Source organism: Punica granatum, chromosome 7, assembly GCF_007655135.1.
Source record: "Punica granatum isolate Tunisia-2019 chromosome 7, ASM765513v2, whole genome shotgun sequence".
In the NCBI taxonomy this organism is placed as follows: domain Eukaryota; kingdom Viridiplantae; phylum Streptophyta; class Magnoliopsida; order Myrtales; family Lythraceae; genus Punica; species Punica granatum.
In genome coordinates, this window is record NC_045133.1 from 909163 (window position 1) to 1025234 (window position 116072).

The following is a 116072-nucleotide window of genomic DNA, read 5'->3' on the forward strand; positions in this document are numbered from 1 at the left end:
TCAAATTCCCCAGAGGGTGTCCTATATATATATGATGCTCAGAAACAACCGCCTTAGGCAATCCGGATGATCTTTGGTGAAGCACGACACGAGTGAAAAATATATAGGAGCCTTGAAGGTCCCTCCCTCCCTCAGAGCAGCTCACTCGGAATCCGTTGAGAAACTCGTGGACAACGGAAGTAATACCTGCCTTCCTATATTGTATATCAGTGGCACTTTCATCGTCATTAGTAACTGCAGGCAAACCTAGCTTAACTTGCCACCCCCTATTTCATACAGCAGCTGTTCTGTTCAGCAGCAACTCTTCCAGTTCTGGATAATTTTGCTTGGTCATTTTGCACGTTTCCCTGCAGGAGGCCGACGGGCCGACGTGGAACACCAGTGTCAATAATGCATGTCATTTTACCAATTGATCATCTCCTTTCGCAAGAGCTAGCTGCCTCTCTTGCCTTCTCTGTAGCTTCCTTTATTTGGTACCATTCTGCGCTAGAATTTTGAACCACTGTACCCTGCATGTTACTGGCCATGATTGTCAACAATGAGGCAAAAACGCATAGGGGAAAGAAAGAAGAAAGAATATACTCACTTTCAGACAGCCTATTTGACCCTGAAGAACCCTTTTTTTTTTTTTTTTGGTTGATACTTTGTGATTAACATTTCAAGTTGTTTTATTTTCCTAATACGAACCAACCAGATAAGCTTTATATTGCCAGATCCTGGCTGTCAACGCTGCTTGACGATAACCGCTGCTATTGGAGACAGTGAAGGTCGGTTTCTTAGAGAGATCGGTGTCTTACAAATTCAACCGCCATGTCCGGATCTTTGGAGGGGAAGTGACCTGCACAGTGCAAATGACATCAAATGAGGATGGGTGGACCGTGAACGAAGGCATGGCACTCCATTACGTCCCCTCCTGGGACCAGTTTTGGGTATTTTCTAGGATAGTCTTTATGCACTAGCACAGCCATGTTTTATATACTTTTCTCTTTCAATTTGTTTTATAATATAATATAAACATATAAACATTACTTAATGACTTTAAGGTTTTCGACAGTTTCGGGTGAGGTATGATTACAAACACAATAGGGAATGTTACTCGGTATACTTTTCATTTGGACACAGAAAGCAACGGTATGCTCCTTTCATTAGAAAAATAATAGAGGATTATTAATTTACATGTACCACGCGCATCATTAGAAATTTTTTTCATAAGAAACACATACTTCATTAGGTTTTTCAAAAAAGAAAAAAAAATTGTATAGAGATTACACGTTCATTCATTTCATTTTCTCCCTAATTCAAATAAACCTATTATTTCCTTTAATTAAAAGCCCTATAACCAACAGAGGTTAGTTCAAGCGGTTCAGCGCTTGTTCCGCTAAAGTAAAGTATCGGATTCAAATATTTATGAATATAAAAGATTCATGCGGAGAAAGCTTTACCCTTAGTGGGCGTTCCGATTCCACTAGATTAGTTGGGAAAAGAAAGAAGTGATAGACAATAATAGGTAGTTATATGTTATAAAATTTACGATCATACCGTACGACTATAATTATATTATTATAAGAGTAAAGTCGGAAATAGAAAGTGAGACATTAACATTTAACAGCTATTTTTGTTATATATAATTAGTATAAAGGTATGGTGATCATATATGTATAATCTTATTTGCCATCAATAATGAGAAAATTTGATCCACATCGATTGCAATCCGATTACCATAACTATCCATATTATGATGAGGGAATTGGATCCCAATAAGATTCTATGTGATATTTGTTCTCGTCATTTGTATGTATATCTTATTACGAAATTTTGCCAAGTTCAGAACCACATGTGAGCAAATCTTATGTCAATTTATGAATTCAAAAAATTAACTAGGAGGTGTTTTATCATGATAAAACTAATAATAAATTAAATCATTATTTAACTAACGATAAAATATAAAATGAAATAAAAAAGCGCCTCTATTGGACCTCAAAAACACAAAAGAAAAAAAAAACAAAAATGAATAAAAAAATCTGCTGAAATGTGAAAATCAACAATATTTCTTACCCAGACGACGACAGCAGCAGAGGTAAGGTAACCGAAAGCCGCAAACTTTTAACTCAAACCCCCGGCCCCACTTCTTCTCTTTCCCTCGTCGTGTACTCTTCCTCTCGTGCCACGTTTCAGTTTAAATTCTTCTCTCACTGGCACAGGCCACGGCACAGACCCCATTTCTTCCTCCTTCCCTTCCCGCCGAAGTCCACCCGCTCCGTATCCTTTCCTGCCAGTGCCACCATGAGGCTCTACGTCTACGTTTTACAAGCGAGGGACCTGCCGGCGAAGGACTCCTACGTCAAGGTCCAGGTCGGGAGGCACAAGTCCAAGACTTGGACTGTGAAGGGCACCCAGAACCCCGCCTGGAACGAGGAGCTCGTCTTCAGGGTCCATGATCTCGACGAGGAAGTTGTGCTCTCTGTTTTCCATCCCGAAGGTGACGCCGCCAACGGGATGTTCGGCGGCTCCGGAGAGTTGATGGGTCGTGCCCGCGTGCCACTTCAGTCCGTGGCTGGCGAGGATAAGCAGACGCTGCCACCGACTTGGTTCCCCCTCGAGAGGCATAAAGCAGGGAAATTTATAAACAAAGATTGCGGTAATCAATCTTCTGCTTTTTCTTAATTCAATCATGTTCTTATCGGAATAATTAGCTTGGATAATATATATAGTATTTAAGGATGTGAGATGAGTTTTGGGATACTACCGGGCTCTTTCCGGGGCGAATTTCAATCATGATAAGAGTACGGGACAGTTTTTGTTATGTTTGGGGCTGTGGGGATCAGATTGTTGCTGTTTAGTTGCTCTATGAAGCTCCCAATAGGCGGCTTCAGTCTGTTATTCCGGCATTTCTATATGCATCCAGTGTTAGCTGCAGATATTATCGACTCGCATAGGTTGGGCAGGATTAGTATCTCCTCTTGGTGAGCTGATTGTCGACAGTAATCCTGCTTATATGTCTAATTTTCGAGGAAGTTGTAACTGTCACGAGGTGTACATCACACGATTGATGATAATATCCTAATATATAAACCCGTCACCTTCGTGTGTGTTTGCAGGCAAAATTCTGGTCACGATTTCATTGCGTGGGAAATGCCACGATAATTTGACTGACAACCATATGGCTTCTTCTGGGGTCCACAAAAATGAAGGTGAAGAAATGGATCCATCCTCCAAAGGGACAGGTGCGACCCACAAGACCCACGACGGGAAACATCTAGTAAAGGCTGTTGCAAATCGTCTCGAGAAGATTTTCAGCAAGAACAATGAAGGTCCCTGGACTGAGGATTCCTCAGAAGTTTCTGCTGCAACATCAGATTACGAGGATTGTGCCGAGGAAAGCAGTTCCGATCATAGCTTTGAAGAAGCGATGGAGAGGATGAAATCGCACAGCAGTGGACAAGATTTGCCCGAGAATTTGCAGGGAGGCATTCTTCTTGATCGGATATTTGCAGTTCCACCTTACGATCTGAATGCGGTTCTCTTTGGGCCCGATTCGCAGTTTAGACGAGACCTGGTGAATTTGCAGGGAACAACCGATGTCAAGGAGGGCCCTTGGACTTGGAAAGCAGGAGAAATATCACGTTTAACACGGGTTGTTTCATACACGAGGGCAGCAACAAAGTTGGTTAAGGCAGTCAAAGCAACAGAGGAGCAAACCTACCTGAAAGCAGATGGAAATTTTTTTGCTGTATTGGTATCTGTGAGCACTCCAGAGGTTCCATATGGGAACATGTTCGATGTTGAGCTGCTCTACAAGATAATGCCGGGGCCTGTGCAAGCTAATTCAGGAGAAGAATCTTCACATCTTCTTGTTTCGTGGGAAGTCCAATTTCTCCAGTCGACTATGATGAGAGGAATGATTGAAGGAGGAGTTCGTCAGGGCCTAAAAGAGAGCTTTGAACAATTTATGGACCTACTGGCTCAGAATTTCAAGATGATGAATACCTCCGACTCTTTGCACAAAGATCAAGTTCTCGCATCACTGGAAGGTGGACACAAGTCCGATTGGAAATCAGCATTTCAATACTTTTGCAACTTGACTGTTATTTTCACCATTGCAATGTTTTTCTATGTCATTTCTCACATTGTAATGTCAAAGCCCAGCGAATATCAAGGGTTGGAATGCTACGGTGTCGATTTGCCCGACAGTTTTGGAGAGCTTGTTACTTGTGGAATTTTAGTTCTTCAATTACAGCGTGTTTATTACATGGTCTTGCACTTCGTAAAGGCTAGGCTGCAGAAAGGTAATAGAGTATGAAAACGGATCGATAATTTTTCTGTAATTTGTTCAGAACTTCATTACTAATTTTGTAATCAACTTTTGAAGGCGGAGATCATGGATTGAAAGCCCAAGGTGCTGGGTGGATCCTCACTGTAGCTTTGATCGAAGGGATGAACTTAGCATCTCTAGACTCGACTGGTCTTCCTGACCCATATGTGGTCTTAACTTGCAATGGAAGAATGAGAACAAGTTCTGTCAAGCTCCAAACATGTGATCCACAGTGGAATGGTGTGGCATCTTTATTCAATAGGAGTTCTTCAAGTTTTTCTAAATATTGCCCCAGCTAAAATAATTTTCTGCAGAGGTACTAGAATTTGATGCTATGGAAGAACCGCCGTCGGTGTTAGATGTGGAGGTTTTTGATTTTGATGGCCCGTTTGATCAGGCAACCTCTCTTGGACACGCAGAGATAAATTTCTTGAAGCATACTGCTACCGAACTGGCTGATATGTGGGTCTTTCTCGAGGGGAAGCTCGCTCAGTCTTCTCAGTCTAAGTTGCGTCTGCGGATCTTTCTGGACAACAATAACGGGGTCGAGACAATCAGGGACTATCTCACAAAGATGGAAAAGGAAGTCGGAAAGAAGGTAATACTGTCGCATTGCTCTCTTTTATTAACTCTTTTACTGGATATTAACTATCATGTTATTTTGTTTGGATTACTTGCAGTTGAATCTACGGTCTCCTCACAGGAACTCAACATTCCAAAAGATATTTGGGTTGCCAGCAGAGGAGTTTCTTATTAGTGACTTCACGTGTTCACTCAAGAGGAAATTGCCATTACAGGTTCTTGTTATTCTTCAGTTGCTCAATAATTTTGTCCGGAAAGCAGCTATAAATCTTGCTTAGAGTTTGTATGTAACAATCCATGTAGGGGCGGCTCTTCCTGTCTGCAAGGATTGTTGGGTTCTATGCCAATTTTTTTGGTCATAAAACCCGGTTTTTCTTCCTGTGGGAGGATATTGAGGAAATCCAAATTCTTCCAGCGTCCTTGGCTTCAGTTGGAAGTCCCACACTAGTAATAGTTTTACACAAGGGTCGAGGTCTGGATGCAAGACACGGTGCAAAGTCTCAGGATGAGGAAGGCAGGCTTTGCTTCTACTTCCAGTCGTTTGTATCATTCAACGTGGCAAGCAGGTATCACTTTTTTGAATAAGTTTAACGTCTCCTTAGCGAATATTTGTAAAAGGAAGTCGAGATTTACTCGATGTTGGGCAGAACAATTATGGCCTTGTGGAGGACTCGGACTCTGACTCCAGAACAGAAAGCACAAATTGCAGAAGAGCAGCAAGATCAAGAAAACGGCATAATTTCAGATGATCTTGGGTCCATTTTGGGCGGTGAAGATGCACAAATGTCCAAAATTTATGGTTCCGAACTTCCTGTTAGCGTAAGTGACCTTTATTTTATTCGTGACTCTGAAAATGAAAATTGCATGAAAACAAAGTATATAAAACAGCAGATTTAACATCCATGTTGGATCGATGATGGTGCAGATAAGTTCTCTGATGGAAGTGTTCAGTGGGGGGGAACTGGAGCACAAAGTAATGGAGAGATCGGGCTGCCTTAATTATGCAACCACTGCTTGGGAGACAGTGAAGCTCGGTGTCTTTGAGAGGTCAGTGTCTTACAAATTCAATCGCCATGTCTCGATCTTTGGAGGGGAAGTGACCTGCACCCAGCAAAAGACATCCAATGAGGATGGGTGGACCGTGAACGAAGTCATGGCACTCCACAACGTCCCCTTTGGGGACCACTTTCGGGCATGTTCTCGGATCGTCTTTATGCACTAGTGCAGAGAAGTTGCACTCCTTTCTTTTTCGTAATCCATCTGCATTGTTTTTCAGGTACACTTCAGGTATCAGATTGTGAAATCAGTTCTAACTCATAGTTCCTGCAAGTGCGATGCGTATATGGGTATTCTATGGCTCAAGAGCATCAAGTTCCAGCAGAGGATATCTCGGAACGTAACAGAGAAATTCACCCACAGGCTGAGGGAAATATTCGGGCTGGTCGAGAAAGAGATTCTTTGACAAATACTTCAGCTTTTATTATCGTTCATGTCAGTTTTTCTTCCCCCCCGCCCCCCCTACTTCCTTGAGATGCCAAATTCAAATTGTACATTAGCTAGTAAGGAAGCCATGGCACATCGAAAGGAAGCCATGGCACATCGAAGTTCGCCACGAGAGGTATGACTAATGAGGAGTCTCCAAGCATTGTCAACCATTCGGGGAGTCCTATCATGAGCCTGTTATCAAATCCCATCCTTCTAGGATGCAATCGGGCTACGAAGAAGAAGAAGAAGAAGAAGAAGAGGAGCATGAAAGGATAAGAGCCCAGTCTCGGATTTTATTATCCCGTATATGTCCTCGGCTCACAGCATTTCTTGTACTGCAAACTGGCCAGAAGATTGCAGCAATGAAAACCTTCTGTGAAATGAAATGCTATATTCCTCTTCTTACTTTTGGATTCTCGTTCGGCTTCATGAGAGGTTTGCTTCTAAACTTACCGTGTATCTCTTGAACAACGTATTGTATGGTTCAACACGGGTTCATCCCTGTAGCAAAAGATCATTGTAGGAAACATTCGAGAGAAGATAACGTTCCATTGCCAGGCTAAAGTATTATGGGAATGAAGTGCATTTATTAGGCAGCCAATTGATTTAAATTTACAAGAGAGGACATCTAGAGAGAGAGACGAGGTTGAGGGTGGAAATGAATAAATGCAAATAGTTTGAGGACTACATTTGTGTTGGGAAATATCGGCAGGCAGAGGCAGGGCAGAGATTTGGTGAAGCCCCCCATCCAATGGGCATGCCGGATTTGACTCCGTTCCAATCCGTCCCCCACCATTTTCGTTGTTATCTATTCTTCCCCAACCAGCCAGAACGCTCTCGACTGCCCTTTTACTGCGATCTTTCATTTCTCCCTCCATAACCATAACAAATAACCCATCAATCCATTTCTTCTCCCTCCAGAAAGTTTCCATCCTTGCCTCTGTAAGGAACCCCATAGTCCCTTCTCTCGAGTTGAGCTTCAGCTTCTGATTGAATCAATGGATCCCAATCCCAAGAGCCACCCCATCCTCTCCTACGTCATGTCCCGCATCCCCTCTATGGGGCCGCGGTATGCTCTTCCCACCACCAGGGCCAGCGCCGGCGCCGGGTCCTCCGCTGGAGGTGGCCTCCCATCCGACTCGGTCGAGATCAGCATCGACCAGCCCTCTGATCCATCCACGTCGTCCTCTCCGCCGCCGCCGCCGCAGATAGTCGACCGGATGCCCCACCTCGCCCACCCCAAGCTCTTCGCCTCCATGGCCAACGCCGTCACTAACGTTGCCCAGACCCGAGCCATCCTCAAGACCCTGGGCGACCGGCCCGACCACGAGGCCGTCGACGAGGCCCGTGCCAAGCTCGCCGAGATCGATTGCAACCTCGCGAAGAAGCTCGAGGAAATTGTTCTCTCGCCCCGGCCCTCCAACATTGACCTATTTGAGTGGCGAACTCACCTCGCTGAGAAGGAGAGGCAGTGCAGGGAGGAGGCCGAGAAGGAGAAGAGCTATTACAAGGGCATTATTGCCCTCGACGAGATGCATGAGGCCTATGCGAAGATGCTGAAGGAGGCTGAGGAGAATCTCGTGAAGATCTACGAGAATGCCACCGACGATAAGGAGGGGGGCGCGGAGGGCAGCGTGACCGAGGAAGTGAACGAGGAGGTTGTTGGGGTTCTGAGGGAAGGGCTGGGCTCCGATGATCTGCAGCGGGTGGATTTGTCGGGCCGGAGGCTGAGGATCCTGCCAGAGGCCTTCGGGAAGATTCAGAGCTTGGTTGTGCTTAATCTCTCCAAGAACCAGCTTGAGGTTAGTTAGTGGGACCCTCCTATCGTTTTGGTTACTGAATGGAAGCGATGTTGATTATTAGAATTTGATTTGGATGCATTGGATTAGAATTGAAACTGATGCTGAATCGTAAGGAAGATTTTGAAATATTGGAATGTCCTAGAAGTAGCATATGTGATCAGGGAAGATATGATCGGCACTAAAATTCGGGAGTGCAGGACGCTCATGGATGCAGAATGTGAGCTGGTAGCCATTGAGTATCCGACGGGATTGGAGTATATGCATATGCAGCCTTTACTTGGGCAATGTTTGTTACGAGGGAATATGAACGAAATTGGTCTGCTGGGCTGTCTTCATTTATGTTGCCGTTTCTCAGTATGTTTCCATCCTTTTGAGCCGAAATGCTATATAGTATAACGTGTGTCCATCCCCTTTTTCATGTCAAATTCTGTGAAGCTCATTGTGAACATTGGGGAAGCAAGCCATATCGACTTAGGGTCATAACCTGTATTCTTTTGACTATGACGATCGTTGGTCAATCAATCTGGAAGACTCCACGTATCTATGATACACAACTAACGATGAGAAGTAACAACTCCTAGTTTATTGGAATTTTGATCTGATTCATCTGTGTTTATGGGGACAGGCTCTTCCTGACTCGATTGCTGGGTTAGAAAATCTGGAGGAGCTTGACGTGTCCTCGAATCTCTTGGCGTCACTGCCCGACTCCATTGGTTTGTTGCATAAACTGAAATATCTCAACGCATCAGGCAACAAGCTCACTTCTTTGCCTGATAGCATCTGCCACTGCAGGTAAGATCACCATTTCCTTATTTCATTCACTTCTCTTTGTATTTGTATGTTTCCTCGTACCTAGTCATGTTTGTTAAATACGTGTCAGATCACTGGTGGAGTTGGACGTGAGCTTCAACAGCCTCACATACTTGCCAACCAATATCGGTCATGATATGCCATATCTACAGAAGCTCTGCATTCAACTGAACAAGATCCGTTCACTTCCGACCTCAGTCTGCGAGATGAGGTCTCTGCGGCACCTGGATGCCCACTTCAATGAACTCCGGGGCCTTCCACTTGCAATTGGATATCTGACGAACCTCGAGACACTCAATCTGAGCAGCAACTTCAGCGACTTGACAGAACTTCCCGAGACGCTCGGGGACTTGACAAACCTCAGGGAGCTCGATCTCAGCAATAACCAGATCCACGCCCTTCCGGACACGTTTGGTCGGCTCGACAACTTGGTCAAACTCAACCTGGACGAGAACCCTCTGGTAATCCCACCCCCAGAGGTCGTTAAGGAAGGAGTGGAAGCCGTGAAGGTCTTCATGGCCAAGAGATGGGTCGACCTATTGGTGGAGGAAGAGAGGAGGAGCATGCAAGAGTCACAGGAACAGGGACAGACAGGGTGGTTGACACGGAGCACTTCTTGGCTAAAGGGAGTTTCCGAGACTGTCACTGGGTACCTATCTCCGAGAAGTCCTAGAGACCCTTACCTCGATCAGCAGCTATGATTGTTCGCCCATCTATAGCTCTTCCTCTTGGCATTTCCTGTTGCCTGTGTTCTTTCGGGATAAGTGGTGGGAATAGGCCAGTGTAAGTACAGGAATTGCAAGAAGTTAATAGGCAGAGCAAAAGTGCTGCGCATTTAGTTCTAGAAGACGATAGGTTTTGCTTCGGTTAGTACTTTTTACCATTTTGTTTGAGCTGTTGATGTTTTCTGCCTCGGTGGTTGTTTGCATAAAAGGCCTGGGACAGCCTTTGTTCAATCCATGGAGTGGCCATTGAAGTGGAATTAACTGCACTTTTTGGCGCATCACTTAGGCCTTGAAATCCGAAAACCTTATGAAAGAAAGATTGGGGCGATTTTGTTGTACTCCTGCTCACTTAGAACCGACTTTTCAATCGAATTAAACAACCGATTAGCCGACACACCTTCGAAGATGCATGCATTATGAACAAAGTACTAAAATACTATGGAATTGCCAACCTCTGACCATGTGCAAGCACATGGTTTCCAATTCCTTTCCCCTCAATAATGTTCCTCAACCCCCCCCTGATCAATCATAATGAGTGATAAACACATAATCAATCAAAGTAATCGGAATCACAATCTTCTTCAAACCTCCCTTCTCCTCCTCCCTCCTGGAGCATACTCGAGATGGAAATCGAGGAAACGAAGCTGACGAGAATGACGCTCTTATTCTCCGTCTTCTTCACCCTCCATGCTGTCCTGTACTACGTAGACCCCAGCACCTGCTGGTTAGCCTTCTATGCCTCGATCCTGCCAGTTGCTGGCATCTTGTTGGCCGCAGCCTTCCTCGTGATTGCAGCACGAGCCACGCTGATGACATGGATCGCCGTGCTCGTCCTGCTTGCCTTCTCAGGGAAACGCCGACGAGTTCTTGCCCTACAAGGTAGGAAGATAACGGCTGATGTTGCCATGTACTTGGTCAAGTTTGTGTTTCAAGGAAAGGGCGGAGCAGCCGCTGTTGTCTGTGCAGCTTTCGTTAGCTTCCTTCTTGTAGCTTTCTGATAAGATCGATGTTGTCTATTCTACAACCTTTTGTTGGATCTTGCCTCCAGGCAACAGATTAATTGACAGACGAAAGAAGAAGACAAACAGAACATACAGAGTCATGTTTCTTAGTTTCTTCTTCTTGTTCTTCGTTTTTGTTCATATCCTTCTCGGATCTCGGTCTTTTGGTTGGTTCTCCAGTTCTGCACAGACAATGCTATGATGATGATTGCTCCATGCTTGTATGTATGACGGACAGCAACATTTTGTCCAGGGTTCAGAACTTTTACATCCTGGAAAGTTAATTTAACTCTTGAGCCGAGAAAACTGCGAAATACTCCGAGTACAGTTCCACTTCAACGAACTCGACATGGAAATTCAGGGAAAGAAAAGAAAAATTCACCGAGGGCAATCATATGGAGCAAAGAAAGTAAGGGAAACCATGTGCCGATACTAACATTCCTGACTTCGAGATTTCTAGTTGGCAGAAAACTGTAAAATAATGCGAGTACTATTCCGGTTTTAATAGATGAGATGAATGGTTCTCGAGCTGCATTACTTTTCAAGTTGAGCTGTTAGTAACCCCTTTGCAGAAATGTGCTGGAAGTCCTCCTTTCCTTCCCTTCCCTTCCACTCCACTATTAAAAAAAAAAGAATGGTGATTACTGGTCAGTTGTCGAAAGGGCTCTGAACCGACCATATTCTCGAACCCAAACTTCCACGGTGCAAAAAAATGAATCATGAAGCTGAGTGCAGCTCATTGCTTCAAATCTCGTCTTCCTTTTGCATTCTCCAGAGATGCATTGCAATGCTGATTGCTGAATATGATTAGAGATGTTTCTCAATGTTGTTGCATGCGAAATAAGGTGGACCCGAGTTGAATGTATTGACTGCACATTCCTCTGCTCCAATCTTTGCTAGCAACCTCGTCTTGAGTCCACTCCGGCAAACCGATCCGGCCAGGGATAGACCACTTGTTCCGTCTCTGATGGTGGATGGATGATAAGCTGTTGAAGACACACACAAACATGGGCTGGCAAAAAATATGGGCCCTGGAAGAGAGAGACAGATCCTACAAGAAGCACTTGCTTGTCTGTTGTTGATCATTTCATCATCTATATTTCCATGGAAAACAGTACAGGATTGGACACGGCCGATTTTCTTGAAAGAATTGAATGGAATTTCATCCATTTTATCCGTCCGTGTATAAGGCTCTACTCCGTCGGTTCAATATTACACGAATGGAAACCCGACGACCTTTCGATGCTCGCTCGACTAAGCGAAGCCACGGGGACCAGATAAGCATTTCTCGTATTCTGAAAGATGAGGTTTCCTGTCATGTGCAGCAATATATGCTTAATTAAACCCTTGTCCTTATCTACAGCATTGATAAACTTGATTTCCTTCTTTCGAAAACATTATAATGATTCTTTCAATAGTACATAGAATATACAAAGATTATTAATTAATAATCAACAGCATTAAGTTCCATTGAATTGAGAGAATAGTACAAGCCACTCCCTTCCAATATTTACGGCCCTCCTCTGAAAAAAATAATTATAGTATATTATATTTCGTATGTTAATATTCGGTGCCCGTATTGTTCGATGTACTTTCATGGTACTCTGGGCGAAGCAGCATTTAGGAATATCTGACATTCGAGAAATGGTGTATTTGTACGTAGTTTTCCCTCAAATCTTACACGCTGCAAGGTCCGAGCCGAAATGATCTTGCATCAGTTACATCTAGGAAAACATATAGGATGTCGGATCTCGCAGAAGAGAGGTGTCAACTCTGCTGTAAATTTTAGTGCGGTGATAAAATATGCTCGCGGGATGGTTCGGGCTGTTAAAGGAAAGAAAATTTTTTTATGAGGGTTTGCTCAGGACAAGAACAAGACAGTAGGCAAGAAAGACGGTGGAAAAGCCGCGACCTCATCAACGAGTGTCTACCGATATTATAGGCCATCCGCATTTGTTTGCCGAACTTGGCCCAGCAACAGGAACTGGGTGAAGGACACAACATTGGAAACCATCTCTAGAACCTGCGCCATAATTATCCTGTCGGGGAAGATGTTACCATAGGCTTCGACGATGACCGGTCGGGTGTCTCCGAGGAAAAGGAAATGGAAAAAAAATCTTAGCTTGATGAGGAGAGAGGAAAAAGGTTACAATCTAATGTGGGAAGGCTATTCGGGGCAGAGCTTATATGGGAGTGGGAGAGTGGACTTGTCGCCATGGCTGAGAGCTTCCCATGTTTGATGATCAGATTCCATGTGCTCCTTGATTAATTTATGGCTTTCAATCGACGTTACTATATTCACAAAGTATTTTGTCCCTCCCTCCCCTTAATACTCTCTCTCTCTCTCTCTCTCTCTCTCTCTCTTCTTTCTCTTTCTTCTACTACTTCTTCTTCTTCTTCTTCTTTCTTTCTCTATTGTGCCGGACTCTATTAATCTTCTTAATGATTCTGTCTGCAGATCAAGAGAGCAGTTCTGTCCCCATCAGAGATTAAAATACACCCAGAAAGCCAAAACCCCTCTGCCCCCCTCTCTCTCCCCCTTCTCTATCTCTCACTCCTATTTGATTATGATGACTAATCCGCATTATGAGTCTCCGGGATTACACCAAAAGCTCTGATCTTTACTTGGAATTTCACTGATTGAGCTCTCAAGTGCATGTGGGAGGTGGAGACTGATGTGGGTTTTGATGCTTGGCGGGTGGTATTCCTAATTCTCGCTGGTAATCGAGCAGTGCACTTGAAGGGCATGTGAGTCTTGCTCTGACCTCCACCAGAGAATGTTGCAGCTTATCCTGTCCTCCTCTTGCACTGTCCCACTGTACCTTGTTTGCTTGGTTGTCCTGTGGTTTTAGTGGTGAAGCTCCTCGAGTTTGTGCTGTCGGGCATAGGTGCTGTAATTGAACTGTGACTGCTGTAGCTGCTGGAGAAATGGAATCCGGCTGTAGGATCTACTCGGATGATGAGTTTCGTTTGGACTCGAAATGGTTGATCGATCCGCAGCATCTCTTCGTTGGACCGAAACTCGGGGAAGGAGCTCATGCCAAGGTCTATGAAGGAAAGTGAGTCCTCACCTGTTCCAGTTCCTGTGCTCTAAATCCCAATAGTTTGCTTATGGGAAAAATATTTTGCTAATGTTGGTTATTGTTTCTTTCTTCCATTGTGTTTGTCGGACTTGTTGGTTTATGTGGTGGAAGGTTTTGACCGGATGCGATTTCGTGTCCGGGCATATACAGCTATTGGTAATAGCTTATGTTTCGGTGTTACTTTGTTCCACTTCAGATATAAGAACCAGACTGTTGCAATTAAAATCGTTCATAAAGGGGAGACCCCTGAGGACATTGCCAAGATAGAAGCTCGATTCGCGAGGGAGGTTGCGATGCTTTCGAGAGTTCAACACAAAAACTTAGTCAAGGTTTGAGTTTTGTTTCGGAGATCTTTTGATTCTTGTGTTTCTTAAAACTGAGTTTATCTGAGCTTGTATCTCGACAGTTTATCGGTGCTTGCAAGGAGCCGGTGATGGTGATAGTTACAGAGCTTTTATCAGGAGGTACTCTGCGTAAATATCTGGTAAATATGCGGCCTAGATGCTTAGAAACTCATGTTGCGATTGGTTTTGCACTGGATATTGCTCGGGCTATGGAGTGCCTTCACTCTCATGGGATCATTCACCGCGATCTAAAACCTGGTAATTTATCTTTTGATTTCTTAGTTCTCTGGAACTATTTTCTGCCGGCACTAAAATATCAGCTCCTATGGCATTGTTCTTTTACTGCAGAAAACTTGCTCTTGACGGCAGACCAGAAGACAGTAAAACTAGCAGATTTCGGCCTGGCAAGAGAGGAGTCGTTGACGGAGATGATGACTGCTGAAACTGGAACTTATCGTTGGATGGCCCCAGAGGTAACTAAAAGTCTAAATCAAGATATGGTGAAAATCTCCTCCTCTCTTTCTGTCACGACTTATCGGCATCACTATATTTTGACAGTTGTACAGTACCGTTACATTAAGGCAGGGAGAGAAAAAGCATTACAACCACAAAGTCGATGCCTACAGCTTTGCCATAGTCTTGTGGGAGCTCTTACACAATAAATTGCCCTTTGAAGGAATGTCAAATCTTCAGGCAGCTTACGCTGCTGCTTTCAAGGTAGTTCCATTTTTCACCTTTGATCTTTGGGATGTTTGTTATCTTGCTGATCACTCGTTTCGCTGAGATTACGGATTTCACTTCTTTCTTTCAGAATGTGAGGCCTAGCGCTGACAACCTTCCAGAAGAATTAGCCATTATCCTGACTTCCTGTTGGAAGGAGGACCCAAATGACCGGCCTAATTTCAGTCAGATAATCCAAATGCTTCTTAATTACCTTTACACCATTGCCCCACCTGAATCGGCCATTCCTTCCCGGATCTTCACTTCTGAGAACCGGGTCCTGGCACCGGAATCCCCCGGCACAAGCTCTCTGATGGCAAGGTGCGATGCCACGGAAGAAACCCAAGGCAAATCGAAGGGCTTCTTCTCCTGCTTCGACCAATGTTATTGAACCCAAAATCATATGTAGGAGTAGGGTATATATAGCTTCTCTCCTTTCTACTGGGTCAAAGATCTCTACAAGAAAGGTATGTCGAGTTGATTGTCTAAAACTGTTCCAAGTTCCTACTGTTCCATCGCAACCTCAATCAGAGTTCTTGAGGGTGATAATGATCCCCTGTTTCTGGCATTTGCAGGTAATAAATGGATTAGAAGTTAAATTCTGTAGTCTTCTTGTATACTGTCAATTATCAAAGGGATGGGATGAATCTTCTCAAGAGAAGAGATGGAATCTGCGCGATTGAACTTTCACCCGCAAAAGCAAAGCTGAAATGCCTTGCAATATGTTATTTATCACCTTGGATCTCTAATATGTCTAGTCTTCCGTTGTTCATCAAATACTGGAATAAAATGCTATTCCTTGAAGTTTCATCTGTGTCTTCAAATGGTCCCCGTTGAGTTTAAAAAACTTCAAGCGATCTGCTCTAAGTACATTTTTTCCTTTTTAGAAGATCGAGTGTATGCGAACATGCGATTTCCTTGTAGTCGATTTTGAGAAATAATCGAAGGAGACCATTTTAGACAGAGCAGAAACTTGTTGGATGCAGAAGATCAAGCTCCGTGTACATTAATAAGATCAAATCTGTATTTGATGAACTGAGAATACAGTCTCCTAGTTTTTTTTTTTTGGTTCACCAGAAATCATTACAGGAGCAGGATCCATCCTTGAAGTGATGGAATCGGTTCCGATCCCTGACAATGATCTCTCGATCAAACACCTTGGAGATTACTTTTGCTGCGTTGTGACAGTCTGAGCAGACTCTGAGGTTCTTCGAAATCCTGATGGTAGTCCTGGGGCGTGTCTTGATAAGAGCAAATGCAATGGCCAACTTCTCGCTGTGATGAGATAACGAGACTTCCTTATCATCTTCCTCCACATCTAACCTAACTTCTTCCACGTTAGGGACATAACCTGCAGATCTGATCCGGTTTATCATGTCCTCAGTCGCTCTGTATATCTCGCTCGAGCAAGAACGCGAATCATCTTCTGATAGAAACTCATGAACAACTCCATCGAGCTCGACCAAGCTACATCCCGGTGCCTTCTTGATACCCTTTTCTTTTATCAGACTCCTCACCCTCATTGCATCCTCCAACCTGCCAACAGAGGCATATAGATTCGACAGGAGAATGTAGTCGCCACTATGCAAAGGTTCTATTTCCGCTATGCGCTTAATTGACTCATCCCCAAACACGACATTCTTATGAGCCCTGCAAGAAGCTAATAGTGTTCTCCAGATGACAGTGTTTGGCATAATTGGCATGTTGTTTATAAACTGGTAAGCCTCCTCAATCCTCCCAGCTCGTCCGAGAATATCGACCATGGAGCCATAATGTTCCATCCTTGGCTCGATGTCGAAGTCTCTGTTCATACTGACAAAGAAATCCCGACCCTCTTCGACTAGACCAGAGTGACTGCACGCTGAAAGTACCCCGAGAAAGGTCACGTCATTCGGAGGAACGTTCTCCTCTTGCATCTGGCGGAAGAAATCAAGAGCCCTCTTTCCCTGCCCATTACTAGCAAGACCCTGAATCAGCGCTGTCCAGGAAAACACATTCTTGCAGCGCATCTCCATGAACACCTCGATGGCCTTATCTATCATTCCGCATTTTGCGTAAAAATCCACCAGTGCAGTCCCAAGGGGAACAGTGAGCTTCACCCATCTCTTCTTGACAAACAAGTGAAGCCACCTTCCCGTCTCCAGGGCTCCGAGGACTGCACAAGAAGAGAGCACACTCACCACGGTAACCTCGTTCGGGTCCACTTCTGCAGCTTGCATCTGATGGAAAAGATCAAGCGCCTCTTTGCATTTCCTTGCTTGGGAGTAGCCTGATATCATGGCACTCCAAGCGACGACATCCTTCTGTTCCATCTGATCGAACAATATCCGCGCGAGGTCCAAACTGCCACATTTCGCATACATGTCAACTAGACAAGTGGTCAAAGTGGGGTTCCTCTTCAGTCCATTCGCCTTGATATAGTCCCCAACCCATTTTCCCAGTTCGATATCAGCTAACCTCGCACAAGCGGTCAGAACAGTGATCATCGTCACCTCATCGAACTGGACTCCTGATTCTAACATCTTTCTAAATAACTCCGTGACCTCGATCCAATTACCACTCCTGCTGTAACCAGCAAACATGGAATTCCAAGTCATGACCCCTCTGTCAGGCATTCGATCAAACAATTTATGGGCAATGTGGATTCCGCCACAGCTTGCATACATATGAATCAGGGTGTTGCCGACGAATCCCTCTAACCCGAACCCGAGCTTCAAAACCTGGGCATGGATTTGTTTCCCTTCACTCAGAGCTCCCAACCTGGAGCAAGCCTTCAGGACACAAGGGAAAGTAAACTCATCAGGCTGGACCGAGTTTTGGCACATCTCCTCAAACAGGGCCACAGCCCTCTCGGGTGACTGTTTATATGTGAATCCCCTGATCATGACATTGTAAGCCGATGAATTGGGTCCTGCGATCTTGTCGAATATGGAGACCGCGTACTCCATGGAATTGGCCAGGACTAATGCCGCCGATTCGAGGATGTTCTCGGCGATGGACGGGTTGAAGATAAGGCGGGTTTTGATGAGGTGGGCATGGACCTGATTGAGGTCTCTTGGTGTCTTGCATTGATGCAAGATCAGGGATTTGGGGTTCTCTGGGAATTGAGAAATCGCCATTGCAGCACTCACGGTTTTGGCCGGAGGTGGTGTGATCGCAAAGTCCATCTCTCTCTGCAAATCAATGTCATGCAATGCTTGGCAAGTATATAACAGGCGTTCCCTACTGAACAGTGTCTCGGCATCGAATACCAAAGGCGGAGTCGCAATAACGGATAGTTTTTAACGTGTTCAACATTTCGCCTTCGGAGTTGATACTGTTTCGGGTTCTCGAGACTAGGCAGTTCCCTTAATGTATGTGTACTCAGCTCAATATAGGACATGACCAGGCTTCAAAATCTTACAGATTCTCTTTGAAGGTGGAGATACATGAAAAGATAATCTCTCTTTATGTTAATTGTTAAGCTTCGCTCTTTTGCCCTTTCGGGAATCTATTCCGCCTTTTTCTCATACTTTCGAGGCACTCTGCACGATCATATGCCTTCCCGATGTACGAGTGCAGTTGGGAATATCACTCGATATGTGAAATCCAATGCAAGGGAACTAGATGCCTTTGTTATCTCTTCGAATCCAGGGAAAGAGGAATACAAGTGCTTGTATGTCAGCTTTCATGTTCAATCCGTTATAATGAAGCGGTTATATTCGTCTTTGATGTACTAATCGTATTTCATTCTGCAGGACCTATAAATTCAAGCTCCGGTTTCATCTCCTAGTAGAAGGAAATCAAGGGGAAGCTGAGAGATGAGTAGGAGCTGGGATTATCCATCGAGCCAACAACAACAGCAAGGGTGGGAGATGGCCTCCTCCGGTGAATATCATCACCACCTCTCGAAGATGGTGAGGACTCCGAGCGTTCTCCCAAATGTCCCTCACTACCCGAATGTTCACAGGGCCTTCAACAAGCCAAAAGTGGCCCATCATGGAGAGGGCGATGTCAGTAGTGATAGCAACGAAGTCAAGCAACCCGAGAGCCACGGCCACAACAAGGGCGGCAAACATTCTCTTCAGTTTGAGGACGAAGTCGAAGTGATCGAATACAAGGAAGAGGAGCACACAGCTTCCCCAGCCAGCAGGAAGAAAGAGGCGGCTGATGTTCACGGAGAAAGCGTCGACTCAAAGGCCGATGGGTACATACAGCGGAAGCACCAGAAGTTTGAACTTTGCAAGTGGGCTACCTTCAAGGTGCACTAGACAACTCTTTCTGATCGGATACTGCTCTTTGATGTCTCAGTGGCGACCAATATATTCCTATGTTAAGTAACAACCCTATATGAATAAATGCCTGTCATGATGGTCGCCTATCTATCCCTTTTCTTTTGGCGACTGATTGATTTCTATGATGTTTGTCGGACGATATTGAAGAAATATACATTTGCTACTTTGTGTTCACTCTTTTGTGATTCTTTCTATTGATTTATGATTGTGCTTCTTCTTTACTCAAATACATGACTAATACCGTTCGAGTCTCATCGGAAGCACGAATCAAGTAAATTCTGAACCTCTGATTTGTGATAAAAACGGAAAATTTGTCCCGTACAACTAAGATGCAGTAAAAGTTCATGTTTATGCGCGACTCCCTTAAACAAGAGGATACTGTAAACTGCAGCTTATGGAACCTATGTTAAGAGTTGTCATATATCAATGATGATGAGCATGAAACTCGGATAAGCAAAATACTCTGAAGTCCGAGTATTAGATCAAAATTTCGAATCCTGTTCTTGTGGGACATTCGACTCATTGAATCTCCGCGAGGACATGAGATTGAACAGGTTCCTGAGGCTATTCTTACTCTCCCTCCGCCGCCTGATGACCTGATCCTGGTGATCCGCCATGAACGGGTCATCCAACACCATCCCCGACTCGAGCTTCCTAGAAACTGCCAGTATCTCGTAGGAGTCCCACAGGGATTGCCTGAAGTCCCAATAGCCGCTGGCCATGCTCCTGCTGAATCTACGCTCCTTGGACAACGACGACATCGATGACAGCTCGTTCTTGTTCATTGCCTCGAGCCCGAACCTTGAGGGTTGGGCCCTGAAGCTGAGGCGGCGGGCATCGAACTCGCTGGTGGCTTGGGAGCTGCCCGAATGGCCGTACCAGGCCTGCGCAACTGCCTTGAGGATTTCGAGCTCTTGCTGCTCTTCATCTTCTTGGTCTCCTTCATGCTCATGCTCTGCCTTCTTCTTCTTCATGGGAATGGTTTTGTTCTGTCTATGGAGGGAATAGTCTTGAAGAGGGCCATTTCTCAGGAGAAATTAAGAGCCTCATATTCTCCCTTCTTTTTTTCTTTTCTTTTTTTTTAAGGGGTGCGAGGAGGGATAAGTTTTTTTGGGCTACATGATAATTTGACATAATTTTTTTTTCTATACGAAAGAAAGAATAACGCCATAATGGGGAATTTTAAGAAAATAAATGAACTTTGTCTGTTGGCTATTGTTCCATCTTTTTCAGAGGGATAAATTCTTGTCGGAGTGGACCATGTTGTCTTGTTATTATCACTTTGAGGAACCAATGCTCTCCCCACAAAATGTTGTTAACCAACCAAAAAAAAAAATAATCTTACCAGGAAGAAAAAATTAAAATAAAATTGTTTGTTCACACAAAAACTTTGTTTGTCCTTCGACCTAATGAGCAACACAAAAGAGTTTTATGGGGATGGGCTTGTAAGTTTAAGTGATTAGCTTGGTTCCGCCTCCGGTCTAAAGTCAGGGTTGGCCAGGTTGATAAGGGGGTGGTTGCTATTTATGGATCTTGATCTCTCAAGTCGTCACGAATCACTTTTTCAACCTTAATGGAGGCGATGAAGGATACTTAAGTTATCGTTTTCGTACTTGTTTCAACTGGGTTGGATCTATTTTTGCCTAGACGAGTTGTCATCTTAGCACATGATTAATGAAAATGTGTCGCCTGTATTGATATATATATGACGTATGGATGTGTGAATACATTACTGAGACAACTCGTCACTTTTTTTGCAATCATTAATAATGTCTTTAGTATTAGGGTTGAGTTAAGTTGAGTTTTTATTTTAATTGGTTTGTAATGATTGTGTTGTTGAATTATGAGAAAAAAAGTGTGAAAAAGTGATGAATAGTTGAAATAAAGTAATGACTATGTTGTTGGATTGTGAAAAAAGTAATGAAAAGTTGAAAGAACTTAGTATTAAAAATTAAATTGAATGGTTAAAAAAAATTTTAAAAGGAAAAGCAATAATTGTGTTGTTGAATTGAAAATAAGTTGAATTGATTTTAAAAAAATTTCTAAACACACCCTAAGGCTTTGTTTGGTTTTGGAGTTCAACTCCATTTACTTTACTCCACTTAAGTCCACTAATCTTCAATTTAATAATTTATTATTTTTATCTTTTTCTTCAATTTTTATTTTATTTTAACTACCATTCGATTTAATTTTTAATATTAAATTCTCAAAACTATTTATTACTTTTTTCACAATTCAACAACACAATTATCATTTTCTTTCAACTATTCATTACTTTTTTTTTCATAATTTAACAACACAAACATTACATTTTTATTTTTTCCCTCCACCTTATTATTACAACCCAATTAAATATATATATACATAGTTGGAATGAAACTCAACTCCATTTCCAAAGAATCCCTAAACCAACAAAATGGATTTCTAATTTGAAGCAAACACGAGGTGTTTACACAATTTATATGAATGACGGCACTCATAGCGTGTATATCACGTGGCTCACTATAATTTCGTACTGTTGTCATCTTCCTATTCGTGACTTGCTGTAGTCCTGTACACCCGACTACACCTTAAAGAAACTCTCACTTCATTTTCCCGCCGAGATATTTCGAAGACAGAGAAAAAGGAGGGAAAGTCTCTCTCTCTCTCTCTCTCTTTCACGCCCCCGCAATCGGTCCTTACTGTCCATTTCTCTCTCGATTCCCTCCCCGTTTCTCCGATCGCTTCCTCCGGCGGAGCTCAGACGATGAGTGCTCCCATGGAGATTTCGGTGCAAGGCACCGCAGACGCTGAGATCCCCGAGCAGAACGGCGTCGCAGCTCCACCAGCGCTGTCTCTCGCCCCACCAGAGCTGTCTCCGGATCCGATCCTCTCCGAGGAGAAAGTTCTCGTTTCAGGTGAAGCTCAGAAGTCGATTTCCTCCATCGTCGCTCTCCTATATGGCTGCTAGTTTCGAGATAGGGCGTGCGGTACTGATTTATGCTTATTTCGATGATGGAATACGTTTATTGCTTTTTCGCAGTCGAGGTCTGCCTCAAGCCCTCGAGCACAGTTCGTGCAGACGATGTTCGATCGGCTGTTGAGAGGTAGTGCCTTGAAACCCCTTCGATCTACATTTTAGTTGATACTCAGCTCCTTGTTGATGAATTTGTTCCTGAACGTCGCTGCTTGAAATGTGGAAGATAGTTTTTATTTATCTTTTGTGTTTGTCAGTTTATTTAGGGTTTGTGGAGATGAGATCCTACTACTCCTTTTCAGTAATTTCGTGCATACGCTTTGTGCTCCCATCTGTAACTTTGTGGTATAGATAGCTTCAAGTGAGTGCTCAGCTTAGAGATTCTGAATAATGTTCCCAATTTGCAACTGCAGGATGCTTGAAAAGAGGAGTTTAAGCTATGTTGATGGCCCCGTCGAGGTGCCTATTGATAATCCGTTCTTGATGGATAATGTCCAGAGAATTTCAATTTGTGACACTGGTATGTCCAGGGAAGGGAAAATTAAGCCTCTAGTGATATGTGCTGTTTCTCATGTCAAAGCAATGCAAGTGGCAGTAATAGTGATTTATACCATCATGCACTGGAATTTTTAGAATATTGATGGCTCATAAGAGTTTGGAAGGATTTTCTAGATATTAAATAAATGTTTCCAATCGAAAGGAAACATTATATAGAATTATTACAATTCTGGATATAAATTGTTTTTGCAGATGAATGGGCCAAAAACCATGGCGTGCTGTTGTTCTGGCAAGTCAAACCTGTCGTGCATGTCTTTCAGGTAATCTTCACTATCGACTGCCATTATCAGCATACTAGATCAGCCTCTTCTTGGAGTTACAGGCACAAAATGTTATTTAGAAAAAAAAAATAATATTTTTTTACAAGTGATAATTAGAAGATTGCTAATTCATTAGATATTTCTCTTCGTTAACCCTAAGCACTCTCCATAGGTGTTTATGTTCTGTATTAATGCTCTGACATACTGAATTTAGCAGGATGACTTATCGCATTTCATGTTATCACTAGAAAAGGGACGATCATTTTTACCAAAAAGTCCTAAGCACTCTAGGTGGTAGATTCAACTGTTTTACTTATTGCTTCAGCATTTCTTTGCCAGCTTAGTGAGGAAGGGCCATGTGAAGAACCAGATGCTGATGGGCAGCTATCTAGTTTCAATGAGTGGATTCTCCCAGCAAAGGAGTTTGATGGCATGTGGGAAAGGTTAGCTTGCAAAAATTATTTTTGTAGTTAAGATAAATTGATGTGATGACGTTTTCTTTTTTTCTTTTTTACAGCCTAATTTATGAACCTGGTCTGAAACAACGGTTGTTACGATATGCACAAAGTGCATTGCTCTTTACTGAGAAGGGTGTAAATCCTTTTCTTGTGTCATGGAACCGGTGAGTTGATTTGCTTCAAGTTTCCCGTTTCCATGTGCTACATATATTTGGCGCTAGTAATGAGTTAGGAAACACTTCAAAATTAGCATTTATATAGCTGTTGGACAACATTGTGGGAAAACGGCCTAGCGTCTATAGTGCATCGGGAATTAATGCAAATGTAAAAGGGTTGTTGCATATGGTTTTTCTTTCGTAGATAATACAGTTCTCCATTAACTGTAATATACACGTTTCAAACAGTGGAGGGTTGACCTACACTTCAGTTCTCTATTATCCTTCTGGTTCTTACATGGGCCTGACAAATATTTCAACGATGTTCTGCAGCATAATTCTTTTACACGGACCTCCAGGGACTGGAAAGACATCACTATGTAAAGCTCTGGCCCAGAAATTGTCCATACGGTTTAATTCCAGGTCTGTAGATGTGTGAGGCAGTACATCAAATTACAAACCTATTCGGTTGTGTGGAATTGCTCCTTTGGTTTTTCACATATTTTATTGCTACTTCTTTCCTCAGATATCCACAGTGCCAACTGGTTGAAGTTAATGCTCATTCCTTGTTCAGTAAATGGTTTTCTGAAAGTGGGAAGCTGGTGAGCACTCACTTTGTCGTGGTTACCCATATATATTACTGGATTTCACCGCTGTTTATGGAGCATTTTGAAGGGTCAAACATTCTGTTTTGCCACAGGAAATTGTGGATTAATCAAGCTAATGATGAACAAACTGTATATGATGAATCAGATTTAAGTTGATCATATAACAACTTGATCTTGAATCAGAATTTGTTGATGTAGTTGCACTGTCTTTTTATTCGAAGAGCTTCTACAGCTGGTAACTTACGTTTCCCTGGATTTTAGGTTGCAAAGCTTTTCCAAAAGATTCAAGAAATGGTGGAGGAAGAAAACAATCTGGTATTTGTTTTGATTGGTGAGATTATCAATACAGAGTTTACCAAGTTAATGTTCTTTCCATTTCCTTCATCCTGATACACACCCTACTGGTGATAATGCAGATGAAGTTGAGAGTCTTGCTGCTGCAAGAAAGGCTGCTTTGTCTGGTTCTGAACCTTCAGATTCGATTCGGGTACCACGCTCTACTGACCCTTCATCATTACCTCTTTCTTTCGTGGGTACTGTCGTGGCAGATTGTTCCACTGTTTTCCTCCTAGATGGACATTGCTCTGAGGAAAATTTTAGGATCTGGAGCTAATTTCTTCTGTTTCTAACATGATTGTCCCATAAATCTCATATTGCAGGTTGTGAATGCACTGCTTACTCAGATGGACAAATTAAAATCATCACCGAATGTGCTTATTTTGACTACATCAAACATTACCACTGCTATAGGTAAGCCACCAACAGGCATCAGGTCCTCTGATATTGAGTATTAGAAGCTATACGTTTGATGCTGTATGCAGAAGTTGCACACCTCATTCAGTAAATTTAACAATGTTTCCTTGCTTAGCCTGAGTTTGTTGCTCTCTTGTTGGTATGCAGATATTGCATTTGTGGATAGAGCTGATATTAAAGCATATGTTGGTCCTCCAACTCTTCGAGCACGTTATGAAATTCTGAGTTCCTGCTTGCAAGAACTTGTCAGGACAGGAATACTGTCAAAATTCCAGGTGCAGTTTCTCACCGAGAGTTACTACTGTGACACTGGCCCTGGCTAGCATCTCAGGGTCCACTTTTCTTTTTCCTCCTTGCAGGATTCAGATGAGCTTTTGCCCCCAAATTATGCTAGCGTCACGGGAAATATGAACTTGCTTCCTCGGGAGGCTGAGGCAGCTGAACTATGTAAGAAATTGCTTGAAACTGCCGAGGTGTGTGAGGTATGTACATATCACATTCAGCTGTAGTGAGCTCATCTTGTTTTCTTTTGCACGCTAACTCGATATGTTTTTTTGCTAATCACTTTCTTAAACATATTTACAGGGATTGAGTGGAAGGTCATTAAGAAAGCTTCCGTTTTTAGCACACTCATCTCTGGCTGACCCTACCCGATGCGATCCTTGCAAGTTCTTGGATACAATGATACAGACAGCAGTGAGAGAGCGATCTGAACTACCCGACTGAATGACAGCTGAACATGCTAGCAACCGGTTTTTAGTCTTATAATTTTGCTGCTGTTTAGCTGCTGTGTATCTTTCTCGTTGGAGAATTGTATCAGATCAGTCTAACAAAGAGAACAGCATATGCTTAATCTGTGTTCTGCGGGGCTCTTTGCATGACACCGGCCTAGTGGCTAGGGCCACTAGTGTATATTTAGTCTTAGCATTACTTGTGGCCCCGAGAGTCGGGCCATTTAAAACTGTCGTGAATGCATTTACTGAAAACTCGTTATTCAAGGAAAGCTGGTTCTCCTATAAATGCATTTTGAAAAACTCGATTTCCAGGGAAACCTTTTGGAACACCTGAATCGCTTATGGAAAACTGTTTTCCACGGAGAATGCAATTAGGAAAACAGCTTGACAAGGATAAAGGGTGATTGTGAAAAGTTTTGTAGTGATAATGTTATTCATAAAAAATGCATTTTGGAAACCATTTTCTAATGCATGGAAAACTGTTTTTCATGGAAAATGCAGTCTGGAAAACATTTTTCAGGGAAAACAGTTTTCCTAGGAAAAACAAGACAGGGAAACGGTTTTCCAGTGAATAGCTTTCGTATGTCATTTTTCATGGAAAAACGATTGAGAAAACAGTTTTCCGGGGAAAACGTGACAGGGAAACTGTTTTTCCAGTGAAAAGACGCCGGAAACCTTTTTCTTGGAGAAATGCGTTATCAAAAACCATTTTCTGCTAAAAAGCATTTCGCTAAACCGTCTTAAAAGCAAAAGAAATTCGAAAACCGTTCTCATTTGGAAAACGCTGCGGGGAAAACAGTTTTCCATTGAAAAGGATTGGAAACTGTTTTTCACGGAAAACGCGTTTCCGGAACTGTTTTCCACTGGAAAAACGCGTTTCGTAAAACTGTTTTCCAATGGCAAACGCGTTTCGCAAAATTGTTTTCCACTGGAAAACGAGTTTCGGAAGTCCATGCTTTTCGAAAAACTTTTCCAATGGAAAATGCGTCTCGAAAAATTGTTTTCCACTTGAATACTCGCTTTGGAAAACTGTTTTCCACTGGAATTCGTGTTTCAGAAACCCATTTTCTAATGAAAGCGTTTCAGAAAACGATTTTCTGGCAAAACCGTTTCAGGGGAAAACACCGGAGGGAAATTAGTTTCCCAAAGAAAGAGAAACACATCCAGGAAACCGTTTTCCAGTGCACGCTGGATAACAGTTATTCAGAGATTGCATGTTACGGAAAACATTTTCCAATAAAACTTTCATTGGAAAACGTGTTCCAGGGTCTCCTTTTCCATGGTAAACGCACATCTTGGGAAACTTGTTTTTCTTAGTAATCGTGTTCTTTCTTGCAGTTTATCTTGGTCCTAACCTTCTAGTTCATTTTAGAGGGCATGGCATTTTTTTGATATGCTTGGCCTGCTAGCTGCCGCAACAGTGAAAGTGGCATAGATTACAGCCCAAATACAAACGTTGCTCTTGAAAAGCAGGGAGACGACTATTGTCCTCTGTACGTATTGATTCATATAAAATTCTTGTGATTTCTTGGAAAGCTAACACCACACTATACATCAGTACACGCATACATTCTCATGGTACATACATACATTTATGTCGGTACACACATACATTCCCAGGGTATAAACATGCATCGATATATAATATAATCGAGGAAAATAAAAGAATAACTAAGATAAAGATCTTCAAAGCTGAAATTTGACCTAACATGCTCAGCACAACATAGCAGAGAAATGTAGGAAACATCCACACATACACACATACTACACACGTATATATCATATATAGCAAAAAGATTCTGACCAAAGAGAGGCAAGACAATCACATGACAGAGACCTTTCTGGGGAGCCCCAGCTTTCGAGCTTCATGCTCCACATTATATGATATAAAATATTGAACCCTTGCAATATCTTACTCTCTTGATTTAGATTTCCTGTGTCGGACGTGCCACACTCCCAACAAAGGGGAGGCTCCTCTGGTGCCCACAGAGCACCGTATTTCAGTCACCCCTGGGGGTGGGGGTGGTGTGGGGTGCATTTGCAGGGGGCAATCAAATGGCTGGGGTGCATATGGGATGCACAAGAGGCACGATGCTTTGAGAGCACCAGAAGCTCGCCACGATCTTATAGCAAAACTACCTATAGATGAGTCTCTGTGAATATCTATAAACAATAGGGTCATGTGATGCAAGGGCCCATGTAAGCGGATGCACTACTTAAAGCCTCTTAGAGAGTGGACCACACTCCATCGAAAAGCTCCCCAAAAAATTACTTTATCATTGGAATAATTCCTGACCCGTAAGCCCCATCTTAAAGGACCTCTTATTTTATTATCCTAATGAATAATATTGGGGGATAGAAAAAGCCTTCAGTGGTTCTGTTTCCTAAATATGCACATATATAGGGTCTATCACCATGCACCAATCTACTCCCCACCTAGTATCCAGAAGCCGAAACCCCATCCGCACTCCACCTGATAAATCTCAGTGTTATTGTCAGAGCTAACTAAATATGGAGTTGGAAGCTTCTCTGTCACCAAGTTTACTATGGCCTTTATTTCACTCCCAGAAGATCAACAACATTTCAGCTCCCATGCCGTCGAAGTGCCAAGCATTTGTATCACCAGAGATAAAGAAATAACAGTGGATACAGTGATGGAGAGGGGGAACCAAGAACTACCTGGTCCGAAGATTGTCACAAATCTCTGTGCTAACATCTTTATTTCTTTGGTTCTACATAGGCTTGCTGAGGATTACTTGTAAGCTGTACGGTGAAGGAAGCCTAGCAACCATCCCAGCAGCTGATATGGAATGTGTAACAAGACAAATTATATTATGATATGTATCAGCATGGGCTATAAAATAATGTGGGAGTGCAAGTAGGCTGTTTCATGCGTAAGTTGAAGGTATTTATTACTGTAAAAGTATTACCATAGCTCATTAGTCAATCTAGGCAATATGGATATAAAAGGAAGAAATTCTGGAAAGAATCTCCAGGTAAATTCCTTCTACTCTGAAACCTCTTTCAAAACCAATTGTCAAAGATAAGACCCATCCAGGTCATACCAGCATTTTTCTTTTTTAAAAGGGCAGCTCCGATTTTGGTAAAACCAGCTACCTGATAATTCTATTGACTGTTGCTTTAGAAGGCTAGAACACATGAAATCCCATAAAAGACTTTTTTTTTTCCTCCCTCATGGCTATATTCTCCTACGTCACTCATCTGCCTTCTTTCATGAATAGGAAGTTTATGTTCCTCTAGGTCTCCTAGCTGACTCGCTATATGCCCCGTTCCCTTTTAAATCATCATACCATTCCCTTTGGCTATACAGTTTTTCAAATCTATTCATGCCACCATATATTGAAGTAGTCAATCTTTGTAACTCAATTTAATTTTTAACATTGGTCGAGCATATTCCTGAACACTAGCATCTACCTAAAACACAGAATTTGTCCTCAAATTCCCTTTTTTTTTTTGGCAACTTTAATTGTTCCTCAAACATGCTGCCCCCGTTTAACCATTAACTTTACACCTAAACTCAGATTGGATAACGCCGACAAGTCTGGAATTTTCAGTGGTTTGTACATTATTATAATGAGTTCTCAAAAGATGCTTTCTAGCTTTTCTTCTTTCTTGTAATATTAACTAGTATGAATATGACTTTAATCAAAATTTTCCTGCTACATAATATTTAGATCCCCGTACCCAGTCAAAATTCAAGACAAAGAATTTGTTAGTTCGTACCCAGTCAACACTATTCTTTTTCAAAAGCTACCAAAGGGGCGGATACAACATTCAAGACAGAAAAGGTATATCTTTCCAAAAGGACCACCAACTTTTATGTTACCTCTGCAGGGATCTAAAATTCGATCACCATTTCAACCAATAAAAGAAAAAAGGCAAAAAAATAAAAAATAAAAAATATTATATCTCCCCGAAAGGAAACCACCTCAAATAGTTAGTATTACCAACGAACAATCAAAAAGAAAAGTCAATCCTCATATAGCTAGTATTTTTTCTTTGTTTAAGTGAACAAGTAAAAAGTGAAAAGACCAAACACATTAGTTTTATACGCTTTCACTTCTCAGCAAGTAGAATACTACTTCCATATTAAAATTATATAGCCCTTCAGCAAAACTTACATGGACTGAGCAGTTCTTGAGTCCAGATGCACCTTGCATAGCCTGTATACTACATCTCTCTCAGATGCAGCTTGCAGGTACTTTTGAGTACATATTCCTGTCCATGAGCTAAAATTAGGCAAGGAGACGAGATATCAATCAACAGTAACAGTATAATACTGCAAACTGTCAAAGCCTTCTAAGCACATACAGAACTTAACCAGAAAAATTGCCTATCAGGTAAACATTCAAGTATCTGTTCAGCAAATCTAACCTTCAAAGCAATAACACAACAGGCTTCGTGCTAATAATTGACTCCTCGGTGTATAAATCTTTAGCGGGGGAAACATAAGTCCAATATATTTATAGGTCAGCCCAAAAGAACAATCTACAAGGTCCTTCACTGAACATAAAAATATTTTAGTTCGACAAAGAGTTATAGAGGTTATGCAGACTACAATAATTATTATAGCAAGAACAGATCTGGGAACATTGCCCATGTAGATGGCATTTAGCTTTTGCGTTATAGTACTAACTCGGGCTGCTTTCCTTTTCCTTATGAAACATTTTTCAAACTCAGCTTCACTTTCTGGCCACCAGATAATAGAAAGAGGGGAAGCAGGGAATATGGCAAATAAAAGGATAGAGGCAGCTGAATGACTAAAGAAAAAGATAAAACACTTGAGGTAAAATATTAGAAATATAGTCCAACTACACTACTGATCATCACCAACCAGATGGAAAGGGAAAAATTGCGCGCTATTTGACATTAAATCTCAGCAGGATTGCCAAAGCTTGGGAAACTGACAGCATGAAGTTGAGGATACAATGGTCAAAACCACTGAATAACTGCAGCAGAGGCCAAATCCCTTCATCATATCACTCAATTATGGATTGAATAACACCAGCTCCCACAGTCTTCCCTCCTTCCCGGATAGCAAACCTCATTCCCTGCTCACAAGCCACGGGCATAATGAGCTCAACCACCATCTTAACACGATCACCGGGCATAACCATCTTGGACTCCTCATCCTTATCATTCATGATTGAAGCCACTCTCCCAGTGACATCAGTAGTTCTCATGTAAAACTGGGGACGATACCCAGCAAAGAACGGGGAATGCCTACCTCCCTCTTCCTTCTTCAGTACATACACAATAGCAACGAATTTAGTGTGTGGAGTAATTGTTCCAGGCTTTGCCAAAACCATCCCTCTTTGAATATCGGCCTTTTGAATACCTCTAAGCAAAAGCCCCACATTATCCCCGGCCATCGCATCATCAAGAATTTTTTGGAACATTTCCACTCCGGTGACAGTTGTGCTTCTAGTTTCTTTCAAACCCACAATGTCCACGGTATCTCCAACTTTAATTGTACCCCTCTCCACACGGCCCGTGGCCACAGTACCACGACCAGTAATAGAGAACACATCTTCAATGGCGAGCAAGAACGGAAGGTCAGTTTGTCTTTGTGGAATGGGAATGTAACTGTCAACAGCATCCATGAGTTCGTAAATCTTGTCTACCCACTGGTTCTCCCCGCGTTTGATGTTGGGATTACCCATCAAAGCCTCCAAAGCTAAAAGAGCAGAACCCGAAATAATGGGAACATCATCACCAGGAAATTCATACGAGGAAAGCAACTCCCTGACCTCCAATTCTACAAGCTGCAGAAGCTCCTCGTCATCAACTTGGTCCTGTTTGTTGAGGAAAACGACCATGTTGGGAACACCGACTTGCTTAGCCAACAGTATGTGCTCCTTCGTCTGGGGCATAGGGCCGTCTGCACCCGAAACAACAAGAATGGCACCATCCATTTGGGCAGCTCCAGTGATCATGTTCTTCACATAGTCAGCGTGACCCGGGCAGTCCACGTGGGCATAGTGACGATTCTCAGTCTCATACTCAACAGTGGCAGTATTGATTGTAATACCTGTTAAAACAGAAAATGTAATTTCAATTATCTTTTCAGTCCATAATTCGTGTAAAATAAATGTGAAAAGCTTACAATCTTTTTAATCTTACTCAAAATAGTTCATCATGATGCTGTAATATTTCTGTCATATGAACATGAATCACACTAAACAAGGAGGAGTGGATCAAAGGCTTTGCGATAGCTGACAATTTCTAGACTCCCTCACGCGTCTATGACTCAGGCTTGTTCATTAGAGCACTTATAGACCGGAGCGAGTTGAATGGACACCGTAACTCCTATAATATCTCAAAAAGCATCTAGAAAGTTAATTTTGCTTAGAACAGTTCTGCAGCTCTCTCATAGAATCTCTCAATAGAACAGCTACTGAAACCCTAACAGCTGGATAACAATTATAGCAAAATCAAGCTCAGAAGCACATGGATTTACTTGGAATGAAGTGAATGTGCCGATAAAATGAAACGAGAACAAGCTACGGAACTAATTATAGTGGAAATTGACCGAGCAGCAATGCATGAGAAAGTACCTCTAGCGCGCTCTTCAGGAGCAGCGTCGATTTCATCGTACTTCTTAGGGGCGCTGTTTCCCATGGAGGCCAGGGCCATGGTGAGCGCCGCCGTGAGGGTGGTCTTCCCATGGTCGACGTGTCCAATGGTGCCGATGTTGACGTGCGGCTTCTTCCTCTCGAACTTCCCGCGCGCAGCACGAACGGTTAGGGCACGGCCTCGGGAGGTGCTGACCGTGACATTGCTCCTGGTGGTGGTGACGGTGAAGGGGTTAAGGAAGGAGGAGGAGAGGTGCGTGTGGGCGGGGTTCAGCTTGGCGCGGAAAACAGCGGATGTGGCGGCGGTGGAGGGCTTAGACAGTGCGGCGGCGGCCGAGGAGGAGGGCGGGTACACCAATTTGGACGGAGCTGAGGCCGTAATCGCCATGGAAGATACTAACTTGAGAGTAGAGAGAGAGTGTGCGTGTAGAGACAGAGGGTTTCGCAAATGGGAAACGGAGGGAGGGGAGGAGAGTGTTATCTAATGCCAGAGAAAGGATGGCCGTTCCTTTCGATTCGGGGTCCTATCCGCTTCTTCTGCCTCGCGCGGTTCTCTGCTAACGAGGCTTAATCGTCTGGCTCAGGTGCACCCGAAAGTCTACTGCACCCCTCGCCAGATACTGACACGTGTATCGACTTCTAAGCTTTTGATGTGATCATATCTCGTTCTTGTTCTTAAGTACTCCGCTTACACTTCGAGTAATGAGATCAAATTTTCTAAACAGAAAAAAAAGAGTAATTAGATCAATTTTTGGGAACTCAAACCGATGATACAAACTCCTCTAGCCTAGGGAAAAAAAAAAGAGTACATATATATATATATATATATATATATATAATAGAGAAAGGCCTCAAGGGTTGGATCCAAAGTATATTCAAAGTACATAAGAATCGCGTGTTGGTTAATATTCATTCTTGGTGAATAATAAGAAACCACATATGTACATGTATACAAGCCGCCTCCCCCCCCCAACAAAAAAAAATAAAAAATCCCATCATCTATATATATATATATATGAGATCAAGAATAAACAAACATGGGGATCTTACATCCAAACTTTAGTACTAACATGCATCCCATCTTCAAGCAATAAACTCCGATCCTTGGCTCCCGTAGAATAGAACTCGTAAGACAACTTATCTCTTCCCCGGCACCGACAAACGGCTTTCCGAATAATGAGTATTCCACCACTGCCGTAAAGAAGGTCACCTCAAGGAGATAGAAGCTGCAAGGCTCTCACAAACGATCAGTGGGTCGTGCTTTCTACGCTACGTGATCAGGAGCCTTCTGCTTGCATAAACTTAGGACCACTTCACGGGCATCCTGAGAAAGCCCATCCAAGAGTTCTGATACGGCCTTACGGTGCTTCCTCCCCAGCTCCTCCAGTTCCCTCTCCTGTTCCAGTAATAGATGCTTGAATTTCTCGACTATTCTGTTTATATCTTCGGATCCCACATTACCCGAACCTCCAAGATTCTCTCCTTGTACAACAAGTTCACCAGTCCTAGCACACAAGTCGTCTTCACTTTTCCAGCTTCCTCCTTCAGATCCTTTTTCCCCAGACCTACTTGCCTCCTTCTCCGCACTATCATTTTCGCCAGTTGAATTTTCTCCATTACCCCAGTGCGTGACAGGAGATTGTGGGCTCTCTTCTGGCAGGCCACCTTCAACAGCAGCTGAATCATCAGATAAGTTGGAGGGTCCATGGAGTGGTGGAGCATTGACATCCATCGGTTTCTTTGAGTTGAACCAGTACTTTCGACCTGAAGATGTTCTTTCTGGCATATAACTACCAGAAGCGGCTGGGTCAGTGGTTACCAGAGACCCGTTGTCATTGATCTCAGAGGAAAAGCTCTCGGAATTTACAACAGCTTCATCAGAATTAGAGCCAGAAGCCTCTGATGGAGCCCAATCTGGACAATGAGATCGAATCTCGGAGTCGATCATAGCAGCAATAGCTGAAACATCCTGATCTGTCAAGTCTAGCTCTTGTACCATTTCAGTAGCAACGGCCATTGAGGTATCCACTTCAATATCAAACGGGAAATGAATGTTCCGAAAATTCCCTGAATCAAAATTTGCAAAGACTAGAGTTTAAGAACTTTAAATCCTGATACAGCGCAAATAACCAAGCAACAAGAAAAGCAGGTGGCAACCTTCGGAATCTGCTATTCTTAATTTGAGAAATATTGTATTGACATCCCTCCTTTGACCCTGCACTGTAAAATCAATAGTTGTCTCGCATGCAGTATCTGTATTGGTCATGAAAGGAAGAGTTAGGACAGTCAAGGAAGAGCAAGAGCTGAGAAGCTCTTTAGAAGTATCCATACTCACCGGCATTCTGAGTCTTGGGTCGCAAGGATTTGCCCAAGCTCTCGCTTTCTTCATCTGGTTGTAGGAAGGGATCCTTTAGAAGCTCTTTCGCAGACAACCGATCAGAGACATTCGCAATACATTTTTCAATGAATGCCCTCACTCTGAGATCTGTCACTTTTTCCAAAGATGCAGGCTTTACTCCCTACCCAAGCATCAAAATGAGAAAATAAGAGAAAAAAAAATGATTGGTTAAAAGGCATGTCTACGAAAAAACCAGAAAGTTATACAAAATGACATCCAGCCAGTAATTTGGCAGAATTAGCAACTAACCAAAAAATAAATGTGTATTCTCATCTGGTCACGTGAAACTTGACACCAGTCAGACTCCGTTATATTAGCAAATAAAGAAAGACAATTTTTCATATAACCCAGAAATCAAAGAATGCCAGGCTAGGCATCATGGACACAGTTTGAAAATAAAGTGGTACATAGCTAGAGAGCTATGTGAATTATCGAAGTCAGGAGAAGGCCTCCGGACCTATTCTACTAAGCCAAATGATGCTCTGCATTGGATATGCTTCAGCTTCTACAATCTGAGTTGTGATCAATGGCATCCTTTGGATAGCCTCAACCTCTATGACTAACAATTACTAATCATATGCAAATCATCATATAAGAAACATGAAAAGATAGACTAAGAAATTAAGATAGATTGTCTTACTGATGTCACTTTTTTGTATATTTGAGCAGCATTCGCACATTCAACATATGGGTACTCAAAAGTAACCAACTCCAACAAGCACATTCCAAATGCATAGATGTCCACAAGCTCGTTGTATTCCTCCTCATATAGCTCTGGTGCCATGAACTCAGGAGTGCCTGAAAGAGAACGATTAAAAACTCAACTTTTCTTGGCCAACAAATTTCCTTGAAATTGTAGAAAAGGCAAAACAGTCCTCACCGATGACACTGTGGGCTGACTGAGCATGGCAAAGAATGGCAGCCAATCCCAGATCGCCGATCTTCACCTCACCTTGGTTTCCGTTAACAAAGATGTTATCACACTTCAAATCCCGATGAATAATTGGGGGATCATGGCTATGGAGATAGAGTAAACCCTCCAATATCTGTCGAGACCACTTCTTCAATGCTCTCAAGTCAACATGCTTATGCTTCTTCCGGTACCTATACAACAGCGGATGTGGCATTACCTAAAACAGTACACATATGCAACTGATCTATGGGAGATGAAAGAATTGAAACTTACTGCCGCAGTGTTCCCGAGGTGAAGATCTCAGTGATGAAGTTAATGTTCATGTGTTTGGTGTCAATCCATGAATTGTAGAACTTGATGATGTTTTTGTGCTTCAAAGTCTTAAGCAAGTGGACCTCCGAGTAGAGACGCTCCAAATCCTCCGAGTTCTTCAAGAAGTCTGCCACCTTAACCTGATTCCACGCTACTTCAATTCCTTCCAATTCATCAAATGCCCGATATCTATATTTCCACAACTTGTCAAGGACCAACCAGCAATCAATAAAAACGGATATTCCCGTTATGCCTAATATCGAAAAGCAGGGAACGCACCATAGGTATTATGTTACTTAAATCACGAGTCAAGCTACAAATATCAAACCGCATAGAGATACTTCCACATAGAATGCAAGCCAAAAGAAACCATTTTTGTCCCAACAGAGATTCCGAACACGTAACTACTGAACAGGGATACACTTTCTTGAAAGCTCCCTTTCCCAGAACCTCCTTGTACTGCAGACAGCAATGAAACAGCAGATCAATCAATCAGCAACGGACTCCCAGTGCGACCAACCCAACTGCAACGGAAATTCAGCAAAACAAGCTGAGCATTGACGTGAAATTGAGTACTAACCCGACCGTATCGACCAGTGGGGTCAATTTCAACGAACTCAGCATCAGAGTCTTCCGGGTCTTGGTCACCCGCTATCTCCTGAGGCATTCTCGCGTCAAGGAACCAGCAAATTCAGGAAACCCACAGCTCAGGAACCCTCACGGAAGTCGACACTACAGAACCCAGAATCCGGATTCAATCTCAACTCCTGGCGGCGCGGAAAGAAGGGAGGGAACAGTGTCTTGGGTCAACTGCGGCTGTCAAAGAATCGGAAATTCGCCCCAGAAGTTGCATTGAAACGACGGGAATTGGGCAGCAGAGGGAAGCGATTTGACTCGCGCTCTTCTCAGCTGTTTATCGATCGATTGAACGGAGGAGTGAATTGATGATTTAGTCGGTTAAATGTTTTGAACGGGACATGAGACAAGAGAGAGAGAGAGAGAGAGAGAGAGAGAGAGAGAGAACCTCTGACTGTTCTTCGTACTCCTTACATAAATGGAATGGGGGCTCGGTGTTCTTTCTATACCCTTAGTGGACGAAAATGTAAAACAAAATCTATTGCTTGCCGTACGTGGATGGCTAAAGTACATGGTGACAGCTGACAAAAACACGAGTTTAATGCCTAGTTTGGTTTATGAGTATTATTTTAGAATTACAATTCTAACTTAATTATACTCATTATAAAACAAAATAACTCATACAAAGTTAAAAAGTGAGTTCCATTTATAGCACTTTTTTTCCACAGCAAAACTATATAACTCATGCAAAGTCAAATGGTGGATCCCATTTAATCCACTCTTTTTCAAAATCAAAATCTAATTTTAAAATCCTACTATGAAACCAAACGCAACATAAAACTCACTCGAAGTAATTCATCACTATAAATTTCAATATGAAAACAGTAAGAGCGCCGACAGCTTTGCCCAACTCGACCGATTTCTTGCTGCGATGGGATGCGTCAGTGTTAAGTTAGTAGGACATGACTATAATCATGGCTAAAGTATGTAGTGGCAGTTGGCAAAATACGAATTTGAAACTCACTAGAAGGAATTCATGATTATGAATTTCAATATGAAAAAGCCAAGAGCACCTGCAGCTTTGCCCAGCTCGGCTGATTTCTCGCTTCAGTGGAGTGTATCGATGTGAAGTTAGTAGGACACGACACGACTATATGAAATTGAACCGATATAAACATTTCATCGTACCATATTTATTGGATGCAAAGGATTGTGATGCAACCACTATATAAATAAAATAATGCATTATGCCATATTTAGTATGAAGGATGTGATGCAACCGCTACATAAAATACGATCATTTCGTGTCATAATCCGATTTCATTCCATTGCTACACGACTCTTTTTCGTATCAAAAGCAAAGATAGAAGTTGTAACCAAGGAGGAAACTAACAATAGTCTTTAACTCGTAAAAGAAAAGGGGGAATGATTCCATTTTGGCCAGGGAACTCCAGCACCCGTGTGCTAACCACCATTCTCATTGTTGACATCACAAGAATAGCTCCATTCTTCTCAGTTTAAAATCAAACAATTATCGACAGCCTGGCTCTTTAGCCATATCTTCCTAGTAGCAATCTTTCCTTCGCCAAGGCCTTACGGAATCGAATACAATCTACCGAAATTTTAAGCAATAGAGAATTCAACTTCACTTTGATTGTTATAGAAGATAGTCCACCGAGTATCTCCCTTTACTTCCCTTCTCCCAAAATCAATATAGGACCTGTAAACAACAATTTTGGCACATGAATCTTCATTCAATTGGGCTTAGGGTTTATCCAGCTCCAGCTCATCAGCCAGATGAAGTAGATCCGAATTATTAGTAAAGAAATACGGTTGACCTCAAAGCTGCCCCAAACTACATATACTCGATTACATAGAAACCATGTAACATCGTCGAACCAACAAGGATTCTTACCCTTCCGAGTCGCCTTTCACGACGCTCTTCTTACCCCTTATGCGGCCCTTCATTGTGTGGTCAAGCATAGGCCACAACTCCTGTGGAAGCTACAGCAGAAACTACTCCATGATGGAGGGAAACTTAATTCAGTGTCATCCACCTAAATCGGGCCAACAAAACACCGACTTCAATGGGAAATCGGCAGACATGACATAATTGCATATGTTCCACGATCCATTCAAATTAATACAACTGTTATTAGTGTGGCCCAGAAGATGCAGACCTTATAAAATAATGCAAGCTCCATGTAAGGAAACACCACTCTACATGTGCCATTAAATGACTTCAAATCCAAAGCTTCTGTGGGGATTATAATATCCACCTTGCAGAAAAAGGAAAAAGGAAAAAGGAAAAGGGCAGCTATGCAAAACTAAGCCACTATTATAAAGGAAAAAGAGAAGATTCAGCTACTAAGCGAAATTCAACAAGGAACCAACCCTTTTTCTCCATTACCCACAATTTCCGGAGGATTCGTTTCATGAATATGGATATTATTCGAGCAGATAACGATGAGCGCAATATTTGACGAAGGGGCTATGCACTGGTGTCAATTTTCCAAAGGCGCTTACATTCTTGTCTCCTATGAGCTTCAGAGCTTATCATTTCTTCTTGAGTGGATTCATCCTCTCTCTAAGATAGTAGAGCTTGGCCCTCCTCACTTTCTTCTTGTCCAGCACCTTTATCTCCTTTATGTTGGGGGAGTACCTACAATTGTCAACAACTTTAAGCTGGCCACAAAAAAAGCAGCAGTTCATTGTTATAGGTAGGAACAGAAGTGCATCCACCGAGGCAAACAAAATTAGCATGAGCACATAAACAACTATATTCCAGTTACAAATGACAAGCATACACTAGATTTGTAACGAAGACTTGGATAATGTTCAATCAAATGCTCGAAATGCTCGTCTATTTTGCCAAGATTCAAAGGCAACAGACAGTAAGTTTTGATTGATCGAACTTAAAAGCGGAATACTATGTCCCTGCTCTAATAATATATTGCAAATTTTACTTGCAGAAAACAGAAATATACTAAGATGCTTGAGATCACTTACAGTGGGAACAGAGATTCAACTCCGACACCTGCAACTAGCCTCCTTAATCTGAATGTAGTGTTTAGACCAGCATTACGTCGTGCAATAACAATTCCTTTCAAAATGGAGACGCGTCTCTTGTTCTCAGGTACTTCCTGCACATCAAAGAAAACAAGAAGGTGAAATACCTGACAAGAGATCTACAGATAATACCGAAAACTCGCAGCAACATTCGCCAAGTGGAACTTATCGTACCACTTTCAGTTGTATTATGTAACCAGGTTTTATATTGGGTATCTCTCTTTGTCCGTTTACTTCTTCCGTGGCCTCTTTATCTATAATCTGCATACAAAAGCAAGTAAGAAGATATTATCATTAATCACTAGTCAACTTAAATTTCTTCTGCACAGCAATAACAATTAACAGATGCACACCTGCATTATATGCTTGGCTGTTTTGTCAAGTCTCTTAAATTTGATTCGAGCTGGTGGCTCAGCAGGTGCCCCAGAAGAATGTGAAGGCGCTTCAACACGATGTCCCTCTGTTGTCATGCCCCTACTTGGAAAAGGGGGTACCACTGCTCCCATTTTAAGCAAACCCGGACAGCATGGTTGATTCAGCAATGACAATGAAGGAAAGCCTTCATTAGATGCCATCCGCATAACACTTAGCGAGCTGACATGTGTCTGAAAAAAGAGACATGCAAGGTCATGCACAAAGTTCCATGGCTACTGCATACAATGTTCTTCAACCAAATAACTCAGAGAGGAAGAAGGAAGACATTATGAAACTAAGCTATCTGGAGTTGAACATAAATATTGAACCGAGAAGAAGACACATTCCCCGGAAAAATATATATCCTTAGTATATAGATTGCCAATCAGCTTTGATACTAAATTCCTATTTGCCGGGGCAAAGAGCAGCTTCTTTTATCATCGGAAATTCATTCTTTTTCGGTCTTAGAAGCAATGTCGATAACTTTCTCTTATCATCGGAACAGAATTCTCAAAGAGCTCAGCAATCAGCTCACTGGAAGAAAGAAACCTTCATTGAGCCACTAACCAAAGAGTTCTAATTGTACGACTCCACAAATCAATGTCATCGAGACGAGAAGCTTGCCAATTCAAAACTAACACTGACACAAATAGAACCTAAAATGAGCTCGGGTTCATGCGAAATGGCAACTGAGATCAGAAAACGAACTTTAACATGGACCGTGACAATCGAACCTTCGCAGCTGAAGAGCCATTAATCGCGGTGAAGAAGTCCCGGGTGCTCAGGGAATTAGCCGCCGTTGGACATCTGGAGCTGCCAATGCTCTTCAGGAATCGTACGCTCCGACGAAGAGATTGCATTCTTTGAGGCGATCAAGTCTGCATGAGATTCGAACAGCAGCTTACCAATTCAGCTCGAACTTCCAAAGCACAAACGCTCAATCTCTGTCAGTAAACTTACATTTGCTTCTTCGCCGGCGGCAATGGATTCAAAAACCCTAGCAGCTGCTCCGACCAGAAGAGCCAACCCGACTCGGAGGGTTTTGGGAGCTGAGAGACGGCCACTCCCTCTCTCTCCTCCCGCCAATGAGGGCCCCACAAAGGCCTCGGTGCTAGTGGGCCGAGCCACACAATTATGGGCCTGACAATCAATATGTAGCCCATGCCCCATGGTTCGTGGTCCCTTCTTCAAAGTTTCTTCTCGTATTGGGCTTTGGGGGCTCTTCCTTCTCATGAGGAAATGGGCCAACGTAGGGCCTCGATATGGAGAAATCATTCCATGAACCCAGTAGGTTTCGAACTCATGTATTGCGGATTAAGTGCCATACGGGGTGTAGTCGCCAGTTGAACCATACCTCGTAATTATTTCCTCGGAGTTGGATATACTTTAACCGGGAAACTTTCCACCCCTATATTGGACTTTTTTGTACACATCTTGATGGTTTTGGATCTTGAGATATGTAGGGTATGGAACTGGTTCAACCACTTGAATTGAGAGTAATATTTCAATTCACGTTCCAGAATTCACGTCGAGAACCTTTTTTGGGCTGAGAATTCATATCAAGAACTTGAAAACATATGGATGATACATATCTCAAATATCAAAATAGAACGTCCAAAATTATTTTGATCAAATCTGTTTTTCTTGTGGATAAGTGTAACAAGTAAATCCATTTGATTTTTTATTTGGATTTCATAGTCGACAACACATCGAATTCAACCCTTAGCTGGTTTGAAAAGTCTAATATGTGTGTCATCCTCTCATTTAATAATTTCTTTATTAAGGAATAATGCTTCTATATATATAAGTTGATTCAACGTCAAGACTAGCAGCTAGCCAGCTTGACTCTTCAGATAGTGTATCTGCAACACGGGATTTTTTTTAATTAATCATTTTTCTAGTATATTCTAAGTCAACCAATATAATTCTTTTATTTTATTTTGATTCCTCACTAAGTGAAGGGGCAATATGTTATCGTGATCAGTAAACAACCAAATGGGATTTTTCTTTTTTAATTTTTTACAGCCGAAGAAATAATGGTAAGTAATCATTTACAATGTGAAAAACAATTTCCAATAATGGAATTTGATTTTGAGGCTACCTGGCAAGAAGACAACTAGGGAACGAACACAATCCAACTGTTTAGAGAATAATTAAATTAACTAATAGCTATAACTGGGAGGGAATAATTTTATTTTTTAATTAGTAAAAGGGATTGATAATTGCTATGTACGATTCCTAAAATACTCCCATATATTAATTAGTAGTGGATTGGCTTTTTCCTTGATTGTATAGCTGACTTCACTTACCATTTCTCAATCTTTTCCGTTGTTTGTTTGCTCTTTCCTAGACATTAGGGGACCAACCAAAAAAAAAGGAATAATCAAATCATGAGAAAGAATGAACCCTGTGAGATTCCATGACATTAAATAATGATAATTCAAAGCAACTGGCAAACTGTTTTCCATAAGAAGAGACCTAATTTACATGTAAATTGTAACACAAGAGTTCGAATTTTACCGGGAAAGCGTCAAAAGCGTCATGTGGCGTTTGGAAAATGATTAGTCTCGACCAATAAGTTAAGCATATATTGTCCTCTAACAGAAGAAAATAACAACCACCCTAATTAACATTTTGATTTTGTGTACATATGCAACCCAAATAGACAAGAGTATACAAACAAAGCCAAACAATAATATATAACCCCAATAAAAGAGGGTACAATGCATTGATGCATGCCATCTTCGCTGATAACCAAGAGATCCGAGATTTAACACACGTTGTATGACTATCCAAATGTGCTTTTTTATTAGTTACTATGATTTTTATTTTATTGCATTAGGTCGATGGATCTCTTTTATAATAGAAAAAATAAATAAATAAATAAATATATATATATAGAACCCAAACCGTATCCTTTCCAATTCCAATCCATGTAATCAGTTCATTAATTAACTGATAATTGGGAGATTAAAATAAAATATGGTCATTAGAAACAAGAGAAGCGCGTCACGCACAACTCTTCACTGCGCCTTAGGGTCACTTGGCAGCATTTCTTTGCGATTATTCAAAAGGTGCCTACTGCCCTTCCAATCGTTGACTTGTTCTCTTCTCCATAAAAAGCCAGTATCGATTAATTTAATTAATTTTTTTTTCTTCTTCTTTTTGCCTGAGAAAATTAAGTTCCTAAGACTATATAAGACTTCGGACCCCAGACAGCATCTCCCATCAATCAAAGCTCTTGTTCTCTTCATCATCTTCTCCGAATCGTCAGAATCATCTTGGGATATTAATCACAGACACATCATCAAGTTCTTCGAATCAGATCCAAGGTCCGAGACAGAAATGGCGGCACCAGCAATCATCTTGGCTACCCTTCTTGTTGCTTGCTTAACTCAAGCCTGCCATGGCAATGTCCTCTTCTCTTCTCTCAAGAGAACCCTCGTTGTCACTGCCACTCCTAAAGCCGGTGAAGGTAAAGCTTCCAGGTTCAGTTCTTGCTAGCGGGACGACTTCCCGTGCCCCCTTTGTTTTTCATTCCGCCATCTATATATGTATGAGCCTGTGCTCTCTCTCTGGGAGAGCTAGCTAATTTTGAACTCTCTTTTATGAAGCTTGGACGGTTAATTTGATGTATATATGTTGATTGATTTACTAATTACTTCTATGTGTTTCTAATTAAAGTGTTGAAGGGGGGCGAGGATAAGGTCACGGTGACGTGGTCCTTGAACGGGACATACAAGGGGCAGGACTCGGAGTACAAGACCGTGAAAGTGAAGCTGTGCTACTCCCCGATAAGCCAGAAGGACCGTGGGTGGAGAAAGACCGAGGACGAGCTCCACAAGGACAAGACCTGCCAATTCACGATCGTGTCCAGGCCCTACTCGGCCTCAGCCCCGAAGGGGAACTTCACTTGGACCATCGAGAAGGACATCCCCCAGGCCACCTACTTCATCCGGGCCTACGCCTTGAATGCCAAGGACGACCAGGTGGCCTACGGCCAGACCACCAACACAGGGAAGACGACCAATCTCTTCACGGTCAATGCCGTCACGGGCCGCCACGTGTCCCTCGACATTGCCTCCGTCTGCTTCAGCGCCTTCTCCGTCGTGTCCCTCGCCTTCTTCTTTGCCATCGAGAAGAGAAAGGCTAAGAAGAGCTCTCCTCCTCCTCCACAGATGTGAAGAAGGGAAGAAAACCTCAAACAAAAGTTCCCTCCTCTCAATCATGATATGATTTCATGATATATCATGAGTTCCTACTAAAGCTTTGCAAGGTTTAGTGATATAATCTGTTGTGTCTTATATTACATGTGACGTTGTTCGACGGCTATCTGAATAATGTTCCTAATCTGCCTTAATGTAATGCAATAGAGTTTACATGTCCTCTTGTCTGGTCCACCCAAGCAATACCATAGACTAGAACTTCGTATCAAATTGACAAAAGGTTCCAATTTATGTGTAAGAAATTCTACAGAGATCGTGATATATAAGATAATGACAGATTCAATCTTTCAGTGTAGAATCATCCTCACGCATACAGGGGGGGGGCCCGAATAGCCTAATAAGTCGGTCCTAGCAAGGGAATGGACCGCGCAAGTAAAAGGGCAAGGGGAGGATTTGTTTGGGGCTATTCATCTTGTTGTCTTGTTTATTTAATTATGAGAGTGACGATGAGAAGGAAATAATCATGTTTCTTTGTAAAGTAATTTCATAGTCGAGAGAATTTATGTAATCAAAGATAATTCATTATAACCAATGTTGATTGGTTTAAGCGGTTCGACACTTGTTCCATTTAAATAAGGTCTCGAGTTTGATTCCTTGTGAATGTAGAAAATTCACGCTGTAAGAGTTTTACCTCCTTAATGGACTGATCTGATTCGACTGGATTAGTCGGGTCCAATTGAGCTCTCGAATTCCAGGGTTCACAAAAAAAAAGAAGATAATACATTATATGTAACCGAAAAAAAAAGACAATATATTATATGTTAACACTATGGTGATACTGACAAATAAAAATATCTTCAAAAAAAGTCGTCTGTAGCTTACTTGAGAATTGGTTAATGATCATTATCGCATTAGCTGTTAGAATATTTGCAATTTTCCCTTTTGCATATCTGCTATAAAATTTCTGCCTCCTCCCATTAATGAGGGGACAAGCGATGCGTGATCGGATTGGAAGGTCATTACATTAATGCAATAGTCGATCCCAAATAGGCCAAGATCGGTCATGAATTGGAGTCGTTCGAGTAAAAAAAAGAGCATGTATATGTTGTAGACATCCATGTGATGTCCGTATGATGGAAGCTGTGGATATATAATATGTAGCCGACTTCCCAAGAGATTAGAAAAATAATATATAACAATTTATTAATGGAGATGAGTTTGATGATTGAAGGCCAAATTCATTTGAAGCAAATATTTTAGAGAACAATCATCTTGTTCAGAAAAGAGCGAGTACGGGCCCCTTTCCCTTTTGCCTGTTGAGAGAACTAAAAAGGCAAAGCCAACATCACTGAAAAGTCAATCATCATAATCACTTTGAGTAAGTCAAACTGGCAAAATTGATGGAGTAGGCTTCAGCTGCCCACCTGCCCTCGCATAATGATGATTACGGACAAGAAATAAATAGGTGACTTTTTTTTTTAAGCAAATAAGTGGACCATTTATTAATCTACAATAAAAATAGATATAGGTAAGATACCTGATCAGATATTACAAGAATGAAAATAAACAGTTGATGCATCGGGCAAATTACAAAGGCCAATAAGAGAAACATTATAAAGTACGGATACAATTCAATTTTAAAACATCATAAAACTGTTTTTCTAATATAATGGCTTGGTAGTTAGATTTCATTCCATTTGTAGTGTGATGGGGCTGATGGTGAGCAGTTCAATTTACGACTCCTTTTAGTTTTCCTTTTCCTTTTTATTTATTTCTATTTTTTACTTTTATTTTTTATTTCATTTTCAACAATTAATACAAATTTATCTGGCAAAAACTATTATCTTCCTATAATAAAATACTTTTAATGAATAATCCACAAAACTATTCCGATTCATATACTTTTTAGTCGATTTCACAACAAGTCCTTGAACTCTTGCATATTCTTTTTTCGCATTCTCTATATGATATCAATGAGAAAAGAAAATCATATTATTAGATAAACATGTAAGTCTAAATAATTAAATAATTGAAAGTTATACATATATTACTCCATTTGCATATATGAGTTCTTATATTTTCTTTTTAATGGATAAATCAATGCTCAAACAAACAAACATGTTAAGTATGCAACTTATTTTTTTTAAAATTCAATATTATCACCAATATTTTTCATTCATTTCATCTTCTCAATATCTTTTTACTTCTAAAAAGAAAAAAAAAAGCTCAATGGTAGCAAAATGATGAGTTAAACTCCAGAACGTATAGTTTCAATAAAACATTTTACATGCTCTTAACAATAATGATATGATACTTTTTCCCAAATGAATTTAGACATTGATATATATCAAATATAAAAATGGTATCAGAACTATGAGTAGACCATATATACTTCATGATATCTAATGACATTTTCACATTGTAGATTTATAAATTAATATAAAATCAACATAAAACAAATTATAAATTCACAATTAACAATTTGCACATCTTCCCCAATCATCGCGCAGGTGCTCTCACTAGTTCAAGTCTATAGGAGTTGCCGGAAGATTTGAATACATTAGGGATGAATTCAGTGATCTGTTATCAGCCATTCTACCCCTCGTCCCGGGGACACCAACGGCCTCACAAAAAATCTCTAATGAAATGATAGCAGACAACAGCAAAACATCTGCGTTATTAGAAGCAACTTGACAGCATGCATTTACAAGGGAATCCTCGTTGCTTACCGACATCAAAACCCGACTAAAGGATGGGCTCCCTGGGAATGAATAGTAACCGAGAATTACACTTTACAATCTGACTATATCGTCAGAATGATTGAATACAATCAGTACCTAGCAGCAGTATCTCCAAACCCGTTATCCATAGTAGGAGTAAAACACATCTCGCAGCTCTGCATTTTATCTGTTCCAACAAGGGACAACCTATCGTCGTACACATCTATGTACCCAAACGCGTCAGTCCCAGGTGGACACTCGAGCGCAGCCTCAAAAACCCGATGATGTATCCCGTGGGAGTCAACCGAGTGCCCACCCTTGTGATCATGCCCTGCAAGGCATACCTTCACACAGTCATATCTGTGTATTACTTCCATCACTTCATCAAAGTTCCACAGAAGCGCTTCTTCAGTCGAAGCCCCAGGATCTAAAGGTAGGTGGCAGCAGACTACGGTTTTCTGTTTCAACCTCGTAGCGTCTTGAAGGATGTGGGCTAACCACTCTAGCTGTTCTTTCCCCACTGCTCCATTGAACATGAGGAATCTCCTCTCGAGTCCGTCTAGCCCATTTGGGCTGTTCTTGTCAGTGTTCGGGTTTTTCTCCTGAAGGAATTGCTGGGCTTGTAGGGTCTTCGGGTGATCATGGGGCCATCCAATGGCACTAACATCGTAACCATCCAATACCACGAATCTGTACTCTGGTGAGGGCGAGAAATCATAGTAAGCACATCCTTCATTGCTCGGGATCTTCAGCAAGGGAAGCAGCTTGCTCCGTGGAAGATTGTAGAGGCAGTGATTCCCGATCATGTGATACACAGGGCCATTAAATTTCTCGAACTCCGCTACCATTTTCTTCACAGAATCTAGGGATTGGTCCTTGGGGCAAAACCCGTCAACGATGTCCCCTAAGTTAATTGCAAATCTAAGCTTGTTGAGGTCATTCCACTGCTTCACTGCCCTCTGCAGTACGAGAATGCTGTGCCTATAGTACCTCGGCACACCGAGAAAAGACCTACCATCGGGAATATCAGCATACTGGACGTCGGAAATGACCCCAAAGGAGAAGAGAGGCTGCTTTCCTCGGATGCTCGTCAACCCGTTGGTAGAACCCATGATGCAAAACTAAAACTGCAATTCGAGTATATAAATACAATAAGGGTAAACAAATTGTTAGTGAAACACCAGAGGCACCCACTCAAGGAGGGAAAAAGAGAAGGGAAAACATATCTAAAATTCACATACAAAAGAAACAAAAACTGCATCAACACCACAAACAATGCACATCATGAAGAACAGAGAAAGGTGATGGACCATCCCTTGATTACATCCGACAAGCACTGGTTCTACTTTTTAAGCATTATCGAGCTCATCAGTCAGATCTGGCAGCAAATATTCCCACTTCATAGAAGTTGTGTGACTTGTTCATATCATACCCTCTTGCAAGCCAAACCTACCACTTAGAGACTAGGAGCATGATATTATGACAATTACATGGCCGTTGTCTTGTTGCCGGGCGGTAATTTTTCTTCAAGTTGAAATGCTACGATTGAGTTAACCTCACTAGTGGAACATGGATCCCAAACACCCGCAGATTGCTGTCCTGCTTTCGCTACTTTGTTGAATTCAGTTGCTCATCAATCAATTCTGGCACCACTTGCAAACCGAAAATATAAATTTCATTTCTTTGACACCAACAAGATAACCTGAAAGAGAATGAATAGCTCACCCTCTTCCCCACGATGCATCAATATCTACCGCTTTTTCCTATCAGCAAAATTCATCCCAATATCGCTGTGCACAAAGGCAGTAACCAATAAAACCTACAAATAATAAAAAGGAAAAAGATCACTTTTTGACATATAACTGAACGCTGAAGTTATAATCACATGCAGCAGATTCCATTCTGCAGCTTTAATTTCACATCCAATTAATCAAATAATGTCTGTGGAGAAAATACACCGATTGGCATACCCAATTTTTGCTCGACATTATGCCGGAAATCAACATCTGAACAGTGAGCAGGCAAAAGAATTGAAAACCTAGGGCTCTTCCCTGCAACAAAAAATCAGAGCAATTGAAGTAAAAGCATCCACATTTAAGACAGAAGAAGCAGAGCAAATTTGAGCAAATCCCCAGGAAGTGGCAGCTTCTGGAGAGCGAAAGAGGGACGAAGAACGTACTATCGCTCAGCAGTCCGATGAATCGGTTTGGGGGGAATTCAGCTCGCCGGGACACGACGATGCCGACACCACACCAGCGATCTCCCAATTCTGCAACGAAACACCCCCCACCCACCCCCCCCCCCTCCTTTTATTTTTTCTCTTAACATTTTATTTTAAATTTACATCTCTTTCCGGCATTTCCGCAGGGGGAGGAAGAGGAACGATTGTTGCCTGCAGATTGACCAAAATAACCTTCCATCGGTGATTGACAAGTGGGATTTTTCATAACCATAAAATAATAACTAGGTGTTACGCCTGTGACCACACGTACTTTTAAGTTTTTAATTAATACTGTCAAAATAACTATGGCAAGTTATAATATTATTAAATTGATAGGAAATATTACTCTCGTAATTTTAAGAGATCGAATATTAAAGATTATTCTTTATCTTAACAAGTGGGATTCTCGAAATTCGAATTTGTATTCTCTTCCTCATGGAGTTGGAGCTATTTGCTCAATCAACACAATTCTGATTGCGAGTTATAATATTATTCAAAAAGTGATAATGAAATAATTTTATGATGTAAAAATACTATGTTTCTGGAGTAGATATTTTTACTTGTGCAATATTTATGTCTTAATAGCATAATTACTTGGAGAAAAATTCTATAGTGTAAGATAATTTTTATTTCAAATGAAACTTTTCAATTTCCGTCCGGATAAATGCAATGAATTTAAATGAATAATTTAGAATAATTAAAACCAATAAATTTAAAAAGTAAAGTAGGGAGCGGTTTTTAAAAGGAACAAACTTTTTTATATTTAGAGAGAAGATGAGCCTTAAGGATAAATTTTTGGAGGGAAAAAAAAGAGAGGAAAGCGGGTAAGTGAGGAGGTAGTTAACAAATAAAATTACCTTTTTATCCTAAATTTATCGGTTATAATTAATTAAACATAAGTGCGATAGATAATTTGTGAAAATAAAAGTTCCACCAAATGGATCCTTCTTCCTTTAAAATAATGTATATATATATATATATATATGTATTTCTACAAAGAGACTCGTAATCTAATATAATAAAATATAAATTTTAATAAGTAATAACTAGTAAAGGGTTATAAATAATCTCACAATGAATATTTTAATACCAAACGAGGGTGTCCCATTGCGCGGCACTACGAATATCTTAATATCAAGCGAGGATGTCCCATTGCGCGGCACCACGAATATCTTAATACCAAGCGAGGGTGTCCCATTGCGCGACTTCCTCTTTTGTTCTTTAATCTATTATTTATTATGTAACCAAACAAGTGTTTTTCTATTTTTGGCCAAATTTTATTTTTATAGTTGAATTGTTATTTTTGGAAGGACATTCTAGTCTTATACTGGCCCCCAAAAATAGAGGGAAAAAAAAAAGGACATTGTAGTCTAGGCCCTCTCCAATATAGTTTTTGTAGTTTTATTTCTTTCATGTGTGAAAGGTCATATCCTTTGTAAGTGATAGTGATAGAAGGGGTATGACAGTCCAGACGCTTTCATCGCATACAGTTCAATGCTCGAATTGCATCTCAATCCTCGTACGTCCTGTCTTAGCTTCCATAATGATCAATGAAGTGTATAAGGCTGAGTCCCCGATGCTGCTGTTGTTCTCACATCGTTGGTCGTTTGCATATGGATGAAAACCTCATTTTTAAATTATGTGCTTACTGTTGGACCTTTTGTAATTTAAATGCCAAGAAAGATGTGAGAAAATTTCTTTATATTAGGCGCATGAACATCCTTATAACCGAAAAAAAGGATGTGAGAAAATTTAGATTTACATATATATATATATATAATATGGAAAACGATTTGGAATTATTACTTACAAGTTTGGTGGAACATAACTTCAAATTAAATTAAAGTTGTCTTATGAAGAAAGATGTTAAATACGACAATCTTGAAGTTATCGTATTGTATTACATCACGTGCATTTCTCGAGTACTGTTGTTTTCTTAACTGATATCCTATTTTTCTTTGATTGTTTGTAATAGCCATATATATAGCAAGATACGAGATAGGCCTGGCCAAATAGCTTCAGAACGTTCCGTTTTTTAATAGGATTGTTCCAAATTTTTTGAGTTTTAAAATTTAAAATTATATTTTATTATAAAATTAGCAACAAAATCTTTGAAATTATTTTCGATTATAATAAACAAAAAATATCATAAAATTTATTGGATACTATGGTGATCTCCGATTGAAGGCAATATGAATTTTATGAATGAAATTTTCTAGGTTTTCATTTTTTTTTTTTTTCGAGATTATTTTTAATAAAAAAATATATTTAAAGATATCTCATCATAAAATTCGATTTCTTTATTACTTTAATTTTTTGAGTTTTTAAAATTTTAAATAATCTTTTATTAAAAATTTAGCAACAAAATCTCATGAAATTATTTACGGTTATGATATTCCATTTAAAAAAGACCAAAAATATCATAAAATCTTATGGATTCTATAGTGATCTCTAATTGAAGGCGATATAAATATTATGAATGGAATTTTTAGGTTTTTATTTAATTTATTTTCGATATTATTTTTAATAAAAAATATTTTTTAAAGATATCTAATCATAAAATTCGATTTCTTGATTTATTTAATTTTTACAATTTATATAGCATAATGTATTTGAAATAAATAAGAAGATTTTATTATTTCTATAGATTATTTGATAATCTTGAACTTTTAAAATAAAAATTAATATTTCATCACATACATATTAACGTTAAAATAAGTATACATTCAGACATAATATAAATATATTAATAGATGACCTCAGAATACTCGGTTTTTTAATGGAATTTCATAAGCATATATTAGTATATATTTTATGAAAGGAATTTTCTAGGTTTTTATTTTATTTTTTTATTATTTTCGGAATTATTTTAACAAAAAATATTTTTTTAAAGATATCTCATCATAAAATTCAATTTCTTAATTTCTTTAATTTTTATAATATATATATACAAAACATAATGTATTTGAAATAAATGAGAAGATTTTAATATATGTGAAGATATTATTTGATAATCTTGAATTTTTAAATTAAAATTAATATTTCATCACATGAATATTAACATCAAAATAAGTATATATTAACATATATTTTTTTAAAGGATTTTTTTTTAGATTTTTATTTATTTATTTTTTGGAATTAATTTAACAAAAAATATTTTTTAAAGATATCTCATCATAAAATCTAATTTCTTGATTTCTTTAATTTTTATAATTTATATAACATAATGTCTTTGAAATAAACGAGAAGGTTTTATTATATGTATAGATATTATTTATTTATCTTGAGTTTTTAAAATAAAAATTAATATTTCATCACATCAATATTAACATGAAAATAAGTATATATTAGTATATATTTACACATAATATAAATATATTAATATGTGGTTACGTGGATAATCTTCAATATATATAGGAATAAAAAGTATATATAAATTATATGTTTTTATAGATATCCATTTTTGAAAAATAGATTAGATAATATATATATATATATATAAACTATATTTTCTTTTAAAAAAAGAAATCAGATTTGTTTACCCAAAAAAAATCTAATTATATGTTATGTAGATTATGTATGATAATTATAAATAGGAATTATCACACACGTACACATGAGATTATTCAGCCCTCAAACAATACGTCTATAACTAGAAGCGAGCTCTTGAAATGTATTCAAATGAGTTGATTAAATTTATGCTTTAATTTTTTCTCTCATTTTTATCGCAATTTTTCATTTTTCTCTGATTTTTACTTTTTTTCTCATATTGTTTTTCAAGATTGGTGATGTGATGTGAGTTTCATCTTTCTAAATACTACCCATATAAGTAAGCTCTCAGAAAGTAAATTCGTCTACTACTAAACGTTAATATTGTTTGTTTATTTTATTATTTTTGTTTCACTTTTGATTCTCGAAGAAATTTTTTTAAAAATTTTTAATTATAATTTCTTTTCGGATTGGTGTACTATCTCATACAATGTACAAACTCCACGGCTAGTATATATATGAAAGCAATATACGAGGTGAATTCGACCATATGACCTCAGAATGCTCCGTTTCAAAATGAAATTTTCTTTATTTTTTAATTTTTTTAAAAAATTAGATAATATTTTATAGGTATTATATAAATTGTTTTTTTCCAAAACACAAATCAGATTTGTTCGCTGAAAACGGAAAAAAATTTAGATTATATTTTATTTAGATTTTGTTGGCCCGGTCAGATCCCAGTTTCTGAATGGAATTTTCTAGATTTCTTAAATTTAAATTTTTTGAATTATTGTTAATGATAAATATTTTTTAACGATATCTCATCGTAAAATCTGCTTTCTTGATTTCTTTAATTTTTATAATCTATATCTATATAACATGAATGTATTTGAAATAAATGAGAAGATTTTATTATATATATAAATATTATTTAATAATCTTGAATTTTTGGAAATGAAAAGTAATATTTCATCACATAAATATTAACATCAAAATAAGTATATATTAGTACATATTCATATATAATATAGATATATTAATATATGATTACGTGTACAACATTTAGTTTATAGTAAGGAGAATAGTATATATGAATTATATAATTTTTTAAATATCTATTTTTAAAATAGATTAGATAATATTTTATAGATATATATAAATTATATTTTCTTTTCAAAACAAATCATATTTGTTCACCGAAAAAAGGAAAATAAATCAGATTATATTTTGTTTAGATTATGTGCAATAGTTATAAATAACAATTATCATACATATAAATATGAGCTTATTCAGCTCTCAAAAACACCCCATACAACTAGAAGCGAGCTCTCAAAATGTATGTCTATCCCTATATGCAATTTAGTTGATTAAATTTATGTTTTGATTTTTTTTCTATCATTTTTATAGAAATTTTCTATTTTTTATTTTTCTCTATTTTTTGCTTTTTTACTTATAGTTTTTTTTAAGATTGGTGATGTGAATTTCATCTCTCGAAAGGTATTACTACCTCTACACGCAAGCTTTTAGAAAGTAAATATGTCTACCACTAAATATGAAGATTATTTGTTTATATTTATTCGTTTTATTTCACTTATGATTCTAAAAGAAGTTTTCCTTTTTAATTTTTATATTATATATACTTTTTTCAGGTTTGTGGAACTATCCCGTGCAACGCACGAGCTCCAGGACTAGTGCATATATACACAGCAGATTACACCTACTCTTCCTCCCTATTGTAAATTTTGTTATTTTTCCTATACATTAATTCTTCTTGATATAGTTGCTTTAAGATAATCTTTTCTACTTAATTTTTGCACATGCACCACCCGATATCCTACAAACTTAGTGGATCTTGACTAAACCAAGTTCAAGTCGGTTTGGCCCCATTAAGGGGTAAAACTCGCATTTTCGTAATTTTTTTCCATTCACGGGATTTAAACTCAAGATCTTTATTAAGGAAAATGGACATTGACCAACGTAGGTTGGTTCAAGCGGTTCGATAGTCGTTCCACTTCAACAAGATCTCCGGTTCGAGTCTTTGTGAATGCAGAAAATCGACGTTGGGAGAGCGTTATCCTTAGTGGGTCGACCTGACTCGATTAAATTAGTCGGAGTTCAATTGGATTTTCGAATATCAGGGTTCGCACTGAAAAAGAAAGGGACATTGAACCAACCTTATCTTGGGTGGGCACAAGATGTTTTTGGTGCTCACTGTATCCATCCTGAAATTTGAGAAATGTAATTTTCCAATCGAAATCGACTTTGAAGCCATATCACAATAATAAACCGTTGCAAAAAAAAAAATCATGTCTACATATGATCACAATTTGACAAAGTTTCATTACCCAAACGAAAATCTCCAACTAATCAAAGTTCTTCAGCTTTTTTTTTTTTACCACCAAAGTTCTTTAGTTTAGATTCTGATTTCCTTTCATTTTTTTTTTCCGAAAAACATAAATATAAAGTTCTTGAGGTTCTAGGAGCGATTTTGATTCATGGGATTTTCCATTTCTATTGCCTCTTTCCTCGGTCTTCTATTCGAGTTATGATGCTCTCCTTTTAACAATACAGAACGAAAAAATCTTGACTAATGGAACTTCTGAATTAGAATATGATCAGCAAAAGTGCTAATCACCTGAGTAGGCTGATTAACGAGTTATTTGTTTTCCTGTTCGTTGTTTTCATTATTTTGTTATTATATTATCTTAAGTCCATTTATATTATAATAAAATATATCTAATGGTTCAAGTGGTTCGATGTTTGTTATATCTTTTTTTTAAATAGAAAAATGGAAAGAAAATTCACGCTAAGAGTCTTAAATTCTATCGGACTTACATGGACTTGGACTTAAGTTTCAACTTAAAAGCTCGAGCTGATAAGTTATGAGATCCAATCCCATATAAACCGCTATATTTTTTTTTATGCTTTCGATGTGAGATTAATTTTTCTGAATTGATTTTTATATTCCCAATACCCACCCTCACGTGGCACCGTGTGGTCTTTCTCATGATTTGCCTACACAGGCCACGTGGACCTTAACTGTCTGCCCTCAAGAACTTACCCTCGAGCCGGTTTCTCATATCTTCCGGACTCGGGGCTTAACTGCCTTGAGGTGGGCTGCTACTTCCACACTCGGGCAAGGGGGATCAACAACTATGAGCCGGGCTTCTACTTCCGGTCTCAGACTTCACTGGCGTGGTGTGGACTCCTGCGTATACGCGCCCCCAGAATCATTACCATGGGCTCTGATACCATCTTAAATTCTATCGGACTTACATGGATTTGGACTCAAGTTTCACGCTTTCCCGCACACGTGTGGGCTCACATCACGCCAAGTCTAGTTTCGAGGTAGACAAAGTGCGCCTCATCTTAGTCCGGCCCAAGTGTGGCCTTATTATCAATTATCCCTCCTCTTCTCGCTCGAGGTGTAAGAAAAAGTCCACCTCGTGGTTAAGCCCTGAGCACGGAAGTCCAGTCCCCGCTCGTAGTCAGTTCTTGAGAGCGGGTGTTCGAGTCCACGTGGCACGTGTAGGTGAAGCGTCAAAGCCACACATTGTCACATGGGGGCGGGTGTTGAGAGTTAAGTTCCACATCGAAAATATAAAAGGAATTCCACGAGTTTATAAGAGATTGTGTACCACAACCTATTAGCTCGAGCTTTTGGGTTGGAGATGGACCCAATCGTTTATAGGCTCAATGGGAATTTTACATGGTATCAGAGCAAGTTATGCTTCTGCGCATTTGTGTGTACTCACACCACTCCATATTCAGTTTCGAGGCAGCCAAGAGTGCGCCTCATGTTAATCAGGCTCAAGAGTGGCCTGGTCCAGTTCCGAGGTAGCTAAAGGTGCACCTCTAGTTAGATCCGAGTGTGGAGCTCGAGGCTAGTTTGATATTTGTCCCCCCTTACACGAGCACGGAAGAGGATCCCGGCTCTTGGTCAGTTGTTAAGGGCGGGTGTTTAAGGGCACGTGGCACGTGTTGGATCACACGTTGCCACGTGAGGGCGGGTGTTGAGATACATTATCCCACATGCAAAAATTGAGAAAGAAATCACAAGCTTATATGAGGCTTGGGTCCAACAACCTATCAGCTTAAACTTTTGGATTGCAGATAGGCTCAAGTCCATGTAGGTCCAAGTGGGTATTTCACAAAGAAAGCATTACCCCTTAGTAGGCCGATCTGGCTTGACGTGATTAGCCGGGATTCATTGGGCTTACAAATATCAGAGTACACATCGAAATATATATAATATATGAATTCGAGACATATGACTGTTACCTGCATTTTTTAAAAATTTTAAAATTGTAATCTTTTGAAGCCAAATTATTTAAAATTTAGGAACCAAATTTTTTCATACAACTAAATAATTCGGTTTTATCCAGTCCGGTATATGACGATTATCAGAAAACTTTTCAGTTATTCATTTCTTTTTCATTGTCCTACCTAATTATAAACCAATGTACTCAATTATATATTGAATAAAACTCTCGTCACACAATTAAGGGAGGGATCATTCCCTTAAACTCCTCCTTCGTTTATGGCATCAGAGCATCTGCCATTTCTCAGCATATTGGGCTGTGTTTTTCATCCTTCTCAAATCACCATAGCCTCTGCATCTCTTTCGAATGGTCGCCTAACAATAATCCTCCGTTTGGATCGAAGAAAACAAACCAAAAGAGCAAGAATTTAACATGACAGTTTTCTAAAATCCTATAAAAATTTCTCTCCCGTCTCCTTCCTTTTGGCTAGAAGTTTCTTATTCTTTTTAAACCCCTTGGAGGTGATTACAAAGTGGCCACGTGTATTCCCCATTTTCCTATTGACAAAAACAATCAGTTTTGGATTTTTATTATAATTATACTGGAAGTAAATCCATCCTACGTGCATAATCATTGAAAAGATACTAATTTATTTGTATATGAAGATAATATATAAAATTGTTATTTAACTATAAATTTTAAAAATATATTAGGTAAGTGCTATTTCTAATTAATTTACAATTTTAATTACTATAAAATAAAAATAATAGAATTGTTATTATGTGATCATATAATTATTTGAGAAGAAAAACAGTAATGTTCAAAAGAATGAGAGAGGAGGGGGAGAAAAAGTAGGAAATATGAGAGTGACTTGATAGTTTTTAGTACAAAATCTCCCTTGTGATTTAACATTGAGACAAATTACACCATGTAATTTTTTTAGGGACAAATAACACCATGTAATTCACTTCGTGAGACATGATGAACCTTACCGTTAATTTTTTTGTCACTTTGGTCCTCAGACTTTTCTTTTGCTATTATTACCCTCAAGCTTTCAATTTTTTTTTCAATTTGGTTGTAAAATTCAAAAGAAAAGGGTAAAAGGTCGGAGTCGTCAATTGGTGACCTCGACCCTACCATCGAGGTCGCATGCACCCACAGAGGATGCTGGTGACCATGGAGGTGGGGTCGAGGCCGCCCATCGGCGACCCCGACCCCACTCTCGAGGTTTTCAGCATCCTCTGTGAGTGTTGACAGCATTAAGCATATATTTTGTCGCTTTTACATTAAGTATTTTAAAGCAAGCGAAGTGATAATATAATTGTGAAATTCAGTAAAAGTAATTTTAAAAAAACTATTAATGAAGTATGTGCTTTATTTTATTTTTTTAATTTAATAGTGCTAATGGAAAATGAGAGCCAAGGTTGGTTTTTGTAATTAGTAGTTTCTCTCCCTAAATAGGGGATGGTTTTTTTCTAACGGAAGGGAGAAATGAGAGAAAAAAGAGAGATGGAGAAAAAAAATGAAGAGTGGAAAAGGATAGTTATTGTTCGAAATTACTATCATACCCATAATCAAATGGCTTTTAATTAACAGAATTATCAGAATACGGGCAAAAAGGGAAGTGAAAGTGACGCCACTCACCCCTTTTCCAGTAGTAGTAATAGATATAGATAAAAAGAGCTTATAAATTTGTTAAAAAAGCTAACAAATTAGCAAAATGAATATTGGAAAATAAAAGGAATATAGAAAGGCCCCCACCGACGATCATTGAATCCAAAATTATTTTATAACTAGTTCATTTCACGCATTGCGCGGTAATATTTTATCGATATTTTCTAAATCTGAATATAAATAATCAACATATACACCAATAATATATATAAGCAGAAAATATATTTGTACCAAGCATATATATCAATATAAATTGCGAGTGGGATTAAAAAAAGATGAATCTTATGACAAAAAATAAATATTTATTCTAATTTATAAAAATTGCCAACAACTTGTAAAAGAGATACCTTCCATAACATATAAGAGTAGGAAAATTAAAATGAATATAATATGCACAACTTTCGGTAGTTCCACAACAAATTTTTCCTTGACTTTTTCTATGGTCAAAAGGAAGCGCTAGAATTACCACTACGTGCGTTTGAATTTTCATGTCATCTATTTATACGATATTTAGTGCATGAAACTTGAAATAATATCTTGTATGTGAAGGAGATTTTGTAAATTATCAAAAAAAACTTTTGATTATTTCAAGAATACTCATACTCTATTATAATATATAAAAACTGAAAAGCGCAAAACGTAAAAACTCTATTTGATAATCCTTAACTTGTGGTCGAATGTAGCGCGAGTTGTGGGAGCTCCAATTACTAACTTTCAATGGATATTTAAAATTTGCTACAGTTATAATAATTAATTTTATATTGAAAATGGTTAATAAATATTAATAGATTTTCAATAAAGTTAGAAATTATTTTTACTTATTTCAATGGATATTAAAAAATATTTTTTAAAAAAATTTATCATGATCCCAAGAAATTATTGTATATATCAAATAATTATATGTTATTAATTTTTTTGAAGTACACGCCTAGCGTGAGAGAGTCTATCTATTTATTTCAAAATACATATAAATGATATGAACAAATGTATTTTTTTAAATGTAGTACAAATGAATTAAAGTAAATAAATTATTTTAACAAAAAATGAAAGGTCTATTAAAGTGGAGTTGGAGTTTTATGATTTGATTTGATTTGATTGATTTGACACGAAAGCATATCCAACGAACCAGAATTATTTTAAAAAATTTTCTTTTGTCAATTGATGACTTCGAGGTTGCTTGAGTGTTTTTTGTTTGTATATTCAAAACATCTTTATCATAAAATCTCGATGTAAGTTGTCACAAAGGGAGATTTTTAATCAACTAAACACTAGACATATGGATTATGCCGTCTTGGTTAGTAAATTATGGTTTAATTAATGATAATTTTTAGCATGAATTTATTAAGTGATGCTAACTCGCATTATGAAGCTTTGGATTTTCCCTCTTAGAAGGACCTTTAATTAATTATCATGATCGCTTTTGATTTTTTTCCCTTTTTCGAGTAAATACAAATATCATCACGTTGATTTGATAGGTCAGGAAATTTAGTCTTCGTGTGGTGCTTTCATGTCTAGTCGCTATCAAGCTCGACGACAACAATTCTGTGGTGGCTAATAACAATTAAAATTAAAAGTCAACCAATTGTGGGCAGAAAATTTGCTAGAGGAAGACATATACTAAGACCCCATGTAAAATAGAAACATAGCCAAAAACCCATAGAGTTTTCGAGAGAGAAGAAGTCACTCGAAAGATCGATCCACTTATATATAAATGTGGTAACTCAGTGCCATGACGGGGAGTAAAAAGCTAAGCTCGAGAGCCTTAGCAAGTTAAACGTTAAAACACATGTCGATCGATATGCAGGAACACATACCTCTAGTCATGTCCATGGTTCCCTCACTTCTCATCTCCATCCTCGTCATCCCTCTTCTCTCCCTTCTCGTCATCAGATGGCGTCGAACCTGTGTGACTGCGATCCACCCGTCATCCACCACCCAGAAGCGTCGTGTCCCACCCTCGCCCCCCACGCTCCCCGTCATTGGAAACCTCCACCAGCTCGGCACCTACCCTCACAAGACCCTGCAGACCCTGTCCCGGAGGTACGGCCCGTTCATGCTCCTCCATATGGGTCGGGCACCGGCCTTGATTGTCTCGTCGGCCCGCTTGGCCAGGGAGGTCATGAAGACCCATGACGTCGCGTTCTCGGACCGAGCCTTGTCGAGCACGGGCCGTCGCCTCCTGTACGATGGGAAGGACGTGTCGTTGGCCCCGTACGGGGAGTATTGGCGGCAGATGAGGAGCTTGTGCGTGCTCCAGCTGCTCAACAACAAGAGGGTGCGGTCGTTTAAATCCATCCGAGAGGAAGAGCTCGCCCTATTGGTCAAGCGGATTGAGGATGCTTCCCCGACTCCGGTGGACATGAGTGATGCTTTTGCAACTCTAACGAACGGCGTGGTGTGTCGGGCGGCGCTGGGAAGGAAGTACGGCAAGGACGAGGCGATCGGGAGGAAGTTTAAGACCTTGTTGGCGGAATTTGTGGGCCTATTGGGTGCGTTTAACGTAGGAGATTACATACCGAGCTTGGCTTGGATCAATAAGCTCAATGGTTTGGATAAAAAAGCGGAAAGGGTGGCCAAGGAGTTAGACGATTTCTTGGAACAAGTTGTGGAGGAGCATGAGAGCAAGTTGAACAAACCTTGTCAACAAGAAGAGACAAAATATAATAATTACGATAATAATTGTACTCGGAACAATAATGAAGGTGAAAGTGATGGTGATGGTGATGGTGATGGTGACGGTGACGGTGACGGTGACGGTGATAAGAAGGATTTTGTGGATGTGCTGCTTGAAGTTCAAAGAGACAATTTGGCTGGTTTTCCCCTTAGCAAACTCAGCATCAAAGCTATCATCCTGGTAATTATCATGGACTTTTCAATTAGTATCGCTTTCGAAAGATTTTCTATTGTTATGACTACTCGTCCAATCTAATAATATTGATATGCTATTCCTCTGCGCAAAAAAAAAAAAGAAAAAGAAAAAGAAAAAGAAAAGGAATTTACATTTTAGGAAGTGGTGATCGCTAATTTTGTTAATGGATTCATCAATTATGCTTGCAGGATATTTTTGATGGAGGGACTGATACAACTTACGTGGTCCTAGAATGGGCAATGACAGAGCTCTTGAGGCACCCTAAGGTAATGGAGAATTTACAAAGGGAAGTTAGGGAAGTAGCCAAGGGAAGGCTCAACATCACAGATGAAGATCTAGACCGATTACATTACCTCAAGGCCGTGGTCAAGGAGACCCTCCGACTGCACCCTCCGCTCCCACTTCTGGTCCCACGGGTTGCGACTCGGGATGTCACTGTCGATGACTATGATGTGGCTGCCGGGACGATGGTCATCATCAATGCCTGGGCCATCGGAAGGGACCCCGACTCATGGGGCCCCAACCCGGATGAATTCAAGCCCGAGCGGTTCCTAGGCAGCCCTGTGGACTACAAGGGGCAAAATTTTGAGCTCATCCCATTTGGAGCGGGGTGGAGGGGGTGCCCAGGGATTGAGTTTGCTATGGCCACGGACAATTTCGTGCTGGCGAATCTGATGCTCAGGTTCAATTGGGCGTTGCCTTCGGGAATGAGGGCCGAGGATTTGGACATGACTCAGAGCAGTGGGATCACTGTCCATAGGAAAGTTTCACTTCTGGCTGTTGCAACCCCTCACTCTTCTTAGAATATCAGTGTTGTAATGTAATGTTGCATGCATGCAATAAAATGTAGCAAGAAGACCTCTATTTCTATGATAAGGTATAAGTTTTATGAGGAAGGGGCTTGGTGGAATTGCAAGGCGTCGACTCAGAACTAAGATGTTCTTGGTTCGATCTTATTAGTGAGACTTATGTGTCCCTTTATTATGTATTTTTTTTATCTTTGTATTATGCTCACATATCTCACTTATGTGAAATAAAAAATGGTTTTTAACAATTTACCATTAGCTATTTGTAGTTGCTAGTCACCGGTCAAATTTCTCAAATTGGAAAAACGTGTCGTGGTTACATTGCATGTTTTAGAATGCATTTTCCTTGTCATTGCTTGCCATCCTTAAGATTGGTCAGTCTCTATATACATGTGTGTGTGTAGAAATATATGAACATTAATGATGTGCATGACACGATTCCAACAGAGAGCGAGAGAGCTATATATATACTGTTTTAAAAACTCTAGAGAGTTGACCATTTGAACCGTGGAAAGGGTGGCAACGGAAAATAAATAAATAAATAATCGAAAGGAAGTATAAAGGCTACAAATTATTTAAAAAAGTGTAAAATTTTAGGCCCTATTTGGATTCCCAAACACTTAATTTTAACTTTAACTTTAACTCAACACACTATACAACAAAAACACACATTTTTCCAAGTCAAAAATTTTAACTTTAATTTTAACTCAATACACTATACAACAAAAACACACGTTTCTCAAGTCAAATTTACAATCACATCTCATTTGTCCTTTTCCACGATCAAAATTAAAATCAAAATTAAAATTACTTTAACTCTCTATCCAAATACACCCTTAGGTTACTAAAAATGTTAAAAAGGTCACCCTTTAAATAAGGGGAAATGGAAAAGGAGAAAAAAGAAGATGATGAAATATTTTTTTGCTGAAACAAAATGATTAATTTACTTCCTTCACAAGATCTAAGTCATTGCGCTGTAAAGACTATAGAGAAACCTGAACCTATACAGGAACTCTTCTGTTCACATTGAGGAATCACTTATAATGTAAAACAAAGGGTGCATAATATTTACCAAGGGTGATTGGTCCGGCATGCTCTCCTTCCGTAAGTCGAATTAGACCATCAAATTTCACAATTGGGAAGAGCAACTTGAGGGCTCCCATTTTCAACAAATCACAACTCACTAATTAGGACCATGAGAGATAATTTCACGTACCATGTCCGAGACATATAACGGAAGCTCCTACTTTGTGTCTTGGGTGCTCGAACAGTGTTCCCTACTGCAACAAATAGGACACTGGACAGTTATATACAAACTCCCACGTGAAACATGATAGCCTTAATAAGAGTCGAGTAATGTTGGTACGAGATATTACCGAACTGCTTGGGCGATAAAGTTTACTGACAACACGACCATCATCATTATTCATGCAAGGATCATAGGTATTGAAGATCCGAGCAACTCGAAATGAAACTAAAGAACATTGCAGGAGACAAACTGTAAACTCATATATAAACATGAAGATTGTTTGTTTATATTTATTTGTTTTGTTTCACTTATGATTCTTAAAGAAAATTTTCTTTTTAATTTTTTATTATATTTATTTTTTTTCAGGTTGACGAAACTATCTCGTGCAACTCTCGACTCCACGACTAGTATATATATAGAGTAGATTACACCTGCTCTTCCTCCCTATTGTAAATTATGTTATTTTGTTACTTTTCCTGTACATTAACTTGTCTTGATATAGTTGCTTTAAGATAATCTCTTCTACTTAATTTTTGCACATGCACCACCTAATATTTTAGAAACTCAGTGAATTTTGACTAATTCAAGTTCGAGTCAATTTAGCCTCATTAAGGGGTAAAACTCTCATTTTCGTAAATTTTTTTCCATTCGCAGGATTCAAACTCAAGATCTTTACTAAGGAAAAGGGACATTGACCAACATGGATTGTTTCAAGCAATTCGACGCTTATTTCACTTAAGCAAGGTCTCGAGTTCGAGTCATTGTGAATACAGAAAATCCACGCTGGGAGAGTTTTACCACTAAGTGAGCCGACCCGGCTCAATTGGATTAGTTGTGGCACAATTGGACTTTCGGATACCAAGATTCACACCGAAAAAAGGGGACATTAAACCACCAGTATCTAGTGTGGGCACCAGACGTTTTGGTACTAACTGTATCCACCCGAATTTTGAGAAATGTAATTTTCCTAATTGAAACCAACTCTGAAGCCATATCACAATAATAAACTGTTCCAAAAAAAAAAGTCTTCATATGATCACAGTTTGACAAAGTTTCATTACCCAAACGAATAAGTTTGAGTTTGGTATTAGAGTTGAGTTGAGTTTTAGTTTTAATTGGATTGTAATGATTGTGTTGTTAAATTATGAGAAAAAGTGTGAAAAAGTAATAAATAGTTAAGAGACAGTAATGATTGAGTAGTGATTGCGTTGTTGAATTGTGAAAAAAAAAATAGTTGAGAGAATTTAGTATTAAAAATTGAATTAAATGGTTAAAAAAATTGAAGAGTAAGGGAAAAGTAATAATTGCGTTGTTGAATTAAAGATAAATGGAGTTGAGTTCGGTTAAAAAAAATTTCTAAAGCCAAACATCCAACTAATCAAAATTCTTTAGCTTTTTTTTTTTTTTAACTGCCAAAGTTCTTTAGTTTAGATTCTGATTTCCTTTCCTTTTTTTTTTCCGAAAAACATAAATATAAAGTAGACTAACAGTCCGTTTGGGTTATGCCGGCTTCGTTAGTAAATTAGGATTTAATTAATATTAATTTTTAGCATGACTTTATGTCATGCTGACTCGCATTCTAAAGCTTTGAATTTCCCCTCTTAGAAGGATCGTTAATTAATTATCATGATCACTTTTGATTTTTCTTTTGTTCCTTTTTCCGAGTAAATACAAATATGATCACGTTGATTTGATAGGTCAGGAAATTTAGTCTTCATGTGGTGCTTTCATGTCTAGTCGCTATCAAGCTCGACGATAACAATTCTGTGGTGGCTAATAACAATTAAAATGAAAAATCAAACCAATTGTGGGCAGAAAATTTGCTAGGGGAAGACATATACTATGGCCCCACGGGTATAATCGACCAACAAGAATAAGTCACGGGTGCTGATATGTTGCAAAATAGAAACATAGCCAAAAAAAACCCATAGAATTTACGAGAGAGGAAGAAATATACTATGGCCACACGCGTAAAATCGATCCACTTATATATAAATGTTATAACTCAGTGCCGTGAAAGAGAGTAATGAGAGCCTTAGCAAGTTAAACCTTAAAACACATGTCGATCGAAACGCAGGAGATGGTTCCCTCACTTCTCATCTCCATCCTCGTCATCCCACTTCTCTCCCTTCTCGTCATCGGATGGCGTCGAACCCGTGTCACTGCGATCCACCCGTCATCCACCACCCAGAAGCGCCGTGTCCCACCCTCGGCCCCCACGCTTCCCGTCATTGGAAACCTCCACCAGCTCGGCACCTACCCTCACAAGACCCTGCAGACCTTGTCCCGGAGGTACGGCCCGTTCATGCTCGTCCACATGGGTCGGGCACCGGCCTTGATTGTCTCGTCGGCCCGCTTGGCTGGGGAGGTCATGAAGACCCATGACATCGTGTTCTCGGACCGACCCCAGGGGAGCACGGCCCGTCGCCTCCTGTACGATGGGAAGGACGTGTCGTTGGCCCCGTACGGGGAGTATTGGCGCCAGATGAGGAGCTTGTGCGTGCTCCAGCTGCTCAACAACAAGAGGGTCCAGTCGTTTAGATTCGTCCGTCAGGAAGAGCTCGCCCAATTGGTCAAGCGGATTGGGGATGCTTCCCCGACTCCGGTGGACATCAGTGATGCTTTTGCAACTCTAACGAACAGCGTGGTGTGTCGGGCGGCGCTGGGAAGGAAATACAACGAGGACGAGGCGATCGGGAGGAGGTTTAAGAACTTGTTGGCGGAATTTGTGGGCCTATTGGGTGTGTTTAACGTAGGAGATCTCATACCGAGCTTGGGTTGGATCAATAAGCTCAATGGTTCGGATAAAAAAGTTGAAAGGGTGGCCAAGGAGTTCGACGATTTCTTGGAGCAAGTTGTGGAGGAGCATGTGAGCAAGTTGAACAAACCTTATCAACAAGAAGAGAGAAAATATAATAATGACGATAATAATAGTACTAGGAACAATAATGATAGCGATGGTGACGGTGATAGTGATAAGAAGGATTTTGTGGATGTGCTGCTTGAATTTCAAAGGGACAATTTGGCTGGTTTTCCCCTTAGCAAACTCAGCATCAAAGCTATCATCCTGGTAATTATCTTTAGTCCCCTTTTTAATTTGATCTTCTTTAGATGAATAATTAATGGACAATATTGTTCGTAAAATACGTATGGTAACTGATTGACACAATGCTTACTTTTTTTAAAAAAAGAACCGATTGATAATTCATGCTTTTTAATATTTTCTAAGAATAGAAAAGTCGTGAACGAATTGCTTTGGACAAATTGATGAAAGTTACAATTAATCCAAAGATTTCAGAGGGATCGCTACCCCCTTGTCCTAGTCATTACGGCATGTTCTGTTTGATTTCAGCGATGACCATTTTCAATTAGTATCGCTTTCGAAAGATTTTCTATTGTTATGACTATTCGTCCAATCTAAACATACTGATATGCTATTCCTCTGCGCAAAAAAAAAAAAAAGGATTTTACTTTTTAGGAAGTGGTGATTGCTAATTTTGTTAAAGGGTTTAATTAATTATGCTTGCAGGATGTTTTTTCTGGTGGGACTGATACAACTTACACGGTCCTAGAATGGGCAATGACAGAGCTCTTAAGGCACCCTAAGGTAATGGAGAATTTGCAAAAGGAAGTTAGGGAAGTAGCCAAGGGAAGGCTCAACATCACAGATGAAGATCTAGACCGATTGCATTACCTCAAGGCCGTGGTCAAGGAGACCCTCCGACTGCACCCTCCGCTCCCGCTTCTGGTCCCACGTGTTGCGACTCGAGATGTCACTGTCGATGGCTACGACCTGGCTGCCGGGACGATGGTTATCATCAACGCCTGGGCCATCGGGAGGAACCCCGACTCATGGGGTCCCGACCCTGATGAATTCAAGCCCGAGCGATTCCTGGGCAACCCCGTGGACTACAATGGGCAAAATTTTGAGCTCATCCCGTTTGGAGCGGGGCGGAGGGGGTGCCCAGGGATTGCGTTTGCTATGGCCACGGACAATTTCGTGCTGGCGAATCTGATGCTCAGGTTTGATTGGGCATTGCCTCCGGGAATGAGGGCTGAGGATTTGGACATGACTCAGTGCACTGGGCTCACTATCCATAGGAAAGTTCCGCTTTTGGCCGTTGCAACCCCTCACTCTTCTTAGGATATCTGTGCTGTAACGTAATGTTTCATGTATGCAATAAAATGTAGCAAGAAGACCTCTATTTCTATGATAAGGTGTAAGTTTTAATGAGGAAGGGGTCTTGGTGCAATTACAATACGTCGACTCAAAACTAAGATGTTCTAAATTCGATTCTTATCGGTGAAAATGATGTGCCCCTTTATTATGTATTATTTCTTATCATTGTATTAGGCTCACATACCTCCATTGTGCGAAATAAAAAATAGTGTAAGTTTTAACAATTTACCATTAGCTATTTGTAGTTGCTACTCGCCGGTGAAATTTTTCAAATTCGTAAAACGTGTCGTGATTACATTGCATGTTTTAGAACGCATTTTCCATTTCATTGCTTGCCATCCTTAAGATTGGTCAGTCTATATATATGTGTGTGTGTAGAAATATATAAACATAAATGATGTGCATGACACGATTCTAACAGAGAGCGAGAGAGCTATATCTATGTTGTTTCAAAAACGCTAGAGTTGACCATTTGAACAGTTGAAATGGCAGCAAAGGAAAAAACAAACAAATAAATAAATAATTGAAAGGAAGTATAAAGGCAACAAATTATTTAAAAAAATTGCAAAAATTTAGGTTACTAAAAATGTTAAAAAAGGTCACCGTTTAAATAAGGGGACATGGAAAATGAGAAAATAAAAGAATAGGATGATTTTTTTTTTCTGAAAGAAAATGGTGAAATTTACTTCCTTCACAAGATCTAATTTATTGGGCTGTAAAGAATATAGAGAAACCTATACTGAACCGATACATAAACTCTTATGTTCATATTGACGAATCACTTATAATGTAAAACAAATGGTGCATAATATTTACCAAGGGTAATTGGTCTGGCGTGCTCTCCTTCCACAAGTCGAATTAGACCATCAACTTTCACAATTGAGAAGAACAACTTGAGGGCTCCCATTTTCAACAAATCACAACTCACTAATTAAGACCATGAGAGACAATTTCACATACCATGTCTGAGACATATAACAAAAGCTCTAAGTTTGTGTCCCGAGTGCCCGAACAGTATTTCCTACTGCAACAAATAGGAGACTGAAGAGTTATATAAAAACTCCCACGTGAAATATGATAGCAGCAACGAGCTAAACCTTAATAAAAGTCGATTAATGTTGATACGAGATATTACCTAACTGTTCGGGCGATAAAGTTTACTGAGAGCACCACCATCATCATTATTCATGCAAGGACCATGGGTGTTGAAGATCCCAGCAACCCGAAAAGAAATTAGAGAACATTGCATGAGACAAACTATAAATACTACTCATATATAAAGGTTGCCTTACCAATTGCATGCTGTCTTAATAATCAAACATCAGAGTTTCAGCCACACACTTCCCCTCATCTCATCATAGCAGCTCCTGACACCTGCAGGATTGAAACATCCACGCTATGGACAGATGCTGCAGCAAGCTTTTCCAAACTATATACTCTTAACTTGACAATCATCAAGCCTTCTTTCCACGTTCCTTTTGTTTTTGTGCATCTAAATTGTTCCATATACGAGAGAATTCGAAATTTCATTAACACTTAGCAGAAAGAATCATCATCAGCGAAATCACAATCAACAATATATGACGGTAACTACCATCGACACCCCTCGTAGAACCTCGTATCGTGTTCGCGGTCCTGGGAGCGCTGTCCAGCTCAGAGTCTATACGTCCTTGGTGTCATCAGCCTTTCAAGTGGTGGAGCCATTCCCCAATAAATGAATGAGCTGGAGAATGGTAATGACTGGCTGGAAATCAAACGTAAGATCAGCCAGCCCCATCGGGCCAAGGTGCCGCCGGTACATCAACACACATGGTCAAGGAACTTCCCATCTGTATATATCGATCAATGCATTGACATAGTTTTTCGACTGCAGTGGACGAAGAAGAGCCCCCGACCTATTTTGCTTTTCTCGATGATCCAACAGGACTTCTATGAAAGAGGGGAGGGTGGGGTGGGGGCGAATCTCGACCTCGAACCGATCTTGTCGGAAGATCTCCAAGTAATAACAACAAAAGAAAAAGAACTAGATGACAGCTGTGGGATTTTGAACCCACGCCCTTTCGGACCAGAGCCTAAATCTGGCGCCTTAAACTCTAATCCGTGACCTAGCAGCAACAATTCAACCGTCCAGTCATGATACAGTCACATGGATGCCTCACAAATCTGAGACATTTTCTATTGCTAATGCCTGGAAATGCTTAAGAACCAGGAGTTCAAAGAAGGAACGGAGGAATGTAGTTTGGTTTGAGGGGCAGTTTCCTCGATCTTCTTTTATCAGTTGGCTTTGTGTACATAATAGATTGAGTACAAAAGACCGGCTTCTTAATTAGAGAATTTCGCTTGTTGCAGCCGAATGTGAATTTTGTAGTATGGAGTTGTTGACTCGAGATCACCTCTTTTTTGAATATCCGATCACTCAAGGAATTTGAAGAAGTCTATTTGAATAGACCCAATGTCAATTTGAATACGGAACTTTGATGGATCCCCTCTCTCCGTGGAAAGAAGCTTGACATTATTTGTCTCAAGCTTCTATGGACTCATTACATATATTGCAAATGGAGGGAGATAAACACTAGGATTTACCAAGAGTAAGTCTAGTCACCAACAATTATAATTCGGAGGATCTTTTCGGATGTGCAAGCGAAGTTATCCGTTCTCCCCCGCTTCTCATGCAAAATTGTACATTCTGTCCTAGCGGGGCATATGTTTCATTTTGATACTGCCCATAGCTGATTTTAGGGTAGACTTTTTAGGACTTTTCAGTTTATTTGCACTGTATAGAGGTAAATGGTACTAATTTCTTATGTAAGTTTATTTTGTTATCAATGAAGTATTACTATTTATCCAAGAAAACATCTCAGCATATTGGGCCGTGTTTTTCATCCTTCTCAAATCACCACTGCCTCTGCATCTCTTTCGAACGGTTGACTGCAATTCTCTACCCTCAAAATATCCTAATTTTCCGATATACACTAATTGTATATACGCTAATCACCTTGATATAATCCCTCATTAGTTACAAAAAAAAAAAAAACGAAAACGACTCTTTTTCTACTTAGGATAATATGACAACTCGTATCACCTGCTTGGGAAACTAATTATATTAGTGTAAGAAGCGTGTGATTGTAGAAAAATATCTATAGATTTGATCAGTCAATCGCCTAACAATAATCCTCTGTTTGGATCGAAGAAAAAAAACCAAAAGAGCAAGAATTTGACATGACAGTTTTTTAAAATCCTACAAAAATTTCTCTCTCGTCTCCTTCCTTTTGGCTAGAAGTTTCTTATTCTTTTTAAACCCCTTGGAGGTGATTACAAAGTGGCCACGCGTACGCCCCATTCTCCCATTGACAAAAACAATCATTTTAAAAATTTTATTATAATTATACTGGTAACAAACCCATCCTACGTGCATAATCATTGAAAAGATACTATTTTATTTGTTTATGAACATAATATATAAAAATGTTATTTAACTTAAATTTAAAAAATATATTAGGCAAATGCTACTTCTAATTAAATTTACAATTTTAATTACTATAAAATAAAAATAACATAATTGTTATTATGTGATCATATAATTATTTGAGAAGAAAAAAAGTAATGTTCAAGAGGATGAGAGAGGAGAGGGGGAGAAAAAGTAGGAAATATGAGAGTGACTTGATAGTTTTTATAGGTAATTTTACTATTTTCATCTTGAATTAGCAGTTTTTATGAATTCAAGTATATTTAGTACAGGCAAATTGGAAAAGATCAAAGTTAGACGAAAGGTTTGTTTTTCCTTTTAAGTATATTAATACTAGAGGAATGCAACCGCGCTATGCATAGGGCAAAAGAAGAAGAAGAGAAGATCAAAAAATTGAAACATATCGGCAGCGTTAAGCTCATACTTTGTCACTTTCACATTAAGTACTTTAAAGTAAGCAAAGTGATAATAGAATTGTGAAATTCAGTAAAAGTAATTTTAAAAAATCTATTAATAAAGTGTGTGCTTTATTTTATTTTATTTTATTTTATTATTTAATAGTGCCAATGGAAAATGAGAGTCGAGGTTGGTTTTTGTAATTGTTAGTTTCTTCCGATAAATAGGGGACAGTTTTTTTCTAACGGAAAGGAGAAATGAGAGAAAAAAGAGAAATGGAGAAAAAAGTGGAGTGGAATATGGTAATTATTGTTTGAAATTACTATCATACTCATAATCAAATGGCTCTTAATTAATAGAATTATCAGAATACAGGCAAAAAGAGAAGTGAAAGTGACACTACTCACCCCTTTTCCAGTACAAGTAGTAATAGATATATATAAAAAAGGGCTTATAAATTTGTTAAAAAAACTTACAAATTAGCAAAATGAATAATGGGAAAAAAAAGAATATAGAAAGTCCCCCACTGACAATCATCGAATCCAAAATTATCTTATAACTAGTTCATACCCGAGTTGTGCGGTAATATGTTATCAATATTTTCTATATGTGAATATGAATAATCAACATATACACCAATAATATATATAAGTAGAAAAAATATATGTGCCAAGTATATATATCAATATAAATTGTGAGTGGGATTAAAAAAAATTGAATCTCATGACAAAAAAGAAATATTTATTCTAATTTATAAAAATTGCCAACAACTTGTAAAAGAGATATCTTCCATAACATATAAGAGTAGGAAAATTAAAATGAATATAATATGTATAATTTTCGGTAGTTCCACAACAAGTTTTTCCGGACGTTTTCTATGGTCAAAAGGAAGTGCTATAATTACCACTATGTGTGTTTGAATTTTCATATCATCTATTTATACGATATTTAGTGCATGGAACTTGAAATAATATCTCGTATGTGAAGGAGATTTTGTAAATTATCGATTTTTTTATTATTATTTCAAGAATACTCGTACTCTATTATAATATATAACAGCTGAAAAGCGCAATACTCGAAAACTCTATTTGATAACCCTTAACTTGTGGTTGAATGTAGCGTAAATCATGGGAGCTCCAATTGCTAACTTTCAATGGATATTTGAAATTTGATACAGTTATAATAATTAATTTTATATTGAAAATGATGAATAAATATTAAAAGATTTTCTATAAAGTTAGAAAGTATTTTTACTTATTTCAATGGATATTAAAAAATATTTTTTAAAAAGATTTATCATGACCTCGAGAAATTATTGTATATGTCAAATAATTATATGTTATTAATTTTTTTGAAGTTCCTACATAGCGTGCGGGAGTCTACCTAGTTATATCAAAATACATATAAATAATATGAACTGAAGTAAGTTTTTTTTTAAAATGTAGTACAAATAAATTTCAGTAAATAAATTATTTTAACTGAAAATGAAAGGTCCATTAAAGTGGAATTGGAGTTTTATGATTTGTCTTATATGATACAACCTGCGACCACATCTTGTGCCCAGATTTTTATGTATTGTAATTTATGATTGATTTGAGGCGAAAGCATACAAACAAGAATTATTTTTAGATTTTTCTTTTGTCAATTGACGACTTCGTGGTTACTTGAGTGTTTTGTATATTCAAAATGTCAGCACCCCATTTCAGTCCGCCGGCTCCAAAGGGACAAAATCGTCACTTTGTCATCCCGTATGAGGGAAGTATTTCTAGTAAATTGCTCGAGCATTCATCGCCTTTGAAAAATGACATTTTTCTAATTTAACATCAATTTTATAAAAATATTTTTACGGGGTGTCTTCGAATTTCGCACGCGTCGACGTCAATTTTCAAATCCAAGAAGAAAACTCAAGGCTGGAAAATATTTTATTGCATAACAGTGATCCGTAAATTTTTCTGAACACAATGCCGGTCCCGGATCAATTTTTGGTCATCAAATTGCAAAGACAAGAATTTTAATTTCTACGCGCGTTAATTTAAAAAAAAAAAAGAAGTAAAAAAAGTCAGAGTCGGTCAGAATCGATCAGAGTCGGTCTGACCCACTAATTTCAAAAAAAAAAAAAAGGAAACTTTCCCTACCACCCCTTCCCCTAACTTCTTCCGTTTCCTGTTCTTCTTCTTTCCTTTTTTTTTTCTTTTTTTTCTTTCCTTCTTCTGAGGATCAAATCTGCCAATCTCCGGCAAAAATCTCGCCGATTTCGATTCCCTTTCCTTCTTCTTCTTCTTGGCGAAACCCTGGCCGCGACTCCAGCACGAAAAAAAAAAAAGAAAAAAATCCTAGCCGAACTTTGGTTTTTTTTTTTGGGGGGGAACTCGGCTCTTCCGAAAAAACAAAAAAGAACCCGGAGCTCACAGAGGAAAAAACCGGCAGCTCGTTCGGCCGAGACTCCCTCAGCTCGTCCACAGACACACACGGCCCGTAGTTCGATTTTTTCGGACGACTCACGCTTTCCCACAGCTCGCTCGTTTCGCCGAAAAAGAAAACCTCAGCTCGAACTCTCGGCTCCTCGATCCTATTCCGCTAGCTCGACCCTCACCTCACCGGACTCTCTCCCTCAATTCGACTCTCCCTCAGCTCACACCGCACTCTCGCTCTCGGGAACCCGTTCTCCCTCAGCTCGACTCTCAACTCCCTCCCGCACACGCTTCCCTCGAACTCTCGGGTTTCCTCCTTCCGCCGAGTCGCGCCACTGACCTCATAACCTTCCCTAATCTTCCTTGCAGGCCCGAGCTCGGACCACCCCGCAAATCGTTGCCTTCGGCGGTCCACCCCAGCCCTGGTGATTCACGGTCATCATCGAGCTTCGTCTGGTCATCCCCGGCGATTCGCGGACGCACGTCGGCTCAGTCTAGCAGCAGCGGCCCACTCGACCCAGTTCAAATTCCAGCGGCCCATTCGGCCCAGTCCGAATTCCAGCAGCCCAGTCCAGTTCAGCCGGCCCAGTTCGGTCCAGTCCGGCCCGGCCCAATTAGTCCAACATTTTCTATTTTTTTATTTTTTTATTTTACAGAACCACCCCTCAACTTCCCGAACTAGGTAAATTCTCAACTTAGTGGCACGTTTAGAGCTCCATTTTTTAATATTAATGTTTGCTTGGATGGATATGTTGTGAAATGAGTGTTATTGGGTTGCGTGGGTGATCGAATTTGTCCCAAACTCGGTTTTACGAACTTTTTATTTTGTCTCATTTCAGTCCTCATGATGCATTTTTTTATTTTTTTCAGATCTGCCCCAAATTTTAAAATTCGTTTCATTCACTCCAGTCATTTTTACCATTTTCCAATCAGTCCTTGAATTTTTTCAGAATTTTCCAAGCACTCCAAGGAACTTTTCAAGTTGTTTCAGTTTAGTACCGGGGCTATTTTCCACACTTTTCAGATCTGCCCCGAATTTCAAAATTCGTTTCAGTCGAGTCCCGGCCATTTTTGGCACGTTCCAATCAGTCCCTGATTTTTGCAGGATTTTAAAACCAGTTTCGGAAACTTTTAATATTGTTTTAGTTTGGTCCCTGGGCATTTTTTTCACTTTTCAGATTAGTCCAGATTTTCAAATTTGTTTCAAACAAGTCCTGGGACATTTTCAGTAATTTTTACACAGTCCCCAATTTTTTCAGAATTTTCAAATCGGTCCCCCCAAACTTCATCCGAATTTTCAAATCAGTCCCTGCTCTTTTAAAATCGTTCAATTCAGTCCCCTAGACATTTTCTAAAAAATATCCGACCCTTTCCTACTTGGATCACCCACCGACAATGTATATGGCTCATTTAAATATTTTATTTTTTGTAATTATATGTATACAACGTGATAATGTCGGAAATTAGAGTTTATCGGGCAGTCAACTAATGGCTATTCCAACGACTCGAAATCCGTAGACTAAAGCATTCGAAAAATTTCTAATTAACCTAAAATTCTACATACGGGATAATCGGGACGTTAAATTTGGCTAAATTAAATTACTTGACTCCTTTAAATGAATTGTATGAACCGATTAACAATCTGTAATCACGTCGACAATTCAAGAACTGTTAGTCATGCCCTTTTCAAATTCACAATTTTAAAAGCACTGAGATACGTGCAACGTAATCCTGATTTTCATACACACACATATTTACCGATTCAAGGGCATGATTACTGGTTCTTGTTCTGCCGTAATCATAGCGTAGGTTTGTGCATAGAATTGGTCAAAATATGGGAAAACAAACTAATCACAAACTTGGCTTAATCAAACATGGGCAAATAGTCAAACAGAGGGTTAGGTTTTCGGGTTTTAGGTGAAAATACTCTTAATCTGTAAAAGCCATATTGTCACGATACAAAATAATCTAAAAATAACCCACACATTCAGGACTTGACCACTGTAAAAGCCAAATGTCTGTTGGGTCCGTTAAAATAATGTCGAATGCTACATACCCTATCTATCATCCCTTTTGTTTGTTTTAAGGTAGGATTTGTATGCCAATATACCCCGGTTAATAATCAGTTAATTCACGTAAATTCGGCGATAACAAGAAACCCCATTGTTTGTTTATTTGAGCTTGCTTGTTACATTTTTGCACTTGTTTGTTATGCGGATCGAACCCGATCCTTTAGGACTCGATTCACACTAGGTCCAACACCCATGACCGTCGATCACAGGGTCTAATGCCCCCATACACCGAGTGCGCATTTAATTTAATTTTCGGTCTTTTCCAAAACCATACGATGAGCATGAATGAAATAATGGCCGAATGCGAACCGATCGGGATTTAGTCATTGTAGCTTGTCTTTTATTTATTTGAGAGAACAATGTAAGGGTTTATGATGTATATTTATTCATGTAATAATCCCGGTTGGAGAGTGGACGATTCAAGTGTCTCTTCGAATTTACGGTGTTAAAACGGGCGAGTCGAGTGCAACCCTAAATCATGCGGTAAATAAATGAAATGGCAAGCCTAGCAAACTAGAGTACTAAAAGGGCGTGTGAGATATAGGCCCACACGTAATAGAACTCCCGAATTCGAAATTTTCGGTTCCGTACAAGACCATTGCCTTAGCATACTAGGTGTATCCATACTCCTAAACCCTGGTGACTCACCGGCCCTCGACATTCGGGTCGTAAACAGGTAGTGGCGACTCCTTCTCACGTGCATCTGTCGCGCGTCTCCGGGAAGGTGGACACTCCCAAGTCGCGTTGCATAAGCGCGCATGCGTGCCCCGACGAGACGAAATTCGGGTGCGCACACAAAACATCTTTATCATAAAATTTTGGGGTAAGTTGTCAAAAAGGGATATTTTTAATCAACTAAACTCTAGAAGTATGGGTTATGCCGGCTTCGTTAGTAAATTAGGATTTAATTAATATTAATTTTTAGCATGACTTTTTGTCATGCTGTCTCGCATTTTGAAGCTTTGGATTTCCCCTCTTAGAATGATCGTTAATTAATTATCATGATCGCTTTTGATTTTTCTTTTGTTCCTTTTTCCGAGTAAATACAAATATGATCACGTTGATTTGATAGGTCAGGAAATTTAGTCTTCATGTTCTGTTTTCATGTCAAGTCGCTATCAAGTTCGATGATTACAATTCCGTGGTGGCTCTTCTAATTAATAACAATTAAAATGAAAAATCAAACCAATTGTGGGCAGGAAATTTGCTAGGGGAAGACATATACTATGGCCTCACTTCTCATCTCCATCCTCGTCATCCCACTTCTCTCCCTTCTCGTCATCGGATGGCGTCGAACCCGTGTCACTGCGATCCACCCGTCATCCACCACCCAGAAGCGCCGTGTCCCACCCTCGCCCCCCACGCTCCCCGTCATTGGAAACCTCCACCAGCTCGGCACCTACCCTCACAAGACCCTGCAGACCTTGTCCCGGAGGTACGGCCCGTTCATGCTCGTCCACATGGGTCGGGCACCGGCCTTGATTGTCTCGTCGGCCCGCTTGGCCGGGGAGGTCATGAAGACCCATGACATCGCGTTCTCGGACCGACCCCTGTGGAGCACGGCCCGTCGCCTCCTGTACGATGGGAAGGACGTGTCGTTGGCCCCGTACGGGGAGTATTGGCGCCAGATGAGGAGCTTGTGCGTGCTCCAGCTGCTCAACAACAAGAGGGTCCAGTCGTTTAGTTCCGTCCGTGAGGAAGAGCTCGCCCTATTGGTCAAGCGGATTGGGGATGCTTCCCCGACTCCGGTGGACATGAGTGATGCTTTTGCAACTCTAACGAACGGCGTGGTGTGTCGGGCGGCGCTGGGAAGGAAGTACGGCGAGGACGAGGCGATCGGGAGGAGGTTTAAGACCTTGTTGGCGGAATTTGTGGGCCTATTGGGTGCGTTTAACGTAGGAGATCTCATACCGAGCTTGGGTTGGATCAATAAGCTCAATGGTTTGGATAAAAAAGTTGAAAGGGTGGCCAAGGAGTTCGACGATTTCTTGGAGCAAGTTGTGGAGGAGCATGTGAGCAAGTTGAACAAACCTTATCAACAAGAAGAGAGAAAATATAATAATGACGATAATAATAGTACTAGGAACAATAATGATAGCGATGGTGACGGTGATAGTGATAACAAGGATTTTGTGGATGTGCTGCTTGAATTCCAAAGGGGCAATTTGGCTGGTTTTCCCCTTAGCAAACTCAGCATCAAAGCTATCATCCTGGTAATTATCTTTAGTCCCCTTTTTAATTTGATCTTCTTTAGATGAATAATTAATGGACAATATTGTTCATATAATACGTACGGTAACTGATTGACACAATGCTTACTTTTCAAAAAAAAAAACTGATTGACAATGCACGCTTTTTAATATTTTTTCACAATAGAAAGTTGTGTTTGGTTTGGGAGTTGGATTTTAATTTTAATTGGTTGATTTTGATTTTAATCGGGTTGTAATGATTGCGGTGTTGAATTATGAGAAAATGTGTGAAAAAGTAATAAATAGTTATGAAAATTTAATATAAAAAATTAAATTGAGTATAATGAAATTGTATGTGAATTTACTTTTTTTACTTTGAAGAGTTGATTTTTGTTGTGTAGTGAGTAGAATTAAAGTTAGAATTAAAATCTTAAAATCAGATCCTGAAAACAAATGGAGCAGAAAAGTCGTGAATGAACTGCTTTGGACAAATTGATGAAAGTTACAATTAATCCAAAGATTTCAGAGTGAGGGATTGCTACCCCCCTTTTCCTAGTCATTATGGCATATTCTGTTCGATTTCAGCGATGACCGTTTTCAATTAGTATCGCTTTGGAAAGATTTTCTATTGTTATGACTACTCGTCCAATCTAATAATACTGATATGTTGTTCCTATTAATTATGCTCGCAGGATATTTTTGCTGCAGGGACTGATACAACTTACACGGTCTTAGAATGGGCAATGACAGAGCTCTTGAAGCACCCTAAGGTAATGGAGAATTTGCAAAGGGAAGTTAGGGAAGTAGCCAAGGGAAGGCTCAACATCACAGATGAAGATCTAGACCGATTGCGTTACCTCAATGCCGTCGTCAAGGAGACCCTTCGACTGCACCCTCCACTCCCGCTTCTGTTCCCACGGGCTGTGACTCGGGATGTCACTATCAATGGCTACGACGTGGCTGCCGGGACGATGGTCATCACCAATGCCTGGGCCATTGGGAGGGACCCCGACTCATGGGGCCCCAACCCGGATGAATTCAAGCCCGAGCGGTTCCTGGGCAACCCCGTGGACTACAAGGGGCAAAATTTTGAGCTCATCCCGTTTGGAGCGGGGCGGAGGGGGTGCCCAGGGATTGCGTTTGCTATGGCCATGGACAATTTCGTGCTGGCGAATCTGATGCTCAGGTTTGATTGGGCGTTGCCTCCGGGAATGAGGGCTGAGGATTTGGACATGACTCAGTGCACTGGGCTCACTATCCATAGGAAAGTTCCGCTTTTGGCCGTTGCAACCCCTTACTCTTCTTAGGATATCTGTGTTGTAACGTAATGTTTCATGCATGCAATAAAATGTAGCGAGAAGACCTCTATTTCTAAAATAAGGTGTAAGTTTTAAAGAGGAAGGGGTCTTGGTGCAATTACAAGACGTCGATTCAAAACTAAGATGTTCTAAATTCGATTCTTATCAGTAAAAATGATGTGCCCCTTTATTATGTATTATTTCTTATCACTGTATTAGGTTCACATACCTCCATTGTGCGAAATAAAAAATAGTGTAAGTTTTAACAATTTATCATTAGCTATTTGTAGTTGCTACTCGCCGGTCAAATTTTTAAAATTCGTAAAACATGTCGTGATTACATTGCATGTTTTAGAACGCATTTTCCATTTCATTGCTTGCCATCCTTAAGATTGGTCGGTCTATATATATGTGTGTGTAGAAATATATAAACATTAATGATGTGCATGACACGATTCTAACAGAGAGCGAGAGAGCTATATCTATGTTGTTTCAAAAACGCTAGCGGGTGTATTTGTTTTATAAATAATGTTCAACTCAACTTAACTTATCTTCAATTCAATATCACAATCATTACTTTTTTTTATTTTTTAATATTAAATTCTTTTAACTATTCATTACTTTTTTCACAATTCAACAACACAATCATTACTTAATCATTATTTTTTCTCAATTATATATTATTTTTTCACACTTTTTCTCATAATTCAACAATACAATCATTATAAATCAATTAAAATCAAAACTCAACTCAACTCAATTCTCAATCCAAACGCACTCTAGAGTTGACAATTTGAACAGTTGAAATGGCGGCAAAGAAAAAAACAAATAAATAATTGAAAGGAAGTATAAAGGCAACAAATTATTAAAAAAAAATTGCAAAAATTTTAGGTTACTAAAAATGTTAAAAAGGTCACCGTTTAAATAAGGGCAAATGGAAAAGGAGAAAATAAAAGAATAGGATGAAATATTTTTTTTGAAAGAAAATTGTGAAATTTACTTCCTTCACAAGATCTAATTTATTGGGCTGTAAAGAATATAGAGAAACCTATACAGAATCGATACATAAACTCTTATGTTCATATTGACGAATCACTTATAATGTAAAACAAAGGGTGCATAATATTTACCAAGGGTAACTGGTCTGGCGTGCTCTCCTTTCATAAGTCGAATTAGACCATCAACTTTCACAATTGAGAAGAACAACTTGAGGGCTCCCATTTTCAACAAATCACAACTCACTAATTAAGACCATGAGAGACAATTTCAGATACCATGTCCGAGACATATAACAAAAGCTCTAAGTTTGTGTCCCGAGTGCCCGAACAGTATTTCCTAGGGATGTGCACGGGTACCGGGTATACCCGGAACCGGTTGGAACCTACCCTAACAGGTAGGATCTGGGTAACTCGTATTGAAAATAGGGTAGGTTCCGGCTATTAAAATTAGGAACCTGTGAAAATCGATTCCGGTTCCGATTCCTGCCTACAGGGTACCCGGAACCGGTTATTTATTTAAAAAAAAAAAGAGGAAAGAGTAAAGTTACTATCGCCTCTAATGAATCAGAATATAGACACTTTGTTGTGTGAGATCGTATTATGGATGTTCAATTTTGTCGATGGATTGATGAGACATATTATTATTTCATTGTTGTGGATTAATTTAAATTTTGTTGATATTCTATTTGGCGTAATTACTGATTATATATGTGACATTTTCGATTTTATTTAGAGAAAAAAAAAATTTACAGGTTCCAACATGGTACCCGGAACCTATGGTATAATACAGGTTCCAGGTAGGTTCCGGTTCCATGATTCAACAGGGTAGGGTCCGGTTCCAAAATCTTGGAACCTGTCTCTTACAGGGTAGGGTCCGGGTATTATGAAAAATACAGGGTACCCGAAACCAATCACCCATAGTATTTTCTACTGCAACAAATAGAAGACTGAAGAGTTATATACAAACTCCCACGTGAAATATGATAGCAGCAACAAGCTAAACCTTAATGAAAGTCGATTAATGTTGATACAAGATATTACCTAACTGTTTGAGCGATAAAGTTTACTGACAGCACCACCATCATCATTATTGATGCAAGGACCATGGGTGTTGAAGATCCCAGCAACCCGAAAAGAAATTAGAGAACATTGCATGAGACAAACTATAAATACTACTCATATATAAAGGTTGCCTTACCGATTGCAAGCTGTCTTAATAATCAAACATCAGAGTTTCAACCACACACTTCCCCTCATCTCATCATAGCAGCTCCTGACACCTGCAGGATTGAAACATCCACGCTATGGACAGATGCTGCAGCAAGCTTTTCCAAACAATATACTCTTAACTTGACAATCATCAAGCCTTCTTTCCGCGTTCCTTTTGTTTTTGTGCATCTAAATTGTTCCATATACGAGAGAATTCGAAATTTCATTAACACTTAGCAGAAAGAATCATCATCAGCGAAGTAACAATCAACAATATCTGACGGTAATTACCATCGACACCCCTCGTAGAACCTCGTATCGTGTTCGCGGTCCTGGGAGCTCTGTTCAGCTCAGAGTCTATACGTCCTTGGTGTCATCAGCCTTTCAAGTGGTGGAGCCATTCCCCAATAAATGAATGAGCTGGAGAATGGTAATGACTGGCTGGAAATCAAACGTAAGATCAGCCAGCCCCATCGGGCCAAGGTGCCGCCGGTACATCAACACACATGATCAAGGAACTTCCCATCTGTATATATCGATCAATGCATTGACATAGTTTTTCGACTGTAGTGGACGAAGAAGAGCCCCCGACCTATTAGTATTTTGCTTTTCTCTATGAAAGAGGGGAGGGTGGGGGGGCGAATCTCAACCTTGAACCGATCTTGTCGGAAGATCTCCAAGTAATAACAACAAAAGAAAAAGAACTAGATGACAGCTGTGGGATTTGAACCCACGCCCTTTCGGACCAGAGCCTAAATCTGGCGCCTTAGACCACTCGGCCAAACTGTCTTGCTTGGGTAGCCATGCAACTTTAGTTATTTAGTCATACTAGTCAACATTAATGATCTTAAACAAACAAACGTACTTTTTATTCCTTACGACATAACTCTTATGTAAGGAAAAACGAGAATAGCTAATATTACGAAAATTAGCTCTGATTCCGTTGGCATGAAACAGCCATTACAAGAACGTCGTCATCATCAGAAGACATGACCTTTGACAAGAAGAAGAATATGGTACACTTTGCAATTCCCATTAACAATGTTTGACTCCACTAAAACCTTCTCTATTGCTCCTCAGGCCTTTAAGATGGGACTGGTCTCGGGCCTATGGGTCCGTGATGCACTTGGGCAGCAAGCACCGAGGGAGACGGAGTACAGAGCGATTGGGGGATGGCCTGAAGGACAGGAAGAATTCTGGGTCCTGCTCGAGGGACTCCGAGTAGCCTTCGAGGATCGAGACGATCTCGTCGAAGTAGGGTCGCCTGTTGGGATTGCTTGACCAGCACCGGCTTATAAGATGCCGAAACGCTGCAGGGCATTCTGGAGGCAATGGTGGCCTTGCATCCTGCAACAAATAGAGAACAATTAATACAGTTGAGTTCTTTCAACTAGATGAATAATTACAATAATCACCAAACTTTCTTGAAGATTCTCACTAACATCACCACCCGAAGTTCTTCTCCATCGTAAAAATGCATTCCGGCCCCATACCATTGCTCGGCACCAGAAGGGTCGTAAAGTAGGACTCAGATTAAGTACCTTTTGACAAACTGCAAAAGCAGCCTGCTCGGGAGTCATATCATCAAATGGAGTCAAAGCCGTCAGGAGCTCCCATAGAACTATCCCGAAGCTGTAGACATCAACTTTCTTTGTGTGGTGCTTCTCCTTGATCATCTCTGGGGCCATCCAACGATATGTGCTGGTGAACCCCTTGGCACTCTTGCATTGTGATTCCAAGCATGATATCCCGAAATCCGCTACCTTCACACACATATCTTCCCCGAGAAGAAGGTTCTCTGACTTGAGGTCCCGGTGAAGGATTCCTTGAGAGTGAAGGTACTGCATCCCGTGAGCGATGTCGAGGGCTAGCTTTAGAACAAGGTTGAGGGGGACTGAGTAGGGCTCTTGCTGGTGGAGGAATTTCCTCAATGAGCCCCCCGACATGTATTCCATTATGATGCAGAACACTGGAGGTTTCTTGCAAGCTGCAACAAACTGCACGAAACAGAGTCGATGGATCATTTAGATCACATTTTCTTAGAAGTTCCCCAGACAAAAGTTTCAATAAGTGAGAGCAATAGATTACAATTCTCTGTAGTGAAAACCTGAATCATCATAATAACCCAAAGAGGCCCAATTACTTCCATCCTTGGACCATCAGGTCAGATCAAATTTTCAGTTCTATGTCAACTCCATGGGTAGAGGTTCCTTTAAAAGACTCAGAGGGTCAGCCAGAAAACCAATGTATCCAGGAATATGGATATTCTAAGAAGCATTTTACTGAATATATATTATTCTCGTCAATGCTTGTCTTTCCAACTTATATGGTGTAAAGCCATGTTAGGCATTGATGAATAAAAAGAGAATCGAATCACAACAAAAGTTCAGATAATAAGTTTCTCTTCATTAACATACCCAATGGCAAATATGACGCCGATAGTAAACTACTCGACATTCTACATTTATCAACTGCTAGAGAACCTACTGAAACAAAGAGGAAGTCCAACTGCAAGTCAAAGAATTCTCGTAGAACAATCGCGATTGTTACCACTTTGTGCCATTATATGAAGCGGCAGCTTCTTTCTTAAGAAATGAAAATGACCATAACAGGCCAGAAACCTCCCAACAGATATTGACCGATGAGAGGAACAATAAGGCCTAGATTCCCTCCTTGAGGGGGACATCACCATATTTACATGCAACGCAGCATTCGTTGGAGTTGCTCAAAAAGAGCAATTCTCCTTCACTTTCCCATCAGTACTTAGATATTCTTACATATACAATTTAGTCCGTACACTCTTTCACTCAGTTTCGCCCCTTAGGTCAGAAACATCCCGAAGCGAACCGTTGCTTCACTATAAGGACTTTCTACTTTGTAATAATGTAATCACTACAGATTGCTTATTTGCACAGAGTAACAAAATTTGCCAATCTAATTATCGGACTCGCCTATCCGCGAACACACAGAAACAGACGGTTCAAAGAACAGAACATGACTGGCAAGATCAAGCTTTTGCAATACAATCCTATGAAACAACCATTAGCAAGAACAGAGAAAGGACTCACAGTGATGATGTTGGGATGTTCCAACCTAAAAAGCAGGGCAACCTCAGAGGTGAACTGCTTCTCCAACAGAGCAGCCAAATCCTCGTCCTCTTCAGGCTGACAGACAATCTTAATAGCCACATCCCTCTGCTTATAAATACCCCCGTAAATCCGGCTGTGGCGTCCCGACGCGAACTTGTTTCCTATGAACAGCTCCGACATGTCGGCGCTCCATTCCTCTTCCCCCTCGCCTTTTATCTCTGCGCCGGAGGACACCAAGTACTTGGACCAGGAAACCGCCCTCTTGTACTCCCCGAGCGAGAGCCGCCTCTCGGACCTCGCATTGTTCGAAATCTGCTTGAAAAACTGGAAATTCTTCATGTGGGTTAGGGTTAAGTTGCAGCAATACCATCAATCAAAGCCGGGACCTCCTCCGCCCCCGTCGGCCCAATGCCGGTGCAATCGCAGCACCGGCCGAGACCCTTTTGATCAAAGAACCAGAGATTGTTCTATCAGAGGTCGATCTCCTCCGCGTCCCGCTACATCTGGGACTTCTCTTGAATTGCTTCGCTAAAATGGCCGAGGTTATAAATGGCAAGGATAATGCCAAAACTGCAGGGAGGAATCTGCTTCAGGGGCACAAAAGCTTCGGTTTTGACTGGAAAGGCGTGCGCTTTGAGCTGAATCTCAGATCAAGAGGACAGAATAAGACAAGAAAAGCAACGGAACTAACGAAGGCCCGCCATTGTTGAGTAACGAAGGTGCAGGGAGGGGCATTGGGTCGAGCTGGTGAATGAATCTGAAGCTAAGGCCATGGCGGAAAAGAAAGAAGGAAAGAAGGCTGAGATTTTTTGGTGGGGGGTGAGACTGAGATGGGCTGGTGCGGTGGTGGTTGGGTTTGGAGTTTCGTTAATGGCGGAGGGAGAAGATGTGCAGGAGATGGGTATGCCGGTATCTCATCACTGTGAACTCTGTCATTCATTCATTTAGAAGAGCTCCCTCTCTCTCTCTCTCTCTCTCTCGCGTGTCTGTGAGCAGAGAAGTATACAAATATTCAATTCCATAACACTCATAACGTGCGAAGATCCGCTTCTGAGGAGACAAACGGGTCATGCGACAGTGACCCTTACCCGTCAATCTTCCACAACAGCCCCTCCCTCTCCCCATGTAATCACCCATAATGCCATTGCCTTCTGGCCTACACTATATGTCCCAAGGGAAGTGAATGCTCGAGTGTTGGGACCCAGATCACGCGGCATACGTAACAACGGAGCTACTGCATCGATATGTACTCGTTGGGTCGATCCCTTGTAGGATTATACCACGGGCAACCCCATAAGAGCAGTCTCCTGAGTCGCTTGCACTGTTTTCATTAAGCAAGTCATAATGGTTGCACGTGCCGAGTCACAGGGCTCAAGTCCTCGACAAGAACACCTAATTAAGCCAAAATAGTCGGTTGTAAGTATCTTCTTCTTGCAATGTGTTACTATGAAAGAATCAAGAGAAGGGACGAGAATGAGATAAACGCGTGCAATGCATTTTACTAAAAAATATTCTAGAACAAGTTTTACCTTTTGAGGAGATGCCTAATCTAGCAACCATTGGTACAGTCTTTGTGGTACATAGTATGTACTCTAGAGACACTTGAGTTGAGTCAGTCACCTAAATTAGCCTTGAATAGGCCAAAAGATAACGTGTATGGTCTTTTGACGAGGATGAAGAGTTTCTTTCTTCTTTTTTTTTTTTTCCTCGCATGAATGGATGAGCATACTCGAATATATGTATTTTGATTTGTTGTGTGGATGTTTTTGCAAGGGGCTAGGGATTTTTGGGGTTGGAATTGTGTTTTAAGGATTTAAATGTGGGGATGAATCTGTACACTTTTGAGGTTTGACGAGAAAACCTATCAACGCAAAACGAAAGGCGGTTGCATTACCATGTGTTTTTGTTTGCAGGTCTTTTTGGGTCGAGACAAAAGCTATCTCAGACATGTGAACCTTTCCTCTCTGTTTTTTTTTTTTTACCCCCCATTTTCCTTCAATCCTTTTTCTTTATTTCCCACTTTTAATACAGTTTTGTGATGATGAGGAAAATTCTAATATAATTTTGTATTATCGTGACACGTTTAATATTTTAATTTAAATATTTAATATTTTAGTTAAAGTATTTAGTATTTTTTTATTTGTGATGGATTATACAAAATAATAAGCACTTCAATCGTAATACTAAATACTTAATTAAAATTAAAAGTAAAAAAATACTTATATTAATTTCGATTATTAAAAATATTAAACACTTGAACTGAAATACTAAATACTTGAATTTAAAGTATTTATCCTTTTAATCTTTTTTATTTTATTTAATTTTTTTAACTCACAATTGGGATCGATTGATTACTGATATCAAAATAAAAAAATATAGAAAAGCGGATGAGACAGAGAGACGAATGGTTGGCAACTTGACAAGTGAAGGGGCAACTCGGTAATTTAGGGGGGGTGAAAGGCAGTTGGCAGGACAGGAGTGGAAGGCACGTGGGGCCCCAAGCCCACAGGGAAACGTCCGTGGGTTTGTCGGACAGACCGTATGGTCCTCTTCCGTATACGGTTATCTCCTTTTCTTCACTTCCCTTAAAAAAAAGAAAAAAAAGAAAAAGCAAATTACTGTCAGTGAGTCATCAATTCCGCAAACCCCCTCCCCCAACCCCCAAATTTGTGTTAATTAATTATTAATTTTTTAATTACAAAGAAAAAATATGTACTTAATAAACGAAAATAAAATGAGAAATTCATGGATAAAGATAGTTCTATTACTGAGAATCGAACTTTCAATCTCTTAGTTCACTAGCGCGGTACATGCCGAACATTTGCTTTCTCAAAATTATTACTCTTTTATTTATTATTGACGATGTTGAGATTAATTTGCTTGCATGGTTGTCATCTTTAAACATGAGACTACTTCTAAAGAGTTTTGCATCTTTCCACTACATGGTAGAATTTGTACATATGAAACTGAATGTGCTTCAATGATAAATTGTGACAACTTCACTTGCAATGTAAGAATTGAAAATCCATTGAAAATATCTCCTCAGGTCAATCACAATTTTAAATGTGAGTATCTCAATCAATAAGTTGGAAATGCATACTATCTCACTTAAAAAAAAAAAAAGAATAGCACACATGGACCCCAGTTTAGCAGCCATCACTGTACATTGTGATTGATTCTAGATTTAGTTAGTATTTTGTGCCAAGATCAATAGGTTTGGAATACATACCAACTCACTTGAAAAAAATAAAAATAAAAATAATAGCACACATAGATCACAGTTTAGCAGCCGTCACTATACATTGTGATGTGATTATAGATATACTTAGTATTTTGTGTCTAAGAAATTGCTGGTGAAAATGAAAATTATGTCGTGGCAAGACCCGCGTGGCTGAATGTGCCACCCGGCTGCTAGAGGAGGCGCAATGGTGTTAGCAGCGGGTGTGGCTTGATTTAGCTTTAACTTCCCCGGAAGCACGTTATCCATTATTTTATTAATTAATTAATTAAAATGGAATTAATATATATACATATATGTAAATATAACTAGCTCTTTTAATGATTGACGAAAGAAATCCATAATAGTATATATAATTACTTGATATGTTTCAGTCTATCACATCTCCTTTTATAAAGATTTTAGGTAGATTAATTGTTTTTCCGAGCTCTGTAATATATTTTCTTTGACATTTTTTTCTTGTATCTGTTTTTATCATCAATGGACATTCATTGACTTTCAGAAAAAAAGAAGAAGAAAAGAATTCATAATAATTGCAGTCAGAGATCAAAGTAATCAATCATTCTTTTGGTGATACATAAACTCAACTTGCCACTTCATTTTCTCAACATAATTACGAATGATTGTATACTACCTAATTTTCCTCTAATTATTATGAGAAAATAAAGTATAACGGTTTATAACGTTGGTTTTTGTGATAATTGAGTTATCTTTTTATATGCAATGTAGAAGTCACAACACGACCGAAAGCCAAAAATGATGGATAAAATTTGTTATTACACATGGTCGATCGCTCGTGTTAGCTTAATGCATAATTTTTTTCCCCGAAAAAGGAAATTTTGAACAATTTTTCCAGATTAATTAATTAATTTTTCCCTATAAAATAAAAGGCGATTGGAACAACTGCGGAAAAAAAAAGAATATAATCAGAAACATGCACATGCATTGTGCGTCGGGCAGAGTGCCACGTGTCATCTCGATCAGCACTATCGAGGAATCCCTCGATCGCGCCAAAATTCCGGTACACCCATCAAGTATACAATTATTTCTCCTCATCACTTAGTCCGACCCCTCGGTTTTTTATTTATTTATTTAATCTTTTCGGGAGAATCAGCAAATCTGAATTGTTTCTCTATCCACTACATAAGAGTTTTGAAAAGCTGGAAATAATAACAAATAATTATGAAAAAAAAAGAGAGAGGGAAAAAGGATTTGCCAACTTGTCTAAATCTCTAACACCTAATCGTTGGGTAGTATTATTATTACATGACGACATAAATCAAACGATATCCCCACTTGACAATTAGCGATCTTTACTTATATCATTGAAAAACATATTTAGGGGAGACATCTCTTTCGAAAATGACATTAGTCTCTTCCTTACAAGATTTACATTATTACGTTGAAATATGATTTTTCGAATGTTGAGCATATTAGATAGAGATAGGATATCATATAATACAATTCGATATAGGTCGCAACTATAACTGCCCTGATGAGATCACTGAGATCGATCCTCTTTCCTACTAGGTCCATCGTGGCTCGACTCCTGTGGGTGCGATATGCGAGTGCGAATATTTTATCATCATCCAATCCAAGGCCAAGGGGGATGAATTTGCAAAATTAAGGGACGTAGGGGAGGGTGAGATGGGAGTACGATAGTTTCTTTTGTCAGGTAGCCCAACCCAAATGCTGAAGTCCACGTGAACCTTTCTTCGTGTTCTAATCTAACATAGACACTGCTTTCTGCACAGAGAGACAATCTCATGGGCGGTCGGTTTTCCGTTGGAAGTGATCAACTTGTTCACTACCTGACAGTTGATACACTTGGGCAATGGGCCAATGGCCTCTAGAATCTTCAGCCCATAATTATTTTATTTTTACCCAAAAAATATCCCCCCTTCCCAATTTTTTTTTTTTAAAAAGAATCATATATTTTGTTCACAATAAATCAGTATTTTACACTTCAAGAAATTTTTCCGTCCATTTCTCGGACGATATCTTGAATTCTGTTAGTCGTAGCGGAAATCGGTATTTGATCCGACGGAATAGAATACTCATGAAAAAGTCCAGAAAAAGGGACATGTAAAATTTTCCTCGTACGTACTTCAGGATTCAACATAGAGTTTGTAACTTTTCCGGTCAGTTCTGGTCAGCAACATTAGAATTGACATGAATCACGGCAGATCTTATTGCTACTAAACATATTTGACTCCCCAAACATTATCCAAACCATTCGGCTTTATTACACCGTATAGTAAAGTAAATGAACTGTTGCACTTATTGTTTACGCTATCTCTGCACTATACATTGTATGATAACGTTGAATATACGATGAGCGAGAGAAAAAGAAGACGTATCTATCGTAAGGAACTAAAGTGCCAAAGTTTTAAGGGTTTGACAGGATCAAGCAATGTCGGGGGTAAAGAGGACATAACCGGAGATTAAGGAACTGATGGCAAAGGCGATGAATGCAAGGAAGGACATGCTGACGGAGGCGCTGGCCATTTCGGTGAATTTGTCTTTCCCCCAGTTTGACTGCCAATCATCAACCCGGGTGGCCGCTGAAGACGAGGCCGATATTAGAAGGTATGCGAGTATCTGCAGTTCATTGAGAGTGAACCAGAGTTTCAATCACAGAACTAAACTTTTATTTTGTTCACACAGAAGTGAACCAGAAAAGAGGTGGTGGCATTAGTAAGTTCAATCTCTTCCAAAAATTCTCCATGATAGCAGATGAACACTGAACACTTGCTTCCTAACATTCCACTGGGCAAAGCGATGATAAAAGAAATATCAGAAAGACACAATTTTTTGAGGAATTTCGGGAATACTTACGATCTTAGTCGCACTTAGAAGAGGATCCAAAATTCCAAACTTGATTTTGTTTCACCAAAAAAAAAAAAGAAAAAAAGAAAAAAAGAAGAAGGATCTACAAAATAGATAATGGTTTTTTAAGGATCCATTTGAAACTAAACACGGAGCTCTCAGCAGGCAATATGGCAACGGGCAGATTGAAATAACAAATTCACCGATGACTCGGAGTACTTCAATCACTAAAACACTGTTGAGAAGCTAATTGTATAACATGCATATTTAAGCCATATAAATGAAAATTTGAGTCCAGTCAAACTACGCTCGTCATGACTTGAGTATTCAGCAAAGCATTTTAGATGAATAAACGCATCACAAAAGACAGAAATTAGACACCAAAATCAAGGTACTTGCCTGATCCATGAAGAAATTGAAGTGGCTATGGAAATGGTGGAGTATGATAGGCTTCCCATTCATCAAATAGTAGGCCAGATCACAGGCTTGAAACCCAGAGTATACGAAAGCGATAACATTTACAGCTACACAATACCTGCCATTGCAATCATCAGATTCATTTCATTTGAGGTGACGATAAATTGGAAGAAAGAGAACGGAGAATCAGACAAATGCGACCATGGCAGTAATAGCCACACTTCACACTCAGATAAGATTCTCTCAAGTTCAAGATGTCCCCAGGAATCTTTCGGGAAAGAGGCCCACAATCGTTCTCTCATAGCAAAATGGAGTGACGGTATGGTAATCAAAGGTGACATAAACTGAAAGACGGCTTCAAAGCAAAATGATACCAGCAATATTGAAAACATTACGATACTAAACCCGAGAACAGCATCTGTCAGAATCCGCTAGAAGCTGATTTTGGCTGCAGAAAGAGAGAAATCTTGAATACTCATCAAACTAAACTCTAAACAGGAAGGAGATCCATCAGTTTCTGTCATTATTTGTACCGACTCTATACGGTCTAGTTCAAATTTTTCTTTCAAGGCCGTCATCGAATTATAGTATTCAAACTAGGTGTTGAATGTGATTTCCGCATAAGATTTCCCAATCCCTTTGATAATTCTCGTAGGAGATCGAACAACTTATCAGCAATTTATACTCGAGGTACAGATATTCCAGAATGGATCGGCATAGCACCAAATGTTCTGGTCATTGAGACACCAAATGTTCTTGACATTCAGACAGAGCTTCATTCAGCTAACTTTATACAATAATAAGACATCAAATGCTCTTGTTGATCTGGTCGTTTCCCACGACAGCAAAGTCCGGAACTTTAAATCCAAATCAGAGCTTCTGGCGATGCTATTCTAATAAATAAAGCTTCCGAATTTCTCAACACATACAGACAAAATAGAAAAGGAAGTTTCCACATAAAAGCAACAATCAACGGATCACGCAAATATATGTGTGCGCGCATATATATATATATAGTAAAAAAGTGTGCAAATTCAGACGAGAACAATTGCTGACCTATATTCCTTGTAGCGATCAAAGGAATCGCCGCTCCAGCCTTGAGTTTTGTCTGCCGCCATGACCGAAAAAGCGATTAAGCAGAGGATGAACTCGCAAACCCTAAAACCCAGCGCCACCATCAGCAGGGACTCCTTGCTCCTGGGCCTCCTGAGCACCGCAGCCACCGGAGCAGCCCGCCGATCCTGCGACTTCGTCAAGGGAGGCATCCCCTCCTGCCTGACCGCCCTGCTGAGGACGGTCACCGGCGGGGGGGCCTTGGCTGAGAAGTTAGCATCCCCGTGAGTCCTCCAGCCGTCGGGAGACGGCGAGGGGGACGGGATCAGCGAGCACTGGGTGTAGCTGTCGACGGTGGGGGGCTTGGAGCCAGGCTTCTCAGGGGAGGCAGCAGGAGAGGCATAAGGAGGGGTATCAGGGGGGTCGCCGAGCTCGGAGCGGAGCGGGGAGTGGAAGCGGAGGGGTGAATGAGGAGACTCGGGGTGAGCGGCCGCCACCGCCGACGAGTTGGAGTCTCGGGAGGAAGTTTTTTTCATGGCTGCTGATGGGTTCGATTGGGCGGTTGATTGCCATTTTTAATCTCTCTTTGGATCGAATCGGAGAGGTAAAGTGATGAAGTGGGTCTGTGTTCCGCTTTGGGATAGAGAGAGAGAGAGAGAGAAAGTAAAAAGAAAAGTATATGTTATTTGCTCCGTGGAGGGAACGAAGAGGGTCGGGCCCACTAAGTCTATGTTACGAGAAAGTCATGTATGCAACGGGCGGGTGGGTATCGAACCTAACCACCACGCAGCCAATGAGTTGAGTTACGAGTGTTCATGGATGTCGGTAACTCCTAGTCTTCTTACCTCCCGAGACTAAGATGTCGTTAGCTCGGTTTGAGTAGCCATCTGGAGCGTTGCACCCGAATTCTTCATGATGTAACACATTCTTTAAAAAAAGAAAAAGACTAGTTCATACTTTTTGGAGGGAAAGTATCCGGCATCGCTATACATCAAACTTCGGTAACGGATTTTACTTCGGGATTAAGTCCCACTGATTTCAAAAGAAGTCATCTAAGAATGGAATGGAAACTTTGTCAAGAAGTAGAGGCCTCTGCTTTCTTTTTTTTTTCTTTTTCTGCGAGCTGACATAGAAAAAAAAAAGCAGAAAATGCCACTCGGGCCTGCCTCCCACCTTCTGCTTTTGCTTATCAGAACCTGTCTCTGTTACAAACATATTCATATTACCTACGAAAGCAACAAGAAAAGGATCTCTCTGTCCCTGTCACTACTCCGACAACAGTCCCGTTGTAAAAGACATGAAAATCAAAATCCGACTCAAAAGAAGAGCGTCAACTCTAAACCTTGTTGTGAGCGTGACTGCATGTGAATGCAATCTTGCACAATGATCTCAAGGAGTTACTTGATGCACCTTGAAGCCAATATGAAAATGTCGTGCTTTGCTCCTCCAGCTCACATGCAAATGAATAATAGCATACCATATTTGGTCTCTCATTTCATTAATCAGATGGGAGAACGATAATATGTAATTGTGCACTAGTGTTCTTTTGTTCAAGGTTATCCATCTGGTAGCTTTTCATCGTGGAGAACACAAACGGCGCCACAGGCACATCAGGGAGGGGAAGCACGATGACTACAGATGCACAAAAATTCTCAAATCTCTCACAGTATGAGGTTAGATGTACAACAAAAGCAGCAGCAGCAGCAGCAGCATGTCGAGTGAAGATACAACTAGCAGTTCACGATAGTTGACCTGACATGTGGTGCTGGTGGGGGCTACTTGGATCTGGATGCACGCTTCCGTTCTCTGCAAATTCCAAAGAAGAGTCTGTCCCTGTGCTGGCATTCTCAGTCCGAATGGGGCAGAGCAGGCCTTGCAATCTCAATAAGTAGCTCTGGCTTGACGGCTGGGCCGCGACGTATTGAGTGGTGGTCGTCGTCACCACTGTGGTGGGAGAGCGATCTGATTCGGGACGGAGGTTAGATAAGGCACTCAGGTCGAGGTTCGGGAAGACTGAGCAACGGCACCTAGGGCACTTGACGTTCAGGCGAAGCCACTCATCGATGCACTCCACATGGAAATTGTGTGCACAGGGTAGCCCACGGACCTGTGCCCACGACTCATAAGATATCATGCCCTAGAAAAAGATAGATAAACTGACCAACCCAATAAGACCATGGACCAGAAGGCTTCCAGTCAAGTCGTATGCTCAGAACTGTTCTGGGATTTGAAATGCTCTGGACCAGCATTGGACCCATCAAAATGGGTGGTCTTCCAGAAGCTGATCATCTGGAATGGTCCAACCATTCCAAGCAAAATATAGAAAAACATCGCATGAGGGCGTGATTGATCTTCCTTCACGAAGATGGAACAATAGTACATTGCCTAACCAAATGCATCTAACCTATTATATTGGATAAATTTGTGAAAGATGCTCTTAATCATGCAATGGCATCATGATCCATTAAATGGTCCAAACGTGGTTGACCCAGCGAACCCTTTTGAATGCCTAGGTTTTAAAACATCACCAGGTATCAAGATACAGATGGCATACAGGAATAGGATTTTAAAGATGGAAAATACTTTAGGAAAGTATGTGACTAATTTTCAGTCTGCGGGGAAGAAAGAAATTCTTACCTCATTTCCGACGTGGAACTCCTCCAGGCAGATGGGACATTCACTGCAATCAATGGGGACAGCTTTAAGCCTGAACTTTGGGAGTTCTTGAATCAGGGCCTCCACAGCTTCTCTCTGCCCGAAACAGGATATAAACAGTAAACTCAGCCGTTGATATGTTAAACCATTACCGCATTACATATCAGATGAAAGGAAAAGTTGTGCTCCTTGATTCAAAGGTCAAAAAAAGTATGATTTTCAGTTCAACAATATGAATGGAAATTTCAATTGCCACGTATAGATCCCAAAAAAATAAGTTTTTTATTCTAGATTCATCATATATTTGATTATTCAACTTGCGAAGCTCAAAGTTAGTTTTATAGTTCTTTGTCCATGATTTCAGCTACATTTATGAGATATTCACTTTCATTCCATTGACAGAAACCGAAAAATTCGTCTCACCTGGGTAGGAGTGAGATAAAGACCAGGATGATAAGTGGCAGCATCTTGCCCCATGCCTCTCATCTCTTGACCGGCCGCTTCAAATGCCCAGTCTGGGACTCGAATCATGTCAACCAAAACCTGCAATGAAACAGGAGCAAGACTTGATGTTTAGAACATAAAAGAAAGACCAAATTGCTGGAGGGTGAAAGCTGAATGGGGGGGGGGGGGGGGGGGGGGGGGGGGGGGGGGAGCAACGCATAGGAGGAAAACAAAACATGACAGCATATAGAATGATCAGCAGAAACATAGGAACATCAAAGGAACATTTAAGCATCGAGAAAACCAGAGGTATCAAGAAACTAATCGTCAGACAAGCACCTCCTAAAGAAATTTACTTAAACTCCTATCAAGACTCCTGTGCTTACCCCATATTCTGAAATAGGGATACCCTGTTGTGCACGTAACATGTGTGCCTGTCTTCGTGCCAACCACTGCCAGCACGTGATATTTGGAAATGTCAAGAAACAACAAGGTGAATACATGATTAAAATGCATCAAAATGCATAAATTTGACAAATATGTAGGAAATATAGTTCCAGAGAACCAGATATGATGAGTATTATGAAAATCTAGAATAATTGAACACAATGATGAAACCCAACGTACCTTTCCCACAGACATGCAAGCGATGCAAAGGAGACCACAATAACTGAAAAGCAACCAAATAAGGAAACCCCATTTCTGTCCTTCTTCTGGCAACTGCATTGAAGAAGACGATGTGTTAAGGCTTGTGTCAGTAGGGTGTGCTCTGAAGAAAAAGGAATATAAGACCACTTACACAGTCCCTTGAATGAGTGAACCACAGGGTACCAATTATGGTCCAAGCCCACAGGAATGGATAGAGCAGCAGAGATAGAATTGAAAGGACGACTATTCTTCCACAGAATCGAGCATATCTCTGCTGCACCCCAAAATCCCTACGAGCACAAGAATAATCTCATATTGTCAGAAAGTACGTATATACTGATATGCAAGCACATGATGTTATCTTATTTGTTCATGACTCAAGCAAAATGCTCTTCACAAGTCAACCATTGTCTTCTTTCTGAAAATCTACACAGCAGAGTGACTCAAAATATAGGACATTTCGAGTTGCCACTGTGACTTCCGTCGCCAGTCAAAGAAGATAGAGTAACTTACAATCCCATTCCGGCAGCTAGCCCATTATCTACAAACATCAACAACCGGAAAACAAACACTGTTGTGTAATCAACCTGCCACCATAAATTATCACACGTAAGCAGGTAGTCAGGCTCTGAGAAGGCACAAGTAAGACCAACAACAGAAAGAAGAGAACTGGTGTGGAATTCTAAACTCACCACGATCCATATATGCAATGGGTATGTACAGAGACGGTATTTCTTCCAGTTGATAGCAACAATTATTCTAAAAGATGGTTGTTAAGAATAACATAATTTAGATAAAGCCGATTCTTCGGCAGTTCAACAGGAAGAAGCCAATAGGTAATCCAGAATTCAAAGAAAAAGCTAATTTCTCGGCACCCATTTCAGCAATTAATCGAGCACATTTAAAAGGAGAAGCACATCAAAGCAGAAACTTAATCAAACATAAGCTAATCTAAACAAAGCAAGGTTAGCTCAACTAGAAATGGCCAGCAGGGCAGCTAAAAGCGCAATATCCATCCTTCATTTTCACCTGCCAACGGAGCTGAAACTGGGAAGTAGGCCAAATCAAGAGATGAATTTGAATTGCAAATGAGCAATTGAACACATAAACCGTCTCAAGAATCAATGGAACCTCAACCAGCTCGAAAAAGGTCGGGCTTTTGATGAAATTACAGGAAAGGAATGAGCAAAGGATACATGCTTGTTGCCAGCATAGACAGGAAGAACCCATCGTACCTGGAACAAAAGAAACGATTTCTCCGAAATCAAGAACACGCCAAACTCAATGATATCAATTTCGAAATAACGTACGAAACTGAAGATTCAGAAACCAACCACTTGAAATCAACGCCCCGCATGGCCATCGACAGCAGAAACCCTACAGCTGCATCTCCGATTCAGTCCTCATTTCAGCGCACAGATGCTTCAGCACAGAGAGAGAGAGAGAGAGCGCAGAGGAGAAGAGGGAACAGTGGCAGACAGAACAGTGATAGTGATGGAGCCTAAAAAGGGAAGAAGGAGACGGCAAATCTCGACGGCATTTAGCGAACCGTTAAATAACGGCGTTCAGCCTTTCTCGGTTCGGATAGGAGCAGGTAGGGGTGCAAAAGGAGGGGGGTGCGGGTGGGTTCTTTTAAAAGTTTTCGGTTCGCGTTTAGTTCGGATCGGTTTTTTTCAATACAAAAAAGCCACTCGAAGACTATATGAGAGCATAAAAACCCGACCATCACATAATTTCAGTTTTTCGGATGATTTTTTCGGGACCTGAAATAAAGAGAATATATATTAAATTCAAAGAAACATAGGTCATTACTAGAAAATGTAATGGTCCAAAACAACAACAAAGTAAATAATAAGTCTAAATACCGTACTAATAAGAACATAGTCTAATACAAATCAATGCAATCCACACTAGTAAGAATTTGGGGTCGTTTGGATTCTGAGTTAAAGTTACTTTGATTTTGATTTTAATTTTGATCGTGGAAAATGACAAATGGGATGTGATTATAAATTTGACTTGAAAAACGTGTATTTTTATTGTGTAGTGTGTTGAGTTAAAATTAAAGTTAAAGTTAAAATCAATTATCTCTGAATCCAAACGGGACATAACAACTCCAAAACCGATCAACAAATTTAATATTTAGGGTTTGAGAAGGCATGAAAGGTAAAGGAAATTGAAATTGTGAGTGAGGTGGGGGAAGAAAAGTGAGAAAGGAAATGACGATTGTTGAATTTTAGGTTTTGAGTTAATGAATAAAAATATATATGAAATTATGTACATTTTTTTTGTGAAGGAAATATACATTTTGAATATATATATATATATATATATATATATATTTTATCCGGGTGGATACGGGTACCGCCAGTTTATGTCGGTCGGTCCCCGATATTTTAGTTGATGTCTGAACGAGGATCAGTTAATGTGACATCTGCCGGCAACATCGATCATAGAGGACATTGCAGCCCGATATTGATGCTGCCTCCACTGCTACTACAACCAGCTGCTGTTGCTCCAGCTACCACATGTTTTCTTAAGTTACATCTCCAAATAAAGATCGAGGAACAACTGTCCATATCAAGATAGTCTAGCAGCTCGATAATGAATGCGAGATTGCTTGTCATGATTCATACAAAGCTTTGTTGAAGGAAGGCGATGAACCATTATTGTATGGATACTTAACCAGGACAGAGACAGAGGAGAGACTAGTTGCAGTTAGGAGGGTTCAAACACTTAAAGACAGCAGATGGTGGTTGCTTGTAAGTCGGTATGCTATTTGCATCGACAAATCTCACCTCCCCTGGAGCAAATGCGAGCTCTCTATGCCTGAAATTGAACATAACTCAATCAGAACCCTGTTAATAACAGCCTTCACGAGCCGATATACATACAAAAATGATGCCGTAACAGGTTGAAGGCACCATTTGTTAAGTACCTTCGAAGGTCGAGGCCGATCAAACCAGCTTGTAGAACCGACAAGTTGTCGGAGTCTGGGGAGACTATGATCACTGTGTCCTTGGAGTACTGGGTCTCAAGAATCGACATGAGCTGAGTTACCCTGACAAAGACGTCCGAAATGCTCTCGTTGGGGGTCCCATCATCTATCGGGGGAGGCCTGATGCTCGGCGAGATGCTATCGGACTCATACACCTAAGGCTAATGTCAGATGAGAGACCTTGCAATTATAAAGGAGTCTACCTCAAATGCATAAAGCTTGAGATCTTTTGCTAAGTTGCTCATCCTAAGTGCGAGTATAATCAGTATGCCATCTGCACGGTCTCAGTATATTATTACCTCAGAAACATATTCTAACTTCCTTCCTTCATAAGCTCCCAAGCCTCGCGCATCTAAGAAGCTGTATTCTGGAACTATATAGCTGCAATCAAGCAGGTAGTATAGGTAAGCCAACAACCGCCCGAATACTGGGGGAAGGGCGCTATTTAGTTGATATACAAACCTTCGACTGACACCATTGACTGAAGCGATGATCTCGGCTGCCTGGTAAGCTCGCTGAGTAATAGAAGGCCAAATCCAACAGTTGCTTTCACAAGCTCCCATTTCCTTCAAGCCGAAGGCTGCTCTGACAGTCTGCTTCTTCCCTTTCTCCGACAACCCGCTGTCCACTGACGTCTTTGTGACTGGGTTTGTGTTGATTATCCCCAAGCTCTCGAACTCAGACTCTCCTGCCCTCACCAGAAAGTACCTTCTCCCATCAAAACCACCATTCAAAATAGACTGTGAAACAGTTGGTCTCGTCTGCAGTTTGATGCAGTTCACAGGCAGTACTGAACAATTTCTCATCCAACAGCTTCAAAATTTTTAATACTCTTTCGGACAACAACTGTCAATTTTGGACAACAACTGAACTGCTGTCCTGCGATTGTCGCTTGCTGTGCACAAGGCATTGTTTTGCATCATGAAAGGAAACAGATTTGTGCAATGTTGTCTTTGACTGCAGAGTATCTCAAGTAACTTACGAAGACAGAAGCATATTGTTGAGATTTAGAATCCTACGTGAAAAGTTAAGAGGAATACTAGGTTCACAACCTACCAGCCCGAGATGGACCCAATCACTTATAAGACCTAGTGGACATTTTACACATATGTATGTGAAATACACAGGTTAAAAACAAAACCTTGGGTGCTGCTCATTCACAGATGTGTGGTGTAAAAGCACCGATCACGCAGATCCTAGAACAGGCAATCGATACCTTCGCGAGGCATAGTAATGCGATGAAATTACCGACTTATATTCAGCAACTAGACATCACCTTTGTCTCGAGTTGTTATTGAATACTCCGCAGCAGGCGATATAAGAATACACCATATTATCAGAAGACATGCAGAATGCAAAGCGGAGCTCTTTATTCCTCTCGAGTTCAATCTTATCAACCATGCAAACCAGGAACAACAGCTGAACATGGATGACCAATTCATGACCTACTTCAAGAATTTAAAGAAAGCTATGACCTTCCCGCAGTGCTTACTGCTTGCTATCTCTACTGATCACCCCGCAGAACAAAAAGGGGTGAGATGGACAGACAACAGTAAAGAGTATGGAGTTTCGGGAGAAACAGAGTGTACCGATTGGTGAGTCGAACAGCAGGCATCTGAAAGAGGCCGCGAGCATGAGCGGGCAGGTTGGGGTCGTTAGAGACGACGAAAGGGGCACCGGAGACGGTGAGAGCAGCGAGGAGGCTCCGCCGGGAAAAAGGTTTGAACAGAATGTTGATGTTCTGAGGAGAAGGAGGCAGTGAAGGAGAAGGCCGGAGGGGAAGACATGAACAAGAAGAAGAACATACAGCGCCACTCCGAGTAGAAACGGTCAGCATTTCTTTTCTGGATTCTGGTCTCTCTAATTTTCTTTTTCTCGGATAAGGTTTTGTTATTTCTTTTATTTATTTAATTTTACTCTTTCGCTTTAAAAAAATAAAAATCATTGTATACAAACTATACAGTCATCGTAATAATATACTAAATATAAAAATGTTCATCGTACAAATACAGTGATTTCTATGTTGGGCCTGTTTTTCTTACCTTTTCATCGCGTGGGCGGACCCATGTTGTTCTGAGCCTGGTCTTGCTCATCTAATAGGGGCCTGATCTCATAGCATTCGAAGAACACAATGGAATCGGATAGCTCGTACTTCAACGACGTCGGATATTCCGTCATTAAGGTTCGTTTTTGGCGAACTCTCTTTTGGTGAATTTCAGTAAGGTTCAACAACAGGGGAAGTTGCTAATGGTTGTGGTCTACTTTAATCTGAATCAAACTGTCACTTTTTTTTATAAAGATAAAGATAAATATATATATATATACATATATTTAGAATCGATGATTACGTTATCTAAATTGTTTTATCGCTGTTAGTTCCTTGATAAATAGTTTTTTTTTCCCAAGGGTATTTCTTTTTTTCGCATCTTTCTGGATTTATCCCCCATGATTGATGACTTGCATATATACAAAGGAAATGAACGAATTTTGCAATGTACGCATGAACTCTCATTATCATGTCCGCCCAACTCCGCAAAGCTTACAACTATCAATGATTGAAACGAAAAAAGAAGAAGATGAAATCCTTTAAAAGCCTTGTTTGGATTGACAATAAAAAAATTTGAACTTTAACTTGAACTTTAACTCAATACACTACACAACAAAAACACATATTTTTCAAGTCAAAAATTTTAACTTTAACTTTAACTTTAACTCAACACACTACACAACAAAAATACACGTTTCCGAAGTCAAATTTATAATCCCATCCCATTTGTTTTTTTTTACAATAAAAAATAAAATCAAAATCAAAATTAATATTACTTAGCTCTGAAACCAAACGCACCATTATTGGTCGACAGTAATTTTGTCTTGAGGGTCGATTTGGCACGCTGGCCACAAGAAAATGAACATTGTTTCCTTTATTTATAGGTCTCCCATCTTCTCTATAGCCTATCCCGTCCGGCAAATTCCCACGATGCATTGCCAATTCAACAAGATCTTCATTTCTCTTCTTGTTTTCTTCCTATCACACTCTACTGCCTTGTCGGAACCGCGGCAGACCACGGCGCAAAACAACCCGTTCACGGCCAGAGCTGCCTTGATCCGCTACTGGAATCGCCACATTTCCACCCGGCTTCCAACCCCACCACCTCCATTCCTCCTCTCAAAAGCCTCCCCTCTCAATGCTGCCGAGTCTGCCTATCTCGCCAAACTCGCAACCACGAGCTCACTCTCCGCCCACCACCGGACCTTCTGCTCCCTCGCCCACTTGTTTTGCTCCTTCGAACCCGAACCCGACTCCCTCCCTCCCATCGCTGGCTCCAATGACAAACTAGATGCCAACTTTGCGGTTTACACTAGCAAGCAGTTCTCAAACTACGGGACATCGCGGCGCAGCGGGTCTGACTTGTTCAAGAACTACTCGGCAGGCATTAACACTCTGAACGACTCATTCAAGAAGTACAGCAAGGGTTCGACAGCCCACAGCGAGGGATTTGCCAACTATGCGCTGGATGGGAACGTGGCCAACGGGAGCTTCGCGAACTACGGGTTTGGAGCCAGCGGCGGATCCGGAGATTTCAAGACATACCACCCTCGAGTCAATGTTCCGAACCTTCTGTTTACTACCTATGATTCGAATGGGAAGGGCCATAGGCTGTCATTCTCGGGCTACAGCAATAACACGAACTCAGGGAGCGAGGTGTTCAAGAGCTATGGCAAGCACGGAAATGGTGTCCCGAGCCACTTCGTCAGCTACGGCGATGACTCGAACACAGTCGGGTCGACGTTCACCGGTTACAACTTGCTAGGTATATTCGTTACGCCAATTAATAGACTAACTAATGAGATAGCTGATGAGTTGATCTTTTATAACAGGTAAAGGTGGAAATGATTCGTTCACAAATTACGGCGAGACCGGCAACAATCCGCAGAACAATTTCAAGAGCTATAGCGCAGCAGGCAATGATGTGACGGACAGCTTCGCAAATTATAGGAATGGAGCCAACGTCGGGGATGACTCGTTCCAGTCCTATGCTCACAGTGCAAACTCGGCCAAGACAACTTTCTCTAACTATGGGAAATCTTTCAATCCCGGGAATGATACCTTCAAGGAGTATGGTAAAGGATCGAAGGGCCAGACCAAGATTACGTTCAAATCTTATAGTTTAGGCCGTACCTTTACGGACTACATCAAGAAGGGCGTGACGTTTGCCGGGTATAGCAATACGACTGACGATGTCCAGCATGATAGGGGCAGTTCTTCCATGAATATGCAGGTAGAGGAGGGAAGATTCTTTAGGGAGTCCGAGCTCAGGGAAGGGAATGTCATGATGATGCCGGATATCCGCGATAAGATGCCAGCCAGGCCTTTCTTGCCCCGAATGATCACGTCAAAGTTACCATTTTCGTTCTCCCGAGTGGCGGATATCAGGGAAATATTCCACGCAAGGGAGGATTCGGCAACGGAGCACGTGATCTTGAACGTCCTAGAGGAGTGTGAGACGGCGCCGAGCCGGGGAGAGACCAAGCAGTGCGTAGTGTCAGCCGAGGACATGATCGACTTCGCAGTCTCAGTCTTGGGCCATGGAATTGTGGTGCGGACCACGGCGAATGTAAACGGGTCAACTCAGAAGGTGATGATCGGACCCGTCAGAGGGATCAACCACGGTCGTGTGACAGAATCGGTGTCGTGCCATCAGAGCCTGTACCCTTACCTGGTTTACTATTGTCACTCCGTTCCTAAAGTCAGGGTTTACGAGGCAGATATTGTTGACATGGCAAGCAGGTCGACGATAAATCATGGGGTTGCTATATGTCACCTTGACACATCAGCATGGAGCCCCGAGCACGGTGCCTTCGTGGCGCTGGGATACTGGCCAGGCCAAATAGAGGTCTGTCACTGGATTTTCGAGAATGATATGACGTGGACCGTCGCTGATGATTAGTAATTAATTTTTTTTACATATTAATTTATTGTCTTATTATTCATGTCAAACTTTATTTTCTCAGTGTAATGATCACGAGATACTTCTAAATTATTTATTTATTTACTTTTTAGGAGATATTCTCACTTAATGTAATTGATTTTCTCCATTTTACAATATTTTTACGAGGTTAAGTTTGGACATCTCACTCTTTTCTCTTATTTATATATATATAATTAAATCAACGCTTATCATTTATAAAAGATGACTGCAAAAGCTATATAAGAGATAATACATCGGTGAATCCCAAAAGCGATAGAGAAGAAGGCATGAAGAAAGTGACAAGAGAAAAGGTAAAAGCTTACAAGCAAGAACAATATAGGACTTAAATCCAAGCGACAATTTCCTAATTTTTATATCGTCAGATTTAATCAATCAGCTACGACAATTCCTTCTCTAAGAGTGTATTGTGACTTAGGACGTCTCACTCTACTATGTTGCTTCTTTTGCTTAAGTTGTTATTACCTTGATTTTTCACTCAATCTCTCTGTTGATTATTTAGATGAGTCGCAACTTCCTCGATAAAAAATAATATGCTTTAATTAGTTTGTCTAATGGAACCATGAGACGGATCGAGCTGCCTTTAAATAGTTCATCAGACTCGTTCAAGTATATATCCGCTTCATTCTCTCTCGAAATATGTATGGAAGTCTACATAGATCTACACATACATTCGCTTTCCAGCCATCCGCAGAATACAAGGACAGGTTTCTCGAATCACACCAATTAAAATGAACTCGGGACCAATTTTGTTCCATAGATTGTCCAGAGGACAAGAGTGGAACAATATCCTCAAAAGCTAATTATGTCTGATTTCTTTTTGACTCAGTGAAGTCGAGAATTTTCGGCACAGCTCGAACAAGAATGATAAAAAGTGTCGCATGTTCTGATGAGTTTTGCAGACAAAAGTGGAAGCATATGCTCGCATGCTAGCCATACCTCTATTCATCAGCAGCCTTTGAGTGCAGCTCAAGGAATGTCAGATCACGTATACAACTAAAATTTAAAAAATAAAAATAAAAAGAGAAAAAGGTTCAACCCACTCGATGATTCATCGCTATTATTTTGCAACCATTAGGCCATCCGTAATGCGGTATCCGTCCCACGTCTCTAATGCCGACGCGGCAATTTCAGAGATGCGAAAGAGACCCCGTGCGTTGAAGAGGGCCACTTTTCAACGACCTGTCTCTCTATAGAGGGACGTCTCCCTCTGTAGAGAGCTACCTCGTGGTAGCCTTAGACCCCATGCAGCTGTTGCATTTATCCCATGGTATTTTTTCTTAAATAGCTGTCGCAATTTGCAACAACTATTTTTGAAAATAGAAGATTTTTTTAAAAATTTATTTAAAAAAATTTACCTCCATAAATACTAATCCATATTCACATCCTTCTCACACAAATCATCTCCTCCAAATTTGCATACTCCTTACCAAAAAATTGATCCGAAACAATTTAACCTCAACTCTTTCCTAGAACTTTCCCAAAAAATCCAAATTCCCAAAATCTCCAAACTTCAAATTCCTAATTTTCATCACAAATTTCTCAATCTAAATTTTCAATTTGGGTATTTTCTAACCAATCCAAATCAATAAGCACATCCATAATCATTCCCCGCCCCATTTAACCCGTCGTACGGATTTACGAGTACACCATCATCCCAATTTAGGGGTCACTTGGGTTCGGCTTCTCCAAGAGCGCTTCATGGGCGTCCTCTGAGCAATCTCCACATATGACCCTGACTTCACCATTTACTCCAATTTCCGACGGCGGCCTAGATGTTATCAACTTGAACGACGATGCGGTTAAAGCAGAAGATGGCAGTCGCAAGTCCGAACTGTTAATAAGTGGTCCCAAGAGATCCTGTGGTTGGAGCCGATCAAAACTCAAGTGTATTCTAGGACCGGGTCCAACAGTACTGCACTTAAAGCAATCCAACCTCGGTGAAGGGAGAGACAAACGCGATGAAGCAACGTTGGTGTAAGATCAACAAGGATGTCACAAGTTTCAATGGATCTTACGAGCAAGCAACACGTCATTGTCAAAGCGGATCAAATCAAGACGACATAATGGAGATGGCGTATGAACTATTTTTTAAAAAGCACGGACATAACTTCACTTTGGAGTTGGCTTGGAAACTCCAGAAGCAATCGAAATGGAGAAGTTTTGCAGTTACAGGTAGAGGTTCAAAGCGAACAAACACAAGTGCTTCCGAGGTGTACTCCACATCGTCAAACGCCGAAATGACAACGGACAAGGATATTGTTGTGGAGTCTCCAGTTCGTCCACAGGGCACCAAAGCAGCCAAGAGAAAGAATAAGGAAAATCAAAAGCGCCCGTTGCTCCATTTTTCGATAAGGAGATGGAATCTATCAAATCTGCTTCCGCAAGGAAATTATCTATGATTGATGAGTTAAAAGAGTGTCAAGGGAAAGGAGCTCCAGTTGAAGGATAAGGAATTGGCGCAGCAAATGGAGCTGAAGAAGAGGGAATTGGCCTTGGAAGTCCTTAAAGCATCTCACGAGTACTATTATGACTCCGAAACAAGTAGAACTTCATGAGAAGCTGCTGGTACAAGTTCTATCAAAGTACTTGTGCTTTAAGTTCCAATCTTGCATGTACCTTTGTAATTTTTATTAAGTTACGTAATGAAATTTAATTTTTAAAATTTAAGTTTTTTTAATATTTAATTTTCTTTATTGTATTTAATTAATATAATTAATTTTTAATATATCTTTGATAAAATTAAATAATTTATATTTTTAATATAATTTTCATATAAGATTTATTCTCTTAGTTATATATAAGAAGTATATGAGCCCTCATGGGAGATCCAAAAAGAGAGACTCGCATTGAGGATGCCCCTAGATCTAGTCGTATAAGCTGGTTTTTGCCTAGTCATACATAGGTGCAAACCAAACGATCCTAAAGCTGAAGACATCAAAAAATAGTGATGAAGTTCTAAGACCCATGCTCGAGCTACGAAACTTCAGCGATCTTCGGCACGACTACTCCCGAGTTCATGATCGATGTGATCGTTCAGATGGGCCGGATAGCCTAAACCCTATAAGGCCTTGCCCGTGTAGCCCAGGCAGATGCAAACTCAAGAGAGTTGAGCAGAAAACAAAAGAAAAGAAAAAATTGTTGGAGCTGAGCAGAAAAGAAAAGAAATAATTAAAAGCTGTTGAAATAAAATCAATCGGCTTTAACATTTGAGATTTGAAATGACGATATGATGATGACTACTTATTTTCCAAGAAAAGAGAGGTGCGCATCCCACGTAGAGAGCGTGTATTCGAGAGCGATGAGCATGCAGCATATATCATGCCGCCGCTTCGTCATCAAAATTGTCCGAAACTAATAACAATTTTTGACTATGGCCTTTATGAAAATAATTTTGTTTGTTCTCTCACATTTTCCTATCATTTCATAAATGTAATTTCTCGTTGATTAGTAGAATGATGTCAGTACTCAACTCACTACAAAAATATATTGATTCTCCCTAATTCAAAAAATTCTCGAATGAGTATATTTTATTTCTTACTTCCAATAAAAAAATACCATATATGCCATATATGGCATGATTGTATCTTCTCAAATATTTCACTAGTTACTTAAATAAAAATTTTATTCTATACTTCATATAAAATGATCTCCCTCTAATCTATATACAATATAATTTATTGACTTCAAGATGATGATGATGATTTCAATATCTTTTGGTTTCTATCGTTGATGAAGATTTTTTTTTCTCAAATTTCCCTCCATGTTAAAGATCATAGAGCCAAAAAATGAGTTCTTTATCTAGAATACGACACTACTGTCAGTACAACAAATTTAAGCAATAGTAGCATTTACATTCTGACAATTGAGAAAGTGTCACATGTGATTGGTTCTAGCGATACTTGTGAAAATCCATCACTAATTACAATATAAAAGGCGATGGAGATATGAAAGTGATGCAATTGGAGTTTATGGTGATATTTTTAATAAATGTCGTGAGAAAGTGTGCAACTGACATTATAAGTAGACATTTGCCGACACTTTGGGACCAACACTTTGGGACCAACACTATATGCATATGGTGATACTCTTAAAATTATTTATAATTGGCTTAATAACAAAAAAAAAAACACAAATCTTTCACATTTTAACAATTTTAACACAAACATTTTCCGTTAACCTAAAAATGTACAAACTTTTGATTTAATAACAATTCTAGCATGTCATCAAAATTTCCTTTCATTTGGACGTAATCGAGGCCACAAGAGGGCGCTGATGACCCCAATAGGGGGGAGGGAATTGACGACCCCAATCGGCTGTGGTCGGGCTTCTTGAGGAGCATATTCTGTTGCGGCGTCGACCCGGGGCTCGAGCTCGGCACCCGTCTTCCTGATGGAGGCAGCAGAGACATGCCTCAAATGCATGAGTAACATTCATTCGGCCTCTCCTATATAATCAGGATATTTCCTTGTCCTTCGAGGTAAGAATCGATGGCGATTTTTCTCTCATATCCCTTTGACCAGATTAGAGACTCGACCGTGAAATCTTCTCGTTCAATGGTTCATCTAAGCTGGTGTTTGAGGAAGCCAGTTGACAAATGAAATGAACATTGTGCTCAATCTGATGATCATGACTAAGATTTAGATTGGAAGACGAAAATTAGATCTCTCGGTCGGCTCTAGAGTGAGATCTGTTGCGCTGAATGGGTTGAATTTCTCAATAGTTAAAGCTGCTATTGATGGACTTGTTTGTTTGATTGATGAACTTAAATTTAATCTTGACATGTTTTCAATTTGAACTGCAAGCAACTGCTTCGAACAAATCAGTGATCTTTATCATTTTCTTTTGCCTAGATTTTGTCTGCTGCTTTATCCCTAGTCTGAAAACTCCACACTGGAGTGGGTTTGGGTGGCTTGCGAATCATCTACAGCAAGCCCCACCTCCCTTGGAAGTGTATATATCAAATATTTCGCGGAAGAAAAACTGACTTTTGTGAGTGGGTATACTATTAGGAGAACTTTATTTCATTAGCAAGTTTCAGGTTTCTTGTAAAATCGAACTCTTAGGATGGGATTTGTCAAGATAAAAATATAAGTATGGTGATTATCCAGGTTGGTTCGGTGACACACCAACACTAAACCATCTTGTGGCGGCTTCTTGTTTGTTGTTGGGATCATGAATGAATGAATGAACTATCAGTTGAAATTTCCCACTAAAAAATAATTAGTGCCCTATTTGTTGATCTGTTGAATAGATAAGAAGATGCCTACACTGAAGCTGTCACAAACATGGCACTCGTTTCAGGAGGTTGATCAACACTGAACTCCGATGCCTCGTTATTCATTTCTGCTGCTTTTTGCCAGGTGAAAGATTTCTCTCTGGAACGGTGGCAATTGGTTACTACCTCGACATGGTATCGGTGGCAATTGGGGTACTACCTCGACAGGGTATCGGTGGCAATTGGTTACTACCTCAACATGGTATCGGTGACAATTGGTTACTACCTCTACATGGCATTGGTAGCAATTGGCCACTACCACGTTATGGTATTGCGGCTACTGGCTTAGCCAGCACCCCAAGGGGTTGTTAGACCATGCTGAGGATGCGCTAAACTGTGATGGTGTAGTCGATCTGCTTCCAGATTCTATTGATTTCGATGACAGTGATATTCTCGTTGATGGAGGTGCAGTTTGAAGAATTATTCAATGCACTGAAACTGAAGGGAACAAGCTTTCTTTCATCGGGGTAGATTGGGAAGGTATAAAATGTTGCCTTCATCTCTTTCTTTCGAGAATCAACAATATCTTCCCCATATGTGCTTCCACTATACTGAGTCATTTCAAGAAGATATATGAAGTTAGATTTGAAGTAATTATTTGAGGGAGGGGGCTCAAGAGCCATGTCAAACAGAAGTAACTCCGATTCAAAACTCTTATCTCCCTTTTGCTCTTGAAATTTGCAGCTATGAGCACTGATGCTATCAAGAACTTGTCCTCGTTGAAAATTCAGGATGCTAATGGTTTTTTATCCAAGGCACTGAAATTCTCAAAGATGCTTGGAAGTTTGTCAAGAAGTCATATACCATGTCGTGGTTCTTCTTGTTGTTTCGGGTTCCTTTTTTATCTAAATATTTTGATGTAATAGTTTGGATGACTTTGACCATGTTTATTAATGAATATTGAGTCTTACTTAGTTTGTGTAAATGTATATTGTGTACAGTGTATTGGTTTTTAGTGAATGTTATTGTAATTAGTCCAGACTAATCATAAATATATATATATATATATATTACGTATATGGTAAAAGCATTAATTTAGTTTTTATAATTGTTGATAATTAAAAAAGTTAAGCACTAAAATTTGCGATACCGGACATGTGTTTAATATTGCGGCGTCTTTGAATTGATGTTAAAAGGGTATATAGTGTCATTTTGTAAATTATCAATACAATAAAATGATGATATTTTATCACTATTACACAGTGTGGTGATATTTCTAAACTATCACTTTTGACAATAAAAGTGACATAATATAAGGCAAGTGGTGATAATTGCTAAAGGGTCACCTTAAATTGTTGAACTGACACCATTTCCCAATAACGATGGCGGAAAATGCGTCACTTGGGAAAAATGTTAGCAAATGAAATCGTCACACTTTTAAGATTTAAGGTGTCATTTTTCACATGACTCAATAAGCCCTATTTGTTGTAGTGTTTAAGTCCTTAATAATCAAATGCTATTAATTATAAATAGCATAAATATATTATTTACAACTTTTCATAAATTTAAATCTTTTCGGCTTCTAAAGTCGAGGTGGTGGCATGATATTGTGATAATTGTCATGTTCTTATTAGTGGTGATACGAAAGGTCTCGCAATCAGAATTAAACTTTGTCTTATGTGGCATATTTTGGCGTGTCACTCTGACGTTTATTATTTTATATAGATTTTAGTGATTGGCTCAACTTTAAGCAACACGGCCAGACATTTCCTCGTCCTCGATGAAAATACATTTTACTTTCCTATTAAATTCAATTAAAAAAAAGAAGAGCATTGGAGATCCTATTAAAAATATTTCTCTAAATTGCTTTGAATTAGGAAAATCAAAAAATTGAAATTTTCTTTAAAAAGTGTTTTTAAATCCATTTAGGTAGGTAAACACATATTTACAGTTTTCCATTTTTATGAAAATTTTTCAAATTTTTTTTTGAAATCAACGGTCCCTATGACTTTTCTTCCCTTTTCATTAAATTAGTATGATATATATATATATATATCGTAACTTGTATAGAAGTATGTATAGGACATTTCCTTTTCGGGACGAAAACGTGGTGTAATTCATAGGCTTCATTTCCATAATTGGTGGCAGCAATCTATCCATGTGGCTCCAAAATGAACTAAAATATGCAAGCCGTTTGGAGAAATTAGTGGTGCAATGATTAATTTCCTGGTTGGCTGTATGAATTGAGAGAAGTTTTTTCGATTACCAGAAAAGTTTGTAAGTCTAATACAATGAAATAAAATCTTAATAACTAATAATGAAATATAAATAATTCCATCACGATTAATGTAAAATCTCTAAATTATTATTTGAGAGTGTACACCATTACCCCACACTCTTTTTAATATGAATTGAGAGAGCTTTATATGGAAGAACTCTACCTACACTGCAACTATCCGAAACTTAGAAAAGACACTTCATGGTTAAAGGCAAATCGATGCCTAATCCAGCAAAAATTATTAATTTCCATCGAAAAATTGATAGCACCATCTCGTGGTTCAAAGTAAAACGACAATACAAAACTATTATTTGGTTGCTTAATATTTTTTTTCCCTTTTAGGATTCTTTTTCCGGATTAGTTAATGTATCTAACTTTCAGTTCAGGAAGCGAAATATGTATGGGAAAGTATGCCCCGTCGGAGAAAACTTGACATTCGTCTATTGTACGAGAATGAGAAAGGAAAGGCGTTGATTGAGTTTTCTGAGCATGCAATCATTTCTTTCGTCGTCATAAACTTAATTCAGTAATGGATTTTTTTCAACAAGTGCACATTTTTGTGCATTATGCTTCGTGGAAACTTTGATTCTCTGAGCCCTAAAGTTTGAACCTTCGTCTACATTCCGCCGATTTCACATTCGCAACTGACTGCAAATGTGTTATTCGGAGGAGGAAAAAGAGAGAGAGAGAGATAGTTTCACCGCACGGTTTCGGAGCGGATCATTTGAAATGATTTTATGAATCCTCCATACACCATAAAAAGTTCCATAAATTACAACAACGCGAGCGATAAATTTTCAAGTTCTCCGACATAAGGAGAAGAAGATTGCTGATTTTGACTACCGAACTCTATTGTGGTGTCCACTAATTGACAATTAGATTCACGTTTGTGCAAGTTGGGACGAGAACGTATCAATCTAAAATTCGAGGCACATAAGGGAAGATTTTAAACATCGGGGCACAAAAGGAAATTTCCCGTTGGCCAAAGCCCATTGAAAAGAAAAGAAATCAAAGAATGTAAAAGTTGGGATGAATATTAGGTATACTCGGAATCGGTTGGTACTTACCCGTTAAGGTAAAGTCCGGGTAACTCCTATTGAAAATATAATAGGGTCCGGATAGTAATTTAAGGAACCGGTGAAAATAGGTTCCGATTCCGATTCCAATACAGGGTATTTACGGAATCGGTATTCGGGACCTATATTTTTTTGAAAAATTATTTTATATTTACATAATTCTCTTTGTGCGCAGTAGTAACTACAGAATTTTAAAGAGAGCTTATTTGCTTTGTCTACTAAGAAGAGTTACATCATCCTTTTTTTTACTAAATAGCTACATAATTTTTTATTTACGTATTTATGTTATTTATTATATAATCGTAAGGAGAGCTATATAATCATTTAGTTCTATGAATGGATGTGATTCGATTAATCTATATCGATATTTATTTGTTTTGAGTGATTGTGAATGAGATATTGTCGACTTTAGTTATTTATTTCATTTATTGTGCTTGAAGAAAAAAAAAAAGAAAAGGGTAGGTTCCAACAAAGTACCTGAATTCTATAGTATAATTCTGGTTCCGGATATATTTGGATTATATGTTCCAATAAGATAGGATCCGATTATAAAATATTGAAATATGTCTCTTATAAGGTAGGATTCAGGTATCGTAAAAAAAAATTTATACCCGAATTCACACCCCTATTAAAAGAATGGCATAGCGACCCCAATAATATTGGCCTCTCAAAATGTGTGGACCGCATGTATACCTTTTCCACAAACTCCTTTTAACGTTTTGTGCCAGCCAACATTGAATAATTATCATTTAGGAAAGAATTATTGATCCTCGATTGCAATCCTCTCAGACATTGATAAATCACAATTTACTGTCCTCTGTATGGGTTAGAAAACTTCGTTTTTATGATCAGCTTAAATAATTCAGTTACGGATAACGGGTCTAACCTTATTCACTCATAGTTTAGGTTGTGTTTGGTTTTAAAATTGAGTAGAGTTGAGTTTTGATTTTAATTGGTTTGTAATGATTGTATTATTAAATTATAAGAAAAAGTTAAAAAAAAGTAACTAATAATTGAAGGAAAGTATTAATTGTGTTGTTGAATCATGAAAAAAGTTATGAATAGTTGAGAGAATTTAGTATTAAAAATATGATTGAATAGTTAAAAAAATTGAAAAAAATAACAAAATAATAATTGTATTGTTTAATTGAAGGTAAATGGAGTAGAGATAAAATTTTAATTTTTTTTTAAAATTTTCCCAAACTTGTCTTTGAGAGAAAAGTTCTATAAATATTGGCTTGATAGCTCCTTTAGGAAAAACGAACTTCGACAGATTTGAAAATTTCTTCAATTATTGATCTTCTAGGTTTTGTTAGTTTCTTTGCCGTCATTGTTAAATAAATTCTACGATTCATGAGTTATTGCACGGGTTGATAGTGGAAAGACATTGTAATGTTGTGTGCACCCGAATTTCATCTCGTCGGGGCACGCGTGCGCGCGCCTATGCAACGCGGCTTGGGAGTGTCCACCTTCCCGGGGACGCGCGACGGACGCACGTGAGAAGGAGTCGTCACTTGCCATTTTACGACCCGAAGGTCGAGGGCCGGCAAGTTACCCGGGTCTAGGGGTACGGGGTACACCTAATTGCTAAGGCATATGATCTGCGAAACCCGAAGTTCCGAATTCGGGGGTTCTGTTACATGCGAGCCTATATCTCGCATGCCCTATCGGTACTCTAGCTTGTCTAGGCTTGCCATTTTAATTTAATTACCGCTTAATTAGGTTCCGCTCATCTTACGCGTTTTGACACCGTAAATTCGAAGGAACACTCCGACCGTCCACTCTCCGACCGGGATTCTTACATGAATAAATGTACAATATAAATCCTTAGATTGTCCTCTCAAATAAATAAAATACAAATTACAGCAACTGAATCCCGGTCGAATCGCGTTCGGTTATTATTCCACTCGTGCTCACCGTGTGGTTTGAAAAGACCGGAATTGAAATTAAGATGCGCTCAGTGTTAGGGGGGGTAGACCCCGTGATCTACGGTGGGGCGTTGGATCCCCTATGGGTCGCATCCTAAGGGATCGAGCTCGATCCGCATAACAAAACAAGTGCAAGAATGTAACAAAACGGGCATAAATAAGCAAACAACGGGATTTTGTTATTGCCGAATTTACGTGAATTAACCGATTATTAACCGGGGTATCTTGGCATACAAATCCTACCCTAAAACAAACAAAGTAGGTACAAGGTGTGAATCGATCAAGGATCGCCTCGGGAAGGTATTTCGCATTTGGCATTATTTTATGAGGACCTGACGTACGTGACGTCTGTTGTCAAGCCTTGTGTTTGTGGGTTATTTTTAGGGTTGTTCTATGTTGTGACACTACGGTTGTTACAGGTTATTACCAAACATTGATTCCGCATGTACATCCTAAAACCTAGTGCCTATCCCACTATTACCCATTTTGTCTTAGCCGAGTATACAATTAATTCGGTATTTGTATTTTGAGCTAATTCACCCGAACTAACTACCCGAGACCATGCTAGAATAATAAAAACTCATCGGTCGGATAGGGCGGGCTATGCAGATGAACCTGCGCCTAGATAGGTAGCCCATCCCTACCCTGATACCGCATGTTTCTTTTATTCTAACCCTAGGGGGGTGTCGCTAGGTTGCAAATAGACGATTTTGCCCTTGAGATAAAAATTGTTTTCGGGAAAGAGAGATTACGCGGTGCGGGCCACCTCGGCCTGTGACCGGCGCTAACCGATCCCCTGGACCTTCCAGGGTTGTCAAGAACCCTAAAAGAGCCAAAAGATCGGTTAATCTATCCGGAAGTGATCTAAGAAGAACTTCCACGTCCAGACCTGAGTTTTCTGAAATCAGGTGAGGCCTCGAGTCAAGACGCGCAAGTTCTTCCTAGACATCCATGTCACATCGAACTACGTGTCTCGAGTTTTATAAAATTTGCAAGTTTTGAGAAGGGCACCAACGCATGTTTGCAACCTATCGACGCGTGTTACCGGTTTATTACCAATTCGTACAAAATTATTAGGGCCAAGTGAATTAATTAATCGTGTGAACGTCCAATTACCCCGTTAGTGAAATTATTGATTAAATTAATTAATATTTTGCCAAATGCTCTAAATATTCGGGTTTCGGACCGTCGAGTCGATCATTGATGGACCGTCCGATGCGAATCCTAATTTCCGATCGCCTTAGGATTTAAAATTTAATTTTAAGTCGAGTTTGCATGATTAACCCGATTCATGAGAGGTTTCGATTTAAACGATAAAGCATTTTAAGCACAGATCAAGAGCATATCACCACATCAAGCACGGCGAACATACAAATTTACATAACCGGTGCCGCCATGATCATGATAAACACATACAAACATACACGCAAACACGATATCAACGAAATCGATAAAACGGCACCGATTCATGGAAAGCGAAAAATTATGCAAAGCACACACGTTGTCATGTCGTATACATATAATTACAAGAATGAAATATTTAAACATGGCACACACGCTGTCGGTCGGTGATCCAAGTAGGAAAGGGCTGGATGTCTTTGGAAAATGTTTAGGACTGATTTGAAAATTCCGAAAAGTTAAAG

General features: G+C 39.8%; 20 protein-coding genes and 1 non-coding gene across 31 annotated transcripts; 10 read left to right on the top strand and 11 right to left on the bottom strand.

Annotated features, from left to right (window-relative positions):
• Positions 1 to 2190: 2190 nt before the first annotated feature.
• On the top strand, positions 2191 to 6788 carry LOC116213973 (C2 and GRAM domain-containing protein At5g50170). 2 transcript variants are annotated; one of them, XM_031549156.1, is made up of 9 exons: positions 2191 to 2638; positions 3099 to 4286; positions 4370 to 4552; positions 4627 to 4910; positions 4993 to 5109; positions 5198 to 5460; positions 5542 to 5713; positions 5820 to 5941; positions 6171 to 6340. In XM_031549156.1, exons 1-9 carry the CDS (start codon positions 2284 to 2286, stop codon positions 6193 to 6195), a joined length of 2709 nt encoding a protein of 902 aa, XP_031405016.1. In that variant the 5' UTR covers positions 2191 to 2283; the 3' UTR covers positions 6196 to 6340. The 2 variants fall into 2 exon arrangements, with proteins under 2 accessions (XP_031405016.1, XP_031405014.1); XM_031549154.1 differs by having other exon boundaries at positions 2192 to 2638; positions 5820 to 6086; positions 6171 to 6788.
• Positions 6789 to 7377: 589 nt separating this feature from the next.
• Positions 7378 to 9994, top strand: LOC116213975 (plant intracellular Ras-group-related LRR protein 1-like). Its single transcript, XM_031549158.1, has 3 exons — positions 7378 to 8181; positions 8807 to 8973; positions 9062 to 9994. Exons 1-3 carry the CDS (start codon positions 7378 to 7380, stop codon positions 9690 to 9692), a joined length of 1602 nt encoding a protein of 533 aa, XP_031405018.1. The 3' UTR covers positions 9693 to 9994.
• Positions 9995 to 10159: 165 nt separating this feature from the next.
• On the top strand, positions 10160 to 10933 carry LOC116213978. The gene has a single exon (XM_031549166.1). The coding sequence runs from the start codon at positions 10340 to 10342 to the stop codon at positions 10712 to 10714; it is 375 nt and encodes a 124-aa protein (XP_031405026.1). The 5' UTR covers positions 10160 to 10339; the 3' UTR covers positions 10715 to 10933.
• Positions 10934 to 12861: 1928 nt separating this feature from the next.
• Positions 12862 to 15672, top strand: LOC116213976 (serine/threonine-protein kinase STY13-like). Of its 5 annotated transcripts, XM_031549162.1 has the most exons (9): positions 12862 to 13022; positions 13176 to 13465; positions 13570 to 13776; positions 13997 to 14129; positions 14207 to 14402; positions 14493 to 14617; positions 14703 to 14861; positions 14956 to 15331; positions 15440 to 15672. In XM_031549162.1, exons 3-8 carry the CDS (start codon positions 13646 to 13648, stop codon positions 15253 to 15255), a joined length of 1044 nt encoding a protein of 347 aa, XP_031405022.1. In that variant the 5' UTR covers positions 12862 to 13022; positions 13176 to 13465; positions 13570 to 13645; the 3' UTR covers positions 15256 to 15331; positions 15440 to 15672. The 5 variants fall into 5 exon arrangements, with proteins under 5 accessions (XP_031405022.1, XP_031405020.1, XP_031405023.1 ...); XM_031549160.1 differs by having other exon boundaries at positions 13176 to 13776; XM_031549161.1 differs by lacking the exon at positions 12862 to 13022 and having other exon boundaries at positions 13053 to 13465.
• A 173-nt stretch (positions 15673 to 15845) lies between these two features.
• Positions 15846 to 18472, bottom strand: LOC116213974 (pentatricopeptide repeat-containing protein At1g08070, chloroplastic-like). The gene has a single exon (XM_031549157.1). The coding sequence runs from the start codon at positions 18029 to 18031 to the stop codon at positions 15935 to 15937; it is 2097 nt and encodes a 698-aa protein (XP_031405017.1). The 5' UTR covers positions 18032 to 18472; the 3' UTR covers positions 15846 to 15934.
• Positions 18473 to 19540: 1068 nt separating this feature from the next.
• On the bottom strand, positions 19541 to 20177 carry LOC116213977. The gene has a single exon (XM_031549165.1). It carries the CDS (start codon positions 20110 to 20112, stop codon positions 19621 to 19623), a length of 492 nt encoding a protein of 163 aa, XP_031405025.1. The 5' UTR covers positions 20113 to 20177; the 3' UTR covers positions 19541 to 19620.
• A 1561-nt stretch (positions 20178 to 21738) lies between these two features.
• LOC116213076 (pachytene checkpoint protein 2 homolog) lies at positions 21739 to 25920 on the top strand. The gene is made up of 14 exons (XM_031547886.1): positions 21739 to 22035; positions 22161 to 22224; positions 22508 to 22614; positions 22845 to 22912; positions 23252 to 23355; positions 23430 to 23534; positions 23859 to 23948; positions 24052 to 24127; positions 24395 to 24464; positions 24550 to 24620; positions 24793 to 24883; positions 25034 to 25161; positions 25246 to 25368; positions 25472 to 25920. The coding sequence occupies exons 1-14, from the start codon at positions 21885 to 21887 to the stop codon at positions 25610 to 25612; spliced, it is 1389 nt and encodes a 462-aa protein (XP_031403746.1). The 5' UTR covers positions 21739 to 21884; the 3' UTR covers positions 25613 to 25920.
• Positions 25921 to 30382: 4462 nt separating this feature from the next.
• LOC116215720 (elongation factor Tu, chloroplastic-like) lies at positions 30383 to 32726 on the bottom strand. Its single transcript, XM_031551554.1, has 2 exons — positions 32199 to 32726; positions 30383 to 31672 (listed from the first exon to the last, which is right to left on the bottom strand). Exons 1-2 carry the CDS (start codon positions 32602 to 32604, stop codon positions 30621 to 30623), a joined length of 1458 nt encoding a protein of 485 aa, XP_031407414.1. The 5' UTR covers positions 32605 to 32726; the 3' UTR covers positions 30383 to 30620.
• A 348-nt stretch (positions 32727 to 33074) lies between these two features.
• LOC116215719 (probable serine/threonine-protein kinase WNK3) lies at positions 33075 to 36856 on the bottom strand. 2 transcript variants are annotated; one of them, XM_031551553.1, is made up of 8 exons: positions 36420 to 36856; positions 36261 to 36298; positions 35801 to 36028; positions 35495 to 35718; positions 35255 to 35412; positions 34552 to 34735; positions 34374 to 34436; positions 33075 to 34283 (listed from the first exon to the last, which is right to left on the bottom strand). In XM_031551553.1, exons 1-8 carry the CDS (start codon positions 36504 to 36506, stop codon positions 33481 to 33483), a joined length of 1785 nt encoding a protein of 594 aa, XP_031407413.1. In that variant the 5' UTR covers positions 36507 to 36856; the 3' UTR covers positions 33075 to 33480. The 2 variants fall into 2 exon arrangements, with proteins under 2 accessions (XP_031407413.1, XP_031407412.1); XM_031551552.1 differs by having other exon boundaries at positions 34374 to 34469; positions 36420 to 36854.
• A 1649-nt stretch (positions 36857 to 38505) lies between these two features.
• On the bottom strand, positions 38506 to 40997 carry LOC116215735 (50S ribosomal protein L19-2, chloroplastic-like). Its single transcript, XM_031551571.1, has 6 exons — positions 40859 to 40997; positions 40633 to 40776; positions 39838 to 40089; positions 39659 to 39745; positions 39425 to 39558; positions 38506 to 39077 (listed from the first exon to the last, which is right to left on the bottom strand). The coding sequence occupies exons 2-6, from the start codon at positions 40756 to 40758 to the stop codon at positions 38972 to 38974; spliced, it is 705 nt and encodes a 234-aa protein (XP_031407431.1). The 5' UTR covers positions 40759 to 40776; positions 40859 to 40997; the 3' UTR covers positions 38506 to 38971.
• Positions 40998 to 43110: 2113 nt separating this feature from the next.
• LOC116212775 (high-affinity nitrate transporter 3.1-like) lies at positions 43111 to 44414 on the top strand. Its single transcript, XM_031547462.1, has 2 exons — positions 43111 to 43373; positions 43583 to 44414. The coding sequence occupies exons 1-2, from the start codon at positions 43244 to 43246 to the stop codon at positions 44080 to 44082; spliced, it is 630 nt and encodes a 209-aa protein (XP_031403322.1). The 5' UTR covers positions 43111 to 43243; the 3' UTR covers positions 44083 to 44414.
• A 2289-nt stretch (positions 44415 to 46703) lies between these two features.
• On the bottom strand, positions 46704 to 49121 carry LOC116214312 (manganese-dependent ADP-ribose/CDP-alcohol diphosphatase). Of its 4 annotated transcripts, none has more exons than XM_031549723.1 (5): positions 48964 to 49121; positions 48755 to 48835; positions 48510 to 48603; positions 48275 to 48427; positions 46704 to 47911 (listed from the first exon to the last, which is right to left on the bottom strand). In XM_031549723.1, the coding sequence occupies exon 5, from the start codon at positions 47894 to 47896 to the stop codon at positions 46895 to 46897; it is 1002 nt and encodes a 333-aa protein (XP_031405583.1). In that variant the 5' UTR covers positions 47897 to 47911; positions 48275 to 48427; positions 48510 to 48603; positions 48755 to 48835; positions 48964 to 49121; the 3' UTR covers positions 46704 to 46894. The 4 variants fall into 4 exon arrangements, with proteins under 4 accessions (XP_031405583.1, XP_031405584.1, XP_031405582.1 ...); XM_031549724.1 differs by having other exon boundaries at positions 48275 to 48436; XM_031549722.1 differs by lacking the exon at positions 48275 to 48427.
• Positions 49122 to 60042: 10921 nt separating this feature from the next.
• On the top strand, positions 60043 to 62262 carry LOC116214309 (cytochrome P450 71A26-like). Its single transcript, XM_031549718.1, has 2 exons — positions 60043 to 61284; positions 61488 to 62262. The coding sequence occupies exons 1-2, from the start codon at positions 60217 to 60219 to the stop codon at positions 62100 to 62102; spliced, it is 1683 nt and encodes a 560-aa protein (XP_031405578.1). The 5' UTR covers positions 60043 to 60216; the 3' UTR covers positions 62103 to 62262.
• Positions 62263 to 65290: 3028 nt separating this feature from the next.
• LOC116214310 (cytochrome P450 71A26-like) lies at positions 65291 to 67682 on the top strand. The gene is made up of 2 exons (XM_031549720.1): positions 65291 to 66424; positions 66884 to 67682. The coding sequence occupies exons 1-2, from the start codon at positions 65414 to 65416 to the stop codon at positions 67496 to 67498; spliced, it is 1626 nt and encodes a 541-aa protein (XP_031405580.1). The 5' UTR covers positions 65291 to 65413; the 3' UTR covers positions 67499 to 67682.
• Positions 67683 to 76961: 9279 nt separating this feature from the next.
• On the top strand, positions 76962 to 79563 carry LOC116214311 (cytochrome P450 71A25-like). Its single transcript, XM_031549721.1, has 2 exons — positions 76962 to 78092; positions 78761 to 79563. The coding sequence occupies exons 1-2, from the start codon at positions 77106 to 77108 to the stop codon at positions 79373 to 79375; spliced, it is 1602 nt and encodes a 533-aa protein (XP_031405581.1). The 5' UTR covers positions 76962 to 77105; the 3' UTR covers positions 79376 to 79563.
• A 2719-nt stretch (positions 79564 to 82282) lies between these two features.
• Positions 82283 to 82362, bottom strand: TRNAL-UAG. Its single transcript has one exon. It is a non-coding gene; the product is annotated as a tRNA-Leu (tRNA).
• A 105-nt stretch (positions 82363 to 82467) lies between these two features.
• LOC116215486 (serine/threonine/tyrosine-protein kinase HT1-like) lies at positions 82468 to 85677 on the bottom strand. Its single transcript, XM_031551211.1, has 3 exons — positions 84642 to 85677; positions 83115 to 83570; positions 82468 to 82920 (listed from the first exon to the last, which is right to left on the bottom strand). Exons 1-3 carry the CDS (start codon positions 84999 to 85001, stop codon positions 82681 to 82683), a joined length of 1056 nt encoding a protein of 351 aa, XP_031407071.1. The 5' UTR covers positions 85002 to 85677; the 3' UTR covers positions 82468 to 82680.
• Positions 85678 to 90067: 4390 nt separating this feature from the next.
• Positions 90068 to 92878, bottom strand: LOC116212883 (CASP-like protein 4A2). The gene is made up of 3 exons (XM_031547614.1): positions 92203 to 92878; positions 91129 to 91264; positions 90068 to 90501 (listed from the first exon to the last, which is right to left on the bottom strand). Exons 1-3 carry the CDS (start codon positions 92733 to 92735, stop codon positions 90307 to 90309), a joined length of 864 nt encoding a protein of 287 aa, XP_031403474.1. The 5' UTR covers positions 92736 to 92878; the 3' UTR covers positions 90068 to 90306.
• Positions 92879 to 93330: 452 nt separating this feature from the next.
• LOC116212880 (E3 ubiquitin-protein ligase SIS3) lies at positions 93331 to 97441 on the bottom strand. 2 transcript variants are annotated; one of them, XM_031547611.1, is made up of 10 exons: positions 97281 to 97441; positions 97143 to 97181; positions 96639 to 96705; positions 96460 to 96533; positions 96098 to 96236; positions 95926 to 96018; positions 95685 to 95750; positions 95278 to 95397; positions 94837 to 94950; positions 93331 to 94336 (listed from the first exon to the last, which is right to left on the bottom strand). In XM_031547611.1, exons 1-10 carry the CDS (start codon positions 97307 to 97309, stop codon positions 93938 to 93940), a joined length of 1140 nt encoding a protein of 379 aa, XP_031403471.1. In that variant the 5' UTR covers positions 97310 to 97441; the 3' UTR covers positions 93331 to 93937. The 2 variants fall into 2 exon arrangements, with proteins under 2 accessions (XP_031403471.1, XP_031403472.1); XM_031547612.1 differs by having other exon boundaries at positions 93331 to 94306; positions 97281 to 97440.
• A 955-nt stretch (positions 97442 to 98396) lies between these two features.
• LOC116212882 lies at positions 98397 to 100813 on the bottom strand. Its single transcript, XM_031547613.1, has 5 exons — positions 100531 to 100813; positions 99404 to 99649; positions 99241 to 99322; positions 98882 to 99096; positions 98397 to 98772 (listed from the first exon to the last, which is right to left on the bottom strand). Exons 1-5 carry the CDS (start codon positions 100776 to 100778, stop codon positions 98652 to 98654), a joined length of 912 nt encoding a protein of 303 aa, XP_031403473.1. The 5' UTR covers positions 100779 to 100813; the 3' UTR covers positions 98397 to 98651.
• A 1063-nt stretch (positions 100814 to 101876) lies between these two features.
• Positions 101877 to 104077, top strand: LOC116212879 (polygalacturonase 1 beta-like protein 3). Its single transcript, XM_031547610.1, has 2 exons — positions 101877 to 102753; positions 102821 to 104077. Exons 1-2 carry the CDS (start codon positions 101919 to 101921, stop codon positions 103888 to 103890), a joined length of 1905 nt encoding a protein of 634 aa, XP_031403470.1. The 5' UTR covers positions 101877 to 101918; the 3' UTR covers positions 103891 to 104077.
• The last annotated feature ends 11995 nt before the right edge of the window (positions 104078 to 116072 follow it).

Excerpts from the sequence above, each read along its gene's own strand:
- LOC116213973 (XM_031549154.1), top strand. The coding sequence starts at position 2,284 with ATGAGGCTCTACGTCTACGTTTTACAAGCGAGGGACCTGCCGGCGAAG. Across the intron at positions 4,287-4,369 it reads AAAGGCTAGGCTGCAGAAAG|GCGGAGATCATGGATTGAAA; the intron begins GTAATAGAGTAT and ends CAACTTTTGAAG. Across the intron at positions 5,714-5,819 it reads GTTCCGAACTTCCTGTTAGC|ATAAGTTCTCTGATGGAAGT; the intron begins GTAAGTGACCTT and ends ATGATGGTGCAG.
- LOC116213975 (XM_031549158.1), top strand. The coding sequence starts at position 7,378 with ATGGATCCCAATCCCAAGAGCCACCCCATCCTCTCCTACGTCATGTCC. Across the intron at positions 8,182-8,806 it reads TCTCCAAGAACCAGCTTGAG|GCTCTTCCTGACTCGATTGC; the intron begins GTTAGTTAGTGG and ends TTATGGGGACAG. Across the intron at positions 8,974-9,061 it reads GATAGCATCTGCCACTGCAG|ATCACTGGTGGAGTTGGACG; the intron begins GTAAGATCACCA and ends AATACGTGTCAG.
- LOC116213978 (XM_031549166.1), top strand. The coding sequence starts at position 10,340 with ATGGAAATCGAGGAAACGAAGCTGACGAGAATGACGCTCTTATTCTCC.
- LOC116213976 (XM_031549160.1), top strand. The coding sequence starts at position 13,646 with ATGGAATCCGGCTGTAGGATCTACTCGGATGATGAGTTTCGTTTGGAC. Across the intron at positions 14,618-14,702 it reads ATCGTTGGATGGCCCCAGAG|TTGTACAGTACCGTTACATT; the intron begins GTAACTAAAAGT and ends ATATTTTGACAG. Across the intron at positions 14,862-14,955 it reads CTTACGCTGCTGCTTTCAAG|AATGTGAGGCCTAGCGCTGA; the intron begins GTAGTTCCATTT and ends TCTTTCTTTCAG.
- LOC116213974 (XM_031549157.1), bottom strand. The coding sequence starts at position 18,031 with ATGGACTTTGCGATCACACCACCTCCGGCCAAAACCGTGAGTGCTGCA.
- LOC116213977 (XM_031549165.1), bottom strand. The coding sequence starts at position 20,112 with ATGAAGAAGAAGAAGGCAGAGCATGAGCATGAAGGAGACCAAGAAGAT.
- LOC116213076 (XM_031547886.1), top strand. The coding sequence starts at position 21,885 with ATGAGTGCTCCCATGGAGATTTCGGTGCAAGGCACCGCAGACGCTGAG. Across the intron at positions 22,615-22,844 it reads AATTTCAATTTGTGACACTG|ATGAATGGGCCAAAAACCAT; the intron begins GTATGTCCAGGG and ends TTGTTTTTGCAG. Across the intron at positions 23,356-23,429 it reads TTTGATGGCATGTGGGAAAG|CCTAATTTATGAACCTGGTC; the intron begins GTTAGCTTGCAA and ends TCTTTTTTACAG.
- LOC116215720 (XM_031551554.1), bottom strand. The coding sequence starts at position 32,604 with ATGGCGATTACGGCCTCAGCTCCGTCCAAATTGGTGTACCCGCCCTCC. Across the intron at positions 31,673-32,198 it reads TCCTGAAGAGCGCGCTAGAG|GTATTACAATCAATACTGCC; the intron begins GTACTTTCTCAT and ends CTGTTTTAACAG.
- LOC116215719 (XM_031551552.1), bottom strand. The coding sequence starts at position 36,506 with ATGCCTCAGGAGATAGCGGGTGACCAAGACCCGGAAGACTCTGATGCT. Across the intron at positions 34,736-35,254 it reads TATACAAAAAAGTGACATCA|GGAGTAAAGCCTGCATCTTT; the intron begins GTAAGACAATCT and ends ATGCTTGGGTAG. Across the intron at positions 34,470-34,551 it reads ACCCAAGACTCAGAATGCCG|ATACTGCATGCGAGACAACT; the intron begins GTGAGTATGGAT and ends TGACCAATACAG.
- LOC116215735 (XM_031551571.1), bottom strand. The coding sequence starts at position 40,758 with ATGCAATCTCTTCGTCGGAGCGTACGATTCCTGAAGAGCATTGGCAGC. Across the intron at positions 40,090-40,632 it reads ATGGCTCTTCAGCTGCGAAG|ACACATGTCAGCTCGCTAAG; the intron begins GTTCGATTGTCA and ends CTCTTTTTTCAG. Across the intron at positions 39,559-39,658 it reads ACATAATACAACTGAAAGTG|GAAGTACCTGAGAACAAGAG; the intron begins GTACGATAAGTT and ends TTTGATGTGCAG.
- LOC116212775 (XM_031547462.1), top strand. The coding sequence starts at position 43,244 with ATGGCGGCACCAGCAATCATCTTGGCTACCCTTCTTGTTGCTTGCTTA. Across the intron at positions 43,374-43,582 it reads CACTCCTAAAGCCGGTGAAG|TGTTGAAGGGGGGCGAGGAT; the intron begins GTAAAGCTTCCA and ends TTCTAATTAAAG.
- LOC116214312 (XM_031549725.1), bottom strand. The coding sequence starts at position 47,896 with ATGGGTTCTACCAACGGGTTGACGAGCATCCGAGGAAAGCAGCCTCTC.
- LOC116214309 (XM_031549718.1), top strand. The coding sequence starts at position 60,217 with ATGTCGATCGATATGCAGGAACACATACCTCTAGTCATGTCCATGGTT. Across the intron at positions 61,285-61,487 it reads GCATCAAAGCTATCATCCTG|GATATTTTTGATGGAGGGAC; the intron begins GTAATTATCATG and ends TTATGCTTGCAG.
- LOC116214310 (XM_031549720.1), top strand. The coding sequence starts at position 65,414 with ATGTCGATCGAAACGCAGGAGATGGTTCCCTCACTTCTCATCTCCATC. Across the intron at positions 66,425-66,883 it reads GCATCAAAGCTATCATCCTG|GATGTTTTTTCTGGTGGGAC; the intron begins GTAATTATCTTT and ends TTATGCTTGCAG.
- LOC116214311 (XM_031549721.1), top strand. The coding sequence starts at position 77,106 with ATGGCCTCACTTCTCATCTCCATCCTCGTCATCCCACTTCTCTCCCTT. Across the intron at positions 78,093-78,760 it reads GCATCAAAGCTATCATCCTG|GATATTTTTGCTGCAGGGAC; the intron begins GTAATTATCTTT and ends TTATGCTCGCAG.
- LOC116215486 (XM_031551211.1), bottom strand. The coding sequence starts at position 85,001 with ATGAAGAATTTCCAGTTTTTCAAGCAGATTTCGAACAATGCGAGGTCC. Across the intron at positions 83,571-84,641 it reads AACATCCCAACATCATCACT|TTTGTTGCAGCTTGCAAGAA; the intron begins GTGAGTCCTTTC and ends TGTTTCGTGCAG. Across the intron at positions 82,921-83,114 it reads CTTTTGCAGTTTGTCAAAAG|GATGCAAGGCCACCATTGCC; the intron begins GTACTTAATCTG and ends TATTTGTTGCAG.
- LOC116212883 (XM_031547614.1), bottom strand. The coding sequence starts at position 92,735 with ATGAAAAAAACTTCCTCCCGAGACTCCAACTCGTCGGCGGTGGCGGCC. Across the intron at positions 91,265-92,202 it reads GATCGCTACAAGGAATATAG|GTATTGTGTAGCTGTAAATG; the intron begins GTCAGCAATTGT and ends TTGCAATGGCAG. Across the intron at positions 90,502-91,128 it reads TCAATTTCTTCATGGATCAG|ATACTCGCATACCTTCTAAT; the intron begins GCAAGTACCTTG and ends AATGAACTGCAG.
- LOC116212880 (XM_031547611.1), bottom strand. The coding sequence starts at position 97,309 with ATGGCCATGCGGGGCGTTGATTTCAAGTG. Across the intron at positions 96,237-96,459 it reads CTAGCTGCCGGAATGGGATT|GGATTTTGGGGTGCAGCAGA; the intron begins GTAAGTTACTCT and ends TTGTGCTCGTAG. Across the intron at positions 94,951-95,277 it reads TTTATCTCACTCCTACCCAG|AGAGAAGCTGTGGAGGCCCT; the intron begins GTGAGACGAATT and ends TGTTTCGGGCAG.
- LOC116212882 (XM_031547613.1), bottom strand. The coding sequence starts at position 100,778 with ATGCTGACCGTTTCTACTCGGAGTGGCGCTGTATGTTCTTCTTCTTGT. Across the intron at positions 99,650-100,530 it reads GCTGTTCGACTCACCAATCG|GTACTTTCTGGTGAGGGCAG; the intron begins GTACACTCTGTT and ends TGATGGGAGAAG. Across the intron at positions 98,773-98,881 it reads ATCGGCCTCGACCTTCGAAG|GCATAGAGAGCTCGCATTTG; the intron begins GTACTTAACAAA and ends GTTCAATTTCAG.
- LOC116212879 (XM_031547610.1), top strand. The coding sequence starts at position 101,919 with ATGCATTGCCAATTCAACAAGATCTTCATTTCTCTTCTTGTTTTCTTC. Across the intron at positions 102,754-102,820 it reads CACCGGTTACAACTTGCTAG|GTAAAGGTGGAAATGATTCG; the intron begins GTATATTCGTTA and ends CTTTTATAACAG.